At 35.6% G+C, this 144,179-nt stretch overlaps 2 protein-coding genes across 3 annotated transcripts; one reads left to right on the top strand and one right to left on the bottom strand.

Annotated features, from left to right (window-relative positions):
- Window positions 1-38,446: 38,446 nt before the first annotated feature.
- LOC145690294 (ATP-binding cassette sub-family G member 4-like) lies at window positions 38,447-141,452 on the bottom strand. 2 transcript variants are annotated; one of them, XM_081765066.1, is made up of 13 exons: window positions 141,245-141,452; window positions 109,176-109,351; window positions 86,188-86,318; window positions 81,583-81,700; window positions 80,987-81,176; window positions 79,517-79,662; window positions 70,778-71,016; window positions 66,730-66,882; window positions 63,154-63,326; window positions 61,850-62,018; window positions 58,324-58,424; window positions 54,144-54,299; window positions 38,447-52,086 (listed from the first exon to the last, which is right to left on the bottom strand). In XM_081765066.1, the coding sequence occupies exons 2-13, from the start codon at window positions 109,283-109,285 to the stop codon at window positions 51,742-51,744; spliced, it is 2,031 nt and encodes a 676-aa protein (XP_081621192.1). In that variant the 5' UTR covers window positions 109,286-109,351; window positions 141,245-141,452; the 3' UTR covers window positions 38,447-51,741. The 2 variants fall into 2 exon arrangements, with proteins under 2 accessions (XP_081621192.1, XP_081621193.1); XM_081765067.1 differs by having other exon boundaries at window positions 63,154-63,323.
- On the top strand, window positions 118,569-119,027 carry LOC145689258 (protein GVQW3-like). Its single transcript, XM_081763395.1, has one exon. It carries the CDS (start codon window positions 118,569-118,571, stop codon window positions 119,025-119,027), a length of 459 nt encoding a protein of 152 aa, XP_081619521.1.
- Window positions 141,453-144,179: the final 2,727 nt, after the last annotated feature.

The following is a 144,179-nucleotide window of genomic DNA, read 5'->3' as shown; positions in this document are numbered from 1 at the left end:
TATAAATTATGCAATTTCTCGTTGTGAAGAAGTTTTCACCACCACACTTCACTGTACCTCTTGAGGCTATACATTCACTTCAGGATTTTATATTTAACTACTATTAGTCTATGTTCTTCCCTCAAAGTAAGCGACCATGTTTCGTAACTACATAGCACAACAGACATAATTATCATTTCATTTATTTTAAGCTTCAAATTCTTCAACAGAATTCACGAAAAATAGAAGAGTTTGAACACGATTTCCCTGCTTTCTGTCAACACTTAATTTCGACTGAAAGCAGGGAAGGAATTCGTGTTATTATTACTTCAAACTTTTCCTTCGTGAAAATTAGTAACGACTGCAACAGATGAAGGTAATCTGCTTTTTGAGTTCTGTACAGACTGTGTAAAAACTCTTAATTTATTTGAAAGTAGTTCTAATAATTTATGTACCTGTGTATTGATACTCCTGATTTATCCAATGTAAGTTTTAGTTTACTTCGTTTTCAGTATCTTAATTCTTTCTGTATAGACGAATATACTTTAGTCCTACTTCCGGAAAATGTCATTCAAATTCAGTAGTACATATTTGCACTGAGCAACGCTATATCCATTTTCTAAAACTGTACATCGTAATGAAGAGCAAGACGCGTCTGTCTTCATCCAAGCGTTTGTTCTCCTTACTTCTCGCTGGATTGAAATATATAAAATACTATTTTAAATAAGTCCTCAGACTTTCATAATTGTCTCATTTGTGAAACCGATTAAATTAGCAAGGAAATTTAGACGAGTTAGAAATCATATTTTTGACTTGTCTGCCTATATATTCCATTTCTTCATACCAGATTGAAAATCAGAAATGGCACCTGTATTGCCACCGGACTTCAGTATTATTAGTGTAAAAATTTATGATGGAGTTTGGTTTTGAAATTGATGAGGAATTTTAATGTAAATGTCAAAAAAAGTGGCTAGGTTTGAACTTCAAAGTCCTTTTACTGACTACGTGAGACCTAAAAATGTAAGGCGAGATTTGTATTACACTTACTAAAACTGCGGAGATAGAAACAATTAAAATTGAAGTAAACAAAGTTGACGTGTAACATACTTGTATATGTTCTTTTGAATTTAGGACAACTTACTACAGCTTGGACGGAGGACAAAGCGCCATCAATGAAGACAAATTAATTGACGAGGTAGTGAAGGGCGCAGCAGAAGTAGCCATGGCACCTATCGTTCCCACAGTGCAACAAGCGAGCAAAGTGGATTTTACAGCAGCTGTAATCAATCTCAGGTATTGACATCGTTTTAGTTTCAGGTAAAAGACTAGCAATAATAATAATAATAATAATAATAATAATAATAATAATAATAATAATAATAATAATAATAATAATAATAATAATAATAATAATAATATGTAAGAAAAGAATTAATAGCATAGTACAGGAAAGTAGGGATTGTACCTTGACGGAGAAATTTTGATACAAGAGTCAATTCGTTAACATCTTAACAGGGAATGGTGATTTACGTCAGTCCCTTACCTCACAAGATAACTCTTGAACGAAAGAGAATTTTAAAATTCTCTTCCACTCATTTTGATCACAATTGTGCATTGTTATGAGCAATTTTAGAAAATATTTGTCATATCTGGCCTAGAGTATATACAAATTTCACATAGAATAACAAGAGAAACATTTATCATAAACAGTACGACAAAAGTATTGAAACAGGTAGAAAAATATAAAACTCTCTGGAAGATTAGTAAAAGAACTTCTGCATCTGTGGAAGAACAAAACACTAACAGAAAGTTAAAAATCAAATGATATTGTAACCGCTTTCCGGATCTGTCCCCTTTCTGTCTCACTAATGAGTATTTTCAGAAGATCTGAACTTAGCTGATTAAGACATTGAAGAACATTTCCAAAAAGGGATTACAGAAATTTTCCCAAATTGCCCGTCGGTCTCAGTAATGAGATTAGCATTAAGCATCGAGAGGTTCGGATGTCTCGTCTCGAAATCCTCACGGACTTTCAGACGGTCACTCAGACCACGACGCACACAAATTTCACTCATACATGCAACAAAAACACATGAAAAAAAATTATACTATGCTTGTTTATTAAAACACTAGTAAAAAATGTGAGAGTAAAAGATAATCACAACACTCAACACTGAACATATAACTATTTTCGCTTAAAAAAAAATCACTTCACTTTTTCACTATATTATAGCCCTTTTATCACGCATAGATAGACAGATAGATAGATAGATAGATAGATAGATAGATAGATAGATAGATAGATAGATAGATAGATAGATAGATAGATAGATAGATAGATAGATAGATAGATAGATAGATAGATAGATAGATAGATAGATAGATGGATAGACAGACATAGATATAGATATACGTACATAGAATCACAAGGAAGATTTTCAAAACACGTAAAGATTATAGTAGCATTTACAGTAATTTAATATCTAGAACCGTTTCGAAAATATGATAAACATTGGTAAAGTCTGTAACACTGTTTAAAGGCATGAGTGAGAACAAAAGTGAGAGCTTGCACTTACAACAACCAAAAACTTAATTTCTTATGTCAAAGAATCAAAAGAAAGCAAAAAATCATTTTAAACATTTCCCAGAAATATAGCATTTTAAGCAGTATAGCAAGCTCTATAAATATTTTTTCTTATCTCTGGAACGGCTTGAGACATCAAATTGTTGTAAACAACATTATAATATTTAGGACTATTTGAAAACCAGATAGCCTACATAATCAGAATTGATACTTACTTAAGCATTTCTTGGAAATAAAATATTTTTGAAAAATGTAAAAAAAAAAAAAAAAATTCTTTGTAACTTTGTTCCTATTTATTCGCAAGGAGTTATAAGTCTTGCTCTCTTGGAAAGCAAATAAAGATCTTACCAACATGGAGTCTCAGCGACGGATACATTTCTCACACCCACATTAAGCGAAACTCCTAGAAAAAACTACAAATTTGTTTCAACAATTATTATTTTCTTCCATCCATTTACGCAAATTTTGACTGGATTTAAATTTTCATCATAATATACTTCACTTGTCACAATTGTTTCAAATCATCATTATGAAACTAACCAAACTTATTACTGTTTGACATGAAGCAGTGTGCTCTGGAACTACTAGTATGCCGAGAGAAACTTAAGACATTGAAACTAGAGATAGAAAAATTTGTTGTTTACAGGGTCTGTATAAAAAGTAATAAGACCATTTTCTCTGACGTGACTTAACGTTGCAGCGCGCCCGCTCTAGACGTGTTCGATGAAGGGATAAGTACAGGGTTTTCATAAAGTATGGACGGATTTAATTCGCTTATAATTTACATAAAAATGCTCATATTGATATCAAATAAAGTGCAAACGGTAGCGGAAGGATTAAATTTTTACCTGTAATCTGCACCAGCTCAGTTCATTCACCGCCACACCTCCAACTGGGCGCCATTTACGTCCACACATTCGAAGCGTTCCGCCGTGTTTGATCCGAAATGCCAGCCACAGACGCCCTGATTTTGTCCTTTAAGTTCTCCAAACCACTTGGCTTCTTTGCATAAACTTCCGTTTTCACATGACCCCAAAGCCAGAAGTCGCAGGGGGTAAGGTCGGGTGATCTTGGCGGCCAAGCGGTCGGGCCACCGCGGCCAATCCATCGGTTAGGGAATTTCTCGTCAAGGAACTGTCTCACCTTGATTGCATAGTGAGGGGGTGCCCCGTCCTGTTGGAGCACGATGTCGTTCTGGATTCCACGTGCCTCCAGTTCCGGAATGAGGTATTTCTGCAACATATCCAGGTAAGAATCTCCATTCACGGTCTCCTCTTCAAAAAAGAACGGTCCAATCAGATGGTCATAGGACACAGCGCACCAAACGTTCACTTTAGGGCTATCTCTCTCATGTGTCTCAAATTCCTTTGGGTTTTCCGTGCTCCAAACGCGACAGTTGTGTCGGTTAACCTTCCCGGAGACATGGAAGGTTGCCTCATCTGAGAACATGATGGCTGAAAGGAGAACGTCGCCATGTTCCAACTACTTGAGCATGGCGTCACAGAAGTTGAACCGGATGTCCAAATCTTCATCATGTAGATCCTGGACCATCTTGATTTTGTAACCTTTGGCCTTGATCGTCTTCTTGGCTATCTTAAACACGGTTGTCTGTGGAATTCCGAGTTCCATAGACTGTCTAGGAATCGACTTCTGTGGGCTGTTGATGATGCTTTCCCTTACCCTGCTCACTGTTGCAGGCGATGTTGGCGGCCTCCCACTTCGAGGACGGTCCAGGACGCTTCCTGTCTCCAAGAACTTAGCATGCCACTTTCGGATTGCACTTTCAGTCGGTGCCGGCTTTTTGAACTCTTTGGTGAACTTTCGACACACCAGAATTGGTGATTTTAGCTCTGCGTACCACAGAACACATTGCGCTTTCTCTTTCACCGACGCCATCTTTGATACGGTAAAGAAAATAGTCTTCTCAGAGGAGTTTTTCATTTATTTATTTCTTTAAAAGACACACACACCAATACAGCTTACAACTTACTTTTAACAATCAACATTGAAACAACAATGAAAACAACAATGGATGGAATTTGGTAAGAAACTGATCCTTGCCCTCTCTCTCCTTCTCTCAACGTGTTCAGAGTTGCCGCTTATCTAACAGTGTTGCCAACTAAAAATTTAATCCTTCCGCTACCGTTTGCACTTTATTTGATTTCATTATGAGCATTTTTATGAAAATTATAAGCAAATTAAATCCATCCAGACTTTATGAAACCCTGTAAACTTCTAAACGCACCTAGTGTAAGTCACCTATGAGCTTCCGTGAGATTCGTAACTTGGTTTAAGTAGACTCTTGTCTATACGTCATTAAAATATATTTAAGACTCGGAAAATTGGCTATGATTACGGTCGCCATGATCCCGAAAGTGTTCGGAGTGAAAGCCTATCAAAAGCTGTTGTTTTGAGATGGCACAAGTGCTTCAAAGACAATCGAGAGAGTGTGGAAGACGAACTCTTCACAGAACCGAGGACAATGTGTAAGGTGTGCGTGATATATTGAACTTAGACCAACGGTTAAGTGTTCGAATGATCGCAGATCGCGTAGCAATTGATAAAATAACTGTGCACACCATTACCGAGAATTTGCAGATTGAAAAAAAAAAATCAGTGCCAAGCTCGTCCTGAAAGTTTCGACAGACGACCAATGGCAAAACCTGTGCATCTCTTGCAGTGCGTTCAAACAGACACTGAGTTTTTTTTAACAATGTGATAACCGGTCCATCATGAATTTGCATCTAAGGGACAGACCGTCAATTACTACGTGAAAGTACTGAAAAGATTGAAGGGAAGGGTCAACCAAGTGGGGCCAGACATCAATTAGAAGCTGCATCATGATAATCCACCAAGTCACACCTGCTTCGTGGTCAACGACTACCTGGCCGGGAGTGGCATCGCAACGCTTCCCCATCCCCCTATAGTTTCGATCTGGCCCCGGCGGACTTTTCCTTGTTCCCCCAAACGAAGACAGCCCTCAAAGAATACCATTATAGTTCCATAGCAGAGATCAAAGTGGCATCGACGCGCTGTTTGAAGAACATTCCGGTGCCTTCCAAGCGTGTAAAACTCGTTGGTAGAAGTCTGTTGACGCCCAAGGGTTATATTTTGCAGCATTTTAATTATAGCAATATCTTTAATCCCCGAAATTGGCCTCATTACTTTTTACAAACCCTGTATATATTTCAGAACTGTATGAGTAGCTATTTTAACTTATTTGTTAGTCATCTAGTTGCTGTTCCATAATGTTTCTTTATAATCAATAATACAAAGTAACTTGACATTGGCTGTGTAAAATACAAAAATAACTTTTTTTAAGTTTGCCGTAGCATTTCAAAATACACAGTCAGTGTGTCAAAAAATGAAAAAGATTAAAAACCGATTATTTATAGAAAATTCCTCTTATTTAAGGACTATAAACGACTATTTCTTTTTTATCACAGTGTAGTAAATATGTACTTTTTCTCATAGATTTCGTATGATCATCCGTCGCCCAAATCTCGAAAACTACTGGAAATCTTTCATTAGACCATTCGACAATACTCTCTGGTGGCTGACTGTGGTAACAATTTTACTTGTTCCTCTTCTGTTGACGTATGCATACATGAAAGGAAGGGAGACAGGCTGTGAGAATACGGAAGGACCAGTACTCTTCAATCTGCAAGAATCATTTCTTATTATTTATGGAGCTGTACTACAACAAGGTCAGTTCAGAAATTATATTGAATAGGGGAGGCCGGGGTACTCGTAAACACTTAAGCTTGCAACATAAACTCTTATATTTGCAGAGATAAAAGTAAGATATTTTGACTATAAAAATTTTGGAAATTGTTACTTACTAAAGTGCAAAATAAAATTATAACTTTTTTAAACCAAAACTGTTACTTTCTAAAATATATATATATATATATATATATATATATATATATATATATATATATATATATATATATATATATATATATATATATATATATATTTGTTCTGGAATGCCCCAGTTGTAAGGGTAATCCCGATCATACTGTTCAGGATAAAAACTGCTTTAAAAAAAAGATACGAAATTGAATAAGACGAACTTTAGAGAATAGATACACAGTAATTTTATTACAAGCCCCAGTGGCGTAGCAGCTGCCCCCGCAACCAACGCATTGCGGGGGGCCCCGAGGTATAGGGGGCCCCGAAGTCTTGCGATGAATAAAGATTTAAAGAAGTATAACTTCAACCTTACTTCTATCGGCTTTACAACTAGGGCCCCTTCTCTATACTTTGCGGGGGGGCGGAAAAGTATGCTACGCCACTGACAAACCCCTTTATTATCTTTTTTATTTATTTCGAATGAAAGCTATTCTTAGGATTTAAAAGAAAAACCTACTCTGCTGAACCAAAAACGAAATGTATTCCAATTCAAGATTACAATATACAGCAGGGCTAATAAGATGTAGCTGAAAATTATAATAAACTCTAAACATGTAAGTTTTGTTTGCTTAGGAGTAAATTCCAATGCGCAATTTATTGAGATAAACAAATTTTTATAGCCTTGAAAAGTATGTTGTCCGTTGCCAATTTGATTAAAGCTTTTATTCTGATATAAAAGTCTTCTCATTTTTATTTGTGTGCTGTACATCAAAAATAATACAGTGTTAACGTAGTGTCAGATCTATGTATCGTCATTTAACCCTTTCGTGGGCAATGGGAAGAAGAGTTCCCGGCAAGGGAACATAGGTATGCTCTTATTTGCTAAACTGGGAAGCGATATTCCCATTGGTCATGAGTCGTTTTCACCACGGAAATGGGAATTGCACTAGAGAAATCATTTCTTTTGATTGCTTGGTTGTTTTGAGTGCGTGTTGGGTAACATGGAGGAGGTATCGTTCCATCACTTGTAGAAAAAATTAGCCCACGAAAGGGTTAACTTCTTCTAACAATGCAAAAAATTGGAATCTTTCAGTATAACGTCCCTCGTTTTATGCCCTTTAGGCTACGGAGACAATGATTAAAGCAAGTGAATGGTGATGGAAGAATTGATGGAATGAGAAAGTGGAAGGAAATGGGAGTACCCCGAGAACACTCATGGACACGATGTTGTCCACCACAAACGTACTAGGCTGGGAGCGAACCAGGGACCCCCATGCACTATAGGCAAGCGCTCTACTGCTAAACCGCTGTGGCCCCTTTTCTAACAATGGCACGATACTCTTATCAGTGATACACATCATCCTAACAATGATGTAATACTTGTCGTAAATTAGAAATTTGCCGTATTTACTCGAATATAAATTCTCTCCCTGTTTTTGACCTAAAATTCTCGGGGAGCGCTCATAATCACATAGTTGCTGCTTAATTGTTGCTTATTTTCTTTAAGCTTTCTTTATTGTTTGTTTTTAGATCTATTTTTACAACAAATGTGCATGACTTTAATAACAGTAACTTCCGAACATGAGAACCAGTATACAAAAATTACAGCTAAGCAAGAATCTCGCTTATTTTCACACATTTATATTAGTCATGGACTTTTTTTTTGGGGGGGGAGAATAACGTAAGAACGGAGAGTGGAATCGAATTGAAAATGTTGATAACGTAAAGGGGCCCATACACTGTCTGTTTAACTGAAGGAAAACCTGATCGTGACGTCAGAACTGAAGGAAAAACTGTGCGAACTGTAGGAATTCGTTCAGTTCAGTCAGTTCTTCATGTGGTTACTTGGATTGAAGAAAGGTTATATTGGACTGAACAAACGAACCATCTTTTGCTACCATAACTGTGCTATTCACTGAAGGAAACACACAGTTGTCTCAGTTCACTTCTCTCAGTTCAGGTTCTGTCATCATGGCAGCTAGTAAAAATGAGGTATTGTTGGCTTTTATTGAAGCCCACCGTGCTCATCCCGAACTTTGGAACATGCAACATGTGCAATATGCTAATACGTATAAAACAAGGGAGGTGTATGATGTGTTACTTACAAAATTAAAAGAGTTGGAACCTCAGGCAACACAAGATACTGTTATTTAAAAAATAAACAGCCTATAGTCAGCATTTAGGAAGGAAATACAGAAAGTGAACGAATCCAAGAAATCGGGGACTAGAGATAAGGAAGTGTACGTTCCAAATCTTCGGTATTTTAAGGCACTTAGAAGTGCATTCCATGGATCATCTGATGAAACTGAAGCAACTGGACTGAAGGAACTGAAAGACTGAACTCGATTAACTGACCGTACTCCAGAAACTATCAGTTCAGTTCATCGTACGATCGGTTAAGTCAGTGTAGACAGTTGACTGATCAGTTAAAAGTTACGATGTATGGGCCCTATAACGTTTTAATTTCTCAGTTCATAACACTACACGTAAATACCAAATTAGTATTTTTCAGAATGGATAGAAGCTCGCTCTGGGGCTGTGGTGCTTATGTCTGCATATTAAACAGATCTTCAAAATAGGCATTAAATTTTTAAATTTGATAAACTTTTAGCAAATACAGGTTCAATTTTTTAAAAGTATGATTACCATTATTACTGCAGAGATTGTCTTTTCTTAAATTTGAACATTTCAGGTGCTGATTACATGCCAAATTCTGCATCGGCCCGGGTTGTTTTCTGGATGGCCTTTATATTCGGAGTACTGATGTACACAGCCTACTCTGCGGCCCTTATTTCGAATCTCACGATCCAGAAGATCGAGTATCCATTCATGACTCTGGATCAAATGATGAGCACAAGAGGATATAAACTGAATGTTGTAAAGGATTCTATTACGTACAAGATTCTCGAGGTTTGTTAAAAGAGATTTTCGTTTAAATAGCATTTTACAATAAGATAATTGAAGGCGATGTTGGATTGTTCATGATGATATGTCTTATGGTTAACAACAATGGAGCGAGAAGTGAGATTGAAGGTATAAAATTTCCTCTGATTGTTCTACTAACAGTAAGAATAATAAAACACCTAACAATATACTTTAGCCTTTGAAAACTTTCCTTCCAAGTAACCATAATAACTTTTCCTTCTGGCATGAATTTATTTTGAAGATACAATCTACAATACGTTCCCTATTTAAGGAAGTAATTAGGGACGATTTCTTATATTTTTCCACTGAATGGGGGGGGTTGATATAAAAGAAGTATGCATCATACAAAAAAATGTTTACTTCTTCTTCTTCCCTTAACTATAGATTGGTGAGCAGTATGAATAATAATATTTAAAACTTTTTTTCGTCCTTAACAGAGCAGTTTGAGAAATTGATAACATTATGTCCTCTTCTTTCTATGCACATTAAGGCTTTCCTCTCTTGCTCGTCCCCGTTTCCCTCTTATTTTTCCCCAACAATATTAGTATTGATGCTGTCTGAGTGTCGAATAAAGTGACCAATCATGTTGTTTTTTCTTCCCTCTATTACTTGCTTCATTTACCATTCTTCCTTTCCTACTTTCAGCACTTCTTCGTTCTTCTTTGCTGTCCACGGGATAACCAGCATTCTGCGCCAGCACCACATTTCGAACGATTCTGTTTTTCGTATTTCTGCTTTCCTCACAAAGGAACATCTTATATTGATAGTAGCGTTGCCCAATCAAACAATGTGCAATCGATAGAGGAGTGAAGAAAAGTGAGAAATCCAAAGTTTTACGGGCCGACACGCAGAAACACAGGAGATACAGAGGAAAGAAGGATCTAGAATCATGTGAAGATAGCAATGCAAAAGATACACTGACACAGAAAGAACTTCAAAGGGATTAAAGTTAAACACAAAATAACTTTTACGCAACAGTATAGTAAGCAAACATTGTACCCACAGACATGCTCAATAACATCATATGTAATGCAGTGTTGCCAACTGAGCACAAAGTGAAGTTTTATTAAATGGCACGGAACACAAATCATAACATCTAGCAAATCTAATTATGACTAGAACCATACCTGTGAAGTCATGATGTACCGTGTTGCCAACGTTTGAAGATAGGCCTATATGAATATTAGATGTAGAAGAGAACATGCAGAACGTGCAGTACACTACTTAAAACCAAAATATGAGACCACAAACAATAATATAATCAGTGAAACACGAAAATAAGGGACGAAGCACAGTGTCGAAGCAGGTTTGCCCAAGTGGAAAATCAGAATAGTATCAAACACAACACACAAAACTGAAATGATGCATGCTCTTGGATTGACAATTGATTAGCAGGCTCACGTTTCTGATGCAGGTAATATTGTGTCACCTCATACATTACTGGTAGTCAATTTTCCAGTGTTGCTGTTGATAAAGCGCTCCGCAGTGTGTTGGTAATGTATGTACTCTTCTACATCCGAGATTCATGTAGGAATTCATATAGGCCTATATTCAAATGTTGGCAACACTGTGCATCATGACTTCACAGGTATGGTTCTAATCATAATTAGATTTTCTACACGTTATAATTTGTGTTCCGTGCCATTTAACGAAACTTCATTTTGTGTTCAGTTGGCAACACTGCATCACATATGATGTTATTGAGCATGTCTGTGGGTACAATGTTTGCTTACTATGCTGTTGTGTAAATATCATTTTGATTACTTTACCATTTTGAAGTTCTTTCTGTGTCAGTGTATCTTTTGCACTGCTATCTTCACATAATTCTACCATAAATTTTTCTTTCCTCTGTATTTCCTGTGTTTTTGGGTGTCGGCCCGTCAAAATTTGGATCTCTCACTTTTCTTCACTCCTCTATCGATTGCACATTGTTTGATTGGGCAATGCTACTGTCAATATAAGATGTTCCCTTGTCAGTGTCCACATGTTTGAGCTATGTATGGTGCGACGCTCCATTTCAATGTCTTGGTGAATATCTTCCCAACTTCCAACAACGCATATTTTGATGTTAATATTCCACTCTTACTCATGAACGCCTGTTTTGCTTTACTATCCTCAAAGCCACGTCTTTTTCGCTTCTCCCGTCTGGAAAGGATATACTTCCCAAATAGCTGAAAGAAAATATGTACCATATAATACAAAATTTTAATATTTTAACACATTACGTGTTTTTAGAACAGTGGATCTGAATGACTACGGACTGTTCATTTAAGATTATAAAATAAAAATATTTTAATAAATATACAAAACATATTGCTTTAAACATTTTATTAAATGGCAAACCACTTAATCCAACCTATTGTTTATATGTACACTATCAGTGTTTTCGTTCCCTTTAAAACTGAAACAAATACCATATTGAAATTCATAGCAAAAGTGATCAAACAATCATATCTAACAAAAGCTTGAAGATAAAGATTAGATAACATTAACATTTTTGAACTCACAATAGAAGTGTAAATATAATTAAGCTAATCTAGGCTATTGCATGGTACAGAGGTTGCTCAGTCTACATTTGGCCAATTTCGACTAACCTAAAAATTTAGAAGAATCCATGGCGCCAGGTCTGTAAGTGCTCGATATGTTTCCTTTGGTTCTTGACAATAGCCCGACAGCGTAATTTCCACTGTAATAGACTTCTCTGAAGAACTGGGAGGGGAATCTTGTCCCATTCCCTTTACACAGCTTTCCAAAGTCCTTCCACAGTTGTCATACGCCGTTTTCCCAGAGTCCGCTTCAGCAACCTAAATCCACAATAGTTCATAGGACTTGCATCAGGAGATTTAACAGGTACCTAATTGAAAGGTATCACCTGTACACCACTTGCCTCCTCCACCTCCCTATAGAATGCGAGGGACGATCGTGAGGTATCTGATGATACCTTGTCCATGTGAATGCGCACCAGATTGGTGTCATTTCCGTACATTGTTGGAATCTCATGCTCGTAGATCGGCCGTATGATCTGCTCCTGAAAATACTGCCAATTTATTTTGCAGTTCTTCGCCACCCTACGAATCTTCAGTTTACCTCGGTAACAGTAGCCAGTAACGACCATGAACCCTTTAGTGAAGGATTCTTTACAGACACGGACCCACCTTCTGAAGTTCTTGGAGTCTTTCTCTCGGTACATGATGGCTCTCGGTTTGCCGCAGTCGGAAAGGTAAATCCATGCTTCATCGAGCGTTACGACGTGCATCCACCTTTGTTTTGCCAGATGCCGTTCGTACAGCTTCAGGGTGTTACACTTTCGTTCCTTTTGGTGGGCATCCGTGAGAAGATAGCTGCGAGCTTTCATGACTTTTTCCAACTTGAGTTGGTGGTGTAACGTCCAGCTCACAGCCCCCAAAGACACGTCAAGACGATTAGCCACACACCTTTGTGTTGGCGGATTTTCTTGCATTGCCATTTTGCGAAGTTTCCTCTGCATGGTGGAGGTGACCTTGGTGCATTCCCGCTTCCTAGGCAACTTCGTTGGTAATCCAAATGGTGAAGCTTCGTTGCCCTTGTACTTTTTAATAACATTTCTTTATTGCACTTAAACTGATGTTGCAACCATTCTTCTTGCACTGTTTTCTAATGACAGAAACACTAAAATGGGAGTCATAAAGAGCCGCAACATAGCCTCCCCAAAACCGGCTTAGTTTGGGCAGCATTTTGTTCACAGAGCGGAAACCCACACACTTGAAAACAAATTTAACACAACACTCACAACAATGGTCCAATTTTGTGCGTTATTGTCGTCCGCGGGAAAAAACAACTCCGTTCCTAGGAAGTCACTGCACAACACAGCAGGACGCCACGAGCCAGGTCGGGTGAGTCTACAACGATAACGTTGTTATGTTGTTGTATATAGTATTGGCAATCTGTGCCAGTTTATAAAAAGGCGATCAGAGGCGAATTAGTGGAACAGTATTATGTGAAAAGAAAAGAAAGATACATAGAGATATCAAGAGATTATTCTTTTGTAATCGTAAATTAAGAAAAAAGAGTTGTTGCTATGGATACATAATAAATAGGTGTGTGTAGAGATAGACATCTTGTTATGTACGCTTCTCATGAGTGGATATTAAACTCAGTTAAGAAAGTGACAAAACGTATATGAGTTATATTATTTATGAAGTATTTAAGTTTTATTCTTCTAAAATTGGTGCCTTAAACCCGGAAAATAAGTTTGTCGTTTTGAAGTACAGTAAAAACGGCCAACATTATAAGTGACCTTAATGTGACCACTCTAAGAAGCGGAAAAGTGAACGCCGAAATATTATCATGAGTGTCACGGATAGAAATACAACTGGAGAGCGGAGTACTCATCTAGAGATTAATCCCAACGAAAATCTTATTGACATCTTAAAAGATATAGCTCAGCAAATTAGGAATCTTGACGAAAGAGAAGCTCGAAGAAGTGAAGAAATAGCACAACAAATTAGGAATCTTGACGAAAAGACTCAAGATCAAGCTCGAAAAAGTGAAGAAATCGCACAACAAATTAGGAATCTTGACGAAAAAGAAGCTCGAAAAAATGAAGAAACAGCACAACAAATTAGGAATCTTGAAGAAAAACTAGACCGGAAAATAAGCCAACAAACGAAGGATTTTGAAGAAAAGCTAGAACAGTTAGAATGCAACTAAAACAAGTGGGAAACTATCCAACGTCAACTTACACAGATGAACCAGCATATTGTAGCCAAATTTGAGCAATATGACGAAAAGATGGAGAGAGTATCACAGAGAGTCACGGAATTTCAAAACTCTGTAGATCTCATAGAGGCAACATTAAACGCCCATGATATCCACATCAAGCTATTACAGGAGGAGGTTAATCTTATAAAAGAAAATTGTGTTTCCGAGAGTGCAACGCAAGACGGTGGATATAGGAATATGGTGAGTCCTGCATTTAATACTCGTGAACCTAGTCGCCATCCTAGGACGATGTTAGAAGCTAATGAACCTTCAAGTTGTGGAGAGGAAAGTATCGATAGGGAAAGAAGAGTGAGACAGTCATCCCGGCGAAGCTCCAACAGATATATGAAGACTATAACAGGTAAACCCATACGATTCAGTGAAGTTAAATCACTTACCAAATTCAGTGGCATACCGGAAGATGTACCCGCTAGGGAGTTTCTTGAAAAATTTGAGGATGAGTGCGATCTTATAGGTGTAGATGAGTCGCAGTATTTAAAATTATTGCCGCATATATTGTTACCACTCTGTTTAACATGGTTCAAGGCTATCAGGGGTAGTCTTCATACATATTCTGATTTTAAGAATGCTCTATTATCTAATTACGAAAATGATTTCATGACAGCGAATAGAGATGCCATCTTGAGAACAAAACATTTTAATCCAAAATTGCATAGGAGTATTACGGAATTTGTAGTATCTACATATAATGAGTTGAGATCACTAAATCCAAATCATCCGGAATCTCGTATTATAGCTTCCATTAGAATCTTATTGCCATTCCGATTACAACTGTTAATGTCGGCACAATGCATCAACTTTAACCATTTAATTATGCTTATTCAAAGTTATGAAAGTCAGTCAGCAATACAGAATAATAGAATACAAGATAGAGGTCAGGGTAATTCTGGACGTAATCAGCCACAATATGCTTTTGTTCGTAATGTAAATGTACAACCTGAAAATAATTCCAATGTGCCTAGTTTTAATAATAGAATGAATACTTACAATCGTACCGGTAATCAAACACAACCCAATCACAGAAATGGTGTTAGGGATTTTAGAAACAGCAACAGAAATTTTAGTAGGAATAATAATTATCGCCGATTTTCACAAAATCAATTTGCAGATGGCAGGAATTCTGTAAATAGGAATCAAAATATGGTAACATCCTATGAAAGACAAGAATGTACACAAGATTGTGCTATACAATGTTGCTTAAATTAACCCTTTGAACGTATAACCTGAACTATCAAAAAGGCGTCCGATGGATTTGTATTAAATCGACCTTTGCTTACGTCTATGGTTATTATGTTCTTTATTCGATTTATTATTAAAATGTATGTTAAGTAATGAAATTATGTTTTGGTAATTAAGAATTTTAAATTTGAACATCGAATCAAAATTTGTGTTCCACCTAAAATTGGTGTCTCACATATTGAAATCTCATAATTACTTATATGAATATTATAAATATGTAAAAATAAAAGATCATAATTTTAATGTAAACGCATCAAAGTAATGACAGATATATATATAAAAGAGATGCAACTTATGGAAAGAATATGAATAATGAATATCAAATCTCTTAATTTTTCATATGTTTATATGTTCTAATGCTTTCTGATCCTACTAATATTTAATATTTTAAAGGTCTTTATTTGTGATTAATGTTGTTTGAACACGAAGGAAACAATTAGTTAGATTTAAATTTTGAATAGACCCATTGATGATAATTGTAAATCGACATATTAATAAATATGAAAAAAATGTAATGTTATAATATATTATATATTTGAAGAGTAAAATATTTGTATTAAAAATAATATTGAGTATATACGAGCGCTATTCAAAAGGTAGGTGTTTCATGAACTTTAACCCAGGGTTCTTTCCTTCATAGTGAAACTATTACAGAAGTCCCGTTCGGACGACATTCTACAACGATAACGTTGTTATGTTGTTGTATATAGTATTGGCAATCTGTGCCAGTTTATAAAAAGGCGATCAGAGGCGAATTAGTGGAACAGTATTAAGTGAAAAGAAAAGAAAGATACATAGAGATATCAAGAGATTATTCTTTTGTAATCGTAAATTAAGAAAAAAGAGTTGTTGCTATGGATACATAATAAATAGGTGTGTGTAGAGATAGACATCTTGTTATGTACGCTTCTCATGAGTGGATATTAAACTCAGTTAAGGAAGTGACAAAACGTATATGAGTTATATTATTTATGAAGTATTTAAGTTTTATTCTTCTAAGTCCATTCTGCCCGGGAGGAGGAAGGAACTAAATCGGCCAAACGTAGGCTGAACAACCTCTGTATATAATTCTAGGAACATACATATTCAATTAATAAGACATTTAAACTAACTAACTGTATGGCCTATGGAACCCGGAGACTCAATGCCGCGTTCACAAAAGCTCTCCACTGACTTCTATCCTTAGCCAACTGGATCCAGTTTCTACTTTGTATTCCTATCTCTACGAGATCCATCTTAATATTGTCCTCCCATCCGCTCCTAGGTCTTTCTAATGGTCGTTTTCTGATTGGTCTTCCAGTCAAGGCTTTGCAAGCGTTTCTATTTTCTTCCATCCTAGCTACATAACTGCCCACCTATGCTTCCTAGACTTGATGACCCTAACAATGTTTGGTAAAACGTATAAATTATTAGTTCGTCTTATTAAGTCGTTATTCCCCACTAGGGTGGAGCGTTTTGCACTTTTGTTGGAAATTCGATGACAGCTAGTGCCGAAAAGGTGCCATTAGTGGCACCGACCTTACTGATTTCTTTTCTTTTCTTTTTTTTTTTTTTTTGGACAATCGCTGCCCCAATGGACTTAAAGTTTTTAAGTGTTTGGTTAGGCAATACGCATAACACCAATGACAGAAAAGCTACTTGTGGTCGTTTTTACAGTTACCTGATGGTTATAATACAATTATTTTATTAAAAGAAACTTGTAGCAATGCAGTAAATAATTTTAAAATGTTTATGAGTCAAAGTACAGCCATATTAGCTCAGTTGTTGGAATTAATGTCCAGATTTTGTTTGGAATGCCACCTTAACGATGATTATAGCTCTTGATGTAACACGATTTCTTTCTGGCAACTCTTCGCTACACAACTTCGTGGTTGATTACTTTGGCCACGTTCTTCGAGCGTCGTCGCAACGTCCGGCTCCGTCCAAAACATTCGCGCACTCCAGAACCTACGCCGACGTTTCTAGAATATTCTCGCTCGAAGATCGGCGATGGGATAAATATTGCGTACTTCGGCCAACCAATCCAACAGGCCAGTTTATTGCAGCTTAAGCTTTAACGCTTTTAGTTCGCTACTGATTCTGTTAGACAGAGAATTTGTGCATTGTACCTAAAGTTACAGTCTTCTTAATGCGATACGATTCAGAGATATTTTGTATACTTTGGTTTACAAGTTCGGAAGCAATGGAAAGCAAGATTCAGGAAAAGCCTCATAGCAGACCAACGCGGAAAAGTGTGAAACGAGGCTTAGCTATTTGGCACTCCAAGTGAAATGAGTGAAATGCAGTTGCCCACGTATGGTGACGTTATGCTGCGTTTATCATTGGTTTCGAAGTCGTTTAAGTGGTGACGGAAGTGTAACTAAATAACCAGTGACCGACATTTGTAAACTAGTTGGTCAAAGAGTTGTACATATTTGGCGTAAAACAAGCATTCCTGTGATTTCAGAAAAGAGAGTTTTTGACATACTGAAAACATTTTATAATAAGTTTCGCACCAAGGAAAAAACATTTCAGTCGACAAGGACAAGAAGCAACACTTCGTGCAGGTTTTGGTTGCACACGTGGAAAAGTCTCTTTTTGATATTGCATCTTGCAAATGTAAAACCGCCGAAGATTGCAACTGTGAGAGGACACGCAAGATACCAAAATGACAATTCAAGTTTCTTTTGGACCAGAGCACACCACGGAAAATGAGCATTGGTAACATTGACGTCCGAACAAGCAAATTTCTGTCAAAGGTGTTTTCCCATAAAGTGAACAGATTTAAGGGGCAGACAACCAAGAAAGACGCTGGAAGTGTTGAAGCAAGTCCATCAACTAGTGAGATTAGGCATAGGCACAGGTCAAAGATACTGGCGCTGTCAGGGAAATCCAGCGAAGCTGTTGAATCAGGAAGCACGTCGGGATCTGACTTCGAGGCGCGACCAAGAAGGAAACATAGCCTAAAGCGCATCTGTCTTCAAAATACAGCGGAGGCAGCATTTAGAACTGGAGTTTCAGACAGACAGGTTGCTTTGATCGCTTCTGCCGTACTTCAGGACGCGAGACTCGCAACGCCAGAGGACAAAAGTCTTGTTGACAAATGTAAGGTACGAAGAGGAAAAGATAAACTGGGTGAGAAGATCCAGAAAGAAAAGGTTCACCTAGGCCGGGCGATTACAAGTATCCACTTCGACGGAAATAATTATGCAACTCTTGTGCAAGAAAAAATTAACGGCAAACTACAAAGACGAGAGATTACAGAAAAGCATATCACATTTCTATCGGAGCCCGGTTCAGAATACTTGGGTCATGCCACACCTAAGTCAGGCACAGGCAAGGATATTGCCGACTCTACATTGGAGCTTTTAGAGAAGAACCAGTACGACGTGTCAAGTCTTGAGGCAGTCGGCAGCGATGGTGAAGCCACGAACACAGGATGGGATAACGGCGTGATAAGTCAGATACAAAGATCCCTAGGAAAGGAACTGCAGCATCTCATTTGCCTTCTTCGTACCAACGAGTTGCCATTTCGACAGTTGGTTACCGAATTGAATGATGGGACGACCGAACCCAACGCTTTTTCCGCCCCATCGGAAAGAAATTAAAGGATTGTGAACGTTTACCGATCGTCTCCTTTACACCCATTCCCGTTGAACGGGTGTCTGAAATGGAAAAACCAGATGGTTTAAGCAGCGACCAGAATTATCTCTTTGAAATTTGTAAGGCTGTTGCTACAGAAATGTGTACTACCGATCTAGCAAACAGAAAACCAGGACCATTATCACATTCACGATGGCTTATATTGGCCTGTATAATGCTTCGCCACCACATCAGTACTGATAAACCTAGTTCAAGTTTGTATCTACTTTGCCAGTACATTGTTAAAGTATACGCTCCCGTCTGGTTTTCAATACGGCGAAATCCTTCGTTCGAAATGGGCGCCATGCATCTGTTTAGCATAGTTAAGCTATCACGTTTTCTGCCAGAAAATCTAAACACATAGTTCATTCTGTTCTACAAACAAACGGATACTACGCTCATCATGAAAACCTACTGATAGCGATGACAGCAGTTGAAAATCTGCATATTTAAACGTTAGGATGGAGAAGAATAAAAAAAAAAGTGCCACAGCCAGAAGACTCCGAGATCAAGTCGCCCACGTGACTTCATTGTTCCGAAATTAAACTTTACAGCTGAAAATTACTACGACATGATTAATTAGCCTAAATGTCTAACAGATCCGCCAATCATACGAAACATAACGGATCAGCAGCTTGAAGAAAACATCCGAACTTAAGCTAGTCTAACAACAACATTCCCTTGCCATAGTAAAGCTGTGGAACGTACAGTGAAGCTGGTGTCTGAGGCAGCGAAGAAAAAGTGCGGCCAGAACGCAAGAGATATCTACGTTAGAGCCAAACTGAAGTCTAGAACAAAAATGCCCCGCTTCGTGACCAAGAAGAACTACGTGACCTAAGGTCAACTGTCAACGTATGCTTATTGGGTGGGTGCGTGGGTGGGCGGAACTCGGTGTGCAACCACCTCCCCGTGGTGAGTTCTGGGTTATTTTGTGTACAGAGCAAACTAAGCGAAGAGTTGAACAAAGAAAATCGTGTTATATCAAGGACTTATGCCTATAATCATCGTTAACGTGGCATTCCAAACAAAATCTGGACATTAATGCCAACAACTGAGCTAATATGGCTTACTTTGACTCATAAACATTTTAAAATTATTTACTGCATTACTACAAGTTTCTTTTAATAAAATAATTGTATTATAGCCATCAGGTAACTCTTGAAACGACCACAAGTAGCTTTTCTTTCATTGTTGTTATGCGTGTTGCCTAACCAAATACTTAAAAACTTTAAGTCCATTGGGGCAGGGTAAGTGGTTGTCCAAAAAAAATCAAAAAAAAAATTCAGTAAGGTCGGTACCACTAATGGCACCTTTTCCGCACTAGCCGTCATCGAAATTTCGACAAAAGTGCAAAACGCTCCATCCCATTCCCCATTCCTGTTCCTCTTTCTTCCGAATATAAGACATTTAAACACTAACATTAAAAGGAATGTAAACACAAACAAGATAATTTTGTCCTAGAAGAAGAATCTTTTTCCCCTTCTCTCTTTTATCTAATTCCTCAGAATACAATTTATTCTTAAATTATGTCCTAATGTTACCTTTTCTCTTTTAAATAATCTCCAGCATTATATTCTTTCTTCTCTCACTTTTACTTACGCGCTATCATTGCTGTCAGCTTTATCCAGCAAACTTTTTTCTCCACATTTCGAATGTTTAGATTTTATACTTTTGATTTTTATCTTAATAGGCGTAGCTAAAGGAAAGTAAATACTGATTGATAAAGAAGTTTACTGCGTCTTACGAAATTAAAATTTTTGTGTGGAGGCCCAATTAGAAAACCTTATACGTATACCAGCACTTTTGGCAAGTGTTCAAACGTCAAGGAGTCTTTCGTATTCGCCTTTCAAATTTTAGAAACCAATTTCACAGAAAGTATTACTAGTAATACTACCAAAGTAGGTATTATTCAATACTGTTATTAGTACTTACTTCTATAAGTATTTCTGTCTTTTTACTGTATACATTAGAAATAAACTAGCATACTCAACATTTTCCCCACATAAAGTAAAAGAAAAGAAAGAAAGGTAAAAATTGAGAACACATATTTTATTCTAACCACTAATCAGTCTCATATGCCAAGACACGATCGTTTTCCGCCTACAATGTGTTACTGGAGAGCACTATGCTTTCTTGTTTTAAGCTTTCACAAGAGTTCAACATTTCGCTCTAAAGTTTTCAGGTTATACAGTCCTTTCTTTCTTTAGACATATATATATAACCTGAAAACCTTCTTATAGATAACCAAGAAACCTTCTTTTTAGATAACCTGAAAACCTTTTTTCTTAGATAACCTGAAAACTTTTTTTATATAGATAACCTGAAGGTCTTCTTTATAAATAACCTGAAAAACCTTTTTTTAGGTAATCTGAAAACCTTTATAGATAATCTAGAAATCTTCTTTATTGATAGCCTGGAAAAACCTTCTTCATAGATGACCTGGAAATCTTCTTTATAGGTAATATGAAAATCTTCTTTATAGATAAGCTGAAAACGTTCTTTACAGGTAACCTGAAAACCTTCTTTATAAATAAGCTGAAAACCGTCTTTTTTAAATAACCTGAAAACCTTCGTAGCTTGCCTCAAAATATCCTGTATAAATAATTTGATAACCTGAGAAAACTTGGAGAAGAATGTTGAACTACTCTCTATAAAGATCCTTAGTGTCCCGATGTATAGAGAGTAAGCATGATGAGTCCTTGTCGTAGGCTTATATTTCATTAAGTTTATATCCGCTTTTAGTGAACACTCTAGATATTTATTTGAACTTCTGTTTATTTCAGAATGCTCAAGAAGGTCTTTTGCAAGCAGTATACGTGAAACAAGTGAAAGACAGGCCAAAGAACTTGGTGGATGACATGCAAACAGGTCTTAAAAAGGTCTCTGACAAAGGTGGTATCGCATTCTTTGACATCTACGAGCGCATTCTTGGACAACTTGGACCATTAGGGTGCCGACTGCTCGACATACCTATGAATTATATCATTTCGCCTGGAAGTTTTGCAATGACTAAAGGATCTCCGTACAGAAAGGCTTTCAACTTCTTGTAAGTTTTCTAAACATTATTCTGTGTAATTCCCACATACCTAGTACTCTGAATTTCTTTGCTGATTAAGTACCTTTTGTTCATTATTGGATTGATGCTACTGAAATGTGTGATCTTATATCTAGTGGGAAATCACCTTATGTATTGCAATCAACAGATAAACCGAGGTCACAAACTACATTTTCAGAAAATTTGCAGGGACCATCAGTCAGTCAGAAGGCAATGTGTTGTTCAGCTGGATCGTATGAAAGTTCATCATAAAAAACATACAATTGCGAGTGATTTTACCTTTACCGTTGGAAACAAAACATTCTGCACATCTAACGCGTAAAACATAATCAGTGAGCTTAGGTGATGAGTAACGAACGAACGCGCCATACGCTGTTCGTTTGTGAAAGTTCATAAAGCCGACACGAGCTCAAATGACCATCGACTAACACTATGCTTTGACTAGTTCCTCAAAAAACTGTAGAAGAGGGCCCTCGAAAGATTTCTGTGCAGTTACTGGTTAGACATACATCATACGGCAGTCGTTCAGTAAAATGAAAAGGTTGGATTAGTTTGCTCGATTGTGTTACGTAAATAGACACTGGCCATAAAAATGGATCTGCATCGGCAATTGGAAACAGAGACTTCATCGGAGACTTTATTCTTAAGCGTCAAAATTTCATTTATTCCCATGTGTCCAAGCGTTTTCAAAAATTTTACTTCTAAAAGTAGAAGAAGCGATTTCTAAAAATAAAATTGATGTCGTTTGCCTCATTGCTACGGATAACGACTGAATCGTCGTTTAATAAAAATTTGGAAAGATAGTTATTACTTTACTTGAATCGGGATTAAATCATGGATTGTTATTTTCATTATAATTGATATCCTAAGGGAAAACGGGAGTTCAAAATTTGTGACAAAAATATACAGTAGTATCCTATATTAGTCAGACGTAATTTTGTATATAAACTTCCTTTTGAAAGTAAGATGACACTTACCCTCACGTTTTCAAAAAATCCTCTTGGGGTAAAAGGAGGATAACTTAAATGATTCTCAATCTACCTTAAAGTTATATTTCCCAAAATCTAGGTCAAACCAAGTTGTTTCTTCACAACAATGAAAGTTAGCCTTGCTACTCGATTCTTGCAACATTCGGACATTCACTATAATTGAATTTTTCCAAGAACGCCCCCAAGTCGATTTTCACAAACTGGAGACTTCATTAAACTATACACTCCGTTTTAAGAAAAGATATTAAACACACTTTTAAGATTATACCTACTTAAATTCAAACAAATTAACGCCTTTAGAATAGCTTAATTGCATTCAACAACACAATACACTTTCACGTAAAACGAAACGAATAGCTTTTTCATGTTAATGGATACTTTTAATCGATAACTAATGGTTTACGTTCATTATCTCAGCACATTTTCTATATGTTACTTCCAAATACTATACGGTTCAAACAATAACAACACAATGATTCTCATTCCATTCTCATCTTCTTAGGAACAAGAAAGTCTTGTTGCCTCGTTTGAAACACTGTGCAAATGACCATACATATAATTAGAATAAATTTTCGTTAAAATAATTTATCACAATATTGTACATCGAAGAAATTCACAAACTTAATTACATGTTTATAATAAAGTTAGAATTAAACTATATTATAAAATGACAACCAATTGTAGCTATCATACATGACACGTGATAAATGGAAAAGCATTGATTTATTAACGATTGCTAACAAGTAGATTAAAGTTCTATTACATTTCATTTTCGCATTATGACAATAAAACGTGTTTTTTTATATAAAATTCTTCATAATTTTAATATTTTAAAAAAGTTTTAATTATTTCAAATTGACTAACATAAAACGAATATTAAGATTGATTTTTTTCTGGAATAAAAAATAGTTGTTTAATGAAATATCACGAACAAGATTTTAAAAAATGGGACTTGAATTAATGATCACCGAAAATCTGGAACAACAAAACGTTACAGGCTAACCAGCTACTCCGCAGAACCATGCTTGCAATGTATTTCTTGGAAAACTTATATACTTGAATTATAAAAGAAAGTGGGGTGATAGCTTCCCGGATTTGTGTATGTATGTATTTAATAAAATTCATTGTTTGCGTGTAAAATAATGAATACCTATGCAAATTGGAACTTAGTCAGATGTATAATAACTAACATTAGGAAGCGCATCTCTAATGAAGCACATGAATCGCTCTGTCTTTGTAATTTTCCCTGTATGTTTGCCACATTGACAGACAAACTTAAAATTTGGCGATGAAAGTTTCAGATATTTCTTTTTAATTATAACTCCATTATTCTTTTCTTGAGTTCTTTTAAATATGTATTTTCTCCTGTACATTTCCAACAACGTATATGAGATTTTCTCTCAAAAGAAAAATGATGATTTCCATATATGTAATTGCTAAAGATATGCGACATAAATTTTGGAAAAGAGTGTAATTTTGTTTTTGTGATAACACACCACTCCCATGTTTCCCACGAAATAGAGTCTATGATGAAGCACTTATGAGCTTCCTGATTGTAGATACCCCTTCCACAACCACCACACATTAATGAGTAATCTAGTTTTCACTACTTAATGGTGTCTTTCATGTATTCCACATTAACAGCATTAAAGTAACATTCACGTGACATATGTGCAACATTATCTAATAATGATGGTGAATGTATAGGAGATTCTGCTGATGAAGGTCTGAAATGGGAATTTATGCGGGGAAATTGTTTTAAATGGTTCACATTTTCACCGTTAGCACATACGTACATCTTCCAAATCCAATTCCAAACAAAGGTCAGGATACAGCGGAAAATAACAATCTACCTCTGTTTCTTCTTGTGGACGATATACTATAAATGGCTCTTCATCATCATCATGAATGGAAAATATTGTTTACTGTGAATCATCCCAGAAAAAACTTGAGTTCCAATCGAGTTCGTTCATCGGTGCAATTTTGCACTGAATAACAGAAACTTCCGACGACATATTTGCAAAGATACTTGATATTTTCAAAGTCTTGTACTTAGAAAGAAAAATCTATAATGACGTTAACAGTAACGTGATGACGCTCACACTTCACACAATGTAAAAGATATGTTTATAAAACGCATGAATTTCATTCACGCATGAAAGATATATCATGAATTTCATTCACGTGTACTAAGATAATAAGAATTTCACACAATGTGTCCGCCCCGCAAGTATTTTTCCATAACGTACGCCCTGACCACCCCATGGCTCGTATCCGGAACGACTGACCACTCAATCACGGTGCGTGTTCGAACAAATTGACCCTTCTAGTTTTACAATTATGTCAGCATGCTATGAAGTATCTATGCTGTGCATACTAAAATATAGTGTTACGTAATAAGTGTTAATGTGCAGATGGTAAGTCCAAGCGCGGCTTTTTCATACATATTAAAGGGATTGTAATGTAATATACGTAAAAATCAGAAATTCTTTTCTTATTCTATTAGCACATAATAATATTTTACTCTTCATAAGTTTAGCGTTTGTCCACACTTGTGCAACCAATGTCGGTTTCTGTTATTCCCACCTCCTTTGTATTTGTCTATAATAATTTCTATGGTTTTCTTTTTTCCATAAGCGTATCATTTGTTGACAATTCTGTCAAAATTATCGGTCTCTGTCAGCGATGCAAGTAGATAGTTCTCGCTCGGAGCAAAAACTCGCCTTAACACCTCCCCTGACCAACCAAACCAAAACTATTCCCCGACTACACCTGATATTGGCATCACACAGTAATTCTACTATTCCATTTTTTCTTCAAGTGGTAAAGCTTGATTTCAAATTGCAGTACATAATTTAATTTTAATACAAGATAAAATACCTAACTAATTAGTATTTGATTGCCAAATAATCTGAGAATAGCATCCTTGACATATTCTCATAGTCTTATCACAATAACTGCGAATCTCAATGTTTTTGGAATTATATCGGGATCTGCATATGTGTAGAATGAATCAACAGTCTGTTGTTTTAGAATGGAATATTTAATTATGACAAACAGTCAAGCTGTTGTCTCGAGTATTATATTCGGACATTTCGTAAATCTCTTCAATCGATGTAAGTTTAAAAAAAAAAAAACACCACAAAAAGCAGGCACGAAAATTTAACCTTATGGGTTCTTTTGGCTGCAAAGGTTTTACAATGTCCTCAAGTGATAGCTTTGAAGCTAACTTATGGTCTATGGGTATGGTCCTAAGGTTGGTGAGTCGTTGTTGTCCTAATAAGTTTCTGTGGCAATTTTATATAATCTTAAGTTTGCTAAAACTCCTTTCCTTGCCTTATAGTGAAAATAAATATTTGCCCAGTTTTGCGTCCTTCTCCTTAGTTATGTCACTGGTCTCTGCCACCCCACCTCCTCTGTATTTGTATACAGGTTGTTTCAAAATAACACCGACAACGTTTGGGAGATCATTCCTGACACCAAGATAAGACAAAAAGTACAGACCAACCTGGGTGCACAAATGCTTCCTTTCAGAGTTATAAGCTGCCAAAAATATGAAAAAAAAGAGCTTTAAAGGTCCATAACTCCAAAACTCTGGGACCTTCTGTAGTTGGGTCAAGACTTCACTTAGCAACCAATGTATGCCCTGTCCAAATATCAATGTTTAGGAATCCTGCAGTACTTCCGCAACAATTTTTATAGAGGTAGTTTGATTGTACTTCAAATTATTACCAGTAGCATAACTCCCTCTATAAAAATTGCTTCGTGAATGCCTTAGGATTTTGAACCATGTATTTTTGGATAGGGCACATACTAGTTCTTAAGTGAAGTCTTGACCTGACTACGGTAGGTCCCATAGCTTTGGAATTATGAACCTTCAAAGTTCATTTTTTAAAAATAATTTCGGTAGCCTATAACTCCGGAAGGAAGCATTTGTGCACCCAGGATGGTCTATACTTTTTGTCTTATCTTGGTGTCAGGAATCACCTCCCAAACGTTGTCGGTATTGTTTTGAAACACACTGTATAATATAGGCTATTCTATTATTCTCTATCGTCCATAAGAAATAAATTTGAGCATATTTCTGCAAACAATACCGACAAAGAAATACGCGTTTTCCCAAACAGACGCTTTTCTACTACTACTCCAAAACCAATCATAAAAGCTTACGTTGTAATGAAAGTTTATGATACAGCCTATTATATCAATTACTTTGTATATTTTCGCTCCAATCAACATCATCTACATTTGTGACCATGAAATAAAATAATAGAGGGAGGTATACCTCAGAAGATATTGACACTAAAATACTGACAACGAGAAATAAATGAAAAAATAAAAGTTTAATATTTTCTAGGCATGTAGTCAAAATTGGAGATGGTTTCAAAACATAGCGTGCGTACAGTGGATATGTTTTTCGAGTTATGTTTAGGCTACATAATATTTGTTATAACAGTCAGAACTATCGTCTTTCGTTCCTCTCTCCAGTACTGCATGACTATTATGCACCAGTTGATCAGCAAATCACTTCAATCTAGTTACCTAGATGATCTGCACGAAATACGTCATCTGTTGGATTGGCTATTTAAATAAGTGAAAAAAAGCAAATAGGCCATAGGCCATATTGAGTTCTGTTAAGTAACCGTAAACGATAGTCCTAGAAATCAAGTCTGACACAAATCATTATATATATATTCAAGGGCGCCCATCATGGGAGCAAGGTGGGGCAATCGCCTCCTAGAGGAAATTGTATTTCAGAATATCGAAAATCCAATAGAATTTTTACATTAGTTACAGCAAAATTTGAAACTATTTTTGAAATGTCGCTTATACTTGCCCTCCCTTGGAAACCACAACATGGGCGCCGCTGTATATATTGTATTTAACTTTAACATTCTCGTCAATGTCAATCTGTTCTACAGTGTGTCCGTAAAGTAGGGCAACAGAAAGTTTGAAAGTTTCCTTGTATCTTTTGAACCAAAATCGATAAAGACCTGAGACGTGAAACAAATGTAATCAAGTTCTATGTAGATACTTTCAACATAATGACCAATGTTGGAATTTGTAACGTTTTCGTGTAGTAACGAAAGAAAGTATCGAAAGTGTAAAATAAAAATAAAAAGTGTACAAAATGAAGAAAATTAATATTCAGTTGCAGGAAACTAATTTCTTGCGGGTGAATTCCTGTGTATATGTGTAGTATGCATCAACATGTATCCATTGGTGCCAAAATATGACAAAGTTGATGCAGTGTTGCCATGTAAATGGCTATTTTATGCAATTCAGTAAACGGGGTGTTTTTACAGAAACGCGGCCCCTGCTAACACTGTTATAAAATTACTGCAACAAGTGCGTTTTAGGTTAATTAATGTTAAACAATGAGAATTTGCACATAATTGATAACCTGACTTTTATGCAATAAAAAAAATTGCGATTCAAAATTACTCACTCACAGTTGGCAACCCTGGAATCCTCGTAAAAAGAGGATATATTTTAACACTTTTCGACAAACTTATTCAACTTCTGAGTAAATTTCCACCACTTATAATCAACATTCAACAACATAGAGCATTTTCAATACTTTTCTTCTTCCTAAAGACAAGTGTGAAGTAATTGGTACTTTTCGCTCAACTGAATTGATCTAATCAATTCAAATATCTCTGCAACTTTTACCAAATAGTATGCATAGATTATTATCTTTGGTGCATTTGTGTAAACCACGAAACGTGTTAGGTTTAACGTAAACAAGAAAACTATCAAAGTTTTTAACGTGAGAATCGTTGATAACAAATCCATCATTTTAGAAAAAATATATACAAGTACACTCATGTCCAAAATAATTGTCGCATATCTATAACTATTATCTTATATAATTTGATAATGATTTTGCATGGTACTTTTAATACTGATACTATGTGTATAATCGGGAAATATATAGTTGTGGTAAATTTCATAGGAAAAGAATTATAAATACGAAAATTAGAATGAGTAAAACAAAATGTTGCTAAATGCAGAAGTAAGTTTTGTTTTCGTTTTATTGTTCTTATTTACTGCTCTTCTGACATGAAATTTTCCACATACATGTCTTCGACGATTATACACATACTAACATTATATGAAATACAAGGTGAATTCGTTATCAAATTATATTCCTAAAAAAACATATTTATATACATTCGACAATAATTTTGGACATGAGTGTACATAAAGGTATCAGAAAAGTTTCATTATTCCTTGTCGTTCAGAAGCTACTGGCTTAAAGTCAGAATAGCATTTCCTCTAGAACAATCTGTAACTTTATAAAGTAATTGTATCATTAGATTTCCGAAATTTTAATATTGCTTTTTCTATTGTCTTGAAATTTGTAGAAAACAGAGCAATTCAAGGTACCATCTCTTGAGTGTAATGCTTGTTAATTTATTATTTGTATATTGCAGCTTGAAGAAGATGCACCAGAGTGGGGTTCTTAACCGAATGAAGATATATTGGTGGTCAAAAGTGAAAGTTCCATGCATCACAGGACAAATATCCAAGATGGGTCTGGAACACGTATACCTTGTGTTCTACTGCCTTCTAACTGGTATCATTTTGTCACTGGTATTCCTGATTTGCGAATTGATCATCTACGGCATTTGCAAAAGCGTGAAACAGAAGCAAGCCCGTAGACAGCAGCAGTGGGCCACACTCCGGAGAAGACCAACGTATCAACAACGAAGATTACCGCGGCTCGGATGGGGTGAAATGGATACTTTCGACGATGATGATGATTACGATAAAGATGTCAACTATAGGGAGGATTTAATGGAGCAAAAATTTAAAGGCTTGGGATTACCTTATCTTAACTAAATAAAACCTAGAAGCTAACATTTTGCGAACAAAGTTTAGAGAAGGAACTATATTTGCCAGGAACTGAAGTCCTGTAATCATACAGATAAAAAGTTAGATACAGTGATTGGGATATTGGCAGTTAAGTTTCGCAAGTAACCCTGCAACGCTATTCACTGAGATGTCAGTACATGCTCTTAGTTTTCTCATAATTGGGCATATGGCGATGTAAATGCACCACAACAGGCGTGTAGACAGAACACTAACACAGAAGGGGGGGGGGGCGTGAGACAATTTTTCCTGGGCGGATGAATTGAGTTCAGTTTGCATTTATACATATATGTACTGTCAACAGAAACCTAAAATTCCAAGAGGCTGAGTCCTCCTTGCCACCCCCTAGCTACGGTTCTGCAGCACAATGTCATTAGAATATCATCTGAAGATACCTTCTACGTAGCAGATAACTATGTTCAAATATGTACAAGTATTTTTTTTTCTTTTATTTTACAGTTATACGGGATCGACCATTTATACTGAAACGGCCTTGAAACTTTTAAATTAATAAACTAAAAAACACTAAAAGTTCGTACCATGCAAATATCGGCAAACGTATTGTTTTCTGATATACTCTGCAATATCGTCAGATTATCAGCGTTGCCAATCCAACATAAAGTTATACTTTTCACATGGAAGATTATTATATATTCCAAATCTACGCGTTAAAGGTGAGCTTACACATCCACTCTTATTTAATACCTACTACAAACTAAGGACACTATAATATCAAAAACATCAAAAAAAACAGCATAGCTTTGGTAGTTTCTATAACTGGGATAATATGCAAGCCAGATGCATGGAGAAATACACATCTCAAGTACCTTAGTGATCGTAATATGACGTATTTGGAACAAACACGAAAAACCATACACGAGATTGAAAATTTGACTTATTTCAGAAGGATTTATTAAAAAAAAATGTAAATATATTTTCTAATGGCGTTTCTCTATCAATGGATGGCGTAATTAGTTTTAATTAGTCCTGGCAAATGCTTAATTATATTTCCTTTAAAAAAGTCTTATAAGGTTAAAGGAATAATTGGGCCTACCTATAACCTTTCTGAAATACACCAGGGCCCATTACAAATTAAAAAAATATTTACAAAATTAATAGGCATGAATTAAACATAATAGATTTTTCTATAACTCAAACGAAAATCTAAAATGAAATAAAAGGTGTCTAGGGTATTCAAACCCCGGAATTAAATTAAAATCAGAATTTCCTTCCCTTGTTAATATTTAATTAATAAATATTGTAATCTCTAATATTAAAGATTTCTTAGTATCAGTTGCAGTGGCCAGAGCCCCCCCCCCCCAAAAAAAAAAGATCTTTAAGATAGCAAGCTACTTTTCTTACAGATAGATACTTACTCAGATTATTACCTGTTCCATTCCTTGACAATCACCTTAGAGGACGCCAGTTCAAATCCCTAGTAGAGGTGCAAAATGCACTTAATACCTTCTTCACTTTACAGTCCACCAAGTTGTACCGCGATGGAATCCATAGCATTCCAAGACGTTGGCAAAAGATTATCGATGCTGGTGGGGACTATTTTTGATCTTCGAGGTACGTCTTAGATGGAATATTGATGTTCGAAGGTGGTAAATGAAAAAGCGACAGAACTTTCTTGGTTACCTTTATACATCTTACCATTAACCTCGCTATCAATTGATTTACAGCGAGGTAAATCTCTTATACACCTATAGTAACATTAGTGCAAACATGGCGGCCATGGTGGCTCAAAGGTAGAGCGCTCACCTGTGGTGCGTAGGGTCCTTAGTTCGACTCCTCGCCAAGTAGGTTTGTGGTAGATAACATCGTTTATGTAGGTTTTCTCTGGTACTCCCGTTTCCTCTCACATTGTCGTTCCACCAATTCTTCCACCATCATTCACTTGCCTTAAACATTGCTTCCCTTAGTCTAAAGGACATAATCGTGGGACATTAAACTAAAATATTTCATTTCATTACTGCAAACGGATACAATTTCATACTCTATATTTTCAAAAGGGATCATTTTCATTTCATTTTTTTTTTTTAATCACCTTTAACGGTTTCGAAATCTTTGGGATGTTCTTAGTCGGATTTATGCAAACGGGAAGGTTTTTGGTAGAAATCACAATTAATAGAGTTTCTATCAAAAGGGAATATGTCCACCTTATTCTTTCAGTTTTACTGTAAAATTAGTATTTGCGGAACAGTTCATTCCAAAGGTTCAGAAACCATTAAAAGTGAATTACGCAAAAAAAAATAAAAAAAAATAAATAAATAAATAAAAATAAAAATAAAAAAAGAAGTGAATATAAATATATTCCTTTTTGAAAATAAGATCTTCAATTCTCTATAATTTCGTCCATGATCTACAATCTCGTTACCTTCTCACTTTTATTCTTCTAATAAGCCTCCTACCTATTAATTCGGAATACGAGGCATGATCGGAAAGTAAGATTACAAAACTTGCAGTGAAACCTGTATATATTATTTTATACAGCCAATACAGCCAACAGATGGTACATACCTTGGGTTATTTTTCGACATAGCCTCCATATCGGTTGAAGCACTTATCACATCGAATGGAAGTTTGAAGATTCATTCCTGGTTTAAAAAAAAAATCTGTCCTTGCGTGTTCGGCAACGTTGTCACTAATAATTTCATCTCCTCATCTAAAGCGAAGCGACGGCCTCCTAGATGCTCCTTAAAGTGCGGGAACAGGCGAAAGTCACTTGGAGTGAAATCAGGGCTGTAGAGACAGTGATCGATGATGTCCTAGCGAAACTGCTTCAACAGTGTGGTGGTCTTCTGGTGGTGGTGGTGTGTATGGGTGAGCGTTGTCGTGAAGGAAGATTACGCTCTCGGTGAGAAGTCCTGGCCGTTTCTCTTCATTGCTTCGTGTAATTGTGTCAAGGTCTTAAGGTGAATTTCAGCCGCGGTTACATGTTTCGTCCACAGAAATCGAATAACTGAGCGAACTTCATCACGAGACAGGTTTTCCAAACGAGTCGACATTTGTGTTTACCTACAAGTAACGCCGTAAATGGCGTGTGGTTGAAAATGTGCACAGTTGCCAATTCTATGTATTATAATTACTCATCATTCCTCTATAACACACGAAATTCTAGAAATATCGGCCTTGTAAACTTAGATTCTGATCCTTCCTCGTATAATTTCGTCTGGTACACATATTAGTTAAAAATTTACTACAAACGAATAAAGTCCATATATTTTAAAATATCAGAGCTTTAACGTAAGCATAAATTGCCATGAATGACAATCTCATTCCCCCTTCTTATCTTTCTACTTCCATTCAGTCTCCCACCACTTACTACAGGAAACAGTTTCCTCTTATATGTAATACAAAAATATTGTTCTTAAGTGTTCAGAATCTGAACACTTGCTTCCTTTCTTTAACAGAGAAATAAAAAAGAAAAATCTCTTCTCGTAATTCGCGAAACAGTTGTAAAGAAAATTGTCTTTCTTTCTGGTTTAGTAAGACATTTCGACTGACGTCTTTCCCATTTATCTAAAACGAGGAAATTTACACACGCGAGACATTAAAGACATTTAAAGGGAAACAGCCACTCGTCACACGAAGTATCTAGGAAATTCTAAAATATATATATTTCCCTTTCTTCTTTCTCTCTCTCTCTCTCTCTCTTATACCTCCTCTCATTTTCTTTGTCTATTTCTTTAAACTTCTGCTGTGAGAATGTTGAAAGCTGCTCCTCTTGTCTGCAATTCCATGTTTGCTGAACAGACATCTTCACGGTCGGTTTAAAATAGAATTGAAAATGAACACGAGCAAACTGAATGGAACGAAACAACACCGTGTAAGATTAACGAATAAACGGTGAAGAGAGGCTTAAAAAGAAAAAAAGTAAGGAGTAACTATTTCAATAAATAGAAATATACAGGGTGTTTCAAAACAACACTGACAACGTTTGGGAGGTGATTCGTGACACCAAGATAAGACAAAAAGGTATAGACCAACCTGGGCGCACAAATGCTTCCTTTCGGAGTTTTAGGCTGCCGAAAACGGGAAAAAATGAACTTTAAAGCTTCATAGCTCCAAAACTATGGGAACTACCGTAGTCGCGTCAAGACTTCGCTTAGGAACTACTGTGTACCCTATCCAAATATCCATGTTTTATAACCCTGCGGTACTTCCGCAACAATTTTTACAGTAGTTGGTTGGTACTTCAAATTATATATCCATAGCCAAATGCCTTCTATAAAAATTGTTGCGTCAGTACCTTAGAATTCTGAAACATGGATTTTTGGATAGGGCACATTATTTTCTAAGTGAAGTTTTTACCCGAGTACGGTAGATACCATTTGGAGTATGGAGCTTTAAAGTTCATTTTTTAAGTTTTCGGCAGCCTATAACTCCGAAAGGAAGCATTTGTGCACCCAGATTGGTCTATACTTTTTGTCTTATCTTGGTGTAAGGAATCACATCTCAAATATTGTCGGTGTTGTTTTGAAACACCCTATATATGGGTTTATGGGTATGTAGAGGCCATGAAAATGTAAATCCGTTGATATCTCGAATTCATTTTTTTCTTTCATGGTTATCATATTTTTTCCTCCCTATCGTTGCCCAAAAGTAGCAAGTAGCAGTGTAACGTGTACACCACGTGAAGCAGTTTGGTTACAATACTAAAAGTAACTAAGTGGTATGCAACCAACAAAACTTTTAGATATAGTTGGGTTGCATACCATCAAGGAACAATTTATCTATAATAATCCCTTGCGCGAATACATGGGAAAAGGGGGCTTTCTTCGGAATAACTGATTGGTTCACCGCCCACAGTCGAACTCGATTTCTAACTGTTGGCCATCTAAATGCTGGATAAAATTAATGGTAATCCATCAGACATTTCTGTTTTGTCTTCCGGACGGATAAACAGACTAAGTGTATAAAAGAGTTTTGATTGATAACTCAAACTCCTTAAACATTAACTGTAATTATTAAAGATTTCTTTTAGTTATAGAGCTCCTTCGTGGCTAAGCGGTTGGCGTATTCGCCTTTGGCGTGGGAGACCGCATTCGATTCCTCAGGGGAAACTCATAAGGTTCAATTAGCTGTTCTTGTTCTGTATTAGAGAGATTCATACCTTGTATGTAATGGATTTCTACATTAGTGAAAGGATTTTCAATCCAACCATTACCAGGTTGTGGAACAGGGAAATGTTCTCGAAAACTTACAGCTAATGCTCTCAAGTGTCCTACAAGTGTTTTGTGCATTTCAGCAGAGTGTTTCTTCACCTGAAGAGTCAACGAAACCTTTGACCACTGGAAATGAATAGTTATTGTTTTGTACTCGTACTGGCCACAGCTTCAGTTTCTTAATCGTGAAAATACTTCTTCAATAACAGGTGGAATATCTTTCATTTTATTACAACACATTTCAATGTTTAGGCGTCGCGGACGCGGACCCCACATTGAGAACCACTGTTGTACTCTATTGTTGACTATTTTGCTAATTCAACTTCTAATAAAATACTCCAGAAATTTTCCAGAATCACCCTTGCGCCGTTTCTACATTACATCGAATTGTGCATTAATGAAATCTACAACTAAAAATAATGACACTCTTTAAAACCAACTTCGAAGCGACATTTGGTTCTCGAACAATGGCTCTTTTGGCGTTTTTCCGTCAAATTTTCGGCTGAACATAGCGTCGAAAGGAAGCATTTCTACACCCAGTTTGGTCTATACTTTTTGCCTTATATCGGTGACAGAAATCATATTCCACAAGTTGTTTCTCGTCTTTAAATCACTCATATTTTAAGATGTTGGTAAGTATAGTGACTAAAAATAAACTTTCAGATTTAATCCTTGTTAGTTGCCTTATACCAGCACCGTAATTTTAATTTTATTCATTACTCTTATAACGGTAATTTTTAATTGTGGTGACTGATTTTAAGGGCAGTTATTTTTCTTTCTTATTTTAATTCGGTATCTCTTACATAAAATAGTATGTGCTATGACAATAACTAAGATACTATACACGAAAATGTTGAAAATATTTGTAATAAAGGGTAAGTATAAACCAAAAATTCTATTTTAAAAAAAACAGAAAAAGAAAAACTGGAACGAAGAAAATAGTCAATATGGGAAAAGCAAGAGCCAATAAGATAAAACAAATGACCACATGCGAAAATGAACAGTAAAGCAAAAGTGAAAGGAAATTAAAAAAGAAAGAATCTCTCAATAACATAAATGAGAAAGGCTCTTCCTAGGTTTGTTGTAAGAAAGAACAGTCTGAGGAAGGCATTATTACTGTGCCGAAACGTAACGAGAAGTGTACGAACAAGTTTTTACAATACCTACAAACTTTGAATCAGTGGACCTAATACTGTTTAAAATTTCACGATGTACATGAAAAGAAATATATGGCTTTTAAAACTGTCTAATATCTTTGGACTTACTTACAATAATGAATCACACAGCAAGAATACTATTACAGTTTTTCCATGGTTCATCTTTCTTGTCATGCGGCACATATTGTACCTATAGGCGACTTCTTCCCGTAGTCTAATAAGCATGCTGGAATAAATGAAGCGACAGTTGCTTCAATTATGTGCCACTGATTGGACTCAGTAGGTAATGGAGACATATACACATGATCCTTCATAAAAACTTAATGAAATCGGATCAGATAGACGAAGTTTGGAGACCACACGAAACAAATCCTGTCAGCTGGTCCGTGGTGACCAATTCAGTATTTAGAGACTATATCATGCAACCACTTCCATACAGAGTTATGCCAAAGAGAGGACGCACAATCTTAATTAATAGGGCAACCCAAAAGCATAAAAAGCATAAGGCAATTCGCACATATGGTTGGTACCTTAAACATGGTTCTGGTTGTACAAGGGTCCAGAAGAAACTAATAATAAAAGCATAATTTTAGAAAATAAAGCATAAAGCATAATTTAAAATACATAACAAAATTCGTGGAAAATTCTATTAGAACAATTCTTGGAAAATTCTGTTTAATAGCAAGTTTAGCATACTGTATTCATATTTTTTGAAACCAAGTGGTATTGCGCAAAGTTTGTGAACATCTTAAGTGAGTTACTTTCTCCGGTACAAAAATCATGTATACAAGATTTGTATGTATGATTATTCGAAATGTACAAAAAGTGCACAAGAACTTCACAGTATACCTCTTGAACTTGAGCACTTCCTGTACTTTTTGGTGGCATTTTTTACTTTCCCTTTCTGTATATATGCACCTCTAAGGCGTGCACAAGTTATAAAAAAAACTGACTCGAGTAAAGCATATCTCTTTACAGTGCATTAAGTAGAAAGTTCATTAAATATGAAAGAAACTGGTTGCATAAAATATTAATAAATAGATCAAGATATTTAGAATATTTAATGTATAGTAAATATTATACTTTATACACGATTAATGTAAAACAATAATTGAAATTATCAATAGAGCATAATTTGAAAAAATAAAGCATAATGTGGGTTGCTCTACAAATTAAGTTCCCCGGTTCATCTTGCAGTTGAGGAAATAGAAATATTTGCAGGATATCCAGATAAGCAATTCCTACTGTATTATGTTTGCTTCAGCAAAAAATCAACCTTTAAGCATTTCGTCGCTGATATTCTCTTCAGATACTCTTAGTCGTCCAGTATTCGGGCGTCGCCATCTTTGCTACTGGCAGTGTCAAGACGAAAGACAGGGAAACAATCTACGCTTATACACAAAACTATATTTATTACATTTTTCTTTAATTCTGGCTGTGAATGAATGCTACTCGTATATAACTCATCTAAGAGACAGTATAACAAACTGAAACTCCGACATCCTTTTGTGACGTACTCGCTGTACTTAAGAGGCAGACCTCTTACCTTCTGGAGAACTGTAACCAGACAAATCTGGAAACGTAGAAAGATTATGAATTATGAAGACATAATATTGGGAGGTATAAGAATGCGTAAGAATACTTTGCAACTGAAACTAGATCCAAAATAAGAAAGATGTTTTTCCAATCTGTCCTCAGACTTCCTTAAATTGGTAAACGTTTAGCAGAAGGGGTCCAGAAGTGCATAAAAAATGCAAAATTTACAAATGAAAGATGCAAGTACTTAGGCCTAACATAACCTAACCCAATCAAACCTAACTTAAACTAAACTAACCTAAACTGAACTAACCTAACCTAACCTAATATTAGTAATAGAAATAAACGAAATTACATCATTTTTTTTTTCGAAAATTATGCTGGCTCTCAACACTAACATAATCTAACATAAACTAACCAAACCTAGCTTAAACTTACCTAAACGAACCTAATGTGTAAACGAAACAATTTTTTTTTTTTTTTTTTTTTAAGAAAAATAGCTGGACCCTTTCCGCTAAACATTGTCCCTTAAATTTTGTACAAGTCTTTAACTTGAAGCAAATTTTGAAACGTAAACTATTAAAACACTTTTTTTCTCCTCCCATTTATGTTTAAGTCACATTGAAAATAAATCCCTGACGAGTACTTCATTTAAAACTATACATCTATATTTAGAATTTAAGAAAAGAACAATATCTGTATACAATTAAATTTATTTTTACAATATTTTAAAAAATACAAATAAGTAAAAATATTTAAACATACACTCATATACATATAAATACATACATATATATAAACGTAAAAATAAATGGCATGATCGTTCATTTCTGCTGCTCCTCATTTATACAAGAAAACATTGAGGCAGATGGAATCATTTGTTTTATTATCACGAATAAGAGAGTGTATATTATAATATTTAAATGTCAATGATACATCAAAGTATTAAATAAATCTTTAGTTATTTCAGTAGCTTAAAGAAAAAAAAAAGAAAGAAAGCTATCAGTGCAGAAACCTTTATAATAAAATACTGAAATATTTATATATACATCAGTGTTGGGAAGTAAACTTCAACTATATGGGTAACTGGACAATGAGTCCGTACCATATGATAAGGAAGTTGGAAAACTTTGCTATGCAGTTTTAGTCTGTGATGCGATTATGTCATGTTATTGTTTCCCATGATTTAAATACACGAACTTCTTTTTCAAATAATTCCATCTGTAAAGCTAGCCCTATATCCTTTGCTGTGGTGAAAGTTAATTGTGCCTCCAACTATAACATTTTCCTTGTCACTTCACTAAAAAATTCCAAATATTAATTGATTTCGCACAGCTTCGTGCACTCCTTTGCTAAATGCACATTTATTAGCTCCACAGACTAAAACTGAAACCTTCTCCAATTTCCTTATCATATGGTATGGACTCATTGTCCACTTACCCATATACTTGAAGTTTTCTTCCCAACAACCACTAGTTTTCAACCTTTTGACATTTCAATATTCAAACAATATGCTTTTCAAATATTCCTTATTCGAATCTTAATTATTCAAGTAACGATAGTATATATATCTGAAAAACATCGTGTTTCTAAAAATAACCCAAGATCAGACTTAATTATCACGACTGAGAGAAATATCATTGTGAACAGGTTAAAAAATATTGATGTATACATATTTTTAGCGGTATATATACTGCTAAAATATTTTGTTTCTTCATTCAAATACTTTCATCGTTTACACTAGAATACTAGCTTAATTAACGAAATACAATAAAAAAATATGTTAATAGTAAATACATTTGGCTCATACAAACGAATAAATATTCTTTTTCTAATCCGTATATCGTGTATAGAAACAACTATGACGGATATAAAAGCAATATACAACAGACAATTAATAATAGATTCAGTGTGCGTCAAACAGTATTACCAGTACTCTACAAAAGAGTGTCAGGTAAAATAAATTGGAGACAGCACTTTCTACATATTATATCAATACTTGTCTCCTATTATCTCACTCTATACGAAGTTATTTGATTCTAAGTTATTTGATTTGATATACTAAGATCGATAGTATACGTCTTAGTACTAGTTATAATCATCATATATATATCATTATATAATTTAAGAAATGTCTATAATATTTATTATACACGGAGGCGCGATGACAGAGGGGATTTATCCTCCTGTTATATTCCTGTATATAGCTAGCCTATATTAACCACATTACCTCCTGTATATACCAATATCAAGAAAGTAAGGGAGATTCCTTACCTCCACAGTGAAAGCATACCTCATTTCCCTGTTTCAAATGGAGAACGAACCCGTAAGTGTGGTACTACGTATGGAACCGGTTGCAATAGGGATACAGTTCTAGGAATGCCAAAAGAAAAGTTTGGTGTTTTACCTTTATTTTTTTTTTTTTTTAATCTTATTGTTGAGAATATTTGGCACCACTGGCACATATTTTCCTGAAAATATAAAAGCTTCGATGCGCTACAGTCTCTTAGTTTCAATGTAAAATGTTTTTCTTTCCTTTCTCCTATTATCTTCCAACATCCTTTCTATTATATTCATATTTACAATATCATTCTTTCTTTTCAACAATTTTATGTATGATTTTCTCTTCTCAAAGCTTCCCAGCCGATTTTATCCTTTCACGTAGCTATTTTTTCATTCTTTCATATACCTACACTTGGAATCTTCCAAGTTGTTAACTAAATCCACACTTTTAACGAGTTCTACTGAATTAGCAATCGCATAATTTCTTACAAGTTGAAAACCTAATTACATTCGAATAACTATGTGTTCTCGTATTTTTAATATTTTTTCCCCTCGTATTTGTTTAAATTTTACATTCGTACAAGATTTAAGTCGTAATGTCGTGAACCATGGTAGCAAAAAATCTTTGAAAGAGACCGATATTTAATACATATATTAAAGACAAACATTTCTAACTGTCCTGGATTTAACCCAAATGATTCTCTACACCAATGGATTAGTTAAAGATATATCAAATGCAGTGTGTTCAACATGAATAAGATCTTTGAGGACATTTTCTACTATATACTCTGTTAGTACTATGTTTGAGTCAGCCTATAACGAAGAATATGTAACGAATTTCTGACCTACGTACAAACTACGGTACATATTAATAATAACATGTGTTAAAGTTTCGGTGATTTATCATTATCTTCACCACACACATTAACATAATTACTAATATAAAGTTAACACTTTGGTCATATTTTGTTATTTATTCTAGGTTATGTTGCAGCTACTGTCACGTGTATTATATTGTGGTATAGACTGTAAAAAACAGAATAAATAACAACCGACCGAAGTACTAAGTTTATGTTAATAATAACTTGTGTTAAATTTTCGGCAAATTATTATTGTCTTTATCACATACACACACACACACCAAAGTTATTATTAACCCTCTGTACCTTCTTTTTGTGTCACAAAAAGAACCTGAATTATTATTTATTGTATTTATTTATTTATTTCTTGATTTATTTATTTACTTATTCGGAAATTTCGACTATAAAATGTTCGAAGTGCTAACAAGGATAGAGATTCCTGACAACTCTTGTGAAAACAAAAAAACTACGAGGAGAATTAAAATAAACCAGTCGAGATAAGACGTTGGAGTGCAAAACTATGGAAAATGATAATGTCGGCTCACAGTCGATACTTGAGCCCAAAGAGTTAAATCATATAGTCAAGGGGACAGACTACTAAATATTTTCCAAAAGCTAACAATTTTTCTTTTGGCCGTTTTTCGTAAGTGAAAAGAGATAATGAAATGTAACTTACCACAATAATAGATACTGTTATTCTACACCCGAAAATACGAATACGAAGAATTTTCAATGTTGATATCCGTAGAAATCACAGTGTGACCAGAATTTGAATTACCCAAAAATCTAGGTTGAGGCAGCGACTAGATAAATGAACTCAACGGTAATTGATGACTTATAATGCTGTCTATGTTCCTTGTTAACTACTTTTTAAGTAATATTTGTTTTTATTTTGTAATAACTTATTTATTTTGTAATAACTTATGTAAGTTATTACAAAATAAATACAAATGTGATTTAAAAAGTAGTTAACAAGAAACCAAGACAACATGATAAGTCATCAATTACCGTTGAGTTCATTTTTCTAGCCGCTGCCTTAACCTAGATTTTTGGGTAATTGAAATTCTGGTCACACTGTGATTTCTACGGACGGCAACACTGAAAATTCTTCGGATTCATATTTTCGGGTATAGAATAACATTACCTATTATTGTGGTAAGTTACATTTCATTATCTCTTTTCATTTACGAAAAACCTCAAAAGAATAATTGTTAGCTTTTGAAAAATATTTAATAGTCTGCTCCCTTAATATAATATACATATAGTTAGTACTTTGATCAAATTTTGCTATTTATTTTCAGTTACTCCTAGTACTCTGTATATGTACAATAGGAGTAACAATGTTTCACAGCTCAGAATAAATAACAAAATCTTAACAATGTACTATGTCTTAATAAAAACTTCAATGTTAGGCAATAATAATAACTTTAGAAGGCAAAAAACAATAAATTACCTAAACTATAACATTAGTTATTACTAATAATCTGTAGTTTATACTTCAGTCAGACTTTATTATTTATTCCCAGGTATTCCTAGCAGAGTGTGTAAATAGCATTGGAGTAACAATATATGCTTATGAAAATACCTTAATGTATGCATAGGACTCTCAAATTTTCAGACTATAAACTGAATAATAGGGATATACTATGAAATTTTACACTATAAACCGGGACCAAAGCCAAACCATGTGGCGTAACGGTCCATTTATGAGCCTAAGCCTGCTTCAGCGCCATCTGCTAGCTACCGGATGAAATACGTCCAGCCTAGCGGCGAGCATGTAGTCAGTGCGCTGCGACGCTCTGTTCCTAACATGCGCGTCAGGAGCTTTCTACACCTAGTGGCTCCCCAGTTTGCCTCACAACGCTGGGTGGATGCCGAAAATTGGGAAGCAGCGGCCAGGAATCGAATCCGGGACCACGCGGATATGAGTCGAACGCTCTTATCACTAGATTATGACTATAAACCGGGATACCCTATGAAAACTTACGGTAGAGTCACAGTTATGCTTTTTTTTTTATTGCTAAAATACCAGAATTATTACGTAATAGGTCAGCACTCACCAGAAGTACGAGAGTAAAATATTCCTATTGGTTGAATACTGTGACCAATAAAAATGGTATATTTTAAATATTACAGTAATGATATTAATTTGTTTTGGAAAACAATCCGGGCAATTTGGAGTTTTGAACAATTTTGGAGGGGGAAACAGATTATGCAATCCCGGGACTTCTAGAAACCCTATACATACAAGTAATACCAGTAGTGTTCGCTACTTCTTAAATTCAGATATACTCTTAATAGCATCACAATGCAAAATAATACCGTAAATTCTATTTTCTCCTAGGATAGAATCTCAGAACTCTTGCCGTAACAATTTGACTACATACGAACAAAGATACGTAATTGAAGTTAATGATTTCTTAAAGAGGCAAATTGATGTTTTTCTTAAATATATCTGAACATCTGATACATCTATTATACGTTCGAACTATCCCAATGGTCCATAATAAAGAAATATGTTTTCACTTTATGCTTACTTGATGTTAACCAATTTATCTATGTGAAAACGAGAAAAACAAATATTGTAACTCAGTCAGTATATTTACACTGATATTGGTTTAACATTACTGGAGACATGCGCGCCGACTACGTAGGTGCTCCGGGGCTCCAGCACCCACACAAATAATCTTGTCGGTGCGCCGCACTCACAAGATTTTTGGTTTGATAGAAACAAAATAACATAAATATTTCTCATTTGCCATTATCAAAAAATAAGCAATTGAAATAAAGATGGAAGTTAAAATTTCTAACTTCTAACAGATAATTATTTGTTTCAAATGTGTGTGTGTAAAGCAACCAAACAACACATTCACCCCTTTCCTGCCTGTCTCTGGCTTAGTCAAAGGCAGTCCCCGCAATAAATATGGATCTATATTGTGAATAGAATCGAGCACAGCCCTTTATGACAGTGTTCATAAAAGATTATAATTAAAAGGAAATCAATCCAAAAATATCGAGACTCTCCTGAAAACATACAACATGTCCCGGCATTGATATGCACCCAGCATAAATTTTGGAAAGTCGGCGCCGTTGACTGAAGGTCAACATATTCCTTATCTCTGCAGCCCACAACAAAGTGATTACCTTATCTTGTTCTTCATTTGTCAAAATATGTTTAAAATATTGCAGTTAAGTAAAATAACTTAACAAACAATAGTCGATGTTCTTGTGCTTAAGCTGACGTTTTGATTTAATCAACATAAACAGTACCAGAAATCTAATTGTAGTATTTCAATAGGAAAGATACTTTGAAGCGAAGACTCATGAGTTAAATTACTGCGTTCAGAGTGAATTCCTGTACACCGTAATTTACTTCCATCTAAGTAGAACATTGAAGACGAAAGAAGAAAATAAGAAGGATCAAAAGCAGTCAAAATACATTTTATGTGTCTTTTATATTTTGTTTTATGTTTAATAATTCATGTTTTGTTTCACTTAATTGCAGCCACGAAAATGTACACCTGTTTGAATCACTGGAATCTTTCCGGCTGATGCTTATGATGTTAAGCAACAAAATCTCATCAAGTCCAAGCTTCTAAGTTCATATCATTTCAGGATTTATGTATACGTACTTTAATATTTTTTTAAGTGCAACATTCCATGATTATACACCGAGTCTAAGGGACACGGTGATGCTGAAATGGACGATAATTATGGAATGACGAAAGTGGAAGAAAACAGAAGAACCACAAGAAAGCCTCTACATACTGTGTTCGTCCACCACAAAGCCCACTTGGCGGGAAATGAGCTCGAATTAGAGGCTCTACACGCGAGAAATGAGCACACTCCCACTGAGCCACCAGGGTCCCGTTTATTTTTTTGTATCTTGTCCAAGAGAGGTTTGAAAGCTAGACCCTCCCTATCATTGATGTTAAACACAGCATCTCTTACTTAGAACGCAAAAATCCATGAAGTTAAAAATAGACATAGCTGAAACAATACATTAGAAAAAATGATATCGTCATATTCTGTTAGCTGTCATAGTAGTCGCCACTTTAGTTTCTTATCTCCTCTGATACGTAAAAAATAACCATTTTCAGTAATTTTTCTTCACCAGGTGCGAAGCATAATTTCACGAACAGGTAAGCGTAATAGAAAAAAGTCTCATTTTGTTAAATTATACAATACGTACATTTATCGTTGTATTGAAACAGTAGTTAATCAAAAGTATCCCATTAAGAGCAACGGATGTAATGTCTTTATTTTAGAGCTTATACAAATAAAACATGCATGATATTCTATATCAATACAGAAGCTAGAGGTTCTGGTTTTAGAACGCAGGGTTCTATGTGTTCAGTATCTCTTTGTTTCAACAGGATAGCACAACCTGGCACACCTTCAGCGAGACAACTGCCTTGCTACGTGGGATTTCTCATGGTATGTACTCTCTCGTGCCTATATAATCATGATATTACTCCTTGCGACTATTTTCTTTGAAAATTACTCAACGTAAGGTCTACCCAAATAAATCCCGGACAATACAATAATTCCTGGAGAAAATTCAATAATTCCAGAAGAAATAAAATAATTCCAGAATTTGAAGCTTAAAATATACAAAACGATAATTATGCCCGTTATATTGTAATAGTTGCGAAACATGGTCGCTTACTCTGAGAGAAGAACGCAGACTGTAAGTATCAGAGAAGAGAATCAGGGAATAGAGAATAGAAGGCGAATATTCAGACCCAAGAGGAACGGGGATGGGGAATGGTGAAAACTTCATAATGAGAAAGTGCATAATTTATACAGTTTACTAAACACTGTTAAGGTCATCAAGCCTACGGGGCTCAGGTGGGAAGGTCATGTAGCCACAACGAAGGGAAGTAGGAACACTTTCACACTTTTAACTGACAATCCAATCAGAAAACGACAATTAGGAAACCCTAGGCGCAGATGGGAGGACAATATTAAGATGGATGTCGCAGAAATTGAACTACAAAGTACAAATTGGATCTAGTTAGTTAAGAACAGAAATCATGGAGACCTGGAGAGCTTTTGTGAATGCAGCAATGAACTTCCGGGTTTTATATGTCATAAAGTTAATTCCGTGGAACATTATAAACAATGGTAAATAATGTTCTTTACCTTGGTTTTGAGAATGCTGAAAGTGTTCAGCGAAAATTCAACATATAATATTAGTTTCAAAGATTAAGAAATATAAAGAGAAAAAATGAATATATACGGTAAATTTAAACTTATATAAACTTGAACAAGAAATCAGGAAAATTAAACCATTAAGGCTTCCAGATCTCTATCAATTATTACGAAAAAAATCAATGTGCAGGAGTTCAATGACCATAAAAGTTGTTTGAAGACTGTATCTAATATGCTTTTGTTTGAAGCAAACTGCAGTCGTCGCTATGGTAACCGAATGCAAGTGAGGTATTACTTACCTACTGTTATTAAAAGACATGTAAGAATTAGGGTATTATTTAAAGTATTAGAATAAAATTAAATCTTTGAGTAGCACAATCTTATCTTTCTCAGAAAAAGAAACGTAATAAACAACTGAAATACTGATATTCTGTACCGTTTCAATCCAATCATCAATTGTTCTTGAATTCGTAAAGGATTTTCAAACACCATTTTCATTGGTTTAAATATAGAAACACTTTTTAAAATTGTACAAAAAACAATAGGGAATGTATTATGTATAAATATATACTCCTTATATGTTAAACTAAAAACAAAGACCAATATTTGTAGTTATATAATAAATACTAAGTGATACTTAATGTACTGACATATCAATGTTATACAATGAAAAATGTTTTGTCAATACTATTTCAAGTTTCTTATATTTATCTATACCATAACTTTAAAAGACAAAACAATACACAGTAGAAAATATCCACGTCCCAGGAAGGGGTACTAGGAGAAACGAAGTCTAAAACGTAGAAGTTTCCAGAAGAACAAAACTAAAATTTTAACCTAAGTTTATGTGAATGAATTAATGTTATTTCAACTCTCAACAACCGTCGGTGAAGGGGCGAAGTGGCGTAACTTGAAAAGGCGATTTTGAGTTACGACCACCATCTATCCCTATTTAACCTGCTCAATCAACTATAAATAGTTTCATCAACTATAAATAGTTTCGTACTCATTTCAGGAATTCTTTATATTAACGGAGGTATAAACTTTCTGAAAATGGCGAATTTTGAAATGAGTACGAAGATATAACGTTATACGAGACATTTTAAATCGTACTCCTATAAAATTATAAAAATCAAGATGATACGCCACTTCGCCCCTTCCCCGACATAACTTGTCACTAAACTGGTTATTCCCTTCTACGACTTATTAGGTTTCAATTACTACTGAAAGCAATTGAAGAATATAATTTTCACGTTATGTTACTTTTATTTATTTATATATTTTCTATTTCGATTGTTTTTGTCCTTCTATCCTTTATGCTGTCACATTAAGAAATTCACGAAGATAATGGGATAACTCACTTCATACTAAATGTGTCTTCAGTTAGTCATTCAAGTTTTTTCTTCCACCAAAGCAGGAACAGTAATCACACGTTACAAACAAACTATGAAAAATAACATCGTTTCCAACGTTTGGACACGACTTCTTTCATGAATTCTTTCATATATTATAACACAAACTCACTGCACTAGCCTTCTGAACTTGTTGTCTTGAATATGTTATTTATAACTACGTTCAACCCATAATCAACCCATATATATAATCAACCCATAAGGATACTATAAAGTTATTCAATTATGTTAACATCGGTTGTTTTTCTTTAACTCAAAAACACAAAAGCGGGGGAATGAACTTGAACTTGACTGATAGATGGATATCACAGAGTGAAGCTAATATTTACAAAGTAGCTAATATTAAAGCTACTTTATAAATGAAGCTATAAGGAAGCTAATATTAAAGCTAATATTTACAAAGTAATGTAAAGAAAAAAAATCAGATCTTTAAATGTTCATTTCACTGACATACCATAACTACAATGTAATGTATAATATCAAACTATCTTTATAAATGATATGGAAATTTACCATCTAAAATAAATACAGTATGTACTGATGATGAAATCGTTTCATTTAATTATGACGAGTTTATGTAAGATTTTATTTTACTTGTTTTGAGAAGCAGGCTAATAGAGATGTATTTATCGTATTACTCATATTTATAACCGTATTATTTTCTTTCATTTTCATTTTCTTTTCTTTCTTTTTTTAAGTTTAGGGTTTTAGTAACTGACCACGCCAAATTTCTATTTTTTTCCACTCCTGAGTAGACTATTGTATCTTTATTAGATTTTTTTTTTTTTTTTTTTTTTTTTGCAAGAACTAGAAGATAAAATAAATCATGTTAGTGCGTATTTTCGTAAGTATTTTATTTAAATATTTGGGCAACAAAAGATGATTTTATCTTATTTGTTTCGGGAATACACTAATGGATGTATTTATCCATTACCTTTATTTATAATTACATTATTTTCTTTTCTCCCTTTATTTTCAAGAAGTTCGGGCATTCAATTGCTAACGTAAACCGAATTTATGGACTTTTTGTTTTACTTCTGAGTATATTGTTGTATTTTTATTACACTTTTAACTGAAAAGCTAGAAAATAAAAAATGCATTTTTATGTCTATTTTTATATGTATCTTTTATTTTAAAATATTTGGGCAGAAAAATAAATAAAATAAACTTACAATATCTTATTTTATTTGTTTCGGTAATATATTCATGGATGTATTTATAACTACATTATTTTCTTTTTCCTTTTTTCCCTAAGAAGTTTTTTTTTCCTTATTTTCTTTTTGATTTGGGTTGTGGTTAACTGTAATTCTTCTCTGGTTACAATTTCTAATAGCTCGAGTCAAATTGTATAACATACCACAAAATATTTTAAATGAATGCATAGAGTTGCAAATATTTAACTATGAGATTCAAATCTAATTGTTTTTAATTAGGAAGAAACAATGCTATGCTGATTTTTAGAATAACTTAAAACATACACTGAATTATTCTAATCGTAATACAACCATAAAACAAAAGGAACATTATCAAGTGTTCAAAACATAATGTGACAGATTTTTATTATACTTCTTTTTATAAAATGTAATAAGAAGAGACATACTATATAAAACACAAACTATCACATACGTCATATACACAATTTGGAATCAACATTTTTTATATATATAATAATAAAACAAATCAGTCAGATATATTTTAGGATAAATAAATACGTAGAATGATAATAATAATAATAATTCTTGAACTTGAGGCCAAAAAACTCCAGTATCACATGATACACAAATAAAAACAATGTAATTCATAATCCAGAAATGTTAATATGTAAATATACTTCACTTTTCTAATATTGCTTTTACTTGCACCTTGTTATCAAAATACTAAATAATATACTCTATATTTGAAACATTTGATAAAGTTCTGAGTCAACAATATGGATATGATTTTAACTCTTTTTTTCTTTCGTTTTACTGTTTCTCATATATGAACAACATATTACTTAAAACAAACATAAGACAATTACGTGAATACAAATTAAACTACATTACTTTTAAGGAAATTTACATTTTCAAAATTAAATCTTTAAATTACGTATTCAACCTGTTTCTGCACGTTTATTATTTCACTTTCCTGTTGATTTATTTTAAACTTATTTTAGTTGTTTTAAAAAAGTCGAATGTAATGGGCTACCTACTCTACTACATAGAACTGTAGTTCTCAGCACCACTGTTTACTTGCATATAAATATTCTTATCTAAAACTGTTCTATCTAATGGTGAAAACAACAAATGCTAGGACTCGATTAAGATGCATAAAATATATATGTATATAACTAGCAAGTATTAAAAAATGTTTTTAAGTTTTCACCATTATACTGAATTATATATACATATTTTTTTTCATGAGCAGATTTGATACGGACTGGAAATATTGGTAAATCGTACCATAAATTTGTACAGTCACCAGCAAAAAACAAATACTTATCACTTCTCAATATGGCGCGTTCACTGCACAAGGAAATCAAGTCTGTCTGGTTCTACTTTTACATATTTTGAACATATTTCATCTTCAGGATCTCTATCCGAAGCTTCTTTCAGAGTTTAAAAGTTTCATGCCCAGATATTGTAAATTATTCTTATAATAATAATATTTTTTAAGAAAATGTGTTAACTTTTTCATGTACTTAAAATGTACCGTACAAACCTATATCTTTTTCTCTCACAATTTCGGTAATTGGACTAGATTTCCTTGTGCTCTGAATGCTCCATATGATTTTTCATCAGTACCTTCGGAACGAATGAACAAATTTGAGTGTATTGACAATAAGTGAGCATGGAACTCATCTGCAAGTCAAATGAAAATAAGAATCATATCATAACCACTTTCAATACTTACAACGACAACAAAATTATCGGGCTAGAAGTGCTTAAAATCAGCACTAGCCCGAGTGTAAAAAAGAAGAAAAACTATAATTATATAATTACAAGTCGTTGTTGTAAGATCTGTGAATATACAAATGTAAAATTAAGGAGAATTAATACATAAGAACGATTACCAAAATACTGAGCAAAAATCTTATCTGAAGGAGGTAGCCATTCAAGAAGATGAAGAAAATACAGGTGCTAATAAGGAAAGTACAAATTTATTGAATTTACAAACTAAACAAGGGATCCAATATCACAGAAGTAAATCTACAACGAATTAAAATGATTCAAATAATCAAGAGAGCAATAAGAAAAACAAGAGAATTCTGGAGATTCAACTCTTAAAGATCAAGCCAACACAAACAAAAATAAAGTTCAAGAACCGTCAATGCATATTCTAATGTAGAATTTCAATTCTTACATAGTTCATGCGCTGAAATCGACCTTTCAAAAGTAGATGCACTCAAGAATGAAACTGGAAACAAGACACATTATGAAACCAGTAATTGACAAACAAAAGAATCACGAAAGTAAAATAAATCAAAAGAGGGAAACAAATAAAACGATAACTATTTGTTACTCATATTACCTGGTTCATTAAATCAGTATTTGCGGGATTCTTTCATTTAAAATCTTTTATTACACATTAATTCTGCTTAAATTTACATTTGTATATTTACAGTTCTTATAACAACGACGTGTGCTTATATAATTATATTTTTTCTTCTTTTTTATACGGGAGCTAATGCTGATTTTCACCACTTCTAGCCCAATAACTTTGTTACCATTGTATACTTTTTTAAAAAAAAGAATCGGAATCATTAAAAAAAATATCCTGATATTTTGTTGGATATTACCAGATATAGACATAAGTAAAAACAAAAAACAAAAAAAATGTAAAACAGCAGATGATGTGAAGGATTTGATGGATAGCTCGCTTCGCCTATGTGGTTCTACTTAAGACCAGAATCTACGTACCTGTCACGTACTGCTACTTTTTTTCTTGTACTTTTCTTTGCCCACGACTTTACCGCTAGATATGCTGACAAAATAGTTAGACTTTTGTTATTGTCTCTTTTTTTTTAAATATCGAGAGTAATCAAGATAACACTGCTCTTTTAAAGCGCAGCGACAGAGAGAGTAGTTCTTTATAAAACAATGCAAACTAAACACAAATTTGTCCCTTAGTTCCGATGACATTGATAGAAAATCATGTCTACAAGAACAGTATGAACATTTGCTGTCGATCACATGTAGTACTCGTTGCAGTAAGCTCGTTCATTTCTGTATATTTCGAAAGCAGACAGAGCTCAAAGCGATCCTGAACGCATCTTGTAAAAACAATTGCCAAACACACACATCAGTGCTTTGACCTAACTCTATACCTTAATATAATGTACGCTACAGCTCGTAACACTACAAAAAACACCGTTAAAGCAACTACATCTAACCAATACTCAGATTTCTCCATATCAAGTTCTTCCAAAAATTTCGATGGAGTTCTGAAGTGGCAATATGGCTGCGAGCACTTTAGCTTTTCACGTCCGTATCCATATATGGACAACATGGCTCCTTCGAATCCATAACGCATATAACTCACATAGGACAACCACTGGAGATAAGGAGGGATTGTCGTGAACGTAACAAAATATCCAGAAAATAAAAGAACTGGCACAGAAGTAACTGGACCTAAGAATACGCCGCTCTGCAAAGAAAACAAAAAACAAAAACAAAAAATGTAAAATACAAATCTAGCTTGGTAGAAACAAAATAAGCTAAAACAAAATCAATCGTTTTCATTTCTCAAGTTTTCGAAGTGGCATCACCAGGTCTGTTTTAAAAATGTTTAAGTCCTCCCAAATAATTTCCTAATGTTTTGCCCTCAGATAAATATAGTTACAGCGATAGTGAAATTTATCTTCAGAAACGAAGGTGGTAATTTGAGATAACGATGGTGATGCTGTTAATACTAATCATAAATAAGTAAATAAATAAATAAATAAATAAATAAATAAAGGACCATCCTATGGGTGAAGCAAGACTTAGGCTCTTTTAAGGGGAAGTAACAAGTTTACTCTTTCCGATTCAACCCTGGGATTCAAAATATTTTGAGCTGATAAACCATTATTTTGTAATACATTTTTATGATTGCATACTATTAATGTCAGAAAGTGAACTCATAACGTAAACAATATCTACTTTAAAGATAACTCTGTGGTGAACATCATTATCATTAGTATGAAAAAAACTTAAATCATTTATTTGTGCTGGATATGGAATTCTCACCTGCAATATTGGGTCCGTAATTTACTTAGCTCCTTGCCGACGGGACAGCCCTGATAATAATATCATGTGTCCCTCATTTAAGATAAAATTACATCTATGAGGTTAAGTCAATATATAGTATATGCGACCCTGCCATGAATGGTTTTGAATTCCTTATGGAGAGTTAGAGTAATTTTAATCCATACTTGTGTTCTAATCAACTGTAGGGTGACTGTACGGCTCTCTGCGCTCGCAACTCAATAGATAGCACCACTGTCTTTGCTTGTGGCAGATTTCAGCGTTATCACTTCAGTTCGTTTTGCAAGGTAAGCATGGATGTAGCGCTGCTATGTTTACTTTGTACCAACGAAAACATTTTACACAAATAATGTTCCAGTTCAACTATCACTATTTAGTATATTAGCAAATTAATTGTATGCAGTCAAATTCAAACCAAAATTTTATTATCTTTTACAAATCTTGTTTGTATGAATATAACTTGTTAACAATATTAACATCATTGGTGTCTGTAGATTTTTTTTTCTTAATGGAAGTGAAATCACAATTAAGAAGTTAGAATTAGAAACATATTAATTTGTTGAATATTTATGCAGCATTGCACTGCATTTTAAATTCATTTAGAAAAATGTTACGAACGTAATCTTAGTAACATCAATGGTCCTTTCACATGCAGCTTGCAGTTCAAATTCTACTAATATTTATAAAAGCCAGCATTCGTCATTAGTGAAAATAATTCACTTTTATGTTCATTTTTCCTACACAACAGTTAAACAGCATTGCCACAGAAGCTGCTATTTTAAAACAAAATAAATAAAAGGTTAGTAGTATTATGGAAAACAATGCTTCCCTACTGCCCATGTTTAAGACGTTCATGAATAATAATCTACGTTCATGAATAATAATCTATCTAAAAAATAAATTCAAAAATTTTAGATGATAACGTTCAAAGGAATTTCATACATTATTCTTTATCTAAAATTCTCTCTCATACACAGGTAGATATATCTTAGCATCAAATTCTCGATATGATGTGGAACAAAATAATTGTTTAAATAAAGAAAAAAGTGAATTAGATGAAAAGGTACCAGAATCTTCTTAATTCAAATATATATATATATATATATATATATATATGGGCAAGTCTTACAGACAATGCCGTTAATTAACTGGTTAATATCTACATGATAGTTTCATTATTTCTTCTTTCAGAAGTGACCGAGTGTCAATCATATGAGAACAAATGTTCTTAAGGGAACACATTCCCACATTTATGTTCGTAGATCTAATAAAGAGTTATTTATAAACCTGACTTTCAATTTTCATAAATTATATTTTTAAAAACTCGTGCAGTTTTGTGTAAATGTTTCGATAATCTTCAACTCCGCATGCAGTAAATGTGTTTAATGTGTTAAAGTTCTTCAGCGTAATAATATGAATACATACATATATATATATATATATATAATGTTTTCTTACCTCAACACTCATTGCAGCACCAATAAGAACTCCTAAACTCTGAGCAACGAAGGATGTTAAAATGCACATAGTTAGGAACATTAAAAACCTTGTGGCATCTAATGGTTGTGATGTCATAAAGTAGATAATAATTACGTAAATGATAGAAAATACAATCTGAAAAAGAAAGATAATAAACATTTCAAGCTCCTTAATAAACAACACATACAAAGGTAAATATGTTATTTTACTGTATTATACAACTCAAATTTAATTAGTTCTTTGAAAGTATCTCATTTCCCTCCTTCTAAATCCAATCCAACATCTTATGTCTATAATATTAGCGTGAAATTGAAACCAGGTTATTCTTCTTATCAGATTTAGTAACCATGCATTAACCTGATCTAACCGTATCTTCAAGTTCTTTACTAATTTATTAAACCTATTTTTTGAGATTACTATTTTGTTAAGTCGGAAAACTTTGTGTATGCTGGTTCATACATTCTAGCGCAAAAATATCCCCATTCTTCTTCTTTACTGAAGTTCTTGCTTGCTCTACAGCTACAGTGTGCCCCAGTAACGGGAATTGCTTGGGTGGTGGACAAAATTTGACATTTTTCTTAAATAATATATGGACCTCGTTCAGAAATGAAACATCCAATAAATTTATAAACAGAAATTTTATATCTTAATCATCCCGGTTTGTCTTCTTTTCTCTCTGCAGTAACCAAAAATGTACATAGAGGCTCATAAGTCACTTAATAAAAATGCACTTGAAACGTACTATTTATCAACTACGAAACGTATAAAGTTATTCGAAGTTGCATTGAAATATTAGGTTAGGTTAGGTTAGGAAGTTAGGTTACCTAAATTAAGTGTTCAGTGTTATCCATTATTTACAATGCACAAATTACATCTTTTAAGCAAAGAAAAATATATGTCACTAGTGTTATTGGATGACGATTTGTATTTAGGTTTCAAGGAAGATTGGCTACAGACCCAGTCTATTCAAACCTTCTATTTAAGTTACCAATTGTCTTCTTTAGCCCAGCTAGTATAACCGCCGGACATAAAACTTAAAAGATTTCATTTGATTTTCAAGTTACCAATTGCTTGTCGAGACGGAGGTAAAACGATACATTTGTCCTTTAGCAAATCGAGTCTACGTGCAATCCCCGTCATATTTTGTTTCAGCTCCCGCGGACGAAACTTTCTGGAAGAAAGCTTGTATCTGTTTAACTGCTGTCAAGTAACCACCACTTTTGAAGTACGTTCGTCCCTTGATAACTTTCTACTCATTGTAAACTTATCTAATGACAATTAAATCGTTTTAAATCGTTTATAAAATAATTTCTTATAATGTGTTAGTCACGAACCCCACCATAACGTATTGTTTACATTAAACTGCTACTGTTAGTCACAGTGCCTTTTATTCGAAGAATATAAATTGATATGTGTATGTGAATATATACGTAATGAGGCCATAGTAATTCAATGTTTCTATACGTAGAATCTTTAACCTTAAATTCTAAATTATCTAATAGATCTTCACTCTAACTCTTCAACATACTATTTATAACCACAGACCAGTTTTTTTTCTTTTTCTTTCTTTTTTCTTTTTAAGACTACAATACTTTGTAATCTACTAAGCACAAAATAAAAGAAACTACGACACAGAAAGAAAAATGAAAATCACAGTAAAACACAGTAAAATAAAAGCAGAAAAAGAAACACAAAACTAAATCCTCTAACTGTAACTTTCATGAAAATTGAGGCGGTCTACGTAAAAACGACATATAAGTTTATGTGTTCTTTTTACGCATATTGCATGCTCTTGTTCGTCTGTGTATAAAGGTTCAGTGTTTCCAGTTTCATGTCAATACCTCAAACAATATAGCTAGTATACCCGTTTAAAGTCGGCGATGTCATACACTTTCTAATGCCACATGTGGTCAAAACAGAAATTTTCTGATGACTGAGTCTACTCTCTGGTTGGCAAGTTTATAAAAAAAAAAACTCTTTGCTTCAACTTTTTCCGGTCAGAGGGCATAGTTTCTCCCAGTGTGAGCGACACTAGTCAATCATCAGGGGGGGGAAATACAAAAGGAGGTGATTGGTAATCCTTGTTCTAAAACTTATCTTGGACAGTATAATGTGTTTACTTATTGGAGACCTATTCAGAAGATTGGAGATGTTCGCAACGTAAAAGATACAAGGTGTCCTTACACCGAAGTGAATCAATTAAAAGTCAATGACGTTAGAAGTTTGTATCGTTTTTTACAGCAAGATGATATTGACTTGATCGAACATATGATTTCCCAATCTCCGTAAGTTTTAGTTTCAATACATTTTGAGAAATAAAGATAGTTTTTGAAACTTTAATATGGCTTTCAATTATTCGTTCTGTACTATAAAAATGTCCTGAGTAAAAAGGGCACATAAACATATTGCCCATTTCTATGTATTACTTATTAATATACAAATGCAATATAGTGTTATCGGGAAATTACGTTTTAGAAAGGCTGTATCTTCTATGCGGTTAGTTGCCAACTCAGTAACTGTTATTTTATTTACAGCATACAGTATTATCATTTTCTTTCTGCGTTTACTCGAAACAGAGTTTTCTCCTATGTGCCCTTTTTACGTAGACCGACTCAATTGTTGTGAATTTCATCCTTTAACCACCTTTTGCTTACTCTATTCTACGTAACTTATAAATTCTAATAATACTACACTTCTCCTCAAAAGCATTCCCACACCTCTTGCACCTAGATGCTTAACCATGCCAATAGCTCTGAATCGTTATTCTTTAACCAATTTTTTTTCTGAATTCACAATATTACATTAGTTCGTTAGTTGTATATTGTACAATTACTTTTACTTTCATTCAATTAATTCACCCTTTTTCTTTTCTTTCTTTTTTCTTTCTTCTGGGTATCTTTTAAATAAAATAATACAAAAATGAAAATCTCTCAGGAAAAATTTACGGTTTATTTGTATTGCCTAGGAATTCGACAATCATGATTTGAAAGAAAAATAATACAAAAACAGTTATTATATTAACTGTTACACAAAACAATTACTATTATGTAACCAAGGAGATATGGAATTAATGTACTTAGAAATCAGGTAAGTTATATATTATTCGTTGACATCTGTTCTGGATGTGAAAAAGGAATGATAGATTTATGACAAATCAAATACCAGGATTATGTTTTAAATAATCGTTTCAGAATGGTTCCGAAATCTTCGGGATACTTCGTAGCAGCATGAAGCAATTACAGTAAAGTTGTATATAAAAATGCATAACCAAAATATAATGTTTACACAGGAATATGATTTTCCCGAAAGGAAACAAGCAACAAATGAAACATAATTGCTTTAGTCAAGTCAAAGTAACTGAATTCATGATGACTATGATATAAATCATACAAACAGATCTACAAGACATGCAAACTATGAGCAGATCTGAAAAGGATGCAAAAGTTCGACCCTATTAAATGGCATATTTAATACTTTTCAGAACAAAAAAGTGTAAAGAATTCAGCTCAAGAAGTTTAAGGAGTTACTATTCAAGAACAAGAAACAGAAAGGATTTTTGAGGGAGAGAGGAAAGAATCACACGGAAAATTCGAATGGTACTTCTGGAATACACTCTGCAGTGAACTGAAATATAGAACTAGAACTGGTACGTAAGTAAAAAATAGAAAAGAAAAAATGATAAGTCACGCCATTTAAATCATTAAGTTTCATATCATTATCTTTCATGAACTGGAAAGTAAAAATTATTTGTACGACGAAAGATCTCACCAAGGCGACCTTTTTAAAAGACGAAAGATCTCACCAAGGCGACCTTTTTAAAATTCAAAATTGTAAGTACTGACAAATTTACGATGCGCTCGTCATTCTTGATTTCGACAACTTCAAGATCAAGTCAAGATTCCCTTTTTAATTCACCTTGGCGTTCGAGGAAAATTGCATTACTATTTTTCTTTATCCACACTTTGTTTCAACTGCGTAGTCCTTTCTCAAACTAAGGAACAGAAGAAAGAAAAAAAGAAAAACAGAGCTGAACAAAAATAAAATGATTTTACTAAATGGGAAACGGAAGATACGAAAATGAAAGCACCTACATCATTAGTTAATCACAGACCAATAAATAATCTAATAATTATTAAATAGTATAATAATCATTCCTTACCTGGAACGGAATATCTGCCATCGTTTTAGCAAAATAATATGATTTTAAAGAGTACCAATAATTTAAATGCTCTTTCATAAATACTGCCATTTCCAGCGGAACTGAAATTTAAAAAAAAAAAGTGAAAATTTTATTAAAACAATGCAATAACAAAATAAGAAAAAGTCAATGTTCTGATATTACAACTTCTGACACTCATTACTCAAATCTTTTCGAAAAAGTAGTTCAGTTATTTGACATATCAATATGCTGGTTATACTAAAGTTTCAACTCTTTTATTATTATTATTATTATTATTATTATTATTATTATTATTATTATTATTATTATTATTATTATTATTATTATTATTAAGCTCGTATATTACCAAGTATATTAATAAAAATAAAGTAATATTGCATTCTTCATCAATACGCTGAGAGTAGGAGAGTAGTAGAAGTTTTAATAGTGCGTTAACTATATTGTGTTAGCAGGAAAAAAAAAAAAAAACAATTTACAAATTAAAAGTGTTTGTTAGTTACTTATACATTTGTTGACATTTTTATTTTTACTTCTTCCAAAACTTGCAAAAACAAAAAAATCAAATGACTGATTTTTGTCTAGATGTTCCCTAATTATCAAAAAAATATTATCTCCTTACCATTGCAGGCCATGAAGGACTACTGACTAGCACATGAGTTTTATTTAGGTGATAGTGATGAACACATGTTAGTTCCAATCCAGTAATTTCTGACTTTGAGATTGGAGTTTCTGTTAATTCAAGTAGTTCGCCAGCTGCCTTACAACATTAGGATAATCCCAAAAATTATATATCCCCACCGCGAACCGAACCCGGGAACCCATATACAAAAGGTACGAGCTGACTATTCGGCTACATCATGTTGGCCTGTGCATATCACGTTCGTAGCGTAATGGCAAATAGTACCAGGAATTAAGTGCCATGTAGTTAACTGACAGAAGATGAAATGTAGTTGTTAATGATCATCAAATTCAGTACTATCTAGGTATAGTGACGTATACATGATAGTGACGTATACATGATAACATGAAAGTTATTATTTAGTGTTTAACGTCCTGTTCAGTGGCTAGAATATGAAACGTAGACCTACAGCTTAAAGTGGGATTCGAACCACATGAGATCCCGCCTGGAATCGAAGCAGAATCTCTCAGGCCGAAAACGCATATGCTAACCATATACCCACGAGGGAGCTCTTGATAACATAAAGATATATGAATATGTTATCATAAGAATGAGAATTCGTGACACAGAATTCATGTAGACACAGAATTATGTAATGATTTCGTTGGTGAATTATGATACGTGTCAATGAGTTGATACGGGAAATAAAAGTAGAAGAGCGATTCTGGATTTGTTAGATAAATCTTCCGAAATAAGTATTACTTTAACGAGTACAACCTATACGAGTATCAAATTGTCAATAAATAGATCTGCAAATTAACTGACAACACAGATTATATAACTGAATATAACTGAAATTTGTAATTTAATTGGAAGTTTCTCACTTTTATGTTTTTCTCTCTCACCTTCCTCGTTCAGATCTTCAAAATCGAAAATAGCTTTTTGAATTTTAGGTAACTAATTTTTAACAAACGCACTGTTGTTATTATACTTGCACTTTGATCTTCCTGTTAGCAGAATCAATTTTACCAGAAGCTGTTTGTTCAAAGAAAATGGTTAGTCTGTGATGATTAAGACTGTTTGGTAAATATAAATTATATTTTCATGGTAGTCATACTTGTATTTGTAAACCACCCATCAGCTTAATCACCCATCGTTTAAGAAATAAGCCATGTTCGTTATCAGCTCTGCTTGGTGCTCCACAACATATACGCACAAGAATAAACAAATGACTGCAGTCGATATGTTGTTCATTAAAAAGTCTGACTACGCATTCAACAAATAATTTGAACAAACCATACAAAAGAAAATCATAAACCCTTTAAAGTAGTTTTCTTCATTTAATAAATGTGTTTATAAAATACAGTATTGTACTTCATTCTGTATTTTTTCCCCCTGATTTTCTTCAATCAATACACACACACATTATAAATAGGTGTGTGAGTTGCGTGATAGTCTAATGTACTTTATTCAATACACAGTATTTCGTGCAACTGAGTTTCACTGGACCAACTTGCGGTCGAGACTTCTGGTTTTGGCAAGTTAAATTTATCGGACTATAATTCTGTAAGTCTTTTTAGCCATTATGAAAATGCGATACAATTTAGAGACTATGAAATCGTAATTTTCGTCTTAGCAGACTATTTCGTTATCAGACCAGGGCCCAGATCCGGAGTGGTCGGTTAACAGAGAGACTACTACATATACTTCAGATCTCAACCTTAGAAAGAGACTACAAAAAGAGTTTTCAACCGTAAATAACCCTACCCTACATTATCTCTGTTTTATTTTAGACAGCTTGAAGTAAGCAATGAAGCTTTCTTTCATTACAAAATTTTTACTTCGATATAGAAAGTATACTTTTTTTTTCTCTTTTGCTTGTTTCTTGTCATTAGGAATTTTTGTTCGAGTTGTTTTCGTGCAATTTTCCAACCAAAATATGAAATATTTCCATCTCCTTTCCCGCCTATTTAGAAAATTTTCTAGACGCTTCCAAAAAATAGAAATACATCTTTACAATCTTAAGAGGTGATGAATTACGCATTACATCCAGTGATGATTTTATTTAGTTCTAAGTTTCTACAAATTTCAAATACTTCGGTAAATAAATGTTAAACTGAACAATATAAGATGTGAATATGAAATACTATGAAATTTAATTCAATCATAACTAACATTTTTTGGCGAGATATAAAGTTCTGTCAGCTCTCTTATGTGGAAGTTTATTCGAACTTTGGAGTACATCCTACCATAAATGATATTTCACCAAGGTAAGGATCCATTAAGGATGTATAGTCAGGAGACACACAGACCAGCCTTAAATCATGTTTCACCAAAATAAGGAATTAATACTGTCTGCACAGTCAGGAGACACACAGACCAGATTTAAGTCATATTTCACCAAAATAAAGAACTATTAAGTTCAGGATAGCCAGGAGACACACAGACCAGCTTTAAATTATACGTCACCAAAATAAGGAACTATTTAAAGTCTATAGTCAGGAGACACACAGACCAGCCGTAAATCATATTACATGAAAATAAGGAACTATTAAGGTATTCATGGTCAGGAGACACACAGATCAGCCTTCAATTATATTTCACCAAAACAAGGAACTATTAAGGTCTGTATAATCAGGAGACACATACAGCAGCCTTAAATCATATTTCACCAAAATAAGGAACTACTAAGGTCTGTATAGTCAGGAGACCAACAGACCAGCCTTAAATCATATTTCACGAAAATAAGGAACTATTAAGGTTTGAATAGTTATGAGACACACAGACCAGTCTTAAATGATATTTCACCAAAATACGAAACTATTAAGGTCTTCATAGTCAGGAGACACACAGACCAGCCTTTCAATAGTATATATTCTTACTTACATGTAAGCACTGTTGGCATCATGGAAGTGAACACAAGGAATAGAACACAGAAGAACAGGCATCCTGCATTGTTGTGAACTTTGGAAGCTTCATTACCAATTCCAAAATAAATCATTCCTATCAACGTACCGACCACCAAATGAGAGAAAAGACGCAAACGGGTCAAAGTCTGTAAGAGGAAAAAAAAAAAAAAAAAACATTTCACTAAAGAAATAAAATCCATAATAACGTCTGATGCACAAAGATGCTATTTGCAGTAATGAAATAATAATTCCTGTTGTGTTTTCAGACAAAGTGTTGTAACAATTTTGTGAGCGTTATCATACACAAAACACCAATTTTAAATTGATTGTTTCCCCGCGGAAAACACTATTAAGGAAATGGTAAAGTTAAGTGCACACGAGATAATTGTTAGACAACCGATTAGACAAACGCTGTTAGGATTTTTACGGAAATTAATTTCTTATGTTGTTCTATGCTGAAATACTGTAAATATTTTAATGCTATAGCGACAAAACCTAGTTATATTGTTGTAATCATATTGTAAGAGATAAATTATGTCATTGTTGAAGTAATTATGCTGAAGATTAAAGGCACGCGTTTTAAATCTACTGTATTACTTGTCTTTATCTTTTCCCTTGATGATGTCCTTACTTCTCTAAAGGAACGAAATATTAAGAATAAAGTTGTTATTTCTAATGTCATACTGCTCACAAGTTGTAGAAACGCATAGCCGGTAGAAGTACACCGGCTAAAATATAATGTAATTAGAAAATTTTGTAACTAAAAATATTTGATGTCGATTATAACACACTCATAGCCATATTAGAAAAGAAAAATTATTTATCGGTAGTAGTGGAATCTCCTAGACTTTTTCCTGAAATGATTTATACCATATTGTAGCATTTTTAATGGAACATTTGTTTATGAAATATCAACAAAATTGCCTGAATCGTTTTCCAGAAAATCGTCCGAGAAAAACTCACCACAAGAGTAAACTACTCCTTCTGGATCTTTCCCAAATAAACTGCTTATACTATATTATAGAGTTGTTCATGAAATATTGATTTATGAAATCACATTTCTTCAATTTTCTTCCTTCAGTAAACTACCCTTATTTTGGAGGGTAGAAATAAAATTTCACTATGGACGAACGGATAGACATCGAAAAATCATTCTTTAAAGGGCACAATCGTGGGACGTTAAACTAAAACAGTTTGGAACTGTCAGTAACTCAATGACTACTTATTAGATATAAAACAGAAGAAAAGAAAATCATTGCTCTACTTTGAATATTAACTTACCTGATCTCTAATTATGGTAATGAATGTTCTTTTGAGAAGAATGTAGAATTGGACCCAGCCAGAATTAGGGAACCCGTTACTTAGTTGATCAATCCCTTCATCAGAATCCAACAGCGACGCTGTGCAACTAACTGGGGCTATCGTTACTTGCGTGTCTACTCCATTTGATACTACTGGAAAACAAAAATAACAGATATAGATATGATTAGCACAACATGGAAGTATTCCAATACAAAATAAAACATTAAGCTCGTGCATTAAAGTATGACAGTGTTTAAATATACGATTTAGTTTATACTAATTCTACGAAAATAATTTACTTTATACCAATATGGCAACACAATGCATTACTTTATGAAATATATCAACATTGTTCATTACTTTATGTTAATATGTCAACCTTATTCATTATTTTATGTCAATATGTCAACACAATACTTTAATTTGTCAATATGGTAACACTATACTTTCATTTATGTCAATTTGTCAACTTATCCATTACTTTATGTCAATATATGAACAATATGTATTACTTTATGTCAATGTCAACATTATGTATTATTTTATGTCATATACCAACACTATTCATTACCTATTTAATATGTCGACACTATAATTGATGTCAATATGTCAACACTATTCATTACTTTATGTCAATATGACGACACTATACTTTAATTTATATAAATATATCAACACTATAATTTATGTCAAGTTGTCAACACTATTCATTACTCTACGTCAATATGTTTGACAGTATACTTTAATTTATATAAATATGTCAACACTACTCATTACTGTATATGTCAACATTATACTTTAATTTGTGTAAATATGTCAACAGTACACTTTACTTTATGACAGTATGTCAACACTATACTTGATTTTATGTCAATATGTCAACACTATACTTTAAGTCAACATGTCAACACTATACTTTAAGTCAATATGTAAAGACTATACTTTATTTTATCTCAATATGGCAATACTATACTTTAATTTAAGTCAATATGTAAATAGTATACTTTATTTTATGGCAATATGGCAACATGATATTTTATTGTGTGTTTCAGATGACAAGCGGCATGACCTTGAGTAGTCTTCACGGGGCGTCCAATTGGAGCGGTGTCGACAATTCGCGACAAGCAGTTCTGCATGCTGACTTCTCGCGCTACTGCGAATCATGACAATACCAGAGGCGCTACTTAGAAATATTGTATTATCACATTAACTGCTCACTTTAGGAAGTAGAGAAAAGAATTACGAACACATATGTGAAAACTACATCTTTTTATGTCAACTGGTTGTCATGATACATTTTTAAAGGTTTCCATATAAAACAATTAGTAAAACGAGCGTTGAATCTCGCCTCTAATTTCCAGTGGATTATTCTTCGATTTGGAAATAGAACTCAACTTCTATTACATGATAATCAGGGATGTAACCAGCAGGTTGTTCTAGAGAAACATTACTTTCAGGGGGGGAGGAAGCTTTTCACACATTAAAAACAGAACAAATTACCTCTTTCAGAATATGAAAGCATTTTAATTCACCATACATACTATATTTTCACGATGCTACCTTATCAAAAGACGGAACTTGAAAGTACTGAAGTTGAAAACCGGATTGTAAGAGACGAATCAATTAGTTATTCATAAGAAAACAAATGCTGTTTATAGCAGTCTGTTTATCTGATTTTGTGTTTATATGTGGGTTTAAAAAGTAAAGGGAAAATACTCGAAAAAATATCAACTCAAATATTATTATGCAATAATATATAGTGAGTTCACAGTGCGCCCAGTTAGGAAAATGAGAATTAGTTGTTAATTTTAGTTGTTTTAATTAGGTACAGAAACCGTATTGATGATGTTTGATTTTTTTTTTAAATTTTCATGTTTTATTATAAACATCTCTCATTTACATTAACTATTTACATTAACTAAGTTTATTAAACATATACCAGATGAACCTCATTTTGGAGCTGGAAATAAGAAAGACAGGGCCCCTTTTCCCCCGTGGCTACATTCCTTTGCAATCTGATTCATATACGCCTAACATCGTAAGAACAAAGTATGGAAGTTCGTAATATTGTTCTGAAATTAACTTCAAGATAGATTCTTCCTTATTCGACAGAAGAAACGCAGTATGTTTTCTGTTTCTTTGGTTTTTTCTTTGTGCGACTTTTATTCCCTCTTCCCTCCTCTAGACGGAATTCAAAACCATCAGGCAACGGTATCATAAATTATCGTAACCCAAAACAAACTCGATCATATCGAGTTGCTTAGGAATCAGACGAATTGTTTTTGTGAGACCTAGACCAAGCCCAAGAGTGTTATTTGTTACGAAAACTGATACGGAAACAAAGGGGCTAGTTGTGTAGGAACGTAACTTCTCTTCTAGCATATTCGTAAGTGACTAGGTTGCTTTCTTTCGTGGTAGTTCGTTTGTTCTCCAAAGTTATAGTTGACAATGTCTTTAAGCAAACCGAGTACAAGTACAGAATTTTCTTTTTTTTTAAAAAAAAAGTGCTACGAAGTCAAGCTCGAAAAATTATTATTATTATTATTATTTTGTGTGTATGTGTTTACAAATTTTTGGAACCCATAATAATAAATTTACAAGACAGATTCAGAAAATGACAAAATATTAAATGATATAGACGATAGTGAAAATAGTGTTGAAGACGAGTGTTCAGCATTTCCACTGGAGAAGTTGACACGTAAGTAATTTATTTGCTATATATACTTCTAGGATGCACAGTCAAAATTCTTGAGTTTGCTGGAATAGTATATTTACATTGTGAATAATGTTACTAATGTATGTGTCATAATCTGAACTGTAGAAAGAGCGAGAAGGGAAAAGGGAGTCCGCAATCCGGCAACACCGCGCGGAATATCGCGCACCATTGGCTACTGCCCGTGATGCTTTACATCTGAAACACAGAGTAATTTAAGTTAATATGTAAATACTATACTTTATTTTGACAATATGTCAACATTACACTTTAATTTAAGTCAATATGTAGATACTATTCTTTATTTTATGTCAATATGTCAACACTATACTTTAAGTTAATATGTAAAGATTGTACTTTATTTTTTGTCAATATGTCAACACTATACTTTAAGTCAACATGTAAAGACTGTACTTTATTTTATGTCAATATGTCAACACTACACTTTACTTTATGTCAACGTTATGCATTACTTTATGTTAATATATCAATACTATGCATTACTTGATGTTAATGTCAACACTATGCATTACCTTATGTTAATATGTTAACACTATACTTTAATTTATGTCAACATGTCAACACTACATACTTTCCTTGCTAATTTCACCTTATTTCATTTTGACTTCAAAAAAGAGCCAAGAATTAGAGTGAATGGCTAAAAACAAGAAACTAGTAGAGAAATTGCAAAAAGAAGTAAATATTTTGATATAGTGTTAATCACAGTTTATAATCGTGGTTGGTATAAATTTGTTTTTCATATATTTAACACATATTTAAATAATAATAATATAAACAAAAGATGGGATACATCATATAAGAAAGAGAAGATATTGACATACTTGTTGTAGTATTTTCCTTAATAATATCGTTGGATATAACACTGGTGATGGCATTTATTCTATCTTGATTCCAATTATTGCATTTCCCATTGTTCACTGCAGTAACCAATTTATGGACACATTCTCCATGCTCACCACAAGCAACCTCCATTACTGAAACATATTACATACAAAACACTTATTATTAAGAATCTAAATTATGCATTACTATTTTATGGTGCGTCACATTTACATTCAAGGAAAGTTTGAACGTAAAGTTTCGTAATAAAAATAGTCTCTAAAACTACAGAACAAGATGAGATTGTATGAGAGGTTTTACGTTTGAAGCAATAATGAAGCATGAAGGAACATGTACAGTAAAGGAAGGTAGAGGTCAAGGCAGAAAGATGAACTTAAATTGGTAGTATACAAGTAGATATGGGTCCACGAATAGTGTTACCTGCAAAACCATCGACTAGCCATCGTTGTTCGTGTTTTCCTGTTATCACCGCACTAGATACCTCGTTTGCTCCCTGTCTTCTGAGAATAAGAGCAGCAAAACTATGACGTCACACAGCATCGAGTTGGAAATGACTGAAAGTTATAGCTACTCAACATTGAGCTTTATATAAACTCGTAAAATCGATTGGAGGACAGTTACTCGCTGACTTACAACAGATGCGACTTACGACTAGGTAATATATAAAATTTGATTCTATGTTTTGCAGATTTAGCTAATTTTTATATATGTTGACTACGTTTGAATTTAATCTTTCAAAAATTACAAATGTAAGAAGAAATTAAAGCAGTACAATGAAAATGAAAGGTAGAAAAGAGCATAAAGTCAACAATAAAAGAAGACAGAATAAAGAAAATCATTAAGATTAAACATTAAAAGTATATATACATGGTAGCGGTTACACTGGATCAGAAAAAAATGAAATGAAATCTTTAAGTTTTACGTCCCACGATTATGTCGGGTAGGCTAAAGGAGACGGTGATGACGAGAGATGAGTGAAATGGTGGAATAAAAAAAGTGGGAGGAAACGGTAGAACACCGAGAAAACCCACAAGCACGGTGTTTGTCCACCACAAAAACACGGCGCGAGCTGGGATCGAACCAGGGGCCCCAAGCACCGGAGGTGAACACTCTACCACTGAGCCATCGCGCCCCCTACACTGGATCAAAATTTGACGAAATTTGGTCATGTAAATTTTTACTAATTCGTATGAATTAAACACTTAATTGATGTTAATAGACACCAATGGAACGTCGTCCGACAGTTGATCACAATTGGTATTTTATACTGTGTTGTATAGCAGGTTACCAGGTAGTCGACGTACGACCGAGCAGTCGACGTTTTATGTGTATAGTAAGTATAGAATTAACCTTGCTTTCACTACAGTATTGAAAACTGCAAAATCAAAATTACTTCTGCATGTTGCATATATCACGGTCTATCACCATTTATATCGTATATACCCTCTTCACCTCCTGATAGAAGATACGGGGGCAGGAAAAAGATGGAGGCCGCGAAAGAAGCTACAATTGATGAACAATATTAATACAGAAAATTACTACGTGAAGAGGAAGAGGTAAGCTTAAGGCGATAGTGCATGGAAGCTTCTCAGACGTGGCAAGTAATCTGTCAAAAATGGTGAACATCTATGATGATGATGATGATGTTGCGTATATTATACACAATATCTAATATTTCGATGTCTTTGTTATATTCCCAATTCGATTACATTGTATTTGGGCAACATTTATCCTGTACTATAATAACTTACAAAGAGTGTAAAACTGAACAAAAGCATGCACAAAAAATATAAGAAGTACCTATTGGATAAAAAATCATAATTCCAACGTTACATTTTACGTACTCCAAAGAAAGCATATCGCTTAAAAGAAAATAAGTTATTACCTGAAAGAAACAAACTAGAAGACAACAACGAAATGATATACAATAAATAAAGATATTGTGACGTAAAGTTTATCATTGAATTTATTTAATAACGTAATACATTTCAATGATTCTTTGTCGTCTTTTTCAGTCGTGTAATGTTCCTTGCAGAACTACATATGGGGCGTTTAGAGTACAAGAGAATTAAGTTCAATTATCAAAGTTAAGAGAAAAAGAGACATACAGTTTGTACGTTACGGTTAAGTACTTGGAAAAACTCACTATTTTTACATTATAAGAGTTATAAAGAAATATATTTAAAATTACCCCCCCCCCCCCAAAGAAAAAGTTAGCTTGATTCCTTTCTGCACTCAATATACTATCTTTTGCTCAATTTCCTCCACTGTAGAGTCAATTTTGATGTTCCTTGAATCACCGCTATACACATTTCTTGTTGAAAACCTCCTCGTTTACTGTTTTTCCAAAAGCATGCATCACATTCTACTGTTGTTGTTATTTAAAACATGACATTCTTTTCCGAAATCTTTTTTCAAAATATAGCGTCGATTTTCGTTACCATTATGTAATTTTTCACATCATTGGAAAAACCTCGAGAAAACAAACAACTTTTGTAGGAAAAAGTCTTTCGTACACCGTTTACGAAATGGACACCATGTAATTGAGAGTTCTTGCAAACAAGAGATAAAAATGTTCAACGGTTATAAATCACAAATTGGAATGGATTCGGATAACCTCCGAGACCTGATGATTGGGGCTCTGTGGGGCGTAACGGAATGACCAATTCGATGCTTCCTATCACATTTTCTTAAATTATTTTGCTTTATCCTTTCATCTCCAACCATCCGTGTGAACGTTTTATTTGAAAGATACGGTATATATAAGTAGGCTGATCAATAAGGACTGATCTTCAGTGTTTATAAGTCGAATACAACGGCAAGGCACAGAAAACGAAACACGTCGGTGTAGTAGGAGAAGTGACGAATAGATCGAGCAAGTTTGATGGCCATAATGTCAGGAATATGATCTTGGCAGCTGTTCAAGCACACGTAGTTTCAGTTTCGCATAAGGCAACATGGAAATGACACGCGAAGAACAGTACAGCGCATTGAAATTCTGTTTCCACTTGAAGAAAACGGTAGCTGAAGCATATGCGATGTTACAGGAGGTGTATGGGAAGCCTGTTCTTTCCTGTAGCACAGCGCCAAGACTGTTCAAAATGTTTAAAGATGGGAGACAATCAACTTCAAAGGAAGGTGGACCCGGCGCTCCAGTAACTGCTCTGACGAAAGTGAACATCAACACAGCTGCTGTAACAGTGAGAGAAGATCGTTGAATCACAGTAAGAGAACTAGCGCAAAGAATGGATATTTCATTTGGTTCCGCTCATACGCTGCTCACAAACAGAATATATGTGCGGTGAGTTCCACGATTGCTCATTCTCGATCAAAAGGCTGTGCTTGTGGAGGTTTGATCGGAGTGAAAATCAAAGCTGCAAAAATATCCCATATTTCTATCGAAAATCATCACTGCCGATGAAAGTTGGCTTCATCATTATGACCCTGAGTCCAAGCAGCAGAGTTCTGTGTGGAAGTCTCCTTCATCACCAACGCCCAAGAACGCGAGAGTGGTGCTTCTACTAACAAAGTTATGGTCATCTCATTTTTCGATATTCAACGCATGGTGTACCAACATATCGGGCGGCGTTTCGCATCTTCAGGGGCAGTGGTGAAAGCTGCGGAGACGATTTCAAAGGATCTGTTCAAAAATGGCTTCTAGTATGTCTTTGACGACTGGCAAAAACGTTGGGGCAAGTGCACTGCATGTAATGGGGACTATTTTGAAAAAGATCATCAACATTTGGAGGATTAATATAGGTAATTATTTTGTACTCATTTATGATTATTCTTTATTGATCAGTCCTCATACAAAATTTGTATAAGGATAACACTCTTAATCACAAGGAAGATTACTGAAAGTCAGAACCATTCAGAAAATGTAAAGTGGACAGTTGTTTTGTGGATACGCATATCAGAAGAATTTAGGGTGTGCGCGCCATGCACCTTGAAAAGGATGAACATCATGCAGTAAAATTATTCAGGACTGTCCTAAACAGAAATTAAAACCTTTTTTTTTTTTTAACTTACCAAAATCTGCTGGATTATGGTAGCTCGGGCATTCTAGATGCATTGAAGCAAGAAATGGCACTAAACCTACAACAGTTCCTTTGTAGATACATTGACCTTCAGCGAGCATATAAAGTCGGTCAAATTTTTCGAACAGTCTTGCACTTGGTTGGTGGATTGTACAGACTATTGTCCTACCTCCATGAGCTAGAGACTTCAACAACGATATACACTGAAAACACGAAGAGCTATCCAGTCCACTGAAAGTAAATAAATTGAAATTAATAGCAATGTTATGCTGTCTTTTATTTCATTTCAATATGTTGTCTAAACTAAAATAAAGTTGATTATACAAATGCCTAAAAGGCAATGGAAATAGGTAGTTGTTTTATATGCAGATATCAACAACTAAGTAAGGAGTTTCTAAAAGAAAAGAGAAGGAATCTACTAGTGTTAAACAACGCTATAAGAAAACTTTGAACAACTTTCTGGAACAAATACTTGAAGTAACCAACAAAATACGCAACGACGAAATTCTTCAGATGTCAATCCTTCAGTCTGAAGCTGGAACTCTTTGTTTATTCCATGATTATACACGCACAGAACTGCCAAACAAGGTTGTTTATAATGTATGGAAGTTTCTGTAACAATTTTAGTCTCAAACTTGCATCTACGAGATTCTTTGAAAATACTGCAAAAGAAGTAAAATTCAATGATAATGATAAGCTGGAATGAAAAATACTTGAAACATGTTCAGATTAACAAAATAACATCAGTCTTCGTTTACAAAAATGTAATAGACTTCCAGCTGGTACACTGATAGCTTAATAAAATAAAACCATATTCCCTTGGCTTCGAAGAACTCTAGAAAATTATTAGGGTTTATGGGAATTAAGTATCCACATCTTTTTCCAAAAGAAAAGAATTTTTTTTCTTGTGTGAATCTATAACGAATTACCAACAAAAGAAATGTCAACGGCTACTGTTATTGAGAGTTTGTCTCAATTATTTCTCTTTTTAACTTACGATAATTCTTTAACATTTACTTTTGGAATATTTTTGAGCAACTTTAGAGGCTTGCGAACGAAACTTTGAGAAGGAAAATCATCACAGGAACTTTCATATTGAAAATATAGATAGATATATATATAGATACAGATATACATATAGATATACATATACATATAGATATAAAGATATACAATACTAAATAACTTAAGAATTCCTATATTGGGTTTCGTTTGCAAGATAGACGAAAATCAGTAAATGACTGGGAGGGCAACTGTTGAATATCTTCAGAAAATTCACAAATTTCAGAATACCATAAAAAATTTCTTTCTCTTTTACTTTGTCATATTTATAAAACACACGGCGTATTCGTAAAGTAAGGTTACAAACCCTGTAGGCGGACAGGTAATATTTTTTGTGTGTATGGTCGCTATACAAGCTCTCATTGTCGGCCTTCCGCTTTCCTCTTGTGGTTAATCCTCATTTCTACGTGTAGCCTACTGCGAATTACGTGCTTACAATGGCTACGTCGATTCAGAATTACGCCAAATGTGAAGTGCGCTCTGTCATACCTTTTGCTTCAAACACAGGGCAATTGCTCAGCGGATATTCACAAAGCACTTATTCCCATTTATGGAAACATTTTGCTGGATAACACTTCCACGACGATAGAGAGATCAAGAACTAAACTGAAATGTGGTTCCAGCAGCAGAGCTAGAACTCTATAATTGTGGAACACGGAAGCTACAGCAATTCCGCCGAAAATTAAGCCATGAATCACGAAATATGCTGCAAACAAACATTTTTTGAATGAATACTAGCTGTTGTAGTCTTGCTCGCGGATCCTGCCTCGTAGTATAAAATAATAAGATTAATAAGACGGGAAGATCTTGTTATTTTTAAATGTCAGAATCAGGAAGATAAATTGAAAGGATTTCAACGTTACTTCTCCTTTCATTCATATTCCCCCTCGTAACGGCAAGATTCAAGGAAGGAGAGAAGTGTTACAGGATTGTATCGAAAATAAAGATCATATCTTTATTTTCATTGTCACCAATTTGTTTCTTATGCACGTTACAATGGAATATTAAGAACATTTAACGGCGATTTAACTATCAATCAGCAGAGACAGAACTGTAGTAGTTCGAAAGGTGCGCTCCTCAGCAGTTGTCAAAATCTTATGCTCTTAAATTTTCTCTATACAATCGCGTAAGTTCCCAAAATTCCGTGTTTTGTACTCCCTCGACAGCTGCAGACTCTATAGATCCATATTCCGCCATTGTTGAGGGATTGTTCGTTTATTATTATTATTAAGTATTCTGCCTTTTTGCAGGTCCTGGGACTTAATGAGTTTTAGAGCTTCGGGTCTGGAAATGTTTCTTCCACGTTTCTCGATTTTCAGTTTTCTCTTTTAACTCCCAATATTTTCTTCTGTTCTTCAAATCATCGATGTTCTTCTTCTTCTACCCATTCCTCGCTTCCCTTCCATCTTTGCTTCTAAGGTGGTATGAAAAAGACAATTTCTTCGCAAGATGTGTCCAATTCAATCGGCCTTTCTACGAAGGATAGTGGCTAGAAGTGTCCTCTTCTCTCCTATCCGTTTTAAAACATCTTCGTTTGTTACTTTCTCTCTCTATTTTATCTTCTTCATCTTCCTCCAACACCACATTCCGAAGTTACCTAAATATTTCTTCTCTAAATTACATAATGTCCAAGTTTGTAAACCATACAGACCAATACTCCATACGCAGCACCTGACCAACTTTTTCCTTAGTCCAATATTAAGGTTGCTAGTTAAGAGTGATCTTTTGTTGTTGAATGCTTCTTTAGCTATGGCAATTCTTGACCTGATCTCTTTGGTGCAGTAAGCGTCTTTCCTCAAAATATTTCCAAAATACTTGAAATTATCGACTTACTCAAGTTCTCGTTATTCTACTCTGACCCGTAAGGGCGTGTTTCGCAGGATATTTTCACGACTTTCGATTTTTCGGTGTTGATTTCCATTCTATACAATTTCGCAGTGTCAACTATTTTGTCAATCATCGCCTATAGTTGTTCTTCCGTTGTAGCTATAATACCCGTATCATCTGCATACCTGATCTTGTTAATGATATGCCTTCCAATCTCGAAATCCGTTTATCTTTAATTTATTTAATTAAAACAAAAACAGTATTTCGAAAGTTCTTTTAAGCGTTAACATCTATAATTCTAGACTGCGCGACAGAAACAGTATAAGTCAAAAACCACAGGATTTCAGGAGGCGATTTTTTTTTTTTTTTTATTATTTTACCAAGCATAAGTATGAATCACTTATACTAACAGTACCAAGACGCGATAATTCAACTCACGTTCAGAATTGACTTATACCAAGTTGACCGGACGTAGAGCATGACAAATAGATCTCCAATTTTCACTTATCTCATTTTGGCCAATTTCTGACTTATACTGTTTCTCCCGCGCAGTCTAGAAACTATACGACGTTATATCAAGAATACTACAACGTTATATCCCGAATGCTACAACGTTATATCACGAATGCTACAACGTTATATCACGAATGCTACAACGTTATGTCACGAATGCTACAACGTTATGTCACGAATAAATTGTAGCACAATGAACAGCGTAATAGATCCTACCGCAGGGCAGGACTGGTTACTAGTTGGCCTCGGTGGCTGACATATTGTGTTGGCCACGAATTTTCAATCCTCCCAAACACCACTACCCCAATTACCCACTGTTTTCCCACAATGAAATCACATTATTAACTTAGATAAAGCACACATTTCTTTAGTATTAACACCGTAGATTATGCCATAAAGATCATAATATAGAATCAGGGTATATGTTACATAGTAATATTTATGAGAAAAAGACAGACAGTAATCATTAATATGTCTTACCTTGCCTAGGGATTGCTGAGATTTGTAATTTGTTGATAAAGAACTACGGGCAAATTAGTTTAAAATTAGCAGTGGTGGTTTCAGTATTCGTGCCCAAGGGGTAGGATAAGCTGCAAAACAGAGCCCCCTGCACGTAGCCCGAAATATTTTTCGTGGGAGAGGGAGGTATACTGTCCGGAACAAGCACGACATGAATATCAGTAAAGACATAAATATCAGTAAGCACTTGTGATCCACGAACTATGTCAAGTGCCCAGATTGGGTGCATTTATGTAAGTCTTGTGCATATATAGGAACACAGGGTAGTCGAAATGGAATTACCTACTATGGTTACGACGTTGTAAAAGATAAGGAAAGAATTTATCAATAGAAAATCTTAGTATTGCCACCAGAAAGGATGTAATGAATTTTCATTTGGATTTAAGTAATTTTATTCCAACTCTATGTGTATATCCATTTCCTACTGCAATAGCAATTGTAGTATACGAATACACAACGATAACCGTAAAGCCGAATTCAACAGCAGCCACAATTTTATTTAAAAGAAACACCTACACATAAAGAATTTACTATTTTTTTTTCACTTATAAAGGTAACCAAGAAAGTTCTGTCGCTTTTTGTAGAGGTATGTGTTCAATTGGCCCTCACACCATGAGCTCAATGCGAATGGAGATAAGGCAAAGGTCAATTGTTAGTGCAGGCATATCCAACATACTACCTGGTTGGGCAGTTCAGTTACACCTTGAACATGCGTAAGGGCAGAGTGAACATGGGACCTCCACAGAGCGTCATAAGGGCATGTATGCTGTACGAGTTAAAACTGGGGTCAAACGCCGCTACAGCGGGGCGGAAGATATGCCACGTCATGGTGAGGGTGTCGTGACTACGCACACAGTGCAGTGGTGGTTTAACAAGTTTAAGGATGGTGACGAAACACTCGAAGACGCACCACGTGCCGGAAGACCAGCACATGTACAAAATGAAGGTCTTCAGGCAGCAATTGAGGCGAGCAGCGACCAGACATGCGGAACTGGGACTACAGACTGGATAAACCATTTGGCAGCACCTCCATCAACTTGGGAAGCACTACAAGTTGGGTCCAACATGATTTGACACCCGGCCAGAAGGCAACGCGAGCAGACACCTGTGCTTCTTTGCTGTCTCGTCTGCGGAATGACCATTTCTGGACAGTGTGTTGGCATGTGATGAGAAGTGGGTCATGTACGAAGCTCCACGGCGTCGTCATCATTAGTTAGCATCTCATAAACCAATTCCAAAACAGCCGAAATCAGGACTGTACCAGAAGAAGGCTCCTGTGTGTTTATGGACTGCTCGCGGCATCGTGAATCGTGAACTAATACCAGCTGGTCAGAACATCAATGCACCTGTGTACTGTCAGCAATTCAGCCGTGTTCAAGAAAAACTCTAAACTCTGGAGCCAGCACTTCTGAATCACAAAGGGGTCCTCTTGTTACAGGACAACGCTAAGCCCCACGTGGCTAGGATGACCCAGGACACCATTCTACGCCTTGGATGGGGAATACTATCGCATCCGCCATACTTACCGGACACTGCACCGTCCGATTATCACTTGTTCCATTCGTTCGACAATTACCTTAGAGGACGCCAGTTCAAATTCCTAGTAGAGGTGCAAAATGCACTTGATACCTTCTTCGCTTCATGGCCCACCAAGTTCTACCACGATGGAATTCATGGCCTTCCACATCGTTGGCAGAAGGTCGTCGATGCTGATGGGAACTATTTTTGGTCTTCCAGACACGTCTTAGGTGACATATCAATGTTTGAATGTGGTGGGTGAAAAAGCGATAGAACCTCCTTGGTTACTCTTATATCAATGCTGCACATTCAAGAAGTCCGAATGTATACTTCACTCGTTACAATAGCACTGCCCTCCAGTCTCACGGCAATTTCCGAAACGACACGATACGGACATTCGCTATCTCACAGTGACACAGACTTGGAATAACTGACAGCGGCTCGACTTCTTGGCTGATAAAATTGACAACTACTGAAAGATGAAAGCAAATACTCAAGAGTGACTGAACAATGCCAAAACCACGGGATCTTGTTACAGAGGCGACGGGTCAACGCCATAATATCATATTAAAGTGATCTCAGATCTCTTCTGTTGGGTTTCAAATCGTTAATTTTCGTAGACCAACACACTAAACTTTCAATAATTGTATTGCTAGGCCCACGGGCGTCTCTGGCGGGGAGACGAGGGGTAGGCGTCTCCCCCCCCCCAATATTTTGAAGTACGAAATATTCAATATTTTATTCTAATTTAATTTATTTACTAACGACAGAATAACATATAAATAATAATAATTATATTTGTTTGGAATATAATATTCAGGCTGTGAAACGGTTATAACATAGTTCTTGGTACGTCTCAGGGGGGGAGGGGTGGGGGGCAGTGAAGATGAAAGGTAACAAATGGAATCGAAGATAATACACAGTTTGGGCTAGGTTACAGTGTTGATTGAATATTATTAGTATTGGATGGCAGAGTAGTAATTTATTATGTATGGTAAGATCAAGTTTCTATAAAATAAAGTGTACGAAAACATACAGTACTTCAGTCAATATTTCTTGGAAGGAGGTTCAACCCCAATCATAGTCTCAAAGGGGACCATGGCTAAAAGAAGATAAAGAGTCATTGGGTTATAACATAATGTCAATGTAGACCTAATATTTGAATCTTCTTTCATTGGTCGTTAGTCCTTCAGGGTAATATTTGGAAGTTCATGAATGCAATGCAATGAGCTCATGAGTTAGGTGTCTTGTTTTCTCAATCAGTTATAGCACGAGGACATTTTGTTGCTGTGCTTGAATCTCAATCTGAGGGTCCAATAGGCATTGTCACTAGAATAAAACCACTTCGTCCTATAAGATGGTTATACAAAGGTGACCAAATTCGAGGAATTCTAGATAAGTATGATTTTATACTAGAAACTGCATAATACGAAATATTCCCTGTAATTGTCTTTCATCATATATATGTAATGAATTACTTCCCAGTAAATAGTAGACACATAATTACAACACTATGAAAGTACTCTATGAGTACTATCGCTAAATACTTCATCAGATAGGAAAGGGGGAGGAAGGAAGAAAATAAAATAAAATTAAACAACAGGAAAAAAAACCTGAAAAGTGTCTACGTGGGCGCCATGTTGGAAGGCAAGTTCACTTAATCATATAATAATATTATCAGGCTGTAAGTAGATGGAATTTCATGTTGGAAGATAAACTAATAGGATACGTAGGTCAGTAACAGTACAGGAGAATGAAAATAGTAATAATAAAACTACATAATATACGGAAAAAGATTGAAAAATGAAAATTGATGAAAAAAATAACACAAAATAACAAATAAATTAATAATAAGTAGAAAACTAATTTTTTTTTTCCTAAGGCAATTTTTTTTCTCTTCGTTTATTATTCCTTCTCTCTCCTGCACTACTACTGATTTATCCGTCCCATTAGTTGTATCTACTTCCACCAAATTCCATCTACTTACAGCCTAGTAAGCAGTGGTGCACAGAAGAAAATGGATTTCAAAGTTTAACCTCCTTGGTGAAATTTTGCGTACCCCACTGCTAGTAACACATGATCCTGTATTCCGACACATGCGTGATCACATGATCCTGTATTCCAACATGGTGCTAATTTGAACGCTTTTACTCTGTTCTTTATTTTCAACGAACTCGAAAAGTTCGTTACTGAATTATCTATGTCTATGTGTCTGTCTGTCTGTCCGACTGTCTGTTATTTGCGATTTTTTTTTCAAATTTGATCCCTCTATTCGGTAGAGCATCAAAAACTATCTGAGAAAGTGATGCAATTTTTCGCGTCACTCTTACCGTTCCCGAGTTATTAGCCAAAACATGGCCGATTTCAGAAGATTTAAGGAGCCATATCTCGGGAACCATAAGCTATAGAGAAATGATATTGGTGTTGATCAATACCTAAGAGAATGGTGAACATTTTGGTATCAAATAGTAACTGGTGGCCACTGATCAACTGACTACTGGCCAACTGGCCACCGTTCTCCACATATTGGCCAAAAAAGTTCGAATTTCGGGAGATTTAAGGAGCCAAATATCGGAAACCGTAAGTTATAGAGAGATGATATTTTGCGAATTTTTGCTAGAAAGAGGATAAGGCGCGGATACAAAGATTTACTTTTACATGAAGGAACTATCACAGTTATCTTTCATGCTCCATCTCTCCATTCTTTTAAAGTTCGTTCTGGCAATGCTCTTGGAGCATTCTCAACTGGTTTATTTTGTTTTCTTCTCTCCCAACGTTTTGCCCTCCTATCTGATGAAACATTTAGCGAAAATCCTCAGTGTTGTGATTATGTTTTCACGAAAAGTGTGAAGTTCAATTTCTTGTTCTCTCTCACGGGAATCGAACATGGCACCACCACAAAAGGCACATGCGCTAGCCACTAGACCAACGTAGAGGGTTCTAGCACCACTAGGCACGTTTACATAAAGACGTTGTACCTTTGGCGACCTACGAACTTGAAGGAATATACGTGCATCGAAAGCTACTGTCGTTATTGCTAACCGAAATCACACACAGACCATCAGTTTGGGAAATATCTACATATTTAGCTTCCCACGACATTTCAATCTACAAGACATCTTTTCTCTGACAATATTGATTAGGATAATTCATAAATTTTGCCAACAAATATATCAAAAGAGCAAGATAATAAAGATAAAGAGTGCTACAACTATATTTTCCATACTTCTTTCCAAATAACCCCAATATATATTTTTATTCAAACATTTTTAAAACTGAAAATAACATTTACCTGGTTGGTTCATCAAAAAACATCACAGGTGGATTATTGACTAGTTCAAGAGCAATGGAGAGCCTCTTCCTCTGACCTCCAGACAAATTGGAAGTACGAGTATTACAACATTCAACAAGACCTAACGTTTCCATAATTTCTTGCACCTGATAAAGAAAAAGAAAAAGATCGCGAACATTAGTAACATTTACACAACAATATACAGAAATTTATATCATTTAATGTATTGTTGGAATGTAGTTATTAAGGAAATGCCCTTCCAATTCTTAAAAAGAAGACTTTATGTGATAAATACTGAGAAAAAGAGAAAAGTGAACGCAAGATAGATGTGTAGCGTAGTCTTCTATAGGTGCCAGAAGATGTTTTCTGGTTATAACATATGCTATTTTAGTTTAATTTTGGTTACTCTATTTTGAAATTTCAAGCGTTATGAAAGTCTGATCGCGATATGAACTCCCAAAGTTAAGTACGTCTGAGATCTTGATCAACGTTTAAAATCTCAGAGTTAGGTAAGTCTGCGAACTTGATCACGTAGAGAGCTGATGTACTCAACTGTTTTGCTATATTCTGGAAATCTTTTTTAAAAATAATCTGTTCCGACAGAAATCAAAATTCTTTTCTTTTAAATTCCAACACCCAGCAAAAATAAACAACATACAGCGTGAAGTGGTATCTAGATTAGTCAGCGGTTTAACCAGATAGGAGATTTGATTTAAAAATAGACAAATAACCGTTTTTATCAGTGGTTAACATTGTTAGTTACCTACCTGGTCAGCTCGTGTTTTGCTCGGACTTATCATTACGATAGTATCGCAGCATGTACAGGTAGACCCATATATATGCGGTACATATCCACAATATTATAGTGTATTTCAGAAATTTAAGATATTATCAATTTATACAGACAATTACAAAATAAAATTTAACTTCATCTTCCCGTATTGTTGTTGGCTATACCTGAAGTAGTTAGTTTTTCCACTGTATCACAGGGTAAATATTAAATCCTTTTGTTTCATTCATAATTTCCTTATAATGTATATGAATCATTCGAAATACTACTACTACTACTACTACTACTACTACTACTACTACTACTACTACTACTACTAATAATAATAATAATAATAATAATAATAATAATAATAATAATAATAATAATAATAATAATAATAATAATAATAATAATTTGTTCGTTACCAAAATTGCTATATAAAACTTATAAATTGCTATGCGAATATAATTCTTTTTAGGAATTTGCTATGCAAAAGCCAAAATTAAAAAAAAAATGCTGATATATGAACGTTCTGGGCGGACGCCTGATCAAAAAGAGAACTGTGTAGTGTAAAACAGTACTATTACAACTTCGTGTGTGTGTGTGTGTGTGTGTGTGTGAGAACTGCTTAATTATTAATAGTATCAGATCCTTCTGGTTCTAAGAACTATTGAATTAGTTTAATATGCTACACTTACTACAAGTTGTTTATCACTTAGAGGCACTTCCTTCCCTAGTTTTAGGTTAGCGGATATCGTCATAGCTTCTTGCACTGTTAGATGTGGCAATAGCTGGTCATCTTGCATGATGTAACACGACATCTTTCGAAAACGTCTCAAATTTCTGTTTCTTCCATTGATTTTTATGGACCCAGTTAAATGATGAGTGCTGTAAATTAAGGATATTTGTTAGTTTAACTGTATTCCACATTGCAATTGCAAAATCTACAAAATCTTCCTAACGCTAATTTCTTACCTCAAAACTAACAGAATGTGACTGTCTTTGTCCACTTTATGTACAGCTACATTTGTGTAATTATCTTCTTATTTTTAATGTTGCAATACTTTTAAGAAACGGTGGTCATTAACGTAAGAAAGAAAAATTTATACAGAAACATAGCAACATATCTATTAACTGACTTTTAGAGGCTATTTTAGCATTCCAGAAATTAACTTGTACCCTGAATGTGACTGTTTTAGACCTCTAAAATTCAATTTTTAGAATTTATAATTTATACAGTCACACTCTTCAGTGAATTATTAGTTGATTTAATAGTTCCAATTCTAATACTTACGTGTATCCAGCTAAGATGTTCATAAGCGTACTTTTCCCTGCTCCAGATGGACCCATAATTGCTGTCAACTCTCCAGAGCGGAACTTCCCACTTATGCATTTCAATATCGTTTTGTATCCTATAAACAAATATAAGAGGAAAATTATAGCTTTAATATACATGGAAGCATTTTTTAAAATCTTCCTAAAACAATATTACAATGATAAAACATGTATAGGGTAAAAATTATTAGGTATACTACTTATTTAAGATTATAGGTGAGAAAGGGAAAATTCCAATGCCCTCCCTTCAATTTGCCTTATAACACTAACCTGACATGCAAGCATTATTCGCTGAAGAGAATGCACAGTATTCTAGTTTCCAACAACTTAGTATTATTATTTTATAATATAAAACCCTTTCATAAAACATGCCACGGTACACAACTACGAGGACAAGAGTTTCCTCCTAACACTAAAATATGACGCCACTGGTAGTAAGTCGTCCATGGCATATACTGCCATCTATGGAAGAAATAATAAATCAGTTTCAATTGTCCAGATGCGTCAGTTCGTTGGACGCAGCCATTTGAATACGTCACTGTCTGTGTGTTGAGCTCGCATGCTACATAGTAATGCTCCAGTCCACGAATATTAAAGATTCTCTTTTGGATTTGTGTCTCAGTCGTAGATGTATTTGATATTTCGTTGCATTTCACTGTAATTGCCTTCAAAGTTTCGGCTTTCCTTCGCTTACTTTGTGGTAACTGTGACTTTGAAATTATCACTGGAAACTCTTTTATAATATCCACAAATGCACTTTACCCACAATGAAATGACCGCCCAACAGATGGGAGAAATTAGTAACCACTTCTTTTATTGATAACGACTCAGTGCTACGTGCAGAGGAAGCCCGAGCAAACGTTCATAAAATCTGGAGCAGACTAGACCTGAGTAGTGGCTTGTTTTATTGATTCGAAATTGAGGGAGGAGATTACTCCAGGTGTAGTTACTCCGATTCTCGAGCAGGACTTCTCAAGAGTAGTTACTTATTTTTATTGATATCACCCATGGTTGTTGTTGTCAAGACTGTACTGAAAGAATGTGACTTCAAGAAGATTCAGTACCTTCCTACAGCTCATATTGAGTATTTGCAGATATAAAGGGTATCCTATAAAGAACGTAAACTTTTGAACTGCCCGTCATTTCTGTTCCAGTAAGTTGGCAGCACTGAAAGTTACACTATTTTCATCTGTTATCTTTGTGGCTATTAGTCACAGAAGGACTAGCTCGGAATAGTAATGCTCCCGGAAGTAGAAACGAGAAACACAGTTCTGATTGGCTGGCGTTATCCACTTCTTGCAACGTTGCATTAAAATACCAGAAATCAAACGCTTGCTGCTGTCGGCCTTTGTGGCCGAATGGGCTAGCGCTATATGGTAGTAATAAAAGTCTCTTTTGGCGCGAATTCAAACCCGGCCCGAGGAAAGTTTTTTTTTTTTTTTTTTTTACATTTTTATAATACTTATTAAATTAAAATAATATGAAAATAATACTTAAAAAAGTGATTTATTTATTTTTGTGCAGATAAGTAGTTGTAGTAGTTATGCCCTTGTACTCCATGATATAGGGTTCGTTTTGTTCCCCTTGTACTTCATGATATAAATTTTGTGACCAACTTAAAACAGCTGGCTAGAGTAGCGCGCGGAAAAACGTACTTCCGGGAGTATTACTCTCCCGAGCGGTTCGTGTCACAGAGCGCCGAATAGCGCTCATGATCGTCGTCTGTTTTCTGTACAGGTAGAAATGATGCACTTCACGACGAAACAGTAACATTATTACTCACGATGGCGATGTTTTCCGTAGAACAACTAACAGGAGGACGCCCCGACGGTTTAATGTCCACAACCAAACCGATTTTCTCAAATTTAGTATTCAGTTTCACTACAGTCGATTTCTTCAAACATTCCATGTAGCTTGCGAACAGTCTCTGCATAACATTCACCACATTTGTAGTAAATTTTCACTATGACAACTAAGGAGTAACTGTTTGTTTAGATGGAGTCTAAACTGTCTTCGTGCAGCATTGGGTCTTCTGAATAAGACACTAAGGGCGGTATTCAGAGAGAATTCGTTAATCGAAGGTTAGTCCTTGACTAGTTAGAAGGAATACTAAATCTTTACTAAGGAAGATGCACATTTTGGTATTCAGAGTCTACTTTGAGTACAACTAAATGATGATTTGGGTATGATTAACTTATAAAACCCAATGCATCGGTGAGTAAAATAAATGTGGCAACTACGGAAAAGTAGATGAGCGCAAGCGTAGTCTGTAAAAATGAAAATATATGAAATACGAAATTCGAAATATTTTGTTGCACGCTAAACCGTGGGTAAAAGATTAGCCTCTGTTCTACATTAACTAGTCACATGTGATTAACTTCGTCAAATACTACGTCCTAATCAGAGACTCTGAATACAATTTTGATAACCATCCTTTAGTCAACCTCGTAGTATGGCTTTAATCATAACTCAAAACGACTCTGCATAAGGCCCTAAAACTCTAACAACTCAGTCAGAAGTATAAGAAACAACCAACAAAGAATAAGAAGAAAATAATGTTTGATGTAATTAAAAAATAAAAGCAACATATATAAAAAATAAGAACAAAATAACACATGAATAAAGGATAAGAGCAAATAAATAAGAATCTTACAGAATAAGAAAACAAAAGTTAAGATCAGGAATGAGAATACGAACAAAAGTACGATCATAAAAATAGAAACAAGAATTCGAGTAACCAGACGTACTCTTTTCAGAGCACAAGTAGGTCTACTCATTTCAGGGAATGCAGTTTTGTACTTTTCTTTTGAAGTAGAGTGTACTTTTTTTAAAAAGCAAAGTACTTACTCTTTTTCGCTCCGTGGAGCTTCCTCGCGCCTGAGAGGTTAGCGTATGCGCCTTTGGTGTGGGATACCCAAGTTTGATTCCCGGCGGAAGCTCATGTGATTCGGGTCTCACATTAAGCTGCAGGTTCACGTCTCACATAGCCCCGCTGCTGAAAGGGGCACTAAACTAAATTTAAATCAAAATCATTTTTTTACCCTGAAATGTGTTTTGAAGGGTGGTGAGGGATAAGCACAATATTACACTCCCCATGCCACTTGATTGGTTGGACTTTCAACAGTGAGACTATATGAGACGTGGATCTTCAGCTTAACTTCGGATCCAAACAACATGAATTCTGGCCGGGGATCAAACCCAGATCTCCAGTACCAAACGCGCGTACGATAATCACTGGTCACGAGGAAGCTTTCCACGTCACTAGAGTTGGCTATAATTAGTTACTAGTTCACTTAATGTATATATATATATGTTATTACTTCGACATTGTGTTTTTCAATAAGTCTGATATTTCTAATAATTGACATTTATTAAATTTTTCGAATTCAACTTTTTCTATATCATCTACCTCATAAGTAACTCAATTTTTCTGTGATACAATTTTCTACTTCAGGTATATTTACTATTCATTCTGCACAGTCTTTCTTATTCTAAGAGATTTAATAATGATGATAATAATAATGTAAGTTCAACAATAATAGAAAAAAACTCAGAAGCTATATAACTACTAATAAACACTCTAGGGTACATCTTAAATATATGGGACATTGGATTGCTTCCTCATCCTGCGTTTGTCTGTTCTATAAACGAAAATAAATCTCAAGTATTTCATTTAAAACTTATTTCGAAGAAATATTGAAACTAAGAGTTGACAGAAAAAGAAACTCCTTTGAAATAAGTTTGTATTGGAATACTTGGGGTTCACTGGATCAAAAGATCCCATATATTTCAATCAACAATTCTGTTGTACATCAACAATTTCTTATATCTCGAGAACAACATACAGTGTAACTAAACCCAAACTATCACTTAACTCAGTATGATGTGCTTATTACGTAGAAAATACGAAAACTCGATTCAGGGCCATTCAAAAATTTTGTGGCATCTGATCCAAAAACCAATTATTGGCCAAGATCGCAATCTTTTGTTGCATTTTTTGGATTGTTCCTAAAATTCTTGGCCAAGGTTGCAATCTTTTGATCCATTTTGAGGACCGTGTGGCTTAGTAGTAGAGCGTTCACCTCTGGTACATGGATCTCTGGTTCGATCCCAGCTCGCGCCACATGAACTTTGTGATGGACAAACAACGTGTGCGTGTTTTTTTCGGAGTTCCCCCGTTTCCGCCCACTTTATTCATTCCACCATTTCATTTATTTCTCATCACCACCGTCTCTTTTAGCCTAGCCGATATAACCGTGGGGCGTAAAACTTAAAGATTCCAGTTCATTTATTATTTTGATCCATTTTTTGGATAATTCATAAAATTTTTGTTTTCGTCTATGAAACAGAAAAAATAACACAGAATGAGGAAATAGTTGAATTTCAGCAAGCAGGTAGGTAGGCCTATAGTATGTCGTGACCTTTGACTACATTGACAGTCAAAACATTGGCAACAATTTACCAATAAATAGGGAAAAATACATTGGGTACTAAGATAAGTCCATTGTCCAATCAGAAACCAAGAAGAATTACAAGTAAGATAAGTAACTATACTGGTACTCACCTTTTCCTCTTCCTTCGGAGACAGAATACGCTAAGTTATTGAATTCGATGTCGACGGGAGGGCGTTTCGGCAGATGACTTAACATCTTCGTTTGCGACAACGCATTAGGAATTTTCTTGACCAAACCATTGCTGCAATTATGAGCAAAATTAGATTCAACATCACTAATTCCACTCCAACAATTACCATCAGAAATTGTAAATATTGGATCAGTACTTCCCATTTTGTCATTCACAATCATTTTTGTTAAATAAAAATACTTTCTTTCATGAAAAAAAAGCACTTATTAAATATTGATTCTCTGGTTCTGATTAGTTTCCATGTAGATGACACCTAGAAATGATATCGCACCACCCTGTAATCAGCAGAACCAGATTCCCCTTGGTACTAGATGTAATCTTACGATAACTTAGTAAGTGTTCTGACATCGGATCTAATCTTCACTGTGACTGGTGGGAGGAACTGCCTTAATTTTACTGGCTGGTTGATAGTACATTGCTTTTTTCCTCCAACTGTATAGCTCCCTGCCAAGCCCGGAGACAACAATAATTATGTCTTTTATACGTGTATATTGATACGAGTGTGCCGTACGGAATATTAATTTTTGCAGTTGCCATTAAATGTATGTGAGTGTATGCATATGTGTGTGTGTGTGTTCTTGCTTACACCCCTTATGCCCTTCAGTTAGCCAATGAAGTACCCTCTGTCTATACTATATGCAATAATGAGCTCTTAACGATAATTACTAATGTTCTTCCTTCTTATTCGCATAGTTGCCAATCCCTGTTTCTAAAAACTTTCCGTCCTTCCAGATGAAATTAAGACAAAAGTACTTTATTGGTTGAATCTCACTTGTAGCATACTTTCTTAATTTACAAAATTAAGCAAAACAAAAATTCAGAAAAATATTCTAGGATATTATTCAGCGTTTAACGTGGAAAACGTCCAAAAATTAAATTATATATATATATATATATATATATAGGTGCGGATCCAAGGGGAGCTATAGAGGCTATAGTTCCCCCCCTTGACGCTCAGGTATAGACTGGATAAAATGGGCTTCAATCCTGCTTTACACTGGATAAAGCGGCAAACTACGATTTAGCAACTCCTTTGATCATATCCTGGGTCCGTCACCAAGGGCACCGATTTCTCTCTGAATTTTTTTTTGGGGGGGGGCATTCAGATGCAGATGCAGATTATGTCAAATATTGTATATTCATAAATACAAAGGGGGCCCGGGGCCCTCGGCGCCCTTGTTCGCCACTGGATATATATATATATATATATATTAATCGATAGATCTCATTCAGCTGAACATAATGATATGGGTGAGTGTAAATTCCTCATGCGTATTTTTCGAGAAAAAACTAAAACCTAATTTTTTTGTGTAAACCCAGAAATTGATGTTGTATGGTAACCATGCCACCTATTAAGATTAAATTGATACTGAAATATATATATACTCTAATCCATAGGTAAAAGTCAGTGGGAACCGGGGGAATCCGTTACCCCATTTCTAGGAAATATCTATGGTGTCCCTCCACTTCTTAAAAAATTACAATGGTCAAAGACACGTACAAGGAACGACGTGACGTCCCGCTATCTTTTCAGATCCACTTTTACCCCTGTCTAATTGATTTTTTCATTAAACACTATAGCATAGCAAGAAGATAGTACAATGTGGTTAAGGAGATGGTTCCAAATTATTATAATATTTCTTAAAATTTTAATTTGTTTTATTATATTAAGAAGTAATGTTCAAAAAGATATTTCACTTAATATATAACATAGAACTGAATAAAATGACTTATTTGAAGCTAAATTATCATGCATAATTTTCGAGAAAAACAAATTTTATAGCGTTAGAAAAATGTTATTCATTTGGTAACTTGATGCAGCTAATAGCTTTTTATTCTACTCGAATAGATTATATATTACAGTTGGGCCTTGTTAACTCGAACCTCGACAACTCGAATTCCTTGATAACTTGATTTTTTTTACATTCCTTTAGTAAATATTTACATTGCAACTATTTGAAAATTAACAACAACATGCTCAAAAACTCCTAAAGTAGACAATGTTTCAACAACTCCGACATTGCTAAGTATTAAGTTTATTAGTAAACTGTGATGTCTTAGGTTTTCATAGCGTGCTCTAATTTAAGAATCAACTTCTAGTTTGCCTTTCTCACCTTAAAATTACACACACAAAAAAGAGCCAAACATTTGATTATCGTTTTAATATATGTCATCGACCATTTCCAGCGTTTGATCCACTGTTTCTTCCAGACATGTTTTTTTGGGGGGTGCTTCCTACGGAGCACTGTGAGTCCTCCCCCGGAGGAGACAAAAATAATACGTCTATAATATAATAATAAATAGAATAGTACCGTGTGAATATAATATGTGCCCCTCCGAATACTAAGTGTGTCCCCTTGGAATATTTTTTCTCAAATAAACACTGGTTTGACAGGATTTACTAATAGAAATATATGCTATTTTCAATAGGATGCTGGCGTGTAATTAGTCCCCTTTACATCCGATTCGAAGTTCTCGATGGGGTCGCGGTGACTCAGTGGAGCCCTACCCGCTGGTCTAGTGACTAGCCCGTGTGCCTTTGGTGTACGAGGTCCCAGGTTCGACTTCCGGTGGGAGAACCTTTGGAATTTTAACTGTACTCGATGTTTCTGTGTTCGTGTCCCTGTCGTTCTAGGTTACTGGAAAAGCGAGTTAAACGAGTAACAAGTAAGTAAAAATCAAGTAGAACCCAAGTAATTAAGTAGTTAAACAATAGGGGTGTACTGATACCACTTTTACACCGATACCGATACTGAAGAGGCCGATACCGATACTTTTGGACACATTTCTTATACACCCTATATTATCAGGAATTTTCAGAATAATGAAATGATCAACATTGTAATAGGGTATAGAAATATTAGATATACGGCCAAAATTTGACATCCAAAGACAAAAAGCAGAACTTCATATTAGGTTCCAACAAAAAAAAAAAAATATTTCCTCTAAATTTAATCCTGCTCATAAAATGAATTTAAAAACAGCAAATACTTATATAGTGTAAACTTAATTCTAAGAGTCAGTGATTGATATTTAGAGTGATAATGTACTTAGATAGTTACATTGCATTTATTAGTTTTTATTACATACATACAGTGGCAGCGATTGAACTTTAAACGTGGAGAGAGCAAGATATGATCTGAATATCTGTATATCAATGTTAGTTTTCCTGATTGTTTCTAACACTGTTCGAAACAATAAAACTACTTATTAACTTTAGAACAAATTGTTTTTAACCAATAAGTAGGGAAAAATAATGATAAAGTGAGCGTCTTGTGGGTTTCTTCCATAGCATTTTCTTCTGAATCGAAACCTCTGTCTCGTTTGAGATTCAAATGACAGGTCTGCTATCCTAACCATGGGCGCCCGAAGGGGAAGGGCAGGGTGTCCCCCCCCCCGCTGGCTTACGAAAATGTATACGTAGTATAGCAAACCATGTATATTAAATACCAGATGTAATATACCAACCATGGAATTGGCCCTCCCTAGGAAACTTTCTTCGGGCGCCCATGATCCTACTGAGGACCTTTGGCTTTTCTTCACCAGTATTTTGACATGGAGGGACTAAAAGTATCAGTTGAGTACGAATAGTGCAAATCAAAGGCGTACACATGCATAAAAAAATCGATTGTACAATTGATAATAATTTAGATCAACTTAAAGTCTAAAATAAATCGATGAAACATAAATGTCACTGTTAATACTAAATAAATTAAAAATAGTTCGGTAAATGTATCGGTAAATATCGGAGTCCATTTGCCGATACCGATACTCCCAAAAGTGGCCGATATCACCGATATCAATATATCGGTACGTCCCAGATATAGGCCCTATCGGTACATCCCTATTAAGCGATTTAATGAAAATAGTGGTAGAGAGTTCACCAATGGTGCGTGGGATCCTGGTTCGATCCCAGCTCGCGCCGTGTGGACTTTGTGGTGGACAAACACCGTCTGCGTGCGTTTCCTCGGGGTTTTCCCGTTTCCTCCCACTTTCTTCATTCCACCATTTCATTCATTTCTCATGACCACTGTCTCCTTTAGCCTAGTTGACGCAACAGTGGGACGTAAAACTGAAACATTTCATTTCATTTTCATTTTCGAAGTGCTCGATACCAATCGTTGGTTATATTATCGTTTGTGTTCTATCTTTTCATGGTGTAACTTACAGTGGCTGAGATAAACTTTTTTGCGCAACTAAGAAGATGTAACAACGCAGATGTTGCACGATTAATATCCGCCTACTTATAAACAGTTCCCGTTTAAACAATAGACTCGTGGTAATGTGCTTATTGTTTGTGTACGTGATTATTGTAAACACACGCAGCGTCAACAAAAAATAAATAATTATTCGCACGTGGTTTCCGAAGGTGGATGGTTTAACCAAGTTCATCCTTACAGTGTTGCTTACTATCGAAATGTTTAACTCAGTTTCTTTATAACAATAAAAATCTTGTACTTCCCAGTGGCGTATGCAAAGTGAAGGATTTAAAAAATGAAATGAAATGTTTGAGTTTTACGTCCCACGGTTATGCCGGTTAGGCTAAAGGAGACGGTGATTATGAGAGATGAGTGAAATGGTGGAATGAAGAAAGTGGGAGGAAACGGGAGAACCCCGAGAAAACCCACGAGCACGGTGTTTGTCCACCACAAAGTTCACTTGGCGGGGGCTGGGATCGAACCCGGGACCCCAAGCACCAGAGGTGAACGCTCTACCACTGAGCCACCGCGCCCCCCGTGAAGGATTTAACCTCTCTTGAGCAAGATATTATGGAAAAATAAATAGTACTCCCTCTTCCCTTATAAAATTCTGCGTACACCACTGATGCTTTCATCACATAAAGGGCTCCGACTGCCTGATTTTAAAATTTAAGAATGGGGCCGCCGCGGCTCAGTGGTAGAGCGTTCAGCTCTGGTGCATGGGGTCCTTGGTTCCATCCCAGCTCGCGGCAAGTGAACTTTGTGGTGGACAAATTCCGTGTGCGTGGGTTTTCTCGAGGTTCTTCCGTTTCCTCCCACTTCCTTCATTTCTCATCATCACCGTCTCCCTTAGTCTAGCCAGCATAACGGTGGGACGTGAAATTTAAAGAGAAAGATATTAAAATTTAAGAAACTGAGATGTGCACAATGTAATAGGCTATTCATGAAGGACAAATGGAAGAACTACCCTTTTGACGCACTGATATGCATCGATTGGTGTACTTTACTATTACCCTTACTGTGTCGCTGGTGGCATTGAAAAATTTGTTAGGAAGGATACTTATAGATAAGTACGACTATTCGTAAGCAATAACATTTCAGGAAGTGGCTTGGGGGGAAATCTTTCCCCCGTATAGCTGCAAAATTCTCCTCCGGGGCGATATCTCCGATTGTGCTCAGTGTAGATTAAAAGTATTGTTGCACTACTATTTTCCACATCCTGTATATTTAAAGTCCCACCCGGAGGAAAATTTCTGAGCCACCACTATTCGTATGTTCATAAAATATCTTTCGAAATACATACAGAATAATATACGTTTTACAATAGTAAAATAAAGTTGAACTTTCCAAGCATTGTTAACCTAACTCAGAAGTACTCAATCTGTGTAGTTCCAAGAAACATTAATGTAATACTTCATTTTGTTCCTCTTGTGGTTAATTACGTTATTGTTGATTCGTGTTTTGATATTGTCACACGATAATTCGGTTGAGGGTCTACTTGCACCAGAAGCAGTGACGGATCTAGAATGTAAAAAGTGGGGGAACCACCTAAAACCCAGACATATAAGTTTACTATATGTTCATAGGTTATGATATGAACATATATCATAAGTTTACTATAAATTACATTAAATAAGAGCTTAAGTTATTTTTGTAACTCAAAAAACTGGGGATCCTATCCCGCCGGGCTACATCCGGCATCAACCAGAGTCAGTGCTTGAGCCATCATGCCCCCCCCCCCCTGTAAAAAAAAAAGCTGGCTAGACTGCATTGTCCTGCCAGTGTACTTAGTAGACCGATATGAAGGCTATAGTTTAAAGCAGTACTTCTCAAAGTGTGGGTCGCAGGCCGTTTTTTGGTGGGTCGCGAGAAGTTTTCCCCTTTAATTATGAAAATTTTATTTCGATCCAGAAACATATGTTGTGAAGAACTATTCAGAAAATTAAAATTGATAGCGTTTGTTAATGAGATGAAGAGTAAGTGGTTACTCAGAGCTCTGCCCTGTCGTAGTCAGTAAAGATGCTGGGTTAGGATGGAAAGAGAGTGGGTGAGTCAAAATCTGTCATGGGGCAGGGCATTGCGTCGGGAGTGCAGTTAGCTCTGTGTTACCTTTCTATGGAAATACTTTAATCCTCTCTGCGCATGCGTACAATTTCATATGATACAATTATTGAGAAAGAATGTCAATGTGTATTTGAATAAAAGTAGGTAGGGCACAAAATACTTTTTATTATTTAACGTGGGTCGCAGTAAAAACAAGTTTGAGAGGCACTAGTTTAAAGCAATGATCTTCAAACCACGGTCTGCGGCCCCCTGAAAGGTTTTATTCAGCCCTCGACTCGTATTATGATTCGTACTCCTAATCTGATTAATGAAAGAAAATAATAGAGGAAAACATACAATTCTGGATTATTTTTTCTTCCACGATATTGGAGCGTTAGCTTTTGTGAATGAGACACTGTTGTAGATTTTAATAAATTCACTTGACCCGCCGAAAGTTTTTTTTTTTTTTTTTGGCTTTGGCCTCTTTTTAAAAGAAGGTCTGCCAATTGTTGGATATGTTGGCGAACCAACAATTTGCCCTTTTTACCTGAACGTTTTGATTTTACACTACAAATTCACAATTTTATCTCTTTCGTAGATGTTAACATTAGTAGTTCAGTTGGTTCGCTAATGATCGGCAATACGGCCAATTACAACGTAGGGCCAACGTTGGCGGTTGACTAGCCAATCATTTACCACTATTGTCTGTGCTGCTAGGGTATGTCTGAGAAAAAAGTGGCTTATTATGGGTACTATAAAAACATGATTAGATAAAAAAAAAGAAATAAAAAGTGATGGTTACATAGAATTCATTTGTTACACATCAAAATGAAGAGATCACTGAGGGCTATGAATGAATGGAAGATCCCTTCTTTAAGGCAAGTGACCACTCAGTGGTGGCAAAAATACAGTGCTTAACGAAGGCGATGGCACTTTAATATAAATTTACAACTATTGTTATAAGTGAACCTTAGCCATTGGCTTTTGTTTCGCGAACTGAAACATCCCCATTTTGGTATCTTCCCCTTTAAGTTTTGACACCACTAGCATATTGATCTGGATAAATTCAAGGTAAAGCACGCTGGAATGCATGTGTCTGTGGGTGAAATATGTTAACTCTATTATTAATGAATACAATAAAGCCAGCATTTCCACTACATGAATACATTAAATAATACATTAACAAAACTGTAAATCAAATCCACACATTTCCAATCATGAGAAAAGTATATTACATTTTTTTGTCTTTAAGCGATTAAGCTAATACTAAAAATACAAAAAGGGCATTTTGTTTCAGTTTGGTAGCTTATTAAATAAATATGTGTCACATGCACATGTTTGATTCTGTCACGTAAATGCATATATTTAATTAAACTACTTTATCTTGCAGTACAGCGCATACATGAGCAGCCAGAGAGAAAAGGTCCCAACGCCATTACTTCTGGATTTTTAGAATGTAGTTTGCTACTCCATTACACTACTATTTCAGTTCATACAAATTTATATAATGGCTGTTCTTTTTAATTCCCGGAATGATACTATAAAAAAAAATCATATGGATGGTTTACCATCTATTCATGTTTGTTCCTTTCAAAATACTTTCCTGCTGCATCTACATACACAATTATTCCAACACCTGTTATGAAATGCATTGGAGTTTCCTTTTCGTGTTATCGTGGATGTTCTACATATTGTCAAATAGTTTCCCTTAAAAGGTAGATTTCAGTATAGGGAAAGGAAAAGTCACACAGAACTACATCCGGCGAGTAGGGGAATGATGAAGGACACGGTTTTCTTTTTCAAGAGTCGGACCCAGTTCCTGAAGTGTAACACGAAGCATTGTCATGATGCAAACGGCACTCCCCAGACGCTCATTTGACCGGTCGTTTACGACGAACGGAATCACTTTAACTGTTGTAACATAGCTGTGTAAGCCTTCTTGTTGACAGCTTGGGCATGATGGAACAAATTAATGATGTACGATCTTAAACATGTCAAATAAAATAATTAATAACACTTCCAGATGACTTTCATTGGTACAACATTACCTTAGTTTGGAGATCTAATCCGTTCACATATTCTCTGTCATAATAATACTGACCAGGAATGTTGAATCGTTCCCGGCTGTTTCCCTAGTTCTCTGCTAGGTTGTGATACAAGTGTCGTGCTACTGTGTGCGAATTCTCGGCACGAATTCCGCTGATATTTGTCACATTACTACGTCTTCGTGTAAAATTGGGTGACACGAGGTTTATCTTACCCGCAATTTCAGGGACACTTAGTTAACGATCGAATATCACAAGTGTACTGACTTGGGCAATTTTCTTCTCATTCCGACTCACGGACGTGTAACTAGGACAGGGATCATCATCCACGGACAATCGCACATTCTTCCAGCTAAGAAACGTGCGAACATCGAACGGTCGTAACGCACCTCATTGATGCATAGCCGAAAGCATCGTACTTATAACATCCGAACGTGTCTGTAGCCTTTTAAACAAATCCACTGCTCCTTTCGAGCTCCTCCGTGGTTAAGCAGTTAGCGTACGCGCCTTTGGCGTGGAAGATCCGGGTTCAATTCCCGGCGGGAGCTCATGTGGTTCGGTTTCCACGTTAATCAGTAGGTCCACGTCTCATATAGCCTCGCTGCTGAAAGGGACATTAAACTCAAAATCAACTCAACTCATGCTCCTTTCGGTCACCCATTTCACAACTCGGCAAGGATCACAGAACACACCAAACAAATTAAGTCCGAGTTAAGGTAAGCGATAACGCAGTGTCGTATTCTGAGATGTTGTCACGTGTATCTGCAGTGAGTATTTCGAGATGCAATAAATACTTGAGAAAAAAATCGCCTGAGAAGTAAATGGATAGTTTTTATGTATGTATTAAATACGCTTCTGTAGTGTAATGAAAAATTTAGTACTGTATCAAAAAGTGTCTTCTCGATGATCGAATAAAAGGAATGGGAAACATTTTCATACCTTGGTGGAAACATAATTGCTACTCTGTTTTATTGTTTGTTTGTTTTTTTTAAATAAAAAATGAAATATGAGTACTTACGTAATTATAAACAGACAGATGTTATGTCTACTGCTAGTTAAAAAAAGAATTAGAGAAGCAGACAAAGGGTGATTATAACGTTCAGACAAGGGCGGATCCAGGGGGGCGATTGGGGCGATCCCCCCCAGAAGAGGAAACTTTATTGTTTTATATATAAATAAAATCCATCCCAGAGTTTGGAGCCCTTAAAAATAGCATTATGACAACCCACCGCCCTCCCCCCTCCCAGAAGTCGGTCCTGGGTCCGCCCCTGCGTTCAGATGTTGAAATGTTCTCCAGAACAAAACGAGTCTGTCGTTGATTTGACTTCAAGCCAGATGGAAGGTGCTTAAGCAAGAAAAGTATGTTATTGTACGAACAAAGGCCATAGCACCCACTCTTCCTAATAAAGTACTCATGAGATGCACAGCGGATCAAGCACCAACACTGCAAATCAAAATAGTTTTGCGACACATCAATGAAGAGCAAAGATTTCTTAAACTAAGAGAACTGTGTCTTCCATTAATTTCTCTTCAATTTCCGGATGTTATTCGCCTCTATGGAAGGCGAGATGGTACGGTGGGGAACGCTTTATGTATTGTGGTGGATGGTCCAGCATGATGATGATGACATGTGCACCCGCAAACTGTATCAGATTCAAATCTCGGTCGGGGTTTGGAGCCTTCATTAATAGGGTTCTGTCCTTTATTACTTCCGTGTTATATAAGGAAGCAAAATTCAAATTCAAAACGGCGATATCGTGCATTTGTTAGCAATATCAAACTTTCACCTCGCATTATGAGTATGAACATTGTTTAAACAGGTAAAATACATTTTAGTTGATACTTCAAATTATTAAATATTAGTGAGCAGGGGCAGCGATTAGGGGGGCAAGAGGGTCAGTTGCCCCCAATTTTTTAATTGACCCCTAATTTTATGTAGTTTCAATTGGAAATGTAAAGTTTATGCAGGCCTATGTATTACTGGTTCATAGAAAAAACATGATGCCATATAATATTTGCCGTTTCGTGAGTACGTATTGGTTATTTGTCTTTCCGAGGAGTTAAGAAAGTTACAAGAATTGCGTTTTAATTGCAATTCAAAGCAATTAATATTGGAATTGCATATTTCTTTATATGTCGCTGCATATATGTTTGTAGTATTTATTCTGTTTCATTTTCTAACAGTAATAACATATATTTAATAGCATGTGTAGAACTAAAAATATAAGTTGTTCATTAATCCCCAGTTTCAATATAACTTCTACAAAACAAGCCTCATTATGTATTACTATAAATAATATTATCCTTTCTATTTATATGTTTCGCAAATTTGTTATTAAATAATTTGATCACACAGAATTTTAAGATGTTCATGAGCAAGAAATCGAATCTCTTCTTATACTATCGTTGTTTAAGAGTACAAAGGGCTAGTACCTACTTGCTTTGCTCGTGTCAATTTACTTAATAAAATATGAAATATGATATACGGAAAAACAACCTTGCGTCAAACACAGTGTGAGAAATAACCACGAAAACTAACACTGATATACAAATATTCAGACAACGTCCAATCGCCGCCACTGTTAGTGATTGTATATACTCTGAATATAGTAATTCGTGCATGGAAGACATTAAACATCTTTATATGGCGTTCCTGGTGATATGTTTAGTGTTATGCGGAGTCAATCTTATATCTAGGATAAGAATATTGAGTTGTGAAGAGTTTTTTTTTTTTTTTTTTTTTTTTTTTTTTTTTTGTACATCATGAGAGTACATGGACCATCATACTTATTTCAGTTACGATGTCAATGGACCTTTGAAAGAAGGCAAAAGACTTCAGCTATTCTGTGAGATAGCGAGATGTTCAGTGTAACTGAAACACTCACGCCAGTAGTACCAGCCTATTGAGGAAACCCAGGGGTCTCCCAAGTGAAGACATTAACCTTACCCAACGAAATTACTCAGCTGACATCATCCGTTCCAGCGTCTGGTAGATTTATATTCTTCTCTGATTAGAATTACTATTTGTTTCTTTTCAGGCTAACGCCATAGAACAATGGCAGTAACGTAGCAGTTTAAAGTGGAGTACAATGGCAGCACCATCTGCAAAATCTGTTACCCTGGACCTAGTTGGCAACTTCTTCAATTTGGAGGATTTTTTGTTTTATTTCTATTATTATTTTACTTTCGCTAAACCGCCTACGATTGTATAGAACAACAGAGCAAAAGCCATCTCTGGACTATGTCCAAAAAATCTGGACAATGAAAACTGTCTCCAAGAGTATTCAGTCGTTAAGAGAAAGTTCATGGGCACGTATATAACTCAAGAGTTGCCGTTTCCAACTAGAGAAAGAGAAAAAGCGAAAGAGTGCAGAAAAAGGAAGTGCAACCACAATTTATGCTGTCTTTCTGTTTTCTCCCGCAATGCTGCACGCTAAGAAGAAAAAAAAAAGTAAACAATAAAATACGTTTTTGCCTACTCTCACACCCGTAAAATACTCTTTTCCTTATATGTTAGTTGAATGATTTATTATAGAAACCACAAGAAATTCCAAGCAGAGGAAGGAACAAATAATATAGAAGATACCGTATTGTAAAGAATTTTCCAGAAATATTTAATAACTGAAAAAAAAAAGACACACTCTCAGGAAAATTAACACAAATAAATCGACTTAACGGCGTACCTACGCCATCCATATTTCTTAGCCCACTGATTTTATTTATATATATATATAATTGGGGAATAATTTTTTTCTTTTCTATTTGAAATTAAGTACAATTTTAATTATTTTTTCTCCAAAATTAGTTAGATGTCCCTGTTTTCCAGAATGAATTTTCATTACCTACTTACATATAAATTTATTATTACGTAAATTAAAGTAAATTTATTAAACATTGATATTACATACATAGTTTACAACTAACTTTAATTTGATAAAGTAAGGCATATATAAATTGATTTGAAAAGTAAATCAATAAAAGGAAACTTTTACAATTCCAGTTCATTGTAAACAAAAATTAAATATTTTTTTAAAAAAAAAAGCCTCCTTATTTTTTTTAAAAAAAAGTTAAACAAAATAAAATAAATTGTACTGAAAAGTTTTTTTAAAAAAAAATGTTCTGTTTGAAGAAAATTATCTTTAGTAACTTTTTCTATTTATGCATGATTAAAAATGAAAGCATGGGGTGCGCTCACATCAGAGGCGGATCCAGGACGGACTTCTGGGGAGGGCGGTGGGTTGTAATACTGCTACTTTGAGCTGCTTTTAAGAGTTGCAAACTCTGGAATGGGTTTTATTTATATATATATAGAATAAGAAAGTTTCCTCTTCTGAGGGGCGATCGTCCAGATCTCCCCCCTGGATCCGCCCCTGGCTCACATTACAATTAATATATTCGTATCATGCAGTGGCAATTTTAGCGCATAGGCTGGGTAGGCACAGGCCTACCCAAAAATTTTGAAAAATATATAAACACAAAAAAGATACAATAAACAGTAAATATATTTTCCATTATTTCTATTAATGGTAGATAATTATTTAACAAATAGCATTAATCACTACTGCAAAAGTAATTTCCTACTGTCATTAACTAATCAAATGTGTATATGTATCCACAAGCTAGAGAGCGGGTCTACTCTAAATTAAACTTTTAAAACCGCCCCTGGTATCATGTAAGTATATAAAAGCACCACTCAGCATGATTTTCTTTTAACTTAAACATAGATTTTTTGAAAGAAAAAATAACACGTATTATATAAGTACGTACATGAGAGCATGTTCCGCATGATTTTCTAAGTATTCTGCCTATTGGCAGGTTCTGGGACTAATGACATTTTTTTTCTTTTTCTTCTTAATTTTCAGTTTGGGCCTAGAAATGTTTCTTCGATAATTCTGGATTTTCAGCTTCCTCTTTTAACTCCCAACATTTTCTTCTATTTTTCAAGCCATCAATCAGTTTTGTTCTTCTTCTCCCTATTCCTTGCTTTCCTTCCGTCTTTTCTTCCATGGCGGTGTGAAGAAGACAATTTCTTTGCAAGATGTGTCCAATCCAATTGGCCTTCCTAATTCCTCTAGAAGTGTCCTTTCCTCTCCTATCCGTTTTAAAACGTTTTCGTTTGTTGCTCTCTCTGTCCATTTTATCTTTTGCATCTTCGTCCAACATTGTATTCCGAAGCTCTTTAAATATTTCTTCTGTAATTTCCGTAATGAACCAAGTCTCTGAACCATACAGTCCAATGGTCCACATATAGCATTTGACCAACTTCTTCTTATTAGTTAAGAGTGATCTTTTCTTGTCGAATTCTTCTTTAACTATGGCAATTCTTGATCTGATCTCTTTGGTACAGTAAGCGTCTCTGGTCAAAATACTTCCCAGATATTTGAAATGGTCGACCTCTTCAAATATTCTTTGTTGTACTCTGACCCGTAAGGGCGCATTTCCACGGGATATTCTCAAGACTTTCGATTTTTAAATGTTGATTTCCATTCCATATAATTTCCCAGTGTCAACTATTTTGTCAAACATCTCCTATGATCCTTCTTCGGTTCTAGCTATAATAAACGTATACATTTTTTTTTTTAAAAAAAAAAGTACATTTTTTTCAAATCACTCTTCTTTTACTTTCTAATACGATTTGTTTTATTTTGTTTGTTAATTCTTTTACAGAAAATATGTTTCCTTTTTCAAATGTTATTTTCAACTTTTAAGTCAAACTAAATACATTTTCTGTCGTACAATTTTGTTGTGGTATAAATAAAGAAATAGGACTAGGCTAAGTAAACTGGAAAAAGCATAAGATGCACTAAATGATTCGCTATATATATTAAATCGGACTCAGGAGCGCCCGAAGAAAATTTTCTAGAGGGAGGGTCCATCTCCATTGTTGCTATATTATGTCTGCTATTTTTGGTATTTAATATTCGTGGTTTCCTATATTACGTATACATTTTCGTAAGCCAGAGGGGGGCCCGGGACCCACTCTGCCCCACCTTCGGGTACCCATGATAGAACTCAATGCTTTTAGTCTTAGAACCATTTTTTACAGACAAAAAAATCTCCTTTTTTGTACATCTTATAAAATAATTAATTTTATCATTTTTTAAAAATTTTATTAGGATTGTTTTGTCTCATAGTTCTTGAAGTCTTACGTATTTTCACAACCGCAGAAGTAATTTACCAAGATCTCTTGGATGTATTACTGTACATGTCAACTCCAAAATGTTGTTGACTGCATAACGGAACATACATATATATAGTTAGTGAAAAGTAATATCAATATTTAATTTTAAAAAAATATACAAAAATATATAGAAGTAACAACTGAATATTGTAATTTTCAGGATTTATGTCGCTGTACAAAATTTCACTATTCTATGACGGCACAAAATGAGTTAAATTAAGGTTGAAAGATCCACGAAAACGATTGAACCATTGTAAGTGAAAGAAAAGCATATAAGTTAAGCAAGTGAAAACATTTTGTATAATTTTCAATGTAAAACAATACCAAAGATGGCGCTAGTACTCAGCATCGTTAAGTTCTTGCTGATGTTCTGGGAGTTTGTGGTACCTCATATTGCAACGAAAAGTTTTAGCTTACGATTATTATTATTATTATTATTATTATTATTATTATTATTATTATTATTATTATTATTATTATTATTAAAGCAATATTATAGGTGGTAGTAGTAGCAGGTAAAACAAAAAAAAAAAAAAAAAACGAGCATGAAACACACTACTCATCTCATACATTTAGATCTTTTACTAGGCGAAAGAAAATAAAGATCGGGCAGCCCAATAAGGATGACCCACAGGTGGAGCAACGTAAGGTTAAGATTTGGCAATATTTCGACATATCGATCGACTGATCTATATTTTCGCGTATCAAAAGTACAATATCAAAAAGTCATTACGATCGAGATGTCGATATTTTTATAGTTTTGATATATCGATGTTTCAATAACCGATATATTGACTTTTTCAATATTTCGATATCCTACATAATTTTGATATTTCAAAATCTGACATTTTAAATAATGTTCACAATTTATATTTTTCACATATTTTGATATTCGATAAATTTATATATCGATTTTTTGATACTTTTCGATATCGAATATGACACTTTTCGACATTTCAATATATTACAAGATTTCAATGTATTCCAGTATTTTGATATTTTTCGATACCCGATATTTTGACATTTGCAATACTTCGATATTTGATACTGTAATTTTTTTCAATATTTCAATATTTTGGATACTCGAAATTTTTCAAGTATCTACATTTTGATTTTTTTTATATCTACAGTATATTTTGATATTTTGCTTTATTTTAATATTTTCGATATTTTGGTATTCGATATTTTTGATACATCGACATTTTGATGCTTTTCGATATACAGTATTTTGATATATTTCTATTTTTCAATAATTTTTTATATTAATATTTCAATAACAGATATTTTGACTCCGACAATATCTCGATATTTCAAGTTTTTGACATTTCAATATTTTTCGAGCTATTTTGATAGTCGTTATTTCGATGTTATTCGATCTTTCGATTCGAGTCGAGTTGCGATATTTTGTTAATATCGACTTTCGATAATATAACATAGTTACGCCACTGTGGAGAGAAAGCACGGTGGCTCAGTGGTACAGCGCTCACCTCTGATGCGTTGGATCCCGAATTCGATCCCCGGCCAAGTATGTTTGCGTTAGACAGCATCGTGCCCGTGGGTTTTCTCCGGATACTCCCGTTTCCTCCTACATTCTCATTCCACCAATACTTCCATCATCATTCACTTGCTTTAATCATCCGTCTCCCTTACCCTAACGGGCATAATCGTGGGGCGTTAAACTGAAAGAAAGAAATAAAGTAGAGGTGGAGAAAGAATTTTAACAACTGGCTCCTGAAACCGGAATTTTTTTCAACTTGTTCGGATAAACTGGTGCGAACCGGTTGAATGATACCACTGGACCTGACTATTATGGCCCGTACAGCTTTCTGACTAATAAAAAGTGGCTCTCACTTGAAAGAAGGTTTGAGAAGCACTGCGTTAAGGCATAGAGTGGGGATATACCAACACTTAATGTAATTAGTAACTAATTGCATGGAAAATGCGTACACAAACAAATATACATACAGCCACGCCCATGTATTGCATGTAACAGTAAAGAGAAATCCATTTGTTTATTTGAAATCACAAAAAATGATTCACTTGGGTTTCTATGATGGATCACGAAGACCAGTCATGACACTCTCAGAGGGAGTGAGCAAGATCATACTTAATAAACGAACCAGACTTGGGGTAAGGGACTTTCCAATGAGAGTGGTCAGGTCAAGGATATGACGTCATAACAAAGGATCAACTGAAGATTAAGGGACGCATAAATTAATTTACGGGTAAACCACAGCGGACATCAGGAAGGGCAATGAAGATATATATTTTTTTTTATAAAACCCTATCCTCACAGATTTCGAAGGTCACCACATTGTGTTTTTATTGTTATTATTTTTTTTTTATAATATGATGCAACGAAACCCGTATTCAACGAAATCTGTCCAACAAACAAGCGGAAACCCCTTTTTATCTCTAAATAACAAAAATAATTCGAGTTCGAAGTTACCTGTTTACGTTTCTTTCTTAAACTCTCGGAACGGCCAAAATGGCCCAGACTCTCAGAAATGTAAAATTCTTGTATATTAACCCGCAATTTTTTAGTTTCCAGGCCAAGAGAGGGTGTGTGGTACTGGTAACCACGCATATCTAGACACCAAATTGTCTCGATTTTTCACTAAACACATCATGTCTTACATGTATGCTCGTTTATTTAATTGATATATCTGATTATATACTTTAAAGAAATCTAATTAAAACTAGTTTATTTATTTCAAAATTTACCCCAAAACTCTTCTCCAAATTATAAGTCTACATTATTCGGCATATTTTTGGAACTGGAGGACCAGAATATTTTGCTTAAATTTCCTGCTTTCTTGCTATATTTTCTGTAATTTTTGATGGTTTAGGTAGGTTACGTTAGTTTTGGTTAGTTTAAGTTAGGTTAGGTTAGGATATTTAGATTCGTGGGGCCAGAATTCTTTGCTTTTAATTCGCACTTTTTCCCTATATTTTCTGTGTTTTTGATGGTTCAGGCTAGGTTAGGTTAGTTTAGGTTAGGTTAGTTTGTATTATGTTAGTACTGGGTCATTCCACGCCGAATCGTACAGGGGTGTCACCCGACCATCTCCGATTGCAATGAAATTTGGTATACAGTATCTTTAGACAAATATAAGAACCCGTATTTTTTATTTTGCCCATATTAGCTCTGGTTTGGTTTTGACAGCCTTCGAAAGAGAACTCTGCCCGACGAATTTGTGTATGCTGCGATAAATGAACGGCATGTACCTCGGAACTTCAACTGAGCATCATAAAGCCACGTTTGACCCAAATGTATTCAAATTCATCAGACTAAATGAATATTGCATGAGGAGTTTACAAAACAGGTCCAAAACGGCATAATTACATTTCCAAACCATGAAATTTAGTTTCAAAATGGCGGAATAGAATTTTTCGAAGGTACTTATTAAATTACGCAAAACTTTTTTCTCTAAGAGGGGAATTCAATGAGTAAATGCCGGTTAAGGGAGTACATAATGCTCTATTAGGAGAATAAACAATATCCGTGGGTTTTGGTTTGTAACAGCCTATAGAGCGCCTAAGTAAATTTATGACCTTAGGCTTGAGAGTACGGGCAATACACCATAGATATTACAAAATATTGCATTTCGTAAAAGAAGCACGGCACTTGGTAACTGGGGTAGTAGTTTCTAACAGAAACTATTTTAGTACAGTCCCCATGAAAATATACCTTAAAAACCAAGATGGCGGCATTGCAAAATGGCGGCACATGGTAGCTAGTTTTGCGTCACACAAATACAAATTGATGTAGGGCCATGTAACAAAATAGGCAACTTAAATATTGATACGAACGCTATGAATACAAAATTACCAGACCACAAAGACATTGAGAATTCAAGATGGCGACATTGTTTGGGATCGTATGCACTGTATATTGCAATACAAGCGCTCATTGGTATTCGATTTTAGAGTGCCAGCTGACAGTAACGCCATTACATTGCTACTCAATTCAGCATAAGTTCTCCATTAATACCCTATTGACCACGGTAAACTACAAATTGTCATTGTTAGCTCTACCAGATCAGTCACGAGCCGCCACTGCTGCCTAACTACGTACAAAACATTCAATTATCCAAACAAAAAAACAAACACAGTTAGTTTCATATCCATGCATTTTCAAATGTTTGTATTAGGTATATACAATGACAGGTGTAATCCATGAGTCATATAAATAGGTTTCAACCTGCATATCTGCAGGTCTGACCTTGCACATTCTGGTTGCATGCAGTCAGTTGTCGCGCAGTCAGCCTTCAGGCAAGTTGTGTGAGCAGCAAGTGTGTCAAGTTGTGTGTTTAAATATTGAATTTTGCTTGTTAGTTGTGTTGACCAAAAGGGAAGAACTTATTTTTTTAGGCTTTTGTGTACGTATCGGACAGTGATTAAAGAACTGGTTCCTCGATAGTGAAGAGAAGCGCAGTGGAACGTAAACCATACGACATGACTAATGAACCAAAATAGGGTCCTTGTTCTCTTTCTGTTGACGGACAATGTAGTGTAGGTTTATTGCTTGATGCTAAGTGTCATTTGGACGGGTATACAAATAAAAAAGACGTCGTTAGTTTTTCTGAATTATGTGAAGAAGAGAAAGAGCTACTTGTGTGGAGAATACAAGGCTTTGTCCCAGAAACGGATTCTTTACTTTGTTTACACCATTATTGTGAATATTTAAAGTATTTTGAGAAAAAGTGTCAAAAGTGTTGTGATCCTTTAAAATGCCACAAGAAGGTAAGAAAAACTGATCTACGTTCCATAATGCTCCATTATGCAAAGGATGTTCAGAAGAGGAAAGGAATCACGCTGTTACCTGGTCAAAAATTTGTGGCAATTGCAGAAAATCTTTGAAACCTGACATTAGTGATGACGACAACGTTTATCCCAGTTGTTCTATAGCTATGGCGCCTACAAAAGAAATGCTTTCTTCCCCATCCCCAGAATACTCAACTGCAGATAAAGAAGATGTGAACTCAATAATGATGAATGTAGGTGCATCCCCCATAAAAGTGAAGTCTCTGTCATCCCGTACGAAAATAAAGTATGCTAAACGAAAAGTAACCCAAGTGAAAGCAAAAATAAAACCGAAAGTGGCACGTGTGTTGAAACTTCCGTGTGATGTTTTAGTAACTAATTCTTCCGATTCTTCAGAAGAATCCGTGAGTAGCCTGGAGAAAAAAGCCCAAGATCTTGATTATCTTGTTGAGAGAATGAAGGAAAAACTGAACTTATGTACTTCTAGAAGAGAAAAAGTACAGATATTAACGATAGCACCCCACTCGTGGTTACGTCAGAGAAAAGCTTCTGAATTTCAAGTTTCAGAGTACATAGTCAATAAAGCACGATGGTTGTCTAGCAATAAAGGAATCTTGGCTTTACCTGAACCGCCGGAAGGACGGAAACTTGCTGCAGAAGTTGAAGAAAAGGCCAAAGCGTTTTACGAAGATGATGAGTACAGTCGTCTTATGCCTGGCGCAAAAGACAAAATTAGTGTTGCTAGAAACGTTTATAAACAGAAACGCTTGTTATTATGCAATCTTGAGGAACTTTACAGAGCCTTCAAGGAAAAATATCCTGATCTCAAAATCGGTATTTCTAAGTTTCATCAACTACGACCCAAATGGTGTGTAACAGCGGGTCAGCCAGAGACGCATTCAGTTTGTGTATGCTGTAGGTTTAGACAAATCTAAACTAAGTGAACTGACTGATATGTTAGTTTGTGACAGTAGTAATCGGCAATGTATGCTCAGAACGTGTGACAAGTGTCCCTCGTCGCAAAAAGTAGAAACGTTTCTTAGAAGTGTTCTCGAGGATTATGATGATACAGATGAGATACAATATTCGCAATGGGTAGCTACGGACAGGACCCAACTTCATACAACAACTTGAGATTTTGATACCTCATTCATATATTTCTAAACACCAAATGCAGTATGTCAAAGACAGGAAACAAAATCTTACTTCGGAGGAAATGCTTGTTCTAATGGATTTCGCAGAAAACTATGGTTTTATCTTGCAGGACGAAGTGCAGTATTATCATTGGACACACTGCTCTAGTACCGTACACTCAGTGGTATTGTACTTCCGTGAAGATGACGAACTGCGTATAAAATCAATGTGTTTCATATCTGAGTATATGAAACACGATGTTAACTTTGTCTATGAAGTACAGAGCAGAGTGATACAATACATAAGAGATCAGCATCCTGGTGTTAGCAAGATTGAGTATGTCACAGATGGAAGTGCTGCCCAATATAAAAACTACAAGAATTTAGTGAACTTATGTTATAATGAGCAGGATTTCTCAATTGAAGCATCATGGACGTTTCACCCTACAAGCCACGGCAAGTCTGCTTGTGATGGTATAGGCGGAACTGTCAAAAGAAGTGTAACGCGTGCAAACTTGCAGAGACCTTACAAAAAACAAATATGTACAGCGCAGGAAATGTCACAGTTTTGCAGTGAACACTTTGCACCTAAAGTGACCGTCCAGTTTATCAAGGAACAGGATGTTACTGCCGTGGCAGCTAATCTAAACTTTCGTTTTACAAAACATAAAACTGTACTAGGAACCCGTTCCTACCATTATTTCAAGGCAGTCTCCACAACGGAAATTGCTGCATAGAGGATGAGCAACGATGAAAGTTTTTCTCTGAGGCACAGCTTTTCACAGGTGACCAGATTCAGAGAACTTCAACTTAGTTCCTACGTTAGTTGTGTATACGAAGGACAGTGTTATATTGAGAAGATATTAGAACTTGACGACGACAGCAACGATGTATGGATCAAATTTATGCATCCTCATTGGCCTTCAAGGAGGTTGTACCGGCCAGAGGATAAAAACCACGGCAGAGAAGATAAGTGCTGGGTCCCACTTGCGAATATTCTATGTGCGATAGAAGTTCCTGACGCTATCACGTAGTTCGGAAGGCTGCAATACAAACTCACTGCAAAGAGTGTTAAGGACATTCAGGCAACATGGACTAAACGAAATTAAATGTACTCTAAGCATAACTCAACGTTAAATATTTCAAGTTAGGTACTTCATGTATGATTGTTTGACGTTCTATTCACTTCAACTTACGTACACAGCCGCCATCTTGAAACCTAAAGTGTATCTTCTGAAGGTGTTATATTTAAATATTAATGTGAATACATATTTTTCTCTGTAGAAGTTGTATGCCTCTTCTTGGATTTGTAGTGTAGATATAAGGAAACCATTACTTACATGCTGACATTTGCAGAGGCCGCCATCTTGGATCCTACGGGAGTTTTCTTGTCGGATTTCGTTCTAAAATAACTTAGGTAAGTGTGCTTTCTGAAGCGGTATACTTTTTTGCTAAATACAGTGAACATTTCTTTTGAAATTTGCAGTACATAGTTCCCAAAACAATATTTAGGAAAGGTCGCCATCTTGAATTCTCAATATCTTTGTGGTCTGGTAATTTTGTATTCATAGCGTTCGTATGAATATTTACGTTGCCTATTTTGTTACACGGCTCTACATCAATTTGTATTTGTGTGACGTAAAACTAGCTACCATGTGCCGCCATTTTGCAATGCCGCCATCTTGGTTTTTAAGGTATATTTTCATGGGGACTGTACTAAAATAGTTTCTGTTAGAAACTACTACCCCAGTTACCAAGTGCCGTGCTTCTTTTACGAAATGCAATATTTTGTAATATCTGTGGTGTATTGCCCGTACTCTTAAACCTAAGGTCATAAATTGACTTAGGCGCTCTATAGGCTGTTACAAGCCAAAACCCACGGATATTTTTTATTCTCCTAATAGAGCATTATGTACTCCCTTAACCGGCATTTACTCATTGAATTCCCCTCTTAGAGAAAAAAGTTATGCGTAATTTAATAAGTACCTTCGAAAAATTCTATTCCGCCATTTTGAAACTAAATTTCATGGTTTGGAAATGTAATTATGCCGTTTTGGACCTGTTTTGTAAACTCCTCATGCAATTTCCATTTAATCTGATGAATTTGAATACATTTGGGTCAAACGTGGCCTTATGGTGCTCAGTTGAAGTTCCGAGGTACATGCCGTTCATTTATCGCAGCATACACAAATTCGTCGGGCAGAGTTCTCTTTCGAAGGCTGTCAAAACCAAACCAGAGCTAATATGGGCAGAATAAAAAATACGGGTTCTTATATTTGTCTAAAGATACTGTATACCAAATTTCATTGCAATCGGAGGTGGTCGGGTGTAAAATTGCATTTTCGCTGTACGATTTGGCGTGGATTAGCCCTACTTAGTAATTTCCCTTACGTAACATCAACTCATTTCTCCTGTAAACATAGTGATTTTGTCTGATTTTGGCTCCCCAGTTCCAAAATTATCCCCATTATCTTTGTATCTGATGAGATTATGTAGGAAAATTCTCAAAGTAAGAATAAAGGAATTTTAAAAACACTCACCTGAGCACAAAACCATTGTTGAGGCTCTCTGTATGAGCAGAGAAAACGACTGCAGTGTCTTTGTCTAGGTTACAAGAAAGACGAACAAAGCTTGCCTTCCTTTCGTCCATTTGAGATCAAAATCAATGGAATGTCCAATAACAAAATTTCCCTGATGAATTAGAATAGTCAGCTATCTGTAACGAGAAAAATTGTTTAATGTAAAAGCTGCGTTTAATGCACAGTGATATCTTAATACAATACAACCTCGTTTATCAGGACTAACTGGTTTAAAGACAATCCGGGTAATATGCGTAATAAGCAAACTAAGCAGACTCTTTGTTTACTACGATAACTTTTCACATTATTTGTTGTCCCCTATCTTTTGTTTCAAATACGTGTGGGGTATGAATGAAGCACGGTCATGCACACGCTTTATCATTAATGGTTCAGCTGGAATGATGTCGGGCTGATGTTCCAAGTATGCCATAATGTTTGTCAGCTAGTGCGCAGAATCTGCATGCGTCGACAGCTGTTTTTTGAAATGTCCACAAATCTGATCCGGATCAACAAGGGCTGGATAAACGAGGTTGTACTGTATTGGATTTCTAAGCAAACTTTGTGTACGTGATTCTTGGTTTGACCTTTGTATAGTACTCCATAAATTAGGGTTATACCCAAGGATCCAAGCAGGAAAGTTCAAAAGCATTAAGGGTTTTCCTTTATGCTCCTCGTCATTTTTTTTTTTTTTTAATGAATAACTTGAAGCAAATACAGACTATACAAAAAATAGTAAAAATGAACCGGATAGTATCGTACCTACAAAATGTTATTAAGGTAACTCTAAATGTTCCAATGTTGCCAACAGGTCACGGCACGTTTCCCTATCTTTTCAATGTATGTTGTATACTGCGACAGCATAAGTAGTTAAATCAAATACACGAGATCAATATTGACACTATGCCCCCAAAACAATCATTGTAGAGAACACTTAATTTTGTTCTTCAGAAACATACTTGGGCGCAACCACGTGCGGTGAGCACTGTGTCCGGACCTCTCCCGAAAACATCCTAACTTAACATACATTTGTACACTTTACAATATGATTGATGTAGCATGAAATTTTGATCTTACACTTCATCTGTACACTTTCTATTATAAAAAAAAGTATATATCTTTTTTTTAATATACTGAAAGTATTTTTTCGGGTGCACGATAATACCCATTCAACAGTAGATAGATAGTGACCAGTGGCGTATTTAGGGGGGCTTCCGGGCTTAAGCCCCCCCGAAATCTTACTTACTATAGTAAAGTATATGAAATATCCTGCAGAATTTTCACATTTTCAGGCAAAGCCCCCCCCCCCCCCGAAAATTAGCAAAGCCCTCCCCGAAACAAAATCGTAAATACGCCATTGGTAGTGACTTATAGTATTGTACCCCCAGCTATGACCCCTCCCAACGATAATTTCTGGGTGCGCGCCTCTAGAAACATGTTTCGAATAATAACACTCTCAACAATAAAAAGAACCTATATATACGAGGGTCATTCGAAAAGTCATGGCAACTATTTTTTTTTTCTCGAAGATGGTAAAGAATTAAAAATTTCTGAAATATGCAAATCGAAGATTACTTCATATGGAAACATTATATGTAGGAAAATGGATGAATACATACACCACAATAAAGATATAGCACGAGAAAAAAAGACGAAAAAAAATTATGTCGTTCCAAAAGTGTTTCTGTCAATTGCAAATGTAGCTACGTGTTCCTGCCCTGTACTATTGTGGGGGCCGCGGTGGCTCAGTGGTAGAGCGTTCACCTCTGGTGTTTGGAGTCCCGGGTTCAAACCCTGCTCCCGCCAAGTGAACTTTGTGGTGCAAACCCCGAGAAAACACCGTGTGCGTGGGTTTTCTCGGGGTTTTTCCGTTTCCTCCCATTTTCTTCATTCCAACATTTCATTCATCTCTCATCATCACCGTCTCCTTTAGCCTAACCGGCATAACCGTGGGACGTAAAAATCAAAAATTTCATTTCATTTCCTGTACTATTGTGTACTGTTGCAATTGACAGTAAAACATGTTTGAAACGACAAATTTTTTTTTCGTCTTTTTTCTCGTGTCATACCGTTATGGTCGTGTGTGTGTGTGTGTTCACCCATCTCCCTACATGTAATGTTTACATATGAACTAACCTTCCATTTGCATATTTCAGAATTTTTTTTAATCGTTACCATTTTAGAGAAAAAAAATGGTTGCCATGACTTTTGCAATGGCCCTCATGTATGTATATATATATATATATATATATATATATATATATATATATATATATATATATATATATATATATATATATATATATATATATATATATATCATAAACTGCACAGATTACCGTGTTTACTTGCGTAATAGTGGCACTTTTTGTAACAATTTTTTAATACGAAAATCCAACTGCGACTATTACTCGACGAAAGCTGCTATTCAATTATCGCTACGATCAAAACAAGTTCAAATTTTGATGCATACAGCATTGTGTCAACATAAAAAGTAAAATACAGCCTACATACGGAAAAATATTGAAACTTGTAAAAATCAGACTTATAAAAAATTAAACAGACAAGATGGTTGTTTAACAGGTACCATATTGGCATGAGTGATACTTAGAGGGGTACGCGCAGAATGGAGGGGGGAAGTAAGTGGTCTAATCTCTGTTCATAGATGGGCCACAATGTTATGTATTAGTATACACGTAAAGTTCTTTTGCTCGTACTTCCCCAAGATAAGTAACTTCGAAAAAAAATCTCGTTCACAAAGACAAAAATCCCGTAGACTGTAAGTTTTATGGAGGGAAATTTTTTAAGCACATGTTTTTACTACAAACTTAAGGTACGACTTTTATGCGAGGGTAACCATTATGCGCGTAAAGACGGTATTTCATGATTTTTTTTAAAACAAAGTTTGAATATTCATCTCTTGAATTTCATTGAAATATTTTTTTTAAAAAGAAAGAAAAAGAAAACTAGAAAATATATTGGTAAGATAAAGGGATAAATGTAGTGTCATTTATTGGCTAATAGCGTTCGTTTACACTCACTTCAAATGAACTACGAATTCCTTCCACATTTTTTTTTTCTTATGGGCCTCAAATCTCGGTGCGTAGTATACGATGTTAAGTGAAGGGAACGATTTCTGCACTACCTAAAGCCCTTGAAAATACCTATTAGTGTATGTAATACTATAAGTGTATAATTACTAGAGACTTTCTATTTCAAGTATGTCTCTGCTGGCGCTGCTGCCGATATGTGTTTTCCAGTATCTCCCTCGAAAGAGGAGGAAAAAAGTTGCTGTGGCCGAGATCCTTCAATAGTTGGATGAGGACACGGTTCTTTCTTTTCCCAAAGAAAAGGAAAGGTTTCCTCCGTAGGAGGGTGGCGGGGGTGGGGACGAAGTATGTTTCACATTTCTTTCCGATGGCTCACTTGAAATAGAAAGACTATAACTTTCCAAAATTATGATATTGTATGTTGTTAATGAGTGATTTACAAAAAAGAAAAAAGAAAGAAAGAAAAAGTGGCAGGCAGAATAGTCAAGTAGCGTTGCCCAAGGGCGCCGATTTCTCTGTAACTTTGGGGGGGGGGATTCATAAAAAAAATACATATAACAATACATACAACAAGAGAAAATACATACAAAAATACATATACATAAAAATACAGGGTAGCCCACATGATCTTTGTCCCCCCCCCCAGGATCGGCGCCCTTGGTGTTGCCCACGAGACAACAAAACGAGTAGAGTCGTATTTTTTGGTAGTAAAGTAATATTAATTTCATATACGTGCAATACATATTTATTTATTTATTGAACAAATTCCCAGATACAGCATAATTGTGCCATTTTACACAGGGAAATGTCAACAAGCGGAGGGAAAAAATTAAAAAATAAACAACAACAGTAACATCAATAGTACTGTATTAACAAACAGTGCACAAGTAATATTATTTGGCCAGCACCCGTTTTATTGCTCTTTCAAACACCGGGTAGCTCGAAAACATGTCCACCTCACTAGTTAGATCATTATAATAGTTCGGTACTCGGTGAAAAAGAGACCTCTGTATAATTGTCAATCTAGGGCGTGCAAGGTGGAATAGGTGGGTATTCCGAGTTTTGCGGGAAGGGATAGTTGTTGAATTAGGGTTTCTGATCATAGGTTCCCATTAACAATCTTATGAAGAAACTTCAAATCAGAGTTATTTCTGCGTACTTCCGGCGTCTGGATATTAAGATATCGCAAAATTTCCTCCTTAGGTAATATTCGAACTGCGGGAACACGAAAACGTACTATTGTAATAAAGAAGTTGAGAACAGACTCAAGTCTAGAGAGATGTGTAGATGCGGCCATGGCCCATATGGGAGAGCAGTATTCGATCTTGGGTGCTATTAGAGTTTTATAGAATGTTGTTAATGATGCCACAGTACGTAGTTCAGTGAATCGGTAAAGAAGCCCCAGCATATGCATTGATTTCTTAACTATTGAGGAGATGTGGTCAGAGAACGAGAGTTTCGAATCAAAGATGACGTTATGACTGGCAGAATGTGTTATAGAGGAATCGTTAATATGGTATTTGGAGGGAACAGGAGACTTTTTCAGAGTAATTGTAATACTGTCACATTTCTTACTGTTAAGTTTCAATTGCCACATTTCACACCAGTCTACAAGATAATTTATGTCTTCCTGTAGGGCAATTGTGTCGTGGAAACTTGATATTTCTCTATATAATTTGCAATCGTCAGCAAAAAAGCAAAAGGCCACTAGGATTAACTGATAGGTGAAAGTAGAGATCGTCCATATACAGGACAAATAGCAGGGACCCTAGTACGCTTCCCTGAGGCACCCCCGAGGTCACAGGTTGGGAATTAGAAGTCGGCCCTGAAGAACAACTTTCTGTTTACGGCCCTTTAGATAGCTGGTGATTAAAGAGAGAAATTTACCATGTACATTAAGCCTATTGGAAATCTTGTGGAGAAGAAGAATCTGACTGACAGAATCAAAGGCCTAGGAGAAATCAAAATAAATGACATGTAATTGAGTATTGTTATTTATACATTGAACTGCACAGGAAAGAAGAGTACTTAAGTTTGTGAGACTTGAGCTTTTCGGTAGAAAGCCATGCTGAGAAGCGTGAATGTAAGGCGACGTGAATTTGAGAAGCCTGTCTTTGATTATTTTTTCGCAGATAATAGATATTACAGAAAGAAGAAATATTGGCCTATAGGAGGATACTTGATCTTTTTCCAACGTAAGGGTTATTTAAATAGTCGTGAAGAAGAAAATCGAAAATTCGAACCATTAAAACTCTCGTTCATCTTATTATTTTAAGTAGGCCTATATTTTTTTATATACAAATCAATAGGTTCAAAAAATCAAGACGGCACAGTACCCAGCAGTCATTGAATTTTTAACTTATGCCAGATATCCGGATTCATTTTCCGCTGGGACTGTATATGCTTCGAATTCAATAGCCACATCTCATACAGTAATAATAATAAGTAATAAATAAATTTGTAATAGGACGAAAGGGATTTTATTTTTTTATTTTTTATTTTTATTTTTTTTTTATCTTTATAGCACAGAAGAAATACAGTACACCTATTACGCAAAAACACAAAAAAGAAGTCAACAAAAGAACATCAGTAAAACTGCGTCAAATAGTACAAGTTATTACGTCAACTGAACTCAAATACAGGATTCTTTTTGTCAAACATACGTACATTAATTAGAATAAATTGATGAGTACATATGTGTAACATTACACACAATAATTTCACACATAGCAATAACCATAAGTGTACTAAGAGAGAAAGTCGCACATAACCAAATCCAACGAACTCTACTACGTATATGTTTTATTTTACATATACCTTAATTTTCGAAAGGCCTTGGAACATTAAAATGTCAGGAAGTGCAAACTGTTTTATCGTCGGATAACAGGGAAAAGGTGGGAGGAATCACAAAGGAAAAAAGAAATTTACTACGTTTCAGCCGCGTGAAAGTGGAATTTTATATTAAAATGCGTAACAGGAAATAATGTGTATTTAGTACGTCGGAAAAAGCGCATTATAATGAACACGGTGAACGTAAGAGATCATCGAATAGAAGGTTCCTAGTGGTTATATGGTTAGTGTACACGTTTGTGGTGCAGGAAACACGGGTTCAATTCCCGGCGGGAGCTTATGTGATTCGGACCCCATATTAAGCTGCAAGGTCCACGTCTCATATAGCCTACTTGCTAAAAGGGACGCTAAACACGAATCAACAACAACATCAAACATTGAGTAGCATATGCTTGCGTAGCGTCGTATTTTTATGAAAAGAGACTTTCTTAATTTCTGTACCATTAAGGTATTAAGTACCCCACGCCATCTTCATTACCCGATTGCTTTATATGGGGAAGTATTTTTCATTGTCCTTCAAATCAATTGAAATTTTCATTATGTCGTTTTACTGATTTTTCTTCCTTGGGTCTATTTAAAGTAGCCCTTGCTTTGTCAAAATAAATTTGCATTATATATAGTGTTGCCCGAGGGACGAGAAGTGAATTTTAAGCTTCTATAAGAGACGAGACGAGAAATTTCTCGAATCTCGTCTCTGGTGGATCTAGAAGGTAAAAAGCGGTGGTGGGGGATACCACAATGCAGACTATGTTATCTGCTACTCTAAACTTTCAGAAATATATAAATAATACTTCAATTATTTTTGCCACTAAAAAAATGGGGAGCTAACAATGTTGTGGGAACAGTCATATAATGCCTCTTTAATATTTTATAGCGTTGCTCCTGTTTCTTAAATGTATTTATTAAAGATATTTTATTGTTTGCCGTTTGTGCAACATGTAGGCTACATTTCCTGATAATTTTGTGTTCGTATAACAACAATTTGTTATAATTTCATTTGTATTTATTTTACGTCACATAGGTTCATAGGTTGTTCATGTATTCTCGTTTAAAATAAATAATTACATTGCAAGTCTTCAAAATTCAGAAAGATTGCTGGATGCTCATCCCAACACTATACACGAACTGACAAATCGCAACTCTTAAAAAATGTAATAAATTTAGAAAACATGAACCATGGCAACAATTGCAGAGTGCCAGTTGGTCTCTTAAAACATGCGGTGAAAATTAGGAGTGTTGCCAATTCGAAAGATCGAATAATGGACGTTTGGTGCACATTAGAAGCAGTCCTAAAGTCACACTGGTTAATTATAGAACAAAAATAAGCATACCACTGGCTTTTTGGGAAAATTTGCTAATTCGAGGTGTCACATTCTATGGTTTTCATTTTTCAAACTTCACTTTAATTCAAAATGGCGGATTTCAAGATGGCTGCCGTCAAGGATACCCTTACCGTATCACTTCCCTCTAGGCATAATATGTATTACCGAAGCAGTTATCCACTAATTATCATTAATACGCGAGTTAGAAGCGGAGATAAGGGACTTTTGCACGTAGTAAGTGAACAATTAAATGCCTATAACTTTTCCCCAAATAGGTGTATCTCAAATCTAGTTTCACCATTGTCTTCCTGATTAAGTTCTAGCCCGAAATAATGTATCATATTATTCTATTCCTATTTTCAAAATGGCGGGTTTCAAGATGGCTGCCGTCAAGGTCATACCTACCATACAACTTCCCCCTAGGCCTTATATGTATCTACATAGTTGTTCTTTCATTAACGCGACGTTTACAAAAGTTAGTAAGGGACTTCTGCAGTAATCTCTAATAACCACATCACAACTCTTAAAAATTATAAAAAAATAGAAAACATGCACCATGGCAAAAATTTCTGTCATCACAAATAATACATATGTGTCCTCTATCAGCTAGCAAAATTTCATTGAAATCGGAGCCGGACAATTGGGTGATTTCCCTTGTGAGTCTCCTGTTTCTGCGCTGAATCCGCCAGAGCCTCGTAGCCAACACTAGTTTCCATGGCTTAGATCTCAAACACTGATTTAGTGTTACATGATTTATAGTGTATAAACAATTATAAATTGATGCTGCTAAAAGCCAGTTTCATGACAAAAATATTCTCCTATCACACTTGCCCTCGACGCAAGGCAGGACCTTCTATGCACTATAATCCCACTCTGATCTTCTCTAACGTAGGAACTGTCCTTTTTAATATTGTTCAGGATTTGCGGTCTTCTTCCCTTCCCTGTTTTATCTTCTACCATTTCTACTCATCACATTTCTATTAGGCCCAAGACAAGTTCTCAAATAAGGTCATAACGGTCTCCCCACTCAACAAACAAAAAAAAATTAGATTTATCTTAATTTCCCAATTATCTTTAACACTCCTCGTCGTCTCACTTAATATTCATGTAATCAATGACGACATGAGAGAGGGTAAGGGAGCGGGCACCCTTTTCCCTTAGCAACCTCTGTCTCCCCTCAGGCAGGTTGTAATGAAACGAAATGAAATATTTAAGTTTTACGTCCCACAGTTATGATGACGAGGCTAAAGGAGACGGTGATGATGAGAAATTAATGAAATAGTGGAATGAAGAAAATGGGAGGAAACTGGAAAACACCGAAAAAACCAACGCACACGGTATTTGTCCATCACAAAGTTCACTTGGAGCGAGCTGGGATCGAACGGAGGACCCCATGCACCAGAGATATACCACTGAGCCACCGCGGCCCTCCCAGGCAGGTTGTATTGCAATGTGCATCAAGCAATATAAAACTATACTTTTGAAAAAAAAATGTCAGTCCGTCTCCACCCTCCAAGAAACCAAAGCTGGTGCCCATCTCCTCGCAAGGTCCATGATGCACCTGGATAAATTCCCCATAAAATGTCTACTTTTAATTTACTCAACGGCTCTGACCTACAGAAATCTATCTCTTCAGGGCATATCCTTGATTAAACCATGTTCTTTCATCATTTCTATATTTTCCTGTACAATTTTCAGTTACTCTTAAATCTTTTATTTTCTAGTCCCTGCCTGGTTTAATAAAGTCAAATAACGACAAAATTCCTTTGCAAATCTTCATACGGCTCGCCGACAACAAAAAGTTAGTCATATCAGTTTGTGGTATTTCGATATTTATCAACTGACCGATTCATATTTTCATATATTGAAATATCAACTCAACTGATCTATACATCGATATTTTTCAATATTTTGAAATTTATGTAATCATTAATATTTCGATTTTCGATATTTTGATAATTTCGATAAATTTATATTTTGGTTTTTATTATTATTGGTACGAGGGAGGATCAAAAGGTAATGCATCCCTCATATTTTTTCTATTACAGCTACTAATTTGTTTATGTATGACGTTATAGAGGTAGCCTTCCTCTACTTATGTAATCTTTTCTTTTTCTGACTGAGTTATTAGAACCATGGATCTGAAGCTAAAAGAAAGAGTCGTCATCGAATTTTTGGCGAAAGAAGGTTGTCCACCTAAGGAAATCCATATGCGCTTGAAGAATGTTTTTGGGGATGCGTTAATGGACATTAGCATTGTACGGCGTTGGGTGAAGAAGTTTAGCAACGGAGAAACAGAAATCGCTGATAAACCAAGAAGCGGCCGGCCGACATCAATCACAGATTCAAATCGAGAACGTGCTGAGAAATTGATTCGAGGAGACAGGCACATTACAGCTCAGAGTGTTGCTGATGCTTTGAACATCTCGTATGGCTCTGTCCAAGGAATAATTGCTGACTTGGGATATCACAAAGTGTGTGCTAAGTGGGTACCTAAGAAATTGACTGTTGATAATTGGAGGAGGCGAGTGGACATTTGTCAAGAGCTCCTGGACGCATTTGCAGTTGAAAATCAAGACTTCTTCAAAAATTAGGTCACTGGAGATGAGACGTGGGCATACCTGTATGACCCTGAGAGCAAAGGAATTCCACAGTGTTTCTCCCCGTCCCAAGAATTTCAAGTCTTCCAGATCAACCCAGAAGATTAAGGCAACAGTCTTTTGGGATGCACAGGGTATTATTCTTGTTGATTTCCTGCAAGATCGTGCCACAATTGACAGCGAAACCTACGTAAACACACTTCGGTAACTTAAGGAATGCTACGAAAGAAGAAACCACTAAAAGACATTCATTCCATCACACTCCATCACGATAATGCACGCCCACACACGTCATTTTTCACAATTCACGCGATTGCGAAAATGGATTTGTCAGTTGCGCCTCACCCATCCTATGACTGATTTGGCCCCTTATGACTTTTATCTATTTGGTTCTTTAAAAGAACACCTACATGGTTGCCGATTCAATGATTTGGATGAAGTTAAAACAGCTGTAAAATCATGGGTCGAAAAGCAACCTCCTAAATTTTTTCAAAAAGATTTTGATGCCTGGGTTCAAAGATGGCGTAGATGTGTTCAAATTCATGGTGACTATGTCGAAGGGTAGGATCCTGTAGAGGACAGTTCAGGCTATGCTCTGCAATAGCCTGTCTTGTTCTATGTTCATTAATACATTTTTCTGACACAGGAGGCGTTACTTTTTGATCCCCCTCGTATTAAGATATTTCCGATTCTCGATTTTTTAATATTTCAATATTTTTATAATTGAATTTTTAATTCTTCCGATATTTCCGTTATATTATATATTTCATATTTCGAAATTTTTACTATTTCGATGTTTTCGATATTTATTAATACATTTTGATTTTTAATATTTCAATATTCCGATACATTGACTAAGTTTCGACATTTTATCGATATCAAAGTCCGGATATCGCATAGCCAGTGCTATTTGAATACACTTAGGTTTGAATCTGCTTCCGAGGAGCAGTCAAACAGTTTCTTTAGAACAGTATTTCTAATTGGCTCATGTATGACGTAAGAGCGTGGTTTTACAATCTGAGCTAGGACGAAGAGAAAAGGAGAAAAAGAGATAGATAGAATATATTAAACAACTATTGGCAATGCACGATTAGTAATGTATCTGCAAAACCATCGACTACGAATTGTTTGCCTATCATAAGTATCTTATATCAACGGTATATTTATTGCATTCTCCTTGTTCTCTCTGTGCGATTTAATGAGAATACGAGCAACAAACTGTGACATCACAGAGCATCCTGTTGAAAATGACTGCTTTAAAATACCTGATAAAAGAGTTCACCTTTTTATATGCGAAAAGCGAAATTAGTGGAGGACAGCGTAGTGTAGTGGTTAGAACGTTGAATTCAGGTCTGCGTGGTCCCAAGAGTGTTCGGTTTTCGGCTGGTGCTTCCTAATTTTCAGCGTCCACCCAGTGTCGTGAAGCAAAATGAGAAGTCACGTGAATAAAACACGTGACAGCCACTTGGTCATATAGAAAGTTTCTTACATGCCTGTTAGAGACAGGGTGACGCAACGCGTTAACTGTGTTAGTCGCTAGAATAGACGTAGTTCAGTCGGTCGCTAACAGATGGCGTAGGACCGAGTTAGGACCACAAAGGGCTATAATGGCAATTGGTTTAATACTATAGAACTACGTAAGATAAGCATAGAATACCATACAACTTCGATAAACTTTTGATATATATATATATATATATATATATATATATATATATATATATATATATATATATAAACTCGTAAGCTTGCTTATCACAATAGTGAAAAGTTCTAAACTCAAAATGGTAAAAAAAAAAATCATTGAAAAAATATCTTTTAAGACCCGTTATTTTGCTTATTTTCTTTTGCAGCGGCTACTTCTACCTCAGTTTAAAATGTTCCTGTCTTTTCGTGTAACGGATTGCTTTTCGTCAAACACGCAACTGGTTGGTTAACACACGATACCTACACACGAGGGAAAAAAAAAAAAAGGACTTGGTGTTCACATTATTTTCCTCGATATTTCTGTATCTTTAAAATCGCCATCCCATACTATTTAGCATAAGATCATCGCTAACACAAGCTAATAGTGCGAAGTACGCAAGGGTAATGACCGACAACAGCATTTCCTCACTACCACGCCAAAGAAGTATTCGTATTCTCGGAACGTATATAGACTGCATCTACAGAGCAAGAATCCATTAGCATGATTAAAGCACTTTTTTTCTCGTTGCGACTCTGTGAATGAACACGTAAAATATTTCTCTGCTGCAATTTGAATTAACGAAATCAAGATTTATTTTTTATCCTTGAAAGTTGTCACCGTTTCCCTCAGCCTCAGTGCACAATACTGGGGCACTAACTGAAAACTGCATCCCATTTAAACATTCCATCCCACCCCCAACCCCACAGCAGACTACAGTAAATCCTCGGTTTGTGAACAAACCGTTGTACGAACAATTCTTGTGAATAATTTTTGCCCTCGGCTCACGATCAATATTTCGACATACAAACTCGTACACGTACCCAATTCCACACACCTTTTGCGTGTTTGCATAAACATTACTTGTTAGTGTGTTGTATTCCAAAATCATTTTTTGTTCTTTTATGCATTTTAGGTATTTTTCACCTCAAACCTTTTTGTTTAATCTGGTGTTATTTATAACGTTTTGCCAAGAATAAGGATAGTGTTATTATTTTCATCACAAAAATAGCACTTTAAAAAATACATACTGCACCACGTTTCTGTTGCAAAAATGGATGATTTGTATTTACATTGATTTCAATGGGGGAAAAATAATTTCGGTTCACGAACATGTTGGTCGGTTTAAGAATAGCTTTACGGAGCTGATTTAAATTCGTAACCCAGAAGCCCACTGTATTTGCGAACTATATAGCAAGGCATGCGGACTATTCGACAAATTTCATACGGAAGCCCTCTAAATTGACGAACTTTCACACGGTTTTCTTTACAGAGCGACATAAACTTACATATTATATATATATATATATATATATATATATATATATATATATATATATATATATATATAGAGAGAGAGAGAGAGAGAGAGAGAGAGAGAGAGAGAGGGGGGGGGGCAAAAGTAGGTATACTGTCCTGTAAAGTATGACATTTTAGTTTATTTTCTTGGAAGAGAAATAAGGAACAAATAATTAAAAAAAAAACTAAGTCTACCTGAAGGGATAGCAATAAGAAAATTATATAAAATATCATTAGCCGGTCAGTGCGGGATACCTACTTTTGTGCCACACTGTAAATATATAGGTCCCATACATCACCGAGATAACATGTTTTATTGAATGTACCATACAGAATTATAAGCACGACCATATAGAAAACATTAAATCAATAAATAGATAGCTTGTGATTGAATAGGTAGCCGATTCTGGACCAAAAAGCCAGAGAATATTGCGTCAACTGACTGGACGTGTTCTGTCTGTCTGTTCAGAACACTTTATAGGTTGTTCTCACATAATTAGATTCATATCTTGTCCCTGACTTACGGCAACATCATGCAATAGAAACCCTCTCCTCTGGTTTGGCGGATAGCGCGCGCACCACCGAAGCACGGGGACTCGGATCCGATTTCCGGTCGGAAAGCGTGTGCGTGGGTTTTCTCGGGGTTCTCCCGTTTCCTCCCACTTTCTTCATTCCACCATTTCATTCATTACTCATCATCACCGTCTCCTTTAGCCTAACTGGCATAACCGCGGGACGTAAAACTCAAAGATTTCATTTCATTTTTTTCCGGTCGGAAAGCTTTCAAATTTGGAACGCATTACGGTGGTTTCGAGTGTATCTTAAACTTTAGGTCTAGTCGAGTATTACCTCGGTGCTGAGAAGGACGTTTAACACCAACAAATTCACGCAATAGGGATAATTCAAGCATGTTTAATGAAAATCATTTAGTTTTTACCCAACGTTATACTGAAATATCATAAAGTTTTGGTGAATGCATTCGTTATCACCCAAGTTGCATGAAAATTCAATTTTTCGGAAGGTTATCGATAAAAAAAAGAAGAAGAAGAAGAAGAAGAAGTACTTTGTAATCAATTTTGTCCAAATTCTATTTCCAATATTTTCTTTGAAACTAGTATTACATCTATTGCCTGAGCTGAACTCGTTCAGGGGGATCAATACAACCTCTTGTCCAATTTCGTCGCTGATTTCCACCGCAGGCATTAGATCCACTTCTTTTGTTTTAAACAAAACGCGTGCAAATATTAAGAATTTTGATTGTGGGTGCATTTTTTTTATAGCATAGAGTAAATACTCCATTATTCCTGACCTAACCGATTTCAAGTTCAAGGAAGGGAGATAATCGAGAAGTCTCAAAGAAAAAAATGTATATATACGCAGCCTACATCACGAAACCCATATATTTTGAAAAAATAATTCGGAAAATTATTTCATTACCATATTACATAAGTGGGGAGACTTTCAATCAATCAATCTATCTATCTCTCTATCTATCTATCTATCTATACAATTTCATTGACATACTTCAACCGTAAGTAATAGGCCTATTTGGAAAGTCTTAAAGAAACACTCACCACGTTTTATTAAAATTACGTGCATTTTACGAAAATTGTCCCGAAACAGCCAGATGCAAAAATGATTAATCAAATGGTAGAAGCTTGCTTTAATAATACATTTACTGTATTTCAGTTAAACACCTTTATGTGTACTATAAATGTGTGATATTCAGATCATTGCAGCATGTTTTGCATAATAGCAAAGTATATCAATTAATGCATATCGGTGTGTCAAAATATATTTTGTTTTTCACTTTACGAAGCTTTAATATGAAGCCACAAGTGTAGGCCAGGAGAAGCAGAGGAGGTCAAATCGAACCCCGGCCTCGAAAATGGAGTTCATCTGTTATATGTTTATGTTAAACTTGTTTAATACTTACAGCAAATGAAGAGTGATTATAAAACAATATGAAAGAGAAAAATACGATGTCTGAATTTCCTCGTATTTTTTCTTCAACGTGTTACTTATTTATACACATTTAAACTGAAAGTCAAGTAAATAGACTTGCATAAACAAGTTTTCTTTATTGGTACTACATTTCCTATTATTATTATTATTATTATTATTATTATTATTATTATTATTATTATTATTATTATTATTATTATTATTATTATTATTATTATTACGACCCAAGAGGAACGGGAATGGGGAATGGCGGAAACTTCATAACGAGGAACTACATAGTTTATACGGTTTACCCAACATTGTTAGGGTCGTCAAGTCTAGGAGGCTTAGGTGGGCAGGTCATGTAGCTAGAATAGAAGAAAGTAGAAACGCTTTCAAAGTCTTGACTGGAAGACCAATCGTAAAACGACCATTAGGAAGACCTAGGCGCAGATGGAAGGACAATATTAAGATGGATCTCGCAGAGATAGGAATACAAAGTGGAAACTGGATGCAGTTAGCTAGGGGTAGAAGTCAGAGGAGAGCTTTTGTGAACGCGGCATTGAACCTCCGGGTTCTATAGGCCATAGAGTTAGTTAATTAGTTAATTAGTTATTATTATTATTATTATTATTATTATTATTATTATTATTATTATTATTATTATTATTATTATTATTATTATTATTATTTATCAATGAGGAACGAATTTTTTCACAATAGGAAAAATTCCTAGTACAATTATCATTTTTGGCGCCGTGGTGGCTTAGTGGTAGAGCGTGGGGTCTCTGGTTCGATCCCAGCTCGCGCCAAGTGGACTTTGAGGTGGACAAACATACTGTGTGTGGGTTTTCTCAGGGTTCTCCCGTTTCCTCCCACGTTATTCATTCCACTATTGCTTTTATTTCTCATCATCACTTCCCCCTTAGCCTAGCCGGCATAACCTTGGTACATAAACTGAAAGATTTCATTATTTTTTATTTCGTTATTGATAACACTAAAAGAAACTATATTTACTCCAAAATGTTACAATAGCAGGGTGGGGATTAAATTCTAATGTAATCGGTAAAAAGGAGGGAAAGACTATACCAAACATTACTTTGATCTGAAAGGGTAGCTTTAATCATATACATAAATAAGAATTAAATCAATACTAACTGTCTGGCCTGTATTTGGGACCTTATGCCTCCCGTTCTATGAAAATTTTGCACACCTGCCCCGAGTCTCTATCATACAAAACAAAAAACAAAATTCACCACTTCTTCTTCTTCTTCTTCTTCTTCTTTCCCCATGTTCTATAGTGAGGTCGTGGGAGTACCGTGGCTCAATGGTAGAGCGTTTACCTCTGGTGTGTCGGGGGCCCTGGTTTGATCCCCGTTCAAGTAAGTGATTGACTGCAACGTGTCCGTTTCTCGAGGTACTCCCCTTTCCTCCCACTTTCTCATTCCACCAATTCTTCCAACTAGCCTTAATCATCGTCTCCGTTAGCCTAACAAGTATAATTGTGGAACGTTAAACTGAAAGAACTGAAGTGGGGTCGACGTTTCTGATGTTGTTTGTTTCTCCAAAAAGCCCTGTCCCGGAATATTCCCCTGTTAAAACAATTCTTTACTGTACCCAGCCATTTCATTCTTGATCTCTCTCTACATCTCTTCCCATCCACTACCACATGATTCTTCTGATTACGTAGTCATTTATTCTCCGTATCAGATGGTCCGACCATTACTGTACTCTTTCTTGGATCTTCTTAGATATATCTCTACAACCTTCGTTTCTCCTCTTAGTCTCTCATTCCTTACTTTTGTCACTTTTTGTTATCCCACGGATCCAGAGTAGCATTTTTATTTCGGTAACATTCAATATTTTTCTTTTTGCTTTCTTCATTGGCCATGATTCTGTTCCGTGTATCATTGAGGGCTACCACTGTTCTGTAAAACAAACCCTTTTATTCTTTACCGTGATTATGCGATCAAACAGAATGTTACATACTTTCTTCCAATTTTGCCATCCTCCTTGCATTCTGTGTGCTATTTCCAGGTCCAACATATTAGCTTAAATATTTTTTTAAAAAATTCACTTAACTCAATTATTCTCCTTATGGTCTTACTTCCCCATTTCCTTATCCGTTGAACTCGAGATATTTCGTTTACCTTCAACGGAAACTGGGAACGAGAGGAGGGGAGATAATCCAGACCAACATTTTCTTCAGTATAGATCTCCATTGAATTTCTCTCTCTCGTTGATATCCTCTTCTGTCCGCGTAATTTACTTCAGTGTTGTTTTATTAATATGCCGCGCCTACCCTGAACCCGGTCTGCCCTTGTGGTTCATACATAAATATGGGCATCCTGACTGAATTGTTGTCAAGCAGTCTTAAAAGTACTGTACAACCATCAACGAAAAGACTTCACATCTCATACAATACCGTTAAGATTCTTGCTACAAAATTCGTATTTCATATAAGTATTAGTATTTCAGACCAATGGCGTGTAGCTGTAATTGAACAATTTGGTGTGGAAGGGAGACCTTTTATAAAAGAAGATGAGCTCAGCTCCACCTAAATTTAATCCTTGTTTTTAATAAGATTTCTTTCATTTAATAAAATTTGTTTTTAACAAAATTCTTTTTTAATAAAATTTGAAGAGAATTACTAAAAGTAGTTGGTTAATATTATGGCTCCGTCTGACAAAGGATTAAAACAAAAGATTCTGAGGAATTCGTGTTGCTGGATTATGTGGCAAAAGAAATCCGAAGCTACAATGCGAATAAGTTTTAGATATCCATGTGCATACTACTTTAGCACAAACTTCAATATGAATTTTGGGGGCCGCGGTGACTCAGTGGTAGAGCGTTCATCTCTGGTGCTTGGGCTCCCGGGTTCGATCCCAGCTCCCGCCAAGTGAACTTTGTGGTAGACAAACACCGTGTGCGTGGGTTTTCTCGGGGTTCTCCCTGTAGAGTCCGCAAATATCATTCAATATCTGCCCCCCATTTTTTCTTTCTTTTTTTTTTTTTTTTTTGCATTTTATTGCAACAGAATTCGCGTCTCATTCACTTCTTTTAAACTCCAAATTCTGTTAGGAAGTTTTGCTGTTATTTTTCCTAGCCGGAAGCCAGACATCATGTCTGCCTTCAAGTCTCGCCCACGAGTTCCCCCTTTCTGACCTGTAGGTCAAGATCAGTTAAGATAAACATTCTCCCCTTTTGGTTCTATACAGAAGCCTGGTTCTTTTTCTATATTTATGTAGTCTTTTAACAAGTTAGATTATTATTATTATTAGTGGTAGAATACTGTTAAGAAAACCCATATAGTTTTGTGTATCTTTTAAATGTCATTTTCTGCTTCTAGAAAACAAGATTCTTTTTCGTTCTTCGAAACATTAAATATATATGTATGTCTTTGGTGGAAAACAAGTAGATAAACTGTTGAAGGGTCTTGAGTTCATTATGTATAAAACCTTTCAAGTTTATTACTTGAAATCTTTTATGTTTAGTATATGTTTTATAGTTTAAGATCCTGTTTGTACAATTCTCTGTAAATCTAGATGTTAAAATCATTCTTCCAGAGAAAGGGGCTCACACACCTAAACCCAAGGACTACACATCACAAGCACACGCATGCGCACACACAAAATCTTATCTTTTGCCTGGCTCCGCCCAAGGCACCTTGTTCTAGCCAATCTAGATGTTAATGGCATGGCTTGTTCCAATAGCTAGTATCTCCGCCCCTCAGAGTGGAACTCTTCCGAGCTCCTATGCACCCGAAACCGTGCGCAAGGCCAATAATCTTTCTTTTCAGGATACTGGTCCCCCTCGGGCTCCGCCCTAGGTAATTTTTAGATCTCCACGCATGCTCAACCTCTGACCTCACGGTCTTGGTGCAACGTGTGCACACGTTACTATTTTGCACACAGACCGTAAATTGGTGCCGGTTGCACCCCCGATCGAGGCCCTTAAAAACGCGTGTTTTGGGCTCTCTCATCGGACAACGTCCCTCTCCTGAACCCCTCAGAGACGTGCGGCCTACGAGGAGTACGCAATTCGTTAGGTACGTCTCAGTTCAGGAACTTATCACGAAGAAGTCTCTAGTTGTCCAACCCTCTGCCTTCCAACCTCTCTGCCTCCACGGAGGCCGGCCTACTCACTCTCTTGGTTACCTACCTCACTCTCTTGGTTTACCCAGTACTTGGCAATCTGTTTCTGAAAGCTCGATGGCTCAGCCAGGGTTCGCCCATAATTGCTGGTCGGCTTAGGAAACTGACGGTCAAAGTACTACCCTACCTAATCCTCACGGTAACTTGGCAATCTGTTTCTGAAAGCAAGACGGTTCAGCCAGGGTTCTCCCATAATTGCTGATCTGCTTAGGAAACTGACGGCTAAAAGTTACCTCCTTCCGAACTTGGCAATCTACTTCCGCAAGTTTCGCTACAGCCCGGACTCGCTCCAGAAACTGCTGGCAAGCTTAGGAAGTTGACGGCTAAAGTTCTGTCGCGCCCCTATTTGATGTGTGTTTTGACAGACTCTAAGTTTATTGCTTAGCTGGCTAAACACATGGGTAATCAAATAGTTACACCCTGTTTGATGTCTGTTCGCAGACCGGTAGATCAAACGGTAAACCCTTACACCTTCCTTGTTTGATGTCTGTTCGCAGACCGGTAGATCAAACGGTAACCTTAATTCCTTCTGGTAACCAACTTTATTTGATGTCTGCTTAGCAGACCGGTAGATCAAACGGTAACCTTTACACCTACCCTGTTTGATGTCTGTTCGCAGACCGGTAGATCAAACGGTAACCTGTTCCTAACCTCTGGTAGCCTACCCTATTTGATGTCTGTTCTGCAGACCGGTAGATCAAGTAGTATACCCCTTACCTACCTACCCACTAGGACTGATTCGTGCCCTCCCAGTCTAGTGCAGCTTTGTTTTATTGTGAACAGTGCAACAGTTAAGCTTTTTTTTAATCAGTGAAGTTATTTAGTGAGAACTATCTTTGGAACACCGCCACGTAAGTTAAACTCTTATATCGGGTGTTGCAAACTAAGTGTTACAACTCTTGGGAGGTGACTCCTGTCACTGAGACAAGAAAAAAGTTATCTTGAACTTTCGGCTATCGGACATAGTTTCGGATCTATAAGGTGCCGAAAGCGTGGGAAAATGACTTTCGGACGCCAATAGTTTGGAAACTATCCAACGTAAATAGGGCGGGTAAAAAATTCACTGAAGAAGTCATACCTGCTGTATTGAATTTTGCATGTTTCACAATCCTACCATGCACGCGCAAGGGATTCCCCAAAGGAACGTAGGGAGTCCCGAATAATCTGCCAAATGAAAATTGGTCTAAATGGATATGAATTGATAGGGTTTCTACCAGGCAACAATAATTCGTTTGTATTGAGTCGATATCTGGAACAAATACAAAATGGCGGACATCTTCATGCCCGTTGTGTGTGGTTGCATAATCGCCAGGTACGGATTCTGGCCAACAGTGATGTTATGAGTATTACGTGTAGATAATTTGTTCTCAAATGTTCTAGAAAGACATCTGGAGTGTCGGTAGAAAACAACAGATGAAGCAGGGTGGTTCACATGTGTGGAAACACTTAACGGAAAATGCCCAGAAATGCAGTCATACTAAGCAAACGTGAGTTCAAAGCTTCGGAAATGTAAGGAATAGCATCAAGAACATGAAAGCCATTGCCGATCCACCAATAATATTCCCTCAATCCGATGCAATATGATGTGCGCGGTTGCATACCAATAAAGATGCAACAACTGAGGCCAAGTTGAAATTGTGCAAAGGGACTCACAAAGAAACTGGCTAAACTAAATGAATGTCACTAGTGGGATCGCATGATCGATATTGAAATGTGACCAATGTGTGTGTTGATATCAACATATAGCTAATGGACAAATGTCAACATGTCCCACTACTGTTGGGACACCGTCCCACGTGCGAAAAATAGGAAAATAACAATTCGGGTCTTGAATCTGAGGCCGTGGGCTCCCAGTAGTTTTGGCGACTGTGACCACGCGAGCGAAAGCGAACGCTCTAGCCCTGAGGCTTCTAGGGAGCCTCCCTTTCTCTTTTTTCATTTCTTTGAGGAGTACCCACTTTGTTTGGCAAGCGCTCTTGTACAGCCTCCCGACATGCTTGGGTGTTTCATTTTATTCCTACTGCACAGTTGTAAACAATCAGAGCTTTGAGATATTTCTTACTATTTCTCATGCCGTTTTATTTTCCATATGTATGGTGTTCCAGCAGTAGTGTTACATGTGCCAAATTGGTTCATTTTTGTCTTTGACTTGGCACTGTGTGTAACATACGAATTTCTGGAGGTATTTTCCTATATTGACGTGGGACATAACACAAGACAGAAGACTTGGGACATGATGCAAGTTTGTTATTTTCACACTGTATCAGAATTTGAACCATGGATTAAGATATTTCTTTTTATATGTGTCGAATGTGGGACAATGTCCCAAACAAAGAGGGACATTGGTACAATTTTGTTCTAGTTACGTTCTACCAAAAAGTGTACCAAATGTATTAGCAGAATGTACAACGTTATTTTTCTAGTTTTATATCGATCGACGATATCGATCATGCAATCCCACTAGTGACATTCATTTAGTTTAGCCAGTTTCTTTGTGAGTCCCCTTGCATAATTTCAACTTGGCCTCAGTTGTTGCATCCTTATTGGTATGCAACCGCGCACATCATATTGCATCGGATTGAGGGAATATTATTGGTGAATCGGCAATGGCTTTCATGTTCTTGATGCTATTCCTTACATTTCCGAAGCTTTGAACTCACGTTTACTTAGTATGAGTGCATTTCTGGGCATTTTCCGTTAAGTGTTTCCACACATGTGAACCACCCTGCTTCATCTGTTGTTCTCTACCGACACTCCAGATGTCTTTCTAGAACATTTGAGAACAAATTCTCTACAGGTAATACTCAGAACGTCACTGTTGGCCAGAATCCGTACCTGCGATTATGCAACCACATACAACGGGCATGAAGATGACCGCCATTTTGTATTTGTTCCAGATATCGACTCAACACAAACGAATTATTGTTGCCTGGTAGAAACCCTATCAATTCATATCCATTTAGACCAATTTTCATTTGGCAGATTATCCGGGACTCCCTACGTTCCTTTGGGGAATCCCTTGCGCGTGCATGGTAGGATTGTGAAACATGCAAAATTCAATACAGCAGGTATGACTTCTTCAGTGAATTTTTTACCCGCCCTATTTACGTTGGATAGTTTCCAAACTATTGGCGTCCGAAAGTCATTTTCCCACGTTTTCGGCACCTTATAGATCCGAAACTATGTCCGATAGCTAAAAATTCAAGAGAACTTTTTTTCTTGTCTCAGTGACAGGAGTCACCTCCCAAGAGTTGTAACACTTATTTTGCAACACCCGATATATATATACACAGTACTTACACTATCGCCCCGGCTCTGGTTCTTGTAATTTGCTTAGAGCCAATAAACTGCAGGCTTACTGCAAGGAACATATTTGTCGAGTTTTGTTTCAAGAGATACCCCAAAGGATTGTTTGGTTATCAAACCTTAATCAGGATAACGATTCCATTGTTTCCACTAGAGGTTAAGTCTTGGCCCAGGCCAACGCTACCGTGTAATACTAAGATTCTTTAGACTGTTTTGATAGCTGAGTTCCTGTTTACAGTATAACTTTGCCGCTCGAGTTATAGTGGGTGTTTTGCAGAAACTTTGGTTGACTAATTAGAAGTATTTTGGTAAATTACAAAACTCTCTTGTGTGGGTGCCGGTCTACGCAAACGCATACCGCCGGCCCGCCACATCCCGTTTCCTCCTACTTTCTTCATTCCACCATCTCATTCATTACTCATCATCACCGTCTCCTTTACCCTAACCGGCATAACCGTGAACTCAAAGATTTCATTTCAATATGAATTTGTATTCATATTTTCTTAATATGGGATTATATATATATATATATATATATATATATATATATATATATATATATATATATATATATATATATATATATATATATATATATATATATATATATATATATATAGTACCATTTGGAAGGGAACCGGTAACATCCCCCTGTACATGCCACTGGTCAGCATATCGGCTTCCGATTTCCGTTGTGTTTCTAGAATGGAAGTCACTACAAGAATGCTTCCTAAGTATACAGGTTCGATACTGAATGTGAATATTCTACACGTTCACATAGAATCAAATTCGGAACCATCAAAGTACGCATGCAAACAACTCGATTGAACAGTTAATTTGTGAAGATGAAAAAATTAAACAAAATTTTTCAGTTTAACGTCCCACATGTCCTTTAGGCTCAGGGAGGCATAATTAAGGCAAATGAATGATTATGGAAGATTTAGTAGAATGAGAATGTGGTAGGAAACATGAGTACCCACGGTCACCCACGGACACGATTGTGACGATGAAATTATTTTCTTACGGATGGGAAGAACACGAGCTAATTAAATTTTATTTATCATGACAATTATTCTTTCGTATTACTAATTTAATAAATGGACTCCCTCGTGGCTACATGATTAGCGTACGCGTTTCCGCCGCGAGACACCCGAGTTAAATTCCCGACGGGGGCTCATGTGCTTCGGAGACGGACCCCAAGTTAAGTTGTGGCTTCATGTTTCATATAACCTCGGTGCTGCTAGGAATGTTAAATTTTTAATCCAACCAATTTTTAATCTAAGTAAACAACCAGCGTAAGTCATGCTAACTTATGTTACAATATGAGAAACTTTTAAAAAGAGGATATTTCAAGATTTCACAAAATATATTGACTTCGACAGATCTCTTAAAGAACATAGCAAGAAAAGAAAATAAATAAAGTTTTAGAATACAGATTACGTAAAGTAGCGTTTTTCTTTTCTTTCGCGCTTACAGCTGGATACTGAATACTGCAACAAGATTTAATATTAATAAACTTTGGTAATAACACTATGAGGATAAACGCGAATCTTACATTAACCATGTATTTGGTATGAATAGTCACCAAATTATCTGTTGACGGTATTAATGGATTGACCACATTAAGGAACTCGGCCGAAAAAGCCGACAGTAAAGAGGATAACGCGAATCTTACATTAACCATGTATTTGGTATGAATAGCCACCCCATTATCTGTTGAAGGTATTACTGGATTAACTACATTAAAGAACTCGGCCGAAAAAACCGACAGTAAAGAGGATAACGCGAATCTTACATTAACCATGTATTTGGTATGAATAGCCACCCTATTATCTGTTGAAAGTATTACTGGATTAACTACATTAAAGAACTCGGCCGAAAAAACCGACAGTAAAGAGGATAACGCGAATCTTACATTAACCATGTATTTGGTATGAATAGCCACCCCATTATCTGTTGAAGGTATTAATGGATTAACTAAATTAAAGAACTCGGCCGAAATAACCGACAGTAAAGAGGATAACGCGAATCTTACATTAATCATGTATTTGGTATGAATAGCCACCCATTATCTGTTGAAGGTATTAATGGATTGACCACATTAGGAACTCGGCCGAAATAACCGACAGTAAAGAGGATAACGCGAATCTTACATTAACCATGTATTTGGTATGAATAGCCACCCTATTATCTGTTGAAGGTATTAATGGATTAACTACATTAAAGAACTCGGCTGAAATAACCGACAGTAAAGAGGATAACGCGAATCTTACATTAACCATGTATTTGGTATGAATAGCCACCCCATTATCTGTTGAAGGTATTAATGGATTAACTAAATTAAAGAACTCGGCCGAAATAACCGACAGTAAAGAGGATAACGCGAATCTTACATTAATCATGTATTTGGTATGAATAGCCACCCATTATCTGTTGAAGGTATTAATGGATTGACCACATTAAGGAACTCGGCCGAAATAACGACAGTAAAGAGGATAACGCGAATCTTACATTAACCATGTATTTGGTATGAATAGCCACCCTATTATCTGTTGAAGGTATTAATGGATTAACTACATTAAAGAACTCGGCTGAAATAACCGACAGTAAAGAGGATAACGCGAATCTTACATTAACCATGTATTTGGTATAAATAGCCACCCCATTATCTGTTGAAGGTATTAATGGATTGACCACATTAAGGAACTCGGCCGAAATAACGACAGTAAAGAGGATAACGCGAATCTTACATTAACCATGTATTTGGTATGAATAGCCACCCTATTATCTGTTGAAGGTATTAATGGATTAACTACATTAAAGAACTCGGCTGAAATAACCGACAGTAAAGAGGATAACGCGAATCTTACATTAACCATGTATTTGGTATGAATAGCCACCCCATTATCTGTTGAAGGTATTAATGGATTAACTAAATTAAAGAACTCGGCCGAAATAACCGACAGTAAAGAGGATAACGCGAATCTTACATTAATCATGTATTTGGTATGAATAGCCACCCATTATCTGTTGAAGGTATTAATGGATTGACCACATTAAGGAACTCGGCCGAAATAACGACAGTAAAGAGGATAACGCGAATCTTACATTAACCATGTATTTGGTATGAATAGCCACCCTATTATCTGTTGAAGGTATTAATGGATTAACTACATTAAAGAACTCGGCTGAAATAACCGACAGTAAAGAGGATAACGCGAATCTTACATTAACCATGTATTTGGTATGAATAGCCACCCCATTATCTGTTGAAGGTATTAATGGATTAACTAAATTAAAGAACTCGGCCGAAATAACCGACAGTAAAGAGGATAACGCGAATCTTACATTAATCATGTATTTGGTATGAATAGCCACCCATTATCTGTTGAAGGTATTAATGGATTGACCACATTAAGGAACTCGGCCAAAATAACCGACAGTAAAGAGGATAACGCGAATCTTACATTAACCATGTATTTGGTATGAATAGCCACCCTATTATCTGTTGAAGGTATTAATGGATTAACTACATTAAAGAACTCGGCTGAAATAACCGACAGTAAAGAGGATAACGCGAATCTTACATTAACCATGTATTTGGTATGAATAGCCACCCCATTATCTGTTGAAGGTATTAATGGATTGACCACATTAAGGAACTCGGCCGAAATAACGACAGTAAAGAGGATAACGCGAATCTTACATTAACCATGTATTTGGTATGAATAGCCACCCTATTATCTGTTGAAGGTATTAATGGATTAACTACATTAAAGAACTCGGCTGAAATAACCGACAGTAAAGAGGATAACGCGAATCTTACATTAACCATGTATTTGGTATGAATAGCCACCCCATTATCTGTTGAAGGTATTAATGGATTAACTAAATTAAAGAACTCGGCCGAAATAACCGACAGTAAAGAGGATAACGCGAATCTTACATTAATCATGTATTTGGTATGAATAGCCACCCATTATCTGTTGAAGGTATTAATGGATTGACCACATTAAGGAACTCGGCCGAAATAACCGACAGTAAAGAGGATAACGCGAATCTTACATTAACCATGTATTTGGTATAAATAGCCACCCCATTATCTGTTGAAGGTATTAATGGGTTGACCACATTAAGGAACTCGGCCGAAATAACCGACAGTAAAGAGGATAACGCGAATCTTACATTAACCATGTATCTGGTATGAATAGCCACCCCATTATCTGTTGAAGGTATTAATGGATTGACCACATTAAGGAACTCGGCCGAAATAACCGACAGTAAAGAGGATAACGCGAATCTTACATTAACCATGTATTTGGTATAAATAGCCACCCCATTATCTGTTGAAGGTATTAATGGATTGACCACATTAAGGAACTCGGCCGAAATAACGACAGTAAAGAGGATAACGCGAATCTTACATTAACCATGTATTTGGTATGAATAGCCACCCTATTATCTGTTGAAGGTATTAATGGATTAACTACATTAAAGAACTCGGCTGAAATAACCGACAGTAAAGAGGATAACGCGAATCTTACATTAATCATGTATTTGGTATGAATAGCCACCCATTATCTGTTGAAGGTGTTATCGGATTGACTACATTAATGAACTCGGAAGAAATAACCGCTCCAGCTGTCTATTGGGAAAAAAACAGAATTTAAAAATTTGCTTACCTTCAACAGTTATCTTGTGGAGTAACAGACGGTCGGACATATTAGCAATAGGATTTTATACAACTGACTGCGTGTTCCTAATATTCCATTTCTCCATTTTACTTTTTTTTAAAAAAAAAGCGCCATTCTTAGGTTGCGTAAAAGAGGACATTTAATTGAAGAAAGTTGATTGGAAAACGTGTCACAACTAGAAATAAAAATAGCTCCTTCGTAGCATATACCGGTAGGGTAACAGTTACATTTTAAGCAACAAAAACGCTGAAAATAGATCCGGAGCTCCTTTGTCGCTCAGGGGTTAGCGTACACGCCTTTGGCGTGGGATACCTGGGTTCGATTCCCGGCGGGAGCTCGTGTGGTTCGGATTCCACGGTAATCAGTAGGTCCATGTCACATAAAGCATCGCTGCTGAAAGGGACGTTAAACTCAAAATCAACTCAACTCAACTGAAAGAAGATACCTCAATGGGTACTGGAGACCCTGAATTCATTACGAATCAGGAGAAACACAGCACAACAGTAGCATCAGAGACAAGAATGTGATGGTCCTCTGTGGTACAGCAGTGAGAACGCTGGCTCAGTGGTAGAGCTCTCATCTACGGTGCAAGAGGTCACTGGTTCGTGGTGGGTAACATCACGTCAGTGGATTCTCTCGGTAATTACCGTCTCTCCCAGATTCTCATTTCACCAATTTTGCATTGCCATTCACTTTCATTAACTATCGTTTCTTTTAGCGTATAGAGCATATAACATGGGACGTAAAACTACAAATTTCATTTCATCTAATTTCTGTGGTAGCATTTCATCTCAATAATTCTACTGCAGTGACATGAGAACGTACGCAAGAACATGGGAACCGAGAGTATTATACATAGAAACACAGTGCTGATTTCTTATTACTCTCCAGGGGAGGGGGAATTTAAATACAACAGGTTGAAAGTATTCCCCCTAAGTGTAACATGATTTGTTAAAATATCTGAAACGTGTTTTGAGACTTGTACAGCTCGTTCATTAACAGATGAACTTACACACTATAAAGGAACTTTTTTTTTTTTTTGGTTCTCCGTGGAGAGGGCGCCGAAGATTCTGTCTCCACTATTGATGTGTAGCCTATGAATGGTTGGTTGGTTTTGAGTTAAATGTGAAACGCTCTTTTTAAACACCAAGGATATATCATGTGAAACAGCCTTACAGCTTAACCTAGGATCACATGCGCTCCTATCGGAAATCTAATCCTTCTCGCTGGTCTAATGGACAGCGCATGCACCTTTGGTTCTCGTTGTCCTAGATTCGATTCCTGGAGGCAGAGTGTTAACATTTCAACGCGTTACAGTGTTTTGAATTCCACCTTAAAATTGTACGTATACATCCCACATAGCCTCGGTGCTGAAAAGGGACGCTAAATTTTAACAAATAAACAAGCTTAGTGAAAATCGAAGCCGGGTCTGCCAAATACGCAAACGCTAACTATAATGAACGGTGAGAACAAGTTATATCGAGTGGTTGTTTCCGAGTTTAGCGTCTCGTTCAGTAGCGATTCTATATGAGATAAGGATCTACACTTTAACTCGGAGTCTGAATCATATGAACACCCATCGGGAACCGAACCTGGATTTCACGTGCCGAAAGTGTGTACGCTAATCATATATTCACAAAGAAGTTCAGGTGATATCGAGATTAGAATATTACAAAAAGTCGTAAGCTTGTGCATTATATGAAGTTGGGACCATCACAATTCTTAAATTCACCCTGGCTAGTTTCAGTATTTTTATGCCGATAATGTGTGCCTTTATTTACGAAGCATCCAGATACGGGTTGGAATTGTGACATCAATTTATAATAGAACCATTACCGAACAACAACAATAACAACAATGGAAAAATAGAACTCTCACATGGCTGACCGGTTAGCGTACACGCCTTTGGAGTAGGAGACCCGGGTTCGATTTCCGGAAGGAGCTCATGTGGTTCGAATTCCACGTGGTTAAGCTATAGATTCACGTCTCATATAGCCTCGTTGTTGAAAGACACGCTATACTAAAAATCAGAATCAACAATGGAAAATAAAGTGTCAGTACTGGTATTTAAAGTATCATCCCGTTATTCGTCTGGGGGATTTGAAGAAATTTTCCATTAACAACTTCTGTCACAATGGCTGGTCCACTGGACTAGAACAAAAAGATGTCTAGTAGAGAGGCAAAATCACTAACCTCGTACATCTGCTTGGAATTGAATTTGTCAGAATGGGAAGACATTCCAGAACTACGAGGTAGAGAAAGAACTACAGACAGGATAAAATTGATTGCATCACATACAAGACTACTAACAGAGCACATTTCCCAATTATCGATTAGAATTTAATCTTCTTTTTCAGCACCGAGGTTGTATGAAACCAACCCTTCTGCTTAAAAAGTACTATTCAGATTTGCATCCGAGACAGATAATCACCAGGAATCAAATCCGCGACCACACGCATATAAGGCACGCACTGCAACCATTAGCGATATGAACTGTCGTTTTACATCCCATGTTTGTACTCTGTAGGCCAATTGAGACGGATGAATAATGCTAGAGAATTATGAAATAATCGGTGGAATAAGAATGTGGAAGGAAATCGGACAAACCCGGTAAAACCCACGAACATGATATTGTCCATCACAAAATCGTGTGGTCGAGGATCGAACCAGGGATCTCTCAAACCAGAAGTGAGATCTCTACCACTGAACTACCCTTTTTTGCGACAAAGAAGCACATTGATTCTTCTGTATGGCATCAATAAAAACGGAAAGTGGAAGTTTGACATCCAATGCCAGACACACTGAGTTATCTCTATGATTCTGTTTGCCTATGTCAAATCTTTCGTAAACAAGACCTCTCTCATATTGTTTGTCTCCGAAAGTACCAATGACCCTGGTTCGATTCCCGACGGAAGGTAAGTAATGTGGTTCGGACCCCATGTTAACTGTAGGCTCAAGTCTTATATAGTCACGTTGCTAACTGGGACGCTAAAATCCAATCTAACCAAAAAAAAAATTCAAAATTAAGTAACAATATTTTTTATTATTATTATTATAGAGGCTACATCTTGTGCTTAATGACAGCGTGCTCATCCAAATCTGGAAACCATAGAGCAATAAACTATTGTCATGAGTTTCTTACCAAAAAGAAGAAGAAGAAACTCATGACAATAGATTACTAAAAGAGTACACTTTTTCTGCTGGCTCAGAAATCCAAATCTGTATAAATGCACAAATTATATAAAGAACAATCAGTGTGTGTGTGTGTGTGTGTGTGTGTGTGTGTGTGTGTGTGTGTGTGTGTATTATAGATGTTCTTCTGCAGTTTCCCCCTACATTTTCATTTCACCAATGCTTCTATTGCATTTCACTTATCATTAATCATTCGTCTTCATTGGCCTAAAGAACATCGTGGAATACATTTCAATACCTCTCATTTTTATGGTAGCATCTCTTGCAGTGACAGGATGAGGAAGGCAAAAATATACATACATAAATGCACAATGCTGATTTCAGGTTACTCTTCCCCCCAGAGGAAGTCTTTAAATACAAGGGTGTTGAAAATAATTATCCGAAAGCGTAACATGATTGGTTAAAACATCACAAAGTGCGTTTCTGGGTTTATTACCGTTCTTCCATTCACATAGGGCCTACCTCATTTTTGGTTCTGCGTGGAAAGAGGCCCGAAAACTGTCTCCGCTACTGACGTATAGCGTATGAATACTTGGTTCGTGTTTAGTTAAAAGCAGGTCCTTTTTGAAGACCAGAATAAAGCAATAAATATCTACTTCTTACATTAAAAAAATCTTGCAATAGATTACTAAACGAGTACACTTTTGTGCATAGGGGTGGTTTAGGAATTCAATATCCTCTTTCCCACACCTGTGGGAATGCACGAATTAAACAAAGAAAAAACAGTATGTATATTATATACGTAAATTTAATCTTGCAAGTAAGTTAGATTTTTTTCCTATGGCGGCAGGCATTAATATTTGGACCACCCTGAAAAAGTAGGCCTATATGAAGTTGGGCTCCCTATTAAAATGTAAAATATGACGAAATTTGGGTCCCTAGAGTTTAAAATCTTATTAAACTGTCTTATTACTTCTCGAGGCTCTAGTTAGCGTTTAATTGATGTAGATCCCAGATTAAATTTCTACTTGGCCTTAGGGAAATATATTTCATTCGGATGATGGGGCAGGCAGCAGCATTTTAAATTATTTTCAGTTCTTTTGAAAATGGTATGGGTGAGCTCATCTCGTGTTTCACAAGTAAAATTGAGGGAGCAATATTTTAAACAAAGCCTTCGGAAATATATGTTATATCTGCGGCCCTAATAATACACGTTTCACTAAAATGGTCACAATTCACATTTTGCTTTATATATATTATGTGATGAACCAACTTCAGTTATCCATTCATGTCCGTGTCGTGTCAGATGAAGAGTAAGAAAGGCTTATATGAAAGTGGACTCTTCTCAAACGACGCGGAGGTTAAATGGAAGGGCAGTTGCCCCCTGCCCCCACAAGTTGAGGTCGTGGTCTTGCCTCCTCTTCTTTCTCCCTCTCAAAAAAAAAAAAACTTAAAATTTAGATATATTTACTTGAAAAGGCTCAAAAATTACAAGAAAGAAAATTTCCTCAATCTAGTAAGAAGAAATAAGAACACCAAAAAAATAAGCTTATTCCCTTCCTATTGCTAGATATTTAATAATATTTTTAGACTAACTAAATAAGTTAAATTCTTAAAGCAGGGGCGCCCACAAAGGGAGTCTATGACGCAAACTGCGTCATTGAAATATTTGGGGGGTTAAAAATCTATATAAATATGTTTGAGGGGGTGTAAAAATTAATTGAAAATATTTTTTTTCATGGACCTACGGATAGACAATTGGGAGGCTGCGTCGTGGTCATAAGGAGGGGGGGGGCACCACTGCTTAAAGAGAAGCGATTTAAAACTAATTATGAATTTAAAATATTGGATGAGAATATTTCAAGTTCATAACAAAATATAAATAAAATATGCTAAATATAGGTGAAGTTCTTTCGCTTTTAGAATGTAAACAAAGGAACTTGATCACATACTATGTTGTAATTATTACAAATAATAAATAAATAAAAGGTACAGTACCTTACTTTAAAATAAGAGTTAGAGATGAGATCTCGAAATACTATTCACCCATGACGGAAATATTATAAGTTTTCTTTCATAATATCACACACATATGAGCGTACGTAAACAAAAACACAAAGGAGTCTCTCACACACAGAGAAAATTAAAAAACAAATGACACTCGGTTCGCACCTGCACACGATACATGCTAACTGACAACTGTAACAATCAGCTGATTCAACTTTCACTCGGTCTCGTGCACCGAAGCTGAACGTGAGCGGTGGCGCTAGTATCGCTTTGTTTCAGTGCAACTTCTCTCTGGCCTTCCAACTGTAAGGTCTGTATTTATACAGAAAAGCATAGAAGTTTCGATCTTATACATGTATCCCTGTACGTTCTATTTATGCTTAAAATGCCTTTTAGTACAAGCTTTTCCAGTGCACTTTCAGTACATGTGTACTTAGAGATCTCAGTTCGGAGGAAGTAAGATTGATTCATCTTCGAGCTCCGGGTCAGCTTTTTTTTTTTTTTTTTCGCATGCTCCCTGCGAATGTTTGAGAAAAAAAATCACGGCATTGTTCATGAGAAGTGGGAACACCAATGTTAAGAAATGTATACGTATTTTTACATATAGTACGTCGTCTGAAATGACAAGAGTCGTAAATTTATTCAACACTTTTTTTAAAGTAATGATTACGTAATGTAAATTTTATGCACTGAAGATTTTTAATATAACTTCTTAGCATTACGTAGAATTCCTACCTTGGTTTCGCAAGAATGGAAATCGTATGCAACAGGTAGCTTACAATATAATTTCTAAATTTCATTCATTATAAAGCTAATATCAAAATATCCTGAAGGTTGCAACGTAGCCCATGTACCATAATACTATCATCTTTCCCTCTTTCTACCCTAGTAATTAATCAGTGAGACTTCTAAAAAGGAATTCAATCATTTGTCAAGTTTTGTTTTTAAATCTTTGAGATTTTTTCAGGGCTGGATTAACCCACCTGGAGACCCGGGGCTAGAAAGAAAAATATGTGGCCCCTGTTGACTTCATCTAATACATTTCTGTGAAAGCATAGTAGGAAAGTTAAAGGGAATGTGTTTCATATTTTGGGTCATATTTTATTTTATGATGATGATTGTAACTAGTTGAGATTTTAATCAGAATGGAGGCCCCTGTCCACGTGAAGACCCGGGGCTATAGACCCTCTAAGGCCCCCTTACTCCGGCCCTGGATTTTAAAAAAAAATACACGTGAAGGTCTATCGTGCTTTTAAAAATCCAGAATTTTATATTCGAGTAAGTAAACTGGGGAGGAATTTAGTGAAATTAAATGAAATCTAAGTTTTACGTCCCACGGTTATGCCGGTTAGGTTAAAGGAGACGGTGATGATGAGAGATGAGTGAAATGGTGGAATGAAGAAAGTGGGAGGAAACGGAAGAACCCCGAGAAAACCCACGAGCACGGTGTTTGTCCACCACAAAGTTCACTTGGCGGGGGCTGGGATCGAACCCGGGACCCCAAGCACCAGAGGTGAACGCTCTACCACTGAGCCACCGCGCCCCCGGGGAGGAATTTAGTGTTGAAAGGATAGCATCAGTTAATAATGAAATGAGACGATGATTGTGGGTTACGGTGGTTCAGTGGTAGAGTGCTTACCTCTGGTGAGTGAGGTCCCTGCTTCGATCTCCGACCAAGAAAGTTTGTGGTGGACAACATCTTGTCCATGAGTTTTCCTGGGGTACTCCCGCTTCCTTCTACTTTCTCATTCCACCAATTCTGCAATCATCATTCACTTGCTTTAATCATCGTCTCCCTTCGCTTAACAGTTATAATCGTGGGACGTTAAAATGAAAAGAGAGAATGATTTACATTATTGCATTTATTTGTTTGTTTCTTTTTCTCTTGAAGTTTAGCGTCCCTTTTCAGCGACGAGGCTAAAGGAGATGTGGACCTACAGGTTAAAATAGAATTCGAAACACCTTAATGCGCAGTTTTAATGCTTTCCTACTGGGAATCGAACTTGGGACCACATGTATCAAAAGCAAATGTACTATCTACTTTTCTCTTTAAATTCACTGCAACCGGAACATTTGACTTTTCCATAAACTTTTAAATTAAGTTATTAACTTTTCTACTAAATCCAATACGGCAGGGACAAGAACACAGAAACTTCAAGAATAGTTTTAAAAATGCAATTCTACTCAAACTTGATCCCTCTATAATGTGGAATACAGTGGCTTAGTAATAAAGCCTCTTTTGCTAGCGGTCCTTGGTTTGATCTAAGGCGAAGTGAGTATGTGGTGGGCAACATTGTTTCCGTGTGTTTTCTCCGGGTTCTCCCGTTTCCTCCTACTTTATTATACCACCAGTTCTATCATTATTACTCACCTTCATTAATTAACCGTCTCCATTAGCCTAAAAGGCATATTATGAAACGTAAAACTAAAATTTTATTTTTTATTTATTTATTTTTCATTTTCGAACCGTGTATGGGTTTCGAGTCAGAATGCTTTATTATAACACATTGACTCCAATAGACCAGCAGCAATGGGGAAAGGATTAATGCACTTCTAGTCACAGTTATTCCTCTCTACTGTATATCTATCATCAGGGGCGGATCCAGAATTGTCTGAGGGGGTGCACCAATATCTACCAAAATAACCAATCACACTGAAACTCTTCAAAGCGATAATATTCTTTACCCCTGAGAACTGATCCATAGAACGGGGGAGGGGGGAGTATTTTAAAGAGGGTTGCAAGTGATATGCAGGAAAAAATGTTCTCTCCTCCTGTTTTCTCTTTTCTTCACTACTTGAGAAATGTTATATTGTTTTGCTTGGTGAATCATTTTTCTTCGACCTTTAGAAAATCGACTTAAACTATTGCTTTTGTAAAGTCCTGCCCCAAACGTAAATATAATGGAAGAAATTTCGGAAAGTGTTG

This window comes from Thermobia domestica, chromosome 7 (assembly GCF_964235325.1).
Source record: "Thermobia domestica chromosome 7, izTheDome1.hap1.1, whole genome shotgun sequence".
NCBI lineage: Eukaryota > Metazoa > Arthropoda > Insecta > Zygentoma > Lepismatidae > Thermobia > Thermobia domestica.
Note: the sequence above shows the minus strand (reverse complement) of the source record. Positions and strands in the feature narration are given on the sequence as shown.

Bases quoted from the DNA above. Each gene is read 5' to 3' on its own strand.
- LOC145689258 (XM_081763395.1), top strand. From the start codon at position 118,569: ATGGATCTGAAGCTAAAAGAAAGAGTCGTCATCGAATTTTTGGCGAAA.
- LOC145690294 (XM_081765066.1), bottom strand. From the start codon at position 109,285: ATGGACGAAAGGAAGGCAAGCTTTGTTCGTCTTTCTTGTAACCTAGAC. The intron at 63,327-66,729 runs GTATGTCAATAT...TTTGTTTTCCAG, and splicing joins TAAGGAAAATACTACAACAA to TAGTATCAAATGGAGTAGAC. The intron at 62,019-63,153 runs GTAAGTTAATAT...TTCCTCTTACAG, and splicing joins TTACCATAATTAGAGATCAG to ACTTTGACCCGTTTGCGTCT.